The sequence below is a fragment of the Dreissena polymorpha genome, chromosome 14 (genome assembly GCF_020536995.1).
Source record: "Dreissena polymorpha isolate Duluth1 chromosome 14, UMN_Dpol_1.0, whole genome shotgun sequence".
Classification (NCBI taxonomy): domain Eukaryota; kingdom Metazoa; phylum Mollusca; class Bivalvia; order Myida; family Dreissenidae; genus Dreissena; species Dreissena polymorpha.
Window position 1 is genome coordinate 32603349 of NC_068368.1, and position 144179 is coordinate 32747527.

Consider the following 144179-nt stretch of genomic DNA (forward strand, 5'->3'; position numbering starts at 1 on the left):
AATTAGTTAATTAATTGAATTAAAATTTATTTTATTCCAAGGATGGTTCTAGATTGTGAAAGGTTTACACAGTGACAAACTTTGCTGCTCCCATAACTTTTATAAATAAGTTAAAATTCAACTTCATAAAAAGTATTTCTTCCAAGTACTGAACATAAAATGATGTTTCATTTTTTTAGCCGGATTTTTTTCGAAAAAATCTCGGCTTATAGATTGATGTTGTCGGGCGGGCGGGGGGGCGGGCGGGCGGGGGGGCGGGCGGGCGGGGTGGCGGCGTGCTCGAAAATGTTAAAGTTCTTATTTCATGGTATAACTTTGGTATGCTTGGACCTAGAGTCTTCAAACTTGACATGAAGGTTGGCCAGGATTAACAGATGACCACTGGTCATTTCAAGGTCATTCATTTGAAGGTGAAGGTCACTGTGACCTTCAATATAAAAAATGTTAAAGTTCTTATAACTTTGGTATGCTTGGACCTAGAGTCTTGAAACTTGACATGAAGGTTGGCCATAAATAGTTAGTAACCACTGGTCATTTCAAGGTCATTCATTTGAAGGTCAAGGTCACTGTGACCTTGAATGTAAAAATGTTAAAGTTCTTATTTCATGGTATAACTTTGGTATGCTTGGACCTAGAGTCTTCAAACTTGACATGAAGGTTGGCCAGGATTAACAGATGACCACTGGTCATTTCAAGGTCATTCATTTGAAGGTGAAGGTCACTGTGACCTTCAATATAAAAATGTTAAAGTTGTTATAACTTTGGTATGCTTGGACCTAGAGTCTTGAAACTTGACATGAAGGTTGGCCAGAACTAGTAAGTAACCACTGGACATTTCAAGGTCATTCATTTGAAGGTCAAGGTCACTGTGACCTTGAATGTAAAAATGTTAAAGTTGTTATAACTTTGGTATGCTTGGACCTAGAGTCTTGAAACTTGACATGAAGGTTGGCCAGAACTAGTAAGTAACCACTGGACATTTCAAGGTCATTCATTTGAAGGTCAAGGTCACTGTGACCTTGAATGTTAAAATGTTAAATTTTTTTACAATATTTCAGTAATTTAAGTATTGCATTGACAAAAACACGAAAGGTACTTTCCTGTCATTTAAATAAAAAATCCGGCTTCAATGCGGTCATCTCCGACCGCGGAACTCTTGTATTTTATTTATGTTAGCCGTTCCTAACACAAGAAAGCTGATGGGTCCTGAAGGTACGTTTATATATTTCAAATGAGTAAAAGATATATTGAATAATTTTGTTATATTTTTTAACAAATTCATGCTGGTTCATGATTTATAGCCCTTTGTCCGCAATCGTCACATTGCGTTTTAGTTTTAGACATTGTCAAAACATAATGATCAAATGATTCGATACATAAAATAGCAGTGTTTTGTCCTTAGCTTGTACACAACGTATTTAGATCTCTTTTTTCTTAATTTCTTCTTCATATAGAATTTAGTATTTGTAATAAGGCGTTGACAACATCGCATTCAATACAGCATTCCCCCTTGTGGGCAGATAAGAATCCTCATTAGTTCAAAGATGCGCGCATTACCTTCATTGTCATCTTTATGTGCACCGTTTATATTTAAACAATAAATGTTTTTATCCATTTAGCACGGAAATAAAATGTGTTTGTCAACATTCACCAGAAGATTATATACCCTCGTGGCAACTGGCTTATGCGTACCCTTTTTTGTTCAAGAATACATCAATACTTAAATACTTAAGAATAATATATTGTTCATATCAAAGATTTGAACCACATGAAAGCCATTGTTAAATTAAGATCATTATTTGAAAGGAAACATAATTATGTTACTAAATGATAACCAATCAAATACGTATTTTTGTGAAATGTCGTCGACAAAGAAGAATACAAATTGAGAAAGACTTTCAATCCCTTAGTAAAAATTAATAACAACACTTTTAAATGACGGCTCACTAGAACAACACGTATATGAGAATGAGAAGTTCTTCTCAAAATAAATCCTAATTTCAAAGAATAATGGAAACACAACTATTTCGGCAAGAAGATTAATACAGGAACAGTTCAATTGTAGTTTGAGGGCAGTAAATCTGTAATTATGTGTTATTTTAAATTTTTGCCAGGCCTGTTGGCAATTTAATAGACAACCACCGATACTGTAAACTTTAATTATAGATTGCTTTTGTTAATATGTTAGTTCAAACAACTTCAACAGCGGCGCCTACGACAACTACAGTCAAACCAGCCAAGTCGCGCATACCCATGGGTGAGTCATCGTCCTAATCTCTCCTCCTCTGCATCATCACCATGAACATCATCATCATACTTTTCGTCTGTCCCTTCTTCTTCTCTCCTTCTGTTTTCATCATCATAATCAAATGATGATCATAAATATAGTAAGAATCATAAATTTCAAAATTATCCGCATCGTCGTTATAATTGTCTGCATCAACATCTTGTTAACCATACGTCTCCTTCTACACTGTTCTGTTCGGCCTCATCAGGTCTATTATCGTAAAGGCACATACATGCTCTAATTCAATAAATATTTCGTAAAACAAGTTACATAAACAATCAATGTTCATAATCATGACCAACGTTTCAACGCTAATTGAGGTAGTGTAATATATATTTTAAGTGATACAAAATGCTCGTTTTTATTTTTTGTGTCACAATATATTCCATTTGAATTTTCCGCGACAATATCAGAACATTTACGAGTAAACGCGAGATTGACGTCGGGCAGTGTCGGAAGTACGACGTAGGTCTCGCGGATATCGTCGCGAGAAATACACATGGAATATATTGTCACACAGCAAAGAAAAAACAAGATTTTTTATCTCGTTAAATATATGTTACTAGACCACATCTAGCGTATAATTATTAGCCATTGCTATAAAGAACACTTATTTTCCCTTATTTATTTTTCTAAATATTTACGAAATAGTCGTCGACTTTGAGTGTTAGAGGGACCTTTTCACAGATTTTGGCATGTATTTATGTGTGTCATTAAGTGCTTTATATTGATGAATGTAAACATCGGATCTGAAAAGCTCCAGTCAAGAAAAGAATAATAAAAAAGAAAAGAAAACAGTAACCTTCAACTTGGCTCTGAGCACTGACCCCTGGAGAAAACGTCTAACGCTTAGACCACTCGGCCATCCGTGATTATACAATACATGATGTAATTTATACTTTATATAAGCAATCTACGTAGTGTATCAAAATATAACAACATAACTCTTCAAATTATTAAATCATTCGCATTGCAACGCTTAATAATATTCAGATGTTAAAATCGTCAAAAATAAATTTGCGAATCTGAATCATTTTTTTTATTTTGTCAATTTACCAAATCGTGAAAAGGACCCTTTAGTGTGACTATAGTTTATGATTGCACACACTGTTCAGATAGGATCTTAATATAGCATCTTCGTAGTGTCAGTTTCTCACTAAATTTGTCATTCAAACGGTCTTGAACGGTAATGAATTCATTTAAATTATCTTATTAACATTTAGTTGGAATATTGACACATGTCACGTTATATCGTTTCTTTCGATTTTAAATACTAGGATGAGTAGATTTTCAATATTCTTTACTTTGACTAGTATTGTGTTTTTGATATATAAAGAATAAGCAAAGACGGCGATTTATGTTATAATTTAACTATGTGTCATTTGCAGACATGTCTTTAATGCGTAGGGGAGGTAAGTAGAGATTTACTTTACCTTAAACAATTGAAGCGAAGTTCTTAAATGTACCATAAATACGATATATTTTCTCTCAATCCGTCATGTGTGTACATCAGTCCTTCCGTCTGTCCGTCTGTTCGCAAAACTGTTACTTGTAATACTTAAATCGGGCAATATTGTGATAATGCACACTTTCCGAACAGAGGTCAGAAGTAACATTTGTGTCGCTCATACGGTAATTGAAACACTACTTAAAACTGATATTATCTTTAAACAATACAGGCGATTGTATCATAAAACTCAATATACACCTTCAGCCCATGTTTTTTTTATATCTGTATGTATCTTATTATCTGTCCGTATTTCCATCCGTCCGCACATTAGAAACAACTATTAAAGTTAAAGCAAACACATGGACTTTGCCATTTTTCAGAAAGTACTGAAGTTCACTCGAGCCAAATTCGATTAACATTGAAACGGTCATTTGGGAAGGAAGGAGAACGCTTCTTCAGTTAGTCAAACTAAAGTCACTTTTATTAGAACAAACCGAATGAGTGTAATAACTCAATGAATAAAATACATTAAATCAATATGGTATACACAAACCAATTAGTATTTTTTTATGTCATTGTGACTTAAAAAAGCTGCACCGATAGAGAAAAAAAATGAAATTCATGCACCATTTTTTAATGACGAGGAATCTCCTCTGACCTGAAGTGCATGCATTACTCAAAGCCCTTTGATACAATATTGGTAGTACATAATGGACAACGTACTATGATGCCCATAAAATTTAACTGTGTAAATATTGTCATAGTCCGATATATAAGAATTTTCGCCTATATTAAGAGCTAAACACAACGAATGACACGTTTGGTTCTCTACCCGGTCATCCAAAACATGTATTAAAAACTTTCTACATCGCTCTGATTACAATCAATGTACAGACAAAATTCAAAGAAACAATCTAAAACGATACACAGCGTGTATCGGATAGAAATAAGTATATAAATATTTTATATAGATATTAACTGTGTAGGTTTATCTACAATTCAAGTGGTTTAAATAATCTTCAATTGTTTTCGGTTTCCTTTTCAGTTCCCCCACCAATGCCGCTCGGTAAGCTACTGTATATAAGTATCAAAGTGTCCCCTATTCGTAATGAAATTTCAAACGAAAAAATAAATTGTAATTAAAACTTGATCATGTTATATTAATTTGTCACATTTTTCATAATCTAAAGTCCACCTAAAATTGTTAAGAAAGCATCAGTCTTAATGTGAAGGTATGACTTGTTTTGTCACTGACAACTCATTGATTTACGACGTTTTGTACGAAGTGATTATACTTACCCAATTTACCCTTTGTTGTACTCGTACATTATACAATTAATACTTACCAGATCGTTATTATTTAACTAAATAGGCGTTGTATTCCAGTCGTTAAGATATCACCTAGAGAACGTTCAGTCAGGTCATGTTTGAATATTTAAGGAATTGTGCTTTCAAAAGATATTTCATTTTATTTTATGCTTTTCGGTGGTTTATAGATCACTATCAGTGAAATTAAAGTGACATTTCACTGTTTGAAACAGTGAAAAATAACAGTGAAAAATATCGATATTTTTCAATGTTTTACTGTGACATGACATCATTTTTTCGACGGAATATTCGTCATAAATCCAGCGAACTTATCCAGTTAAGTTCTTTTACAATGTAAATAAATGGTAAAAAAAAGCATAAATAAAAATAAGATTTGTTTGATTCGATGGAATATCGTTTTTATTTCACTTGTGATCATAAAAATACATAGTTTCACTCTTTGCTGCGCCACTCGTGGAAATACTATTTCATTTCTGATCACTCGTGAAATAAAGTCGATATTCCACCGAATCCAACAAATATCCTTTATGTATTTTCATAAGCTTTATGTCCACTCAGCGATTAAAAATATTATTGAGTATTGCGTTATCGTTTCAGCTCCCGACAATGACGCTTCTATTGCAGGTACAATTCTTCTTTTCAAAACGAGCATCATGTGCATGCATGCTAGTAATCATTTTCCTGCAAGTTGAAGTTCTATCTTAGTGATGTATAGATGTGCTTTATTTTAAAACAAATGATACCGTGGCACTGTAGGAGCCGTTTCATCAATAGTAACAGCCTCTGAACAATGAGGATTAGTTACAGACAATCACAAAAATATATAGCGTAGTTGAATTTGTAAAAAAAATTGGTCTATTGTGGAATAGAAATTGCTTTGACCTACTCAAAAGCTCAAAAGAAGTCGAAATATGTAAAAACCAGCTTCAAACGGCGTATTATCTTCAACCACATAACATGTGTTTATCGCGATGTTAATACGCTGCGCTTATCATATTTATCGTTAACACTTTTTCATGTTACAATACACCTAGACTATTAACTTGCTTGTCGCTGATGTTGATTCGCTATTTGTTCTGTTTGGGAATGGTTAATATTAATTTAATGTCTAAAAATCTGCAATGAAGCAAAAGATGCTTGTGTTGATGTAGACCGAAATGTTAGCATTAGTTTTCATAAAAAAATATTATTTTTTGTTAATCTGAATAATTATAATAAAGGTATTTGCAAACAATAGTGCATGTGGTTATGCACAAAGTGTTATTTTACCTTGAAGTGTTATAAATGTTTTAAACGTCTATGCTCTGATGTTGTTATTTGAGCTATTTTTGTTCACGCTGCGCTTATCATATTTATCGAGATTGCAATGGTGAGATTATCTTGAAGACTGATTAAATTAGACCAAAATTATGTTTTTGCAAACATATTCAAATTCAGTGCACTGATGCTTTTTGACATGGCCTGACATCTTAGCTTTTTTGTATTGTCCTTAAAGTAAACTAACGCATGTAGCAATGACTTTTCTCTAATTGTATCGTTTCTAGTATTTCTAGTTTCTTTGTAATTGGTCATAGTTTATTTGTTACATGTACAACATAAATATTTTCAAAAGATTTATGTTATTTTCCTCAATTTAAATAGTTGAATGAAACCAGAAGACATACAATTAATGTCATTCATGTCTATTAGAAACGCATTATGTTATTGCTTCAAATGTGCACATGTCAAATATTAATGTATGTCGCTTTTATTTTCAGATCCTAACAACGGCGCCTCTGATACAGGTAGTATGCTTCATATCAAAACAAAAATCTTGCATATGTATGATGGTAATCATTTTTCTTGAAAATTAAAGTACTAAAGTAGTTACTTTTAAAATGTGATTTATTTTAAAACAAAATGTACAGTTGCACTCTTGGAGCCGTTTCAGAAATAGTGTCAGCCTCTAAACGCTGTCGATTCATTATATCATTATATAATAGTATACAATTATACACTGCCACACAAGTATTTAATGTCGTGGAATTCAGAAAATAAAATGACCTATCCTGAAATGGAAATTGTATAGCTTTTTTCATAAATCAAACCATGTATGATGGTAACCCTTTTTCTTGAAAATTAAAGTACTAACGTAGTTACTTTTAAAATGTGATTTATTTTAAAACAAATTATATAATAAATTAAAAATAGATTAAAGTAAAATTATACACAGTCACACAAGTATATAAGGTAGTGGAATTTAGAAAATAAAATAACCTATCCTAAAATGGAAACTGTTTAGCTTTTATCAAAAGCTCAAAAGAAGTTGAAACAGGTTACTACCAGCTTCAAACGGAGTATTAACCGTCAATGACATAGTATTCATCGTCATTCTAACATCACAATGCTCATCATAGTTATCGTTTTCACGAAGATTTGTCAAAATGATCTAAGATTATCAACTTTATTGTAGCTGCAGCGGTTGCGCCGTTTGTTCCATTCGGGAATAGTAAAATTTTAATATAGTCTATAAAAATCTAGGATTACTTTAAAGATGTAAATTTTAATATATATTATGGAATTGTAAGCATTAATGTCCCGACAAATTCCTAAATAAGATTTTTCTGAACTGTAATAATTATAATAACGGCAATTGTTATCATATGGTTATGCACAAAGTTTTATTTTTCCTTAAAGTGTAATAACTATTTTAAAACGTCTATGATCTGATGTTTTTATTTTAGCTTTTTTCGTTCCCGCTACGTTGCCAAATGGCATTGGTGAGATTACCTCAAATACTGATTAAACATTATGTGTTTACAACGCAATTATTCAAAAGCATTCAAATTCAATCCACGTATGCTTTTTTCACAAGGGTTGACTAAGAATAGCATTGTTTGTTGTCTTAAAAGTAAACTTACACGTGTAAAAATTAGTTTTCTCTTGTTACATAATTTATGGTGTTTATAGTTGCTATGCAGATTGCTGTAGTGTATTTCTAACATTTACGACAAACCTATTTCCAAATAGTTTTTTTATTTTCTCCTATTGTATTTGTTGAAACAATTTAAAAGACAAACATAATGTTCTGTTAATTAAAACATAGCCTTTCAATAATTCATAACAAAAGCAAATGCGTAATTCCATAGTTAATTGCAGATATGTACGCATCTGTATACATTATCAAGTATGCATTAAGGTTTATTAGTAATTAGTTAATATTATACCGCAACAAATTATTACATCTTTTATAGACTCATTATGGTAGTGCTTTTAAGATAAACATAGCAAATAATAATGTATGTAGCTTTTTTTAAGTTCCCGACAATGACGCTTCTGAAACAGGTAAAATTCTTCTTTTCAGAACAAAACTTCTGTACATGTATGGTGGTAACTCTTTTTCTTACAAGTGCAAGTACTTTTTTGGATGTGATTTATTTAAAACAAATTATACAATGGCATTCTAGGAGCCGTTTCATCAAAAGCAAATGTGAATTCATTACATAACATATAGTGAAGTTGAATTTGTCACATAGAATGTATTATTCTGAAATGAAGATTATTTTAAAAGCTTAACAGTAGTTGAAACATGTTACTTCCAGCTTCGAACGGCGTATAACCGTCAACGACATAGCAAATGCTTATCGCCATGTTTACTTCGCTACGCTTATCATATTTACCGTAAACAGTTTGATAGGTCAAGATTGTGAACAATCAAAAAGGCATATAACGTTTTATGTTTTGTGGTATGATAAGAGCTTTCACCAATAGATTTAGTTGAACTATGTTAAATCCAATCTCAAACTACATATTACCGCCCATGACATAAATGTGTACTGTGTTGTATCGTCAAGTTTATATTGCAACGCTTTACATATTTATCGTTTACGTTATGATTTTATGACGTTTTTTTCAGCTTATACGGGTTCGCCTGGTGTTCCTTTCGGGAATGGTAAAATTCAATTTGATTCTCTAAATAAGACCATTAAACAAATACACGTTAAAAATTTCACTTGTGGAAATGTGCTATTTTATAAGTATTATCCATTAACAAAACAACAACCATGTACTTTTCATGCAACTTGTATTAAAGGACATTTTTTATTTTATTTTGAACATGAATCTACTTTTGATATCATAATGCTTTAATGTTGATTTTCACGTTATTTTAATGCTTCCATTATATGTTATATAATAAGTTGCATTTTCATGTGTTGTCATCATCTCAATAGACATGCGAGTGCCGGAACCATCCCCGGATAAACAAGCCCACACTGGTAAGAATTTAAAGGGAGAATATAAGCTACACGTGTATTGCAGAATAAAGATAAGCTTAATTTTAGCGAGGCTTTGAAAACCTTAATTTTACCATGGAGTTTATTATTTCAATCCGGACGCGATAATGTCTTACAATTATTTCAGTAGAAACAAACGTTTTCTTTATTACATGGCCTCACTTTTAGAATTGTTACTGTAGCTCGCTTTTTACGACATTATTATCAATAAACTATTTCCTGTTTAAAGAAATTATCTTCTAAGCAGAATTGCGAACTGCACAGGCTAATCTTGAACGACACTTTACACACATGCATTTAACCCTCTTTCCACCGAGCACGGACTATTTATTTACATATAAAATGTATACAAAAATGACAAGCAATCATTTAAACATGTTTTTATTCATCGTGCACGGTTCAGGATAGCACATACAAAAAAGCATTTCCATAGCGGCCCTTACGATGTAATATTGCGTGATTCAGGATAACATTTTATATTACCGAGAATGACCCTTTGTTTTAGATTAGTTAATAAATTGAATTAAAATTAATTTTATTCCAAGGATGGTTCTAGATTGTGAAATGTTTACACAGTGACAAACTTTGCTACTCCCATAACTTTTATAAATAAGTTAAAATTCAACTTTATAAGAACTATTTCTTCCAAGTACTGAACATAAAATGATGTTTTATTTTATATTTTATTTATATTAGCCGTTCCTAACACAAGGGAGCTGATGGTACGTTTATATATTTCAAAAGAGTAAAAGATATATTGAATAATTTTGTCATATTTTTTAACAAATTCATGCTGGTTCATAATTAATAGCCCTGTGTCTTCAATCGTCACATTGAGTTTTAGTTTTAGACATTGTCAAAGCATAATGATCAAATGATTCGATACATAGAATAGCAGTGTTTAGTCCCTAGCTTGTACACACCGTATTTAGATCTCTTTTTTTCTTAATTTCGTCTTCATATAAAATTTAGTATTTATAATAAGGCATTGACAACACCGCATTCAATACAGCAGTCCCCCTTGAGGGCAGATAAGAATCCTCATTAGTTCAAAGATGCGCGCATTACCTTCATTGTCATCTTTATGTGCACCGTTGGTATTTAAACAATAAATGTTTTTATCCATTTAGCACGGAAATAAAATGTGTTTGTCAACATTCATCAGAAGATTATTTACCCTCGTGGCAACTCGCTTATGCGTACCCTTTTTTGTTCAAGAAAACATCAATACTTAAATACTTAAGAATAATATATTGTTCATATCAAAGATTTGAACCACATAAAAGTCATTATTAAATTAAGATCATTATTTGAAAGGAAACATAATTATGTTACTAAATGATAACCAATCTAATACGTATTTTTGTGAAATGTCATCGACAAAGAAGAATACAAATAGAGAAAGACTTTCAACCCCTTAGTAAAAATTAATAACAACACTTTTAAATGACGGCTCACTAGAACAACACGTATATGAGAATGAGAAGTTCTTCTCAAAATAAATCCTAATTTCAAAGAATAATATCAACACAATTATTTCGGCAAGAAGATTAATACAGGAACAGTTCAATTGTAGTTTGAGGGCAGTAAATCTGTAGTTATGTGTTATTTTAAATTGTTGCTAGGCCTGTTAGCAATTTAATAGACAACCACCGATACTGTAAACTTTAATTATAGATTGCTTTTGTTAATATTTTAGTTCAAACAACTTCAACAGCGGCGCCTACGACAACTACAGTCAAGCCAGCCAAGTCGCGCATACCCATGGGTGAGTCATCGTCCTAATCTCTCCTCCTCTGCATCATCACCATGAACATCATCATCATACTTTTCGTCTGTCCCCTCTTCTTCTCTCCTTCTGTTTTCATCATCATAATCAAATGATGATCATAAATATAGTAAGAATCATAATTTTCAAAATTATCCGCATCGTCGTTATAATTGTCTGCATCAACATCTTGTTAACCATACGTCTCCTTCTACACTGTTCTGTTCGGCATCATCAGGTCTATTATCGTAAAGGCACATAAATGCTCCAATTCAATAAATATTTCGTAAAACAAGTTACATAAACAATCAATGATCATAATCATTACCAACGTTTCAACGCTAATTGAGGTAGTGTAATATATATTTTAAGTGATACAAAATGCTCGTTTTTATTTTTTGTGTCACAATATATTCCATTTGAATTTTCCGCGACAATATCAGAACATTTACGAGTAAACGCGAAATTGACGTCGGGCAGTGTCGGAAGTACGACGTAGGTCTCGCGGATATCGTCGCGAGAAATACACATGGAATATATTGTCACACAGCAAAGAAAAAACAAGTTTTTTTTTATCTCGTTAAATATATGTTACTAGACCACATCAAGCGTATAATTATTAGCCATTGCTATAAAGAACACTTATTTTCCCTTATTTATTTTTCTAAATATTTACGAAATAGTCGTCGACTTTGAGTGTTAGAGGGACCTTTTCACAGATTTTGGCATGTATTGATGTGTGTCATTAAGTGCTTTATATTGATGTATGTAAACATCGGATCTGAAAAGCTCCAGTCAAGAAAAGAATAATAAAAAAGAAAAGAAAACAGTAACCTTCAACTTGGCTCTGAACAATGACCCCTGGAGAAAACGTCTAACGCTTAGACCACTCGGCCATCCATGATTATACAATACATGATGTTATTTATACTTTATATAAGCAATCTACGTAGTGTATCAAAATATAACAACATAACTCTCCAAATCATTAAATCATTCGCATTGCAACGCTTAATAATATTCAGGTGTTAAAATCGTCAAAAATATGATATATTCAACGAAAATTTGCGAATCTGAATCATTGTTTTTATTTTGTCAATTTACCAAATCGTGAAAAGGACCCTTTAGTGTGACTATAGTTTATGATTGCACACACTGTTCAGATAGGATCTGAATATAGCATCTTCGTAGTGTCAGTTTCTCACTAAATTTGTCATTCAAACGGTCTTGAACGGTAATGAATTCATTTAAATTATCTTATTAAGATTCAGTTCGAATATTGACACATGTCACGTTATATCATTTCTTTCGATTTTAAATACTAGGATGAGTAGATTTTCAATATTCTTTACTTTGACTAGTATTGTGTTTTTGAAATATAAAGAATAAGCAAAGACGGAGATTTATGTTATAATTTAACTATGTGTCATTTGCAGACATGTCTTTAATGCGTAGGGGAGGTAAGTAGAGATTTACTTTACCTTAAACAATTGAAGCTTAGTTCTTAAATACACAATAAATACGATATATTTTCTCTCAATCCGTCATGTGTGTACATCAGTCCTTCCGTCTGTCCGTCTGTTCGCAAAACTGTTACTGGTAATACTTAAATCGGGCAATATTGTGATAATGCACACTTTCCGAACAGAGGTCAAAAGTAACATTTGTGTCGCTCATACTGTAACTGAAACACTACTTAAAACTGATATTACTTTAAACAATACAGGCGACTGTATCATAAAACTCAATATACACCTTTAGCCCATGTTTTTTTATGTCTGTATGTATCTTATTATCTGTCCGTATTTCCACCCGTCCGCACATTAGAAACAACTATTAAAGTTAAAGCAAACACATGGACTTTGCCACTTTTCAGAGGGTACTGAAGTTAACTCGAGCAAAATTCGATTTACATTGAAACGGTCATTTGGGTAGGAAGGAGAACGCTTCTTCAGTTAGTCAAACTTAAGTCACTTTTATTAGAACAAACCGAATGAGTGTAATAACTCAATGAATAAAATACATTAAATCAAAATGGTATACACATACCAATCACACTGAAATAAAAAAGCTGCACCGATAGAGAAAAAAAATGAAATTCATGCACCATTTTTTAATGACGAGGAATCTCCTCTGACCTGAAGTGCATGCATTACTCAAAGCCCTTTGATACAATATTGGTCGTACATAATGGACAACGTACTATGATGCCCATAAAATTTAACTGTGTAAATATTGTCATAGTCCGATATATAATAATGTTCGCCTATATTAAGAGCTAAACACAACGAATGACACGTTTGCTTCTCTACCCGATCATCCAAAACATGCTTTAAGAACTTTCTACATCGCTCTGATTACAATCAATGTACAAACAAAATTCACAGAAACAATCTAAAACAGCGTGTATCGGATAGAAATAAGTATATGCATATTTTATAAAGATATTAACTGTGTAGGTTTATCTACAATTCAAGTGGTTTAAATAATCTTCAATTGTTTTTGGTTTCCTTTTCAGCTCCCCCACCAATGCCGCTCGGTAAGCTACTGTACATAAGTATCAAAGCGTCCCCTATTCGTAATGAAATTTAAAACGAAAAAAAACAAATTGTAATTAAAACTTTATCATGTTATATTAATTTGTCATATTTTTCATAATCTAAAGTCCACCTAAAATTGTTAAGAAAGCATCAGTCCTTATGTGAAGGTATGACTTGTTTTGTCACTGACAACTCATTGATTTACGACGTTTTGTACGAAGTGATTATACTAACCCAATTTACCCTTTGTTGTACTCGTACATTATACAATTAATACTTACCAGATCGTTAATATTGAACTAAATAGGCGTTGTATTCCAGTCGTTAAGATATCACCTAGAGAACGTTCAGTCAGGTCATGTTTGAATATTTAAGGAATGGGGCTTTCAAAAGATATTTCATTTAATTTCATGCTTTTCGGTGGTTTATAGAGCAATATCAGTGAAATTAAAGTGATATTTCACTGCTTGACACAGTGAAAATTAACAGTGAAAAATATCGATAACTGTGACATGACATCATTTTTTCGACCGAATATTCGTCATAAATCCAGCGAACTTATCCAGTTAAATTCTTTAACAATGTAAATAAACGGTGAAAAAAGCATAAAATAAAAATAAAATTTGTTTGATTCGATGGAATATCGATTTTATTTCACTCGTGATCATAAAAATACATATTTTCACTCGTGGCTGCGCCACTCGTGGAAATACTATTTTATTTCTGATCACTCATGAAATAAAATAGATATTCCACAGAATCCAACAAATATCCTCTATGTTTGTACATGAGCTTTATGTCCACTCAGCGATTACAAATATTATTGAGTATTGCATTTTCGTTTCAGCTCCCGACAATGACGCTTCTATTGCAGGTACAATTCTTCTTTTCAAAACGAGCATCATGTGCATGCATGCTAGTAATCATTTTCCTGCAAGTTAAAGTACTATCTCAGTAATGTATAGATGTGCTTTTTTTTTTAAACAAATAATACCATGACACTCTAGGAGCCGTGACATCAATAGTAACAACATCTGAACAGTTTCGATTAATTACATATCACTCACAAAGAATATATAGCGTTGTTGAATTTGTAAAATACAATGGTCTATTGTGGAGTAGTTGAAACATATAAATACCAGCTTCAAACGGCGTATTATCTTCAACCACATAACATGTGTTTATCGCGATGTAAATACGCTGCGCTTATCATATTTATCGTAAACACTTTTACATGTAAAAATACACCTAGATTATTAACTTGCTCGTCGCTGATGTTGATTCGCTATTTGTTCTGTTTGGGAATGGTTAATATTAATTTAATTTCAAAAAATCTGCAATGACGCAAAAGATGCTCGTGTTGATGTAGACCGAAATGTTAGCATTAGTTTGCATAAAAAAATATCATTTTTTGTTAATCTGAATAATTATAATAAAGGTATTTGTAAACAATAGTGCACGTGGTTATGCACAAAGTGGTATTTTACCTTGAAGTGTCATAAATGTTTTTAAACGTCTATGCTCTGATGTTGTTATTTGAGCTATTTATTTCACGCTGCGCTTATCATATTTATCGAGATGACAATGGTGAGATTATCTTAAATACTGATTAAATTAGATCAAAATTATATTTTTGCAACACATAGATTTAAGATTATTCAAATTCAGTGCACTAATGCTTTTTTCACATGGCCTGACATCATAGAATTTTTATATTGTCCTTAAAGTAAACTAACGCATGTAACAATGACTTTTCTCTAATTGTATCGTTTCTAGTATTTCTAGTTTCTTTGTAGTTTGTCATAGTTTATTTGTTACATGTACGACATAAATATTTTCAAAAGATTTAATTAGTTGAATGAAACCAGAAGACATACACACTTTTTAATTAGTAAGAACTTACACTTACAATAATTCTTTAAAAAAAAGAATAACAAAAACAAAAGCGTAATGCCATTGTTTATTGCAAATATGTACACATATTTCTGTAGAATCAAATATGTATTGAGTTTTATGTGCCAACATTTAAAACTAAACCAATAAAATTAATGTCAATCATGTCTATTGGAAACGCATTATGTTATTGCTTTAAATGTGCACATGTCAAATATTAATGTATGTCGCTTTTATTTTCAGATCCCAACAACGGCGCCTCTGATACAGGTAGTATGCTTCGTATCAAAACAAAAATCTTGCGTATGTATGATGGTAATCATTTTTCTTGAAAATTAAAGTACTTAAGTAGTTACTTTTAAAATGTGATTTATTTTAAAACAAAATGTACAATTGCACTCTTGGAGCCGTTTCATAAATAGTGTCAGCCTCTAAACGCTGTCGATTCATTATATCATTATATAATAGTATAATATTATACACAGTCACACAAGTATATAAGGTAGTGGAATTCAGAAAATAAAATGACCTATCCTGAAATGGAAATTGTTTAGCTTTTTCCATACATCATACCATGTATGATGGTAACCGTTTTTCTTGAAAATTAATGTACTAACGTACTTACTTTTAAAATGTGATTTATTTTAAAACAAATTGTATAATAAATTAAATTTAAATTAAAGTAAAATTATACACAGTCACACAAGTATATAAGGTAGTGGAATTCAGAAAATAAAATAACCTATCCTAAAATGGAAACTGTTTAGCTTTTATCAAAAGCTCAAAAGAACTTGAAACAGGTTACTACCAGCTTCAAACGGAGTATTAACCGTCAATGACATAGTGTTCATCGTCATTTAAACATCACAATGCTTATCATAGTTATCGTTTTCACGAAAAATGTCAAAATAATCCAAGAGTATCAACTTTATTGTAGCTGCAGTGGTTGCGCCGTTTGTTCCATTCGGGAATAGTAAAATTTTAATATATGCTATAAAAATCTAGGATTACTTTAAAGATGTAAATTTTAATATATATTATGGAATTGTTAGCATTAATGTCCCGATAAATTCTTAATAAGATTTTTCTGAACTGTAATAATTATAATAACGGCAATTGTTAACATATGGTTATGCACATAGTTTTATTTTTCCTTAAAGTGTAATAACTATTTTAAAACGTCTATTATCTGATGTTTTTATTTTAGCTCTTTTCGTTCCCGCTACGACGCCAAATGGCAATGGTGAGATAACCTCAAATACTGATTACACATTATGTGTTTTCAACGCATTTATTTAAGAGTATTCAAATTCAATCCACTTATGCTTTTTTCACAAGTCCTGACTAATTAATAGCATTGTATGTTGTCTTAAAAGTAAACTTACACGTGTAAAAATTAGTTTCCTCTTGTTATATAATTTATAGTGTTTCTAGTTGCTATGCAGTTTGCTGTAGTGTATTTCTAACATTTACGAAAAACATATTTCCAAATAGTTTTTGATATTCTCCTATTGTTTTTGTTGAAACAATTTAAAAGACAAACATAATGTTCAATTAATTAAAACATAACCTTACAATAATTCATAACAAAAGCAAATGCGTAATTCCATAATTAATTGCAGATATGTACGCATATGTATACATTATCAAGTATGCATTAAGGTTTATTTGTAATTAGTTAATATTATACCGCAACAAATAATTATATCTTTTATATACTCATTATGTTAGTGCTTTTAAGATGCACATAGCAAATAATAATGTAGATCGCTTTTTTAAAGTTCCCGACAATGGCGTTTTTGAAACAGGTAAAATTCTTCTTTTCGGTCGGAACAAAACTCCTGTACATGTATGATGGTAACTCTTTTTCTTACAAGTGCAAGTTATTTTTTGGATGTGATTTATTTAAAACAAATTATACAGTGGCATTCTAGGAGCCGTTTCATCAATAGCAAATGTGAATTCATAACATAACACATAGTGAAGTGGAATTTGACACATAGAATGTATTATTCTGAAATGAAAATTATTCTAAAAGCTTAACAGTAGTTGAAACATGTAACTTCCAGCTTCGAACGGCGTATAACCGTCAACGACATAGCAAATGCTTATCGCCATGTTTCTTTCGCTATGCTTATCATATTTACCGTGTACAGTTTGATAGGTCAAGATTGTGAACAATCAAAAAGGAATATAACGTTTTATGTTTTGTGGTATGATAAGAGCTTTCACCAATAGATTTAGTTGAACTATGTTAAATCCAATCTCAAACTACATATTACCGCCCATGACATAAATGTATACTGTGTTGTATCGTCAAGTTTATATTGCAACGCTTTACATATTTATCGTTTACGTTATGATTTTATGACGTTTTTTTCAGCTTATACGGGTTCGCCTGGTGTTCCATTCGGGAATGGTAAAATTTATTTTGAGTCTCTTAATAAGACCATTAAACAAATACACGTTAAAAAGTTCACTTGTGGAAAGGTGCTGTTTTATAAGTATTATCCATTAACAAAACAACCACCATGTACTTTAAATGGAACTTGTATTAAAGGACATTTTTTATTTTGAAGCATGAATCTACTTTTGATATCATAATGCTTTAATGTTGATTTTCACGTTATTTTAATGCTTCCATAATATCTTATATAAATAGTTGCATTTTCATTTGTTGTCATCCTTTCAATAGACACGCGAGTGCCGGAACCATCCCCGGATAAACAAGCCCACACTGGTAAGAATTTAAAGGGAGAATATAAGCTACACGTGTATAGTAGAATAAAGATAAGCTTAATTTTAGCGAGGCTTTGAAAACCTTAATTTTACCATGGAGTTTATTATTTCAATCCGGACGCGATAATGTCTTACAATTATTTCAGTAGAAACAAACGTTTTCTTTATTACATGGCCTCACTTTTAAAATTGTTAGTGTAGCTCGCTTTTACGACATTATTATCAATAAACTATTTTCTGTTTAAAGAAATTATATTCTTAGCAGAATTGCGGACTGCACAGGCTAATCTTGGACGACACTTTACACACATGCATTTAACCCTCTTTCCACCGAGCAAGGACCATTTACACATAAAATGTATAAAAAAAATGACAAGTAATCATTTAAACATATTTTTGAATCGTTTATTTTAAAGTGCTATGTCCATTAATTATTCTTCATTTATAGGCAATTATTATTGGCGCAACGCTATCCCGATATCAATTATAAGAATTGAATTTACGTGTACATTTCTTTCTTATGAAAAATAAATCGTAGTTTTAGCCAAAAGTATTTGACTTTATTTCTTATTTTAACAGATGAGATGCCAAGGTTGCCTGATGGTAAGCATAGACAATAAGCTTTAAACAACTTTAATTGTTCAAAGCTTGCTAAACATCTTCAAGTAATACCTATATGCTTAAAACAATGGCCGGTACTCATTTATCAATTTTAACATCAAGCATATCTGTTATTAACATATTTACTATTTTTAAATAAGTGTTTTATGAAATTAGTGAAGTATGCAAAGAATTGACTGAATTCGATCGAACAGGACTGAGCAAATAATTAAAAAAATGAATTTATACATAGATTGTTATCGCGTGATTTATAGTAATTCATTTAACGGAAAATGTTTACAGATTTCACACTGAAATAAGCAAAATTTGAATGTTAATTTAAAGTGAATTAAAAGGTGCGAAGCAATATGATAATCATCAAGTTAATTATAAATAATGAATGGATAATTATTAATATTCGGTTGAAACTTAGAATAAAATTATGTTTTATATACAATACAAATTTATTTGTACAATCGAAAACTCTTCTTTAATTCAAGATATACACTGTAATGAAATCTTTGATAATGTACTTAGATTGATGAATTTTACAAATGTACACAGTTTCTTGCTTCATTGATTTGAGTTATGGTTCTCATAACATTTCTCGCTCATGTTAATGTGTCGGTTACAGGGGCCTTTTTCGTTTTGGTTATGATATGAGGATTGCAAATAAAAAAAGTATAAAATACATCCTCGATTGGATGAGCAAGGACGGCCGAGAGGTCTAAGTGGTAGAATGTTACTCAAGGACTCCAGGGGTCAGTGGTTCGAGCCCTGTGGAGGGTTACTTTTTTAATAATTTTATTTTTATTATTGATTTTTTACTGGAGCGTTTTATATCAAATGTTTACATTTACCAATATAAAGCATTTAATGACAAACCTCGCTACATGCCCAAATCTGTGGAAAGGCCCCTTTAAAGATTGTGAAAATGAAGTGATGACATTAAATACTTTATATTGATAAATGTAAACATTCGATCTAAAAAGCTCCATTAAACAATATTTAAGAAAGATAAAAGTAACCCACAACTAGTTTCGAACCACTGACCCCTGGAGTAAAAGGCTATCGCTTAGACCGTTCGGCCATCCGTGCTCGTACAATAAGTAATCTATTTTATATAACCAATCCTCGTAGTATCACAAAATTAACGAATTCAACATAACTCTGAAAATTATGCAATCGTTTCGCGTTGCAACGCTTTATAAATTTCAGGTTTTTAAATCTTCAAAAGATGCATATAATTAATATTTTAGAGCATGTCAAAATGTTCAGTATTACTGTTTCCTCACCAATAACATAACTACAACGAACAATTGCGAATCTGAGACAATTTAATTACATGGTGTCCATTTACCAAAACGTGAAAAGACCCCTTTAAAGCCATGTTTAAAACATAATATTTCCAATAAGACGTGAGTCGATCACTTTAAGAAGACACATGCTAAATAATATATTATACAACCGGAATAGTCGAGAAGGTTAAATTGTTTTCTTTTTTAGAATCTCAGCAGAGTGACAAGATTCTTACAGGTAAGTATTTGAAGTTGTGAAATCAATATACACACGTGTATCATACTTTTAGCAGAAAAGACGTATGAAATTGCGTATAAATGCTGCAGATTTATTATTTTGGATCATTTTATAAAGTACGCGTTTGGTGCGTTGCGATTATTTGTAACATAACGTTCTTTTGCTATTTTTTTTATAATTTATAATTATATATTCAACGTAATTTACACGGTTGTTGTTTATTGTTTGTTTTGTTAAATGTTAAACCTAAAAATATATATAACTTGTTCTATATGCTTATTTATGTTATCTAATAACGTGCAATATCAAACCCAGTCAGTGATAAGCGGCTTCACCAACATTTAGATGAGTAATTTTCGATCGCATACATTTAGTTCAATTGCATATGCATCCGTACATGCCGCATGCTAGTGGCCAAGAAATGAATTCCATGTTATGCGACATTGCATGAATGGTATGAAAATACATATCAGCAAGCACCTTTTTTGTTGCCTTAATAACAATGTGAGGTTTAACTAAGAACAAATAATGAAGATCGTTTGAAATATGTTAAGATAGTTTAACGTGTAAAAGCGCTATCTGTTCGTTCATACAACAGTTCGAATTGTGAAATTTGTTCAGCAAGTGTGGCTTAATTGCCAATAAATACCTTTACAATTATAATTATTAATAATTAAATAATAATGTGTGAATTGATTAAGAGACATTGACAAAGGCATTGCGTTTCATACATGCAATAAAACAACCCCATTCATTCGTTAGTAATAAAGGACTATTTCATTTTATTCTGTACACTATGAAGACATTCTTAAACGATATCAGCACTTCGGATAAAGAAATCAAATATGTACATGAACAGAACAATCAGAATGCACGTCTAATTACCTTTCGTTAAGGGCCAGGAAGTATTCTAAGTTTTCTTAAGATAACTCATCTTGACGATTGCGATGATTTTTTTTAAACTGACAATAACATTTCGATTTTAACTGGTTGTTTTTAAAGAAATATGATTTAAAGGTTCACTGACTGAATGTGTAGGTGACGTAGTAAGTTCGTTTCATAAAGTCATGCAGAGTTCGGAGTGATTTAATTCTGTTATTTCCTAAGTTTACATCCGCAATATATAGAGAGTTTAGCCAAGCTCTTTTGTTTCGATTTATCTAAATGAGGAGGATCTTAACGCTATCTTCCATAATTCATATACTTTACATAGTATAGTTTATTAAGCCGCACTTACAATTGTGTGTTCATTTTGACAAGCGATAAAGTAAACAAATATGTTATTTTGTGATTTATCCTTTTATTGTTATCTTCCAGAGAAATGGAAATTCCGTAAGTAGTTTATTTAACAATATTCTTATATAGAAGACTACGTCTTTGTACTGGTCAATAAAGTGTTGAGGTATTAAGATTGCATGATGTTAGGAGAATTTACTATTTTATTATTTAAGAGGCGGAAAAAGCCCTGTATAAGTAATAATATTGATAAAACTGCTTGATAAGGGATACTGAAACTAAAATAAGATATTTGTTTCACTGTATTTTTTAATTAGAAATGTTATGCGAAGCAAATATATTTCTTAAGAAACTCAAATGACCGTGTACTTGTTTGGTTTCGTTTTCAGCTCTCCCACCAAGACCGATTGGTAAGTTATTGTTCGTAAATGACATATTGTCCGCTAATTGTTTCACAACCGCAGGCTAGTATTAGTATGGAGGTATAGTGGTGGTATTATTTTGTAATAAAAATATAATTTTAAGGATTCAATTAAATTATTGTAAATATAGATGTATTTTTTGTCCCACACCACTATAGTGGCGGACATATTGTTTTCGCTCTGTCTGTTGGTTTGTGGCTTTGTTTGTTTTCGTCAAACATTAACATTTGCCATAACTTTTGCAATATTAAAGATAGCAACTTCATTATTTGGGATGCATGTGTATCTATAAGGAGCTGCATATTTTGAGCGGTGAAAGGTCAAGACAAATGTCATCCTTTAAGGTCAAAGGTCAAATATATAGCTTCAAAGCGGCGCAGTAGGGTACATTGTGTTTCTGACAAACACATTTCTTGTTGAAATATTATTTTTCTATATAAAAACCATTTAAAAGATATAATTAAAATAGTTAAAAAGCATATTGACACCATTATTTGGATTACATTAGAGTACCTGTTGTTAACCTTATCTTGTAACGTTTACTTTTAAAACATATAAGGTCGTTATAATTGAACAAATTAAATGCATCTATTTCGGTTTCTATGATGACTAATAAATAGTAATCAGTCTGTTGTTGTTTTTTTTAAAATTAATACATATGCTTTTAACCAGTAATTTAAAAGCATTCTCAATAGATTTTGTGCAAATCGCATGTATTGCCGTTTACACAAAATGTGTTTTAATATTGTGGCGTTCATTATATTTTCAATTCAGTCGTTTTTAACCTTTTAAACGACGCGTTACACCTGGGTGGGGAACTGATATTTTTGTTCATTCGAAAGTTCATCGACTTTTTTGTCTCATATGATACATATATGGACTTTGAAATTGATAAAAAATAATAATACTTCTCCGCATCTGTTGTCTGTGTATCGAAAACCTTAATAACGAAAACAAACTGATGCATTTACAGAAATGTAAAGTGTTACATATTTCACTTTTGTTTTATACTTAATCGACATCAGCACAATCTAGCACTACTCCAACAAAGTGACATTTAAAGATGTGCGCAAAATTAAGTAAATATGCCTATTGTAAACGTGATTGATTATAATTACGGCAAATTCTACAAATGTAAAAAATATGTAAGGAAAATTTGTAGCCTGATATTGTATAATTATTTTAAAATAACACGGATATTTAAAATTTATTGATTTTAGTGCCCACTCAGTTGCGAGACGGTAATTGTGAGATGGTATCATATGTAATGTAATATTATGATCAATATAATAAACATTCTGTTTTGAAAGCATATACATTTAAGTTTTTCTCAAGTCAAAGCATTGTTGCCTATTTTAAAAACGGATTAAACATGCTAACAATATTATTTGTCCATAAAGTAAATGGTTGTAATCGAACGCAGTTTGCACATATTTTTTACTCAGATATTTTATCTTGAATTTCACTGCTTTCTATTTTATATTAATGCCATGTATGGTGCACTTAATCCTAGTACGTGTTATTAACATTAGATAAAACAACGCAGAAGACGAAGCATATTATCAGTAAAAAAATATTTACAAATATAGTAGTTCTTAACAAACAAATGTAGCCAAGGTCAATGCGCAATTGCATTGACAATATCAATTTGCATATCTTAAGTAATCATATAATACATATGAACGGGTATGTTCCTGTGTTCTTGATGCATGTTTCTGCACATAATAATACACCAAAAGATATAATATCGATTATATCTCTAATTAACCCATTATATTATTATTTCAACTGTACTAATCCCAACCAATAATATATTGCGCTCTTATTTTCAGTTCCGGACGAAATCGCTTCTGATGCAGGTAAATATTTTCCTTATAAACAAACAAGCATCCCGTACATATAAGCGGGTAACACTTTATCTTGCAAAGATGCAGTTTCATCGCGCATCCTTGTAAAGGTCTCTTTTTATTACAGGGCAGCATTATAAACACTCACACAGATTAATAATTAAGTGGAATGTGTAAAATAATATGTACTATTTTGAAATAGTAATTGTCTTGCAAATACCAATACCTCTAATAATTAAGTAATTGAAACATGAAAATATCAGCTTTAAATGGCGTATTATGATCAACGATATTCATCATTTACACTATTCGATATCAAAATACTTCATGGTTATAAAATTTCTTTACAGCTTTTGTTTACTTTAACTTTAAACCATGTTTTTACATGCGTGCTTTAATTGGACAATTTAGATTCGCATTTCCATTTGGTGTCATCTTTTCAATAGACATAAGGCTGCCGGAGAGAGAGAGAAGAGAGAGAGAGAAAGAGAGATAGAGAGGGAGAGAGAGGAAGAGGATATCGAGAGATAGATAGAGCTATGACGATATATCTATAGCGACGCTCCGGTATACTAATCGCAGATCATAGATACGAAGTATCTAGCTAACGAGAAACAAGATACAGAGACAAGATAGAGATAGAGAATGATAGGAGCTAGATCGATCTAGCCTCCTCTCTATCTAACTTCTAGATCTCTCTCTCGCTCTCTAGAGGCTCTATATCTATATTCGCATATATTAGAGATCGGCAATAGAGAGAATAACAGACAGACAGACAGACAGAGAGAGGGAGAGGGAAGGAGGAATATAAAAAGACAGACAGAGAGACGGACGGACATAGAGGCAGGCGAACGAAGACAGACATACATATTGTCGTTCGGACAATTGGACGGACCTGCGGGCGGACGGGCGGGTGTGCGAACGGACGGACGTACGGACGGACAGACAGACAGACACAATGACAGAAAGACAGACACAATGACAGACACAATGACGGACACAATGACAGACACAATGACAGACAGAAAGACATTATGTCCACATATAATGTATGCACATATGAAAGTCATATACTAAAACATACACTAAAACAATACAAATGAAGAATATACTGCTCATGTCTGGTGTTGTTTAACACAAACAAATATTCAAAACGTTGTAAGAATTAGTTGAACATTCATAAGAACTGAAAATTAAATGATTGTTTATTATGCCTTTTTTCTTAAAGACGCTCCTACCACGACAGGAGTTGATGGTAAGTTATATATTTTATATTATTTGTAAATTAATTCTATATCAGTTTGATAACAAGATAATGCAAAACCTGTCCGAGAAAGTCCTACGACATTTTACAACGTTAAATTTTCAAAGCACCATAACTGTCTCTATAACAAATGAAACTTCTGTGTTTCAAAATATTGCACAAATGCACATGCGACGCACTAATGCATGCGGGGCAGTATTCTTTACTATCGTGAACAAGTCCAGTTTGGGCAAACAACAGAAGGTTGTCCTTGTCAATTAAGACATCGTACTTTATAAGTAAATGTATAATATAAATGTATGTATTCTTCATTGATACAAATATTACTATCCACAATCCGCGTTTTTAGCACGGTTGTTGTTAAGCTTTCATATCATTTGCAATTCCTTTGTTTGTATTCAAGAGCCTTTAATGTTCCCTACAATCATGCGTATGTATGGTTGTATCAGATCCCAATTGTGTGCCCTTATTGATTGAGGACAATTCATTGAGCTAATAAAAAAGCTAACAAATATCGATTCATATCTCAATTCAGATCTCTCATAGGTTGGAAATCCATATGATAATTATTAAAGTTATTTTGACAGTTTTTTGGAGTGTTTACCCATATCAATAACATCACTTACGACAATTTTCATTGTTATTGTTTGGACCATTGTTGCACCGTGTCAACAATTATTCGATAATCATCTTTTTTACTCTTATTCTATTGTGTTAGAAAACGCAGAGGGCTAGAGTGAAGCGAAGAAGAGAACGGTCGGGGAGAAAGAACTATATTATTGTTGTCAATACTTACACATTTACAATTAATTTTCGTTTCTCTCTTAACGATTTGGTCTAATATTTTCTTGTCGTATTTAAGCGACTATATTTTGGTTTACTTAATACTACGATTTTTATTCACTGGTCCACAACGCAAATATAGTTTATATAATCCAGAAGGATTAAACATCGACACGCAACCAAAACATACAGGTTTTCTGTTTTATTATGCTTCACAGTTTCTAAAAATATTATAAAATAATTGTAAAATTAATCCTATATCATTTACATCGCAATAATGACATGATTTCGTGTTTTGTTAAATCCGACATCGGTCATGCTCCGTTTTATATGGTATTGAAGTCCTGAATAAAACAGAATGTAATTCCACTGGAACAATGAAAATATAGGTACGTTTCACTCCTAAAGGCAACCTTCGGAACTTTGATTAACCAAGTATAACGTATTATTTTCTATTAAGGCCACAAGTTCACGTTTTCTTTTCTATTTAATGTGTTCAACATATCGCTAATTTCGTATTGCGTTCTTGGTGTTGTCGATTGATAAATTGAATTTGTGTATTGTGAAATTAACAATTTAATTGTAACAATCTTTTAATATATGTTCAAGCACAACTGTGTATCTGAATATGTTTACAGGAGTTTTTTTTTCTACGACCTAATATTCACCTCATATAGATAATATACTTTATTTTATTGTGAAACACAGTTCATTATATGTTTAATTTACATAACAAATATGCTTACTTTGTTTTGATGATGGTCGCTGGTTGAAGTTAATTTGTTACATTGTATTTGAACCTCATATTTTTAACAAAACATAACTGAATGCCCATACGTGTTTTTCACAAACTGATGATAACATGACGTTTGTGAAAAGGACGAGGATTTTTTTCAGCATGTTCAAACTGTTTTGGATGTTTGCAAACCATTTGCATTTTATTTTCAATTGTTTTGAGATTTAAAGTCGCATTGTGATTCACATTGTAGATATCGTTATATTGTTATGTTTGACATTGCGAATATTGTCATATTGTTATGTTCGTACAGTGTTATAAGAATGTTGTGCTATAAAAAAGTGATTGTGTTGTTCACTTTCTATCAAAGACGTGATAATTTAAATTCAAAATATCATCGTCTCTACAAGTACAAAGTACGAGGGTATGCTTATGCGTGCGATGCTTTGTTCTCTTTGATGCCTGGTGATTTAAAAAAAACAATGTTAACGACCTTAACAAATGTCTCCGACGATACCATTACGAACGAACATTGATATCGATCCGCGATTTAGCACGTTTGGACCACAATTTTATTGTTATAACAACCTACCGTCCGAATAACGTAATACAAAAAAGGTGCAAAACCAATTTTCCGACAAAACATAATTTGGAACGACAGTATTACACTGAACAATTCAATAACCCACAAACTTCGCCGAGCAACAATACAACTTTCAGTTACAAGCAAGTTTAGTTGTATTACGTTTTGAAGTGCGCATGTCCTCCACAAATTGCCATTTTATGTAATAATACTACTAGACACCGGAACGACATGTTTAAAAAAAACATGCTTCGAACGATTTAACGAGCATTTGTTTATAACATATATTTGTGACGAACGTTACGTGTAACTATGCTAATGTTATACTATGTGTAGCAACACTGACTGAGAACAAACAGTTTTAGTATTGTAATCATAATTGAAAATGCCGAATATCACCAAAGCACAGCCGACGGAGATATTACCTTTTCGGGTGAAATGCGCAATCGCTTTCCAAGAAAATTCATTATAAAATACAACACTTTCCAAATAATTTTTTTTCTTACTTAACGTTATATTAGAGCTTTTCTACCGAGAGCAACCTAAGGGCGATATGACATTACAACGGGTAATATTGTTGTATAAAATGATCAGATCTTCTCACTTAACTACATGAAAAACTAGCCTATGCTACTTGTTTTAATGGGGATTTACTTGTTTGGTTTTAAATATTTTATTTCAGTTATTAAATTGAGATGGAACAATCTGTGATGTATAAATGTTAAGTTTCAAAAAGAGTTAAGTACTGGTAAAAAGTTCAGTATGAAAACAAATGTGTTTGAATGGAAGCAATAGTTTGTGTGCATATGCAAAGCGATTCCCCCGAAGTTCGAGCTTCCAACGTTGTTAGTTTGATGTTATGCCTCTCCTCATTTTTTAGATATGCTCCGGACAAATTGCATCTAAACAAACAATACAAAGCTATATGTATGTCAATATGAAGGCAGGAGGAATGGTTTCTTGTGCAATGGTCTTCCTTTTAATAAGATATGAACACCTATGAACTTTAAAGTTGTCATCTTTAATGTGTGTCCATGATATGTCTCGGAGAAATAAAAACCATAACATGAAATAACTATAAAATATAGAGGCACTAGCAATGACTCTTGCGAGATGGTGCCACCTCTAAAACTCTTTAACTTTTTGATATGTATTCCTCACAAAATATAAAGGTAAATATTACCTCAGAACGTAAAAAGCGCTAAAATGTGGAAACAAGCGTTATCGTTCTTAAACAGAACATTTCACTGAAATAAGATTTAACGACCTAAGCAGATTCATGTTGATAACTCATACAGAAATATGCGTAAACATTTAATATAACAATCCATAAAAGCAGCAGCACACAAAATGTAAACGCAATAAGTATGGTTCTTGCCCTGTGATTTCCATCTATAAGAGCTATTTATCTATAAAAATGTCAAGTCTAAACTCGTATAGTATTTCAGATATGCCTAAAATAAACTGCACTTACTCAAAACAATGTATATCTGACTTAAAAGTTTTAAGTTGGTACCCATTCTTGCTTTTACGATAAGTCGCAAAAGTAAAAAAACAAAACAAAGGGTAATAACACAATTATGTTTAAGAAAGAGATATGTCTGCCGTGCACTCTACGTCCCCACAATGCGAACTGTCTATCTTATGTAAGCTTTCAATACGATACCTATACTAGTATTCGAGGTATGAATTTTGCGGAAAATAATCACTTTCGATCGACCATATGTACAGACTGAAACAACAATAACCGCTCTTACAAGTGTGCTGTGTTTAGTTATTATGACAATATGTCATTACATGACGAGTTGTGCAAAAGATAGTTAGTCATATCTTCTGCGATATAACATTTTTTTAAAGATAGTGATTAAATTGACATTTATAGTACAACTCATTTAATGTTTACTGTACATGTACTTATATAACATCATGTTTATCTCAGTTAAGCTTTGAACCACGCTTGTTTCCCTTTTAAAAGGAGAATTCTACATCAGCCAATGAAGATTTTATCACGTGGTCGTCACAAGGCGTCCGGGCACCTTTTAAAGCAAACCTTTTTAAATTAATTGCTTCTTATTAATAAATAACTGTGCGTCAACTGAACGAACGTAAATGCAACTGCTTTAAACAATACTTACATCACATTATTTCAGCTATTTATTGAAACTCTCTACATGCATTACATTTCTGGAGGACGATCATATTCATTATTACGGAAATCATATAATATAACGTTCCAGGGTGGCTCGGTTTATCAAACAAACAATGCAATGTCACAAAATAGCACATCCTCAGTTTGATACATGGAATTCCCTACTGCGTCATGCATGTTCTTCGGCGGTCACTTACACAAAATGATATATTTAAGGAATCACCGTATCAATACGAACAGATCGGCTTACTGATGGATGTATCAAATGACATTTGACAATGTTATTACATATTATATATATAACATTCGTTCTTTTCGAAGCATCCATTTAATACAATGTGATTGTTGTTCTTCGGTATGACTGGATAGCGGAACACGAAGTTTGACGGGTGTAAACTTATGTGTATCAATACAGTATGGTGCTATTTTCGTAAATAATTTATTAAGATAAATAAACTTATATACACATGTCAAAACAAAGTAATTTAGGCAATTGATTCGCCTTAGGATTGAATGGGTCAAAATGTTAAGGGAGGAAATGACTTGTGCGAGAAACAGCAAATCCCTAAAATCAAGGTTGATGACAGCATCCTGACAACAATTTAATCAGGTCTAGGTGTATGAAAAAAAGGAACATCACTGCACTGACTATTTGACGAGTGGTTGTTCACACTACTTAGGATTTACAATTTTGAATATAGTTATAATTCTATATTGATTGCTTTGGTGTGTTTTTTAATAATGGGTGAAATGTTCTTTTTTAATTTTAAGATTTTAATTTTAGATTATCAAATAATCACATAAACATTGTATTGTTAATATTTTCTTAAGTTAGGAATGTAATTTCCTCTGACATTTGTTTCAAACTGTCAACGAGTGGCGACATGTTTAGACAATGGTTTACAATACCCAAATACAAACCTAAGTTGAAACATGTTAGGAATATTTTCATTTTGAAAACTGTGAGCATACATATAACATCATATGAAACGTGGTATAGATACATCTTTTTAATATTTTACATTTCCTGTTTCGTTTAAATTATAACTAGACCCGTCCTTTAACGAAAGATAAACAACCCGAGATAAAATAAGGTGTGGTTTTTGAACAATTGAACTTTTTATAAAGGGCGCACAACGTCTGCTTGTCTAAAGTCATTCGATTGGTGTCAGATACGTTTGATACTTGAACAAATAACGCTCAGATAAAATTTTGCATATGGCTTTGTAAACGCCCGTTAGATAAAATGCCAAACGATCTTTTTCAAATATGTTATTACTGTGTTTGCATTGTTTAAAGAGTATAAAAATCAACAAACTTTAAGATTACATCAGTCGCTTCTTTCATATTCAATATCATAGCTAGGGGTTAATTACGTATCTAATTAACTTCCCTTGATGTGGCCGCTATGCAGTTGTCAATGCTGTCAGATGGTTATTTTGATCGGCTGGACTTAATAACAGTGCATGTTTAATTTTATCATAATTTTAGGGTAAGTATACTTATGTTCCTATCTACTAATTGATGATGATATTTAGCCGACAGACTTTTATCATTCAACGTATTTAAATTAAGATATTTCTGAATACCAATATTTGTTTTAGTGTACAATTTTTTACCGCCGTCTAGTGTTTCAGTATCTATATATAATGCAACCTTAAATATCTGCATAGGGGATCAGTGAAGATAAACAGGAGTCATGCAAAAAAACAAAAACACATTCAGTTAAGTTCAGATTAAAGCCTTTTCAAAGAGTAATTGTTTGCGAACACTTCGGCTTATGGCTGGACTCGTTAATTCAAATATATGTTTGTCATAAAACTATAATGCACTCAATAACATACAATGAACGTATATTGGAGTTGACTCTTTTAAAAATTTAGTGTTGAATATAGTTATACGCCGTTATTCGTCTCCATTAATAATACTGACATGCAAATACCTTTTCAACGACTTAGTTGCGAATTGAACTATATTTCCCAGCTGCACACCAATTATACTATTTTTCATAATATTATACTTGAACGCCAAAAAATAAAATCCTACCAAATCTGATAGGAATTTCTTGTGATGGCTGACAGAGCATGCGAGAGAATGGAACGACAACTTGGAGATTGGCTGTACACACCAAGGCTTATCATCGTTTAACCACGATTAGTTGCGAATTATGCTACAGCATGATAACTAATAAGCAAATGGAAAGTATGACACAGTTACCATAATAAACATATTCACTAATTGTGTTGATTTAAATAGTTTCAATGTTTGTATTTTATCTTATTAGAAGCGTCTTTGCTTTCACCAATGGCTCCGTGTAGCATGTATACTGTGCACAACAACAGTTAAATAATGCAACACTATACAGCCAAACCTAGTGGAATAAATGTGCCTCAATAGAGCGGGATGATCGCGTTTACATTATGCAGTTTAAGCTATCAGAATTAATCGAGTGTGCGGACCTTCTTCCTTACCTCTGTGGCCAACTGAGGTATAAAATATGTGTCGCGTTCTGGGAAAACTGGCCATAATGCAAGTACGGAAAGTGTCGTCCAAGATTAGCCTGTGTAGTCCGCACAGGCTAATCAGGGACGAACATTTCCGCGTTTATGACATTTTTCGTTTAAATGAAGTCTCTTCTTATCAATAATCTAATATAGGCGGAAAGTGTCGTCCCTGATTAGCCTGTGCGGACTGCACAGGCTAATCTGTGACAACACTTTACGCAAATATAATGTCATTACAATACGATATTAAGGTGTAATTAACAGGTGGTAAACTAGTCGAAGGCGTTACACTCTTGCAGTGTGCCTTTAACTTTAATTCCTTATGACGCAAATAAGAAAACATTCAGCAGTCGTTGCAATTAAAATCACAATAGTGTAGCCCATACAATTTTTTATGTATAAGATAAAATCACAACTAGTATTCAGATCTTAGATATACGCGCATATGGATTGCATAACACAGTCGTGGTTCTTACGAAAATTGATATTTTATTAATTTCGAGTCAGGATATTGGATAATATGTCTGCGAATAATAGGCCTGAATTATCGCAGTCGGATGTGGATGGTAAGTTTTACGATTTACGTCCACGCATTTGTTGAACGTTCGCATATCTATACAGTTTCATTTACTTTCAAACGTTGGTAATTCATTGTATAGATTAGTACTTTTATCCTTCCATCTGCCCGTGTGTCTGCGATCACTCGAGTGAAGTGGGTACTTTTATAATCTATTAAGTTAAAATTATGTCACAGTAAATGCACGTTGCTTAAATTATACCATTATTGCTATGCTTGTCCAATAGTTATCTATACCAGGATGAGTGACACGCTTAATAGTATTTTGTTAGTAAGCCTGTCGGGCGGTAATATCAGGCGACACTAGTGTATCCTTAATTAATGTATTGCCCGACTGCATATCTTAGTAATAAAGTGTGTTTTTACATGTTAAGTATTGAAGACCAAAGTGAATGTAGAAACCCGTTATTAAATTTCAATTATTGTAATTATTCATACATGTGTTATATAAAATCAGAAAATAGCCCGACACAAGAAAACTTGTATGCTTAAAAAGAAAATAAAAACGTAATATACACATGCATTTGTTTTAACCATTGTTATTAATGGACACATTTATTAATATCGGTTTACATGCATGATCATAAATGTGGGGGCTCATTAGTTAAGTTCTATTTCGCGTATATCAAAATAGTTTATGGTTTGTAAGTACAACCAATTATTGTGTACTCCTAATTGATATTATCAAATTAACAACCCTACGACAATTGTATTCGAGTCTCGATTAAACTCCTATCTTTAAGTTGCTCGTAAGTTGAGTAATAGGTAAATGTCCGTGAAGACTTGTTTACCATACGCTTTAAAGACATACTACTCACTATCAAGATTATTGAGTAGTTTGCTGTTCGCAAAGACATTGATTCATATCACATCGAAAAATCCGGTATTGTTTAATCCTTTAATAATATAAGACAGACTTGTTCACAGATTAGAGATTTGATTCAAATAAATGAACAATGCATGCAAAAGAGCGAAATAAAATTACTAAAATTTAGGTAAAAGGAGAAATAAGATTAGGATAATTTGAATGAATTCATCGCTTTAAATGTATTAAATTATTAAGTGTACCAAACTTAAAGTTGTTGAATCCTTTGGAGAATTTCTTACGCTTACGTTAAAGGCTCTTAAAAAGATGACAAATCCAATTATTATGCATATAAACTGGTCTAATTTTTACCTGATTTCAGTTACTATTGCATAAAAAATGATAATAACACAGCTAAGGTGCAACGTTTTCAAGAATTATGGAAGAAATACCCGTTTCATAATTTGAAGAAATATTTACAACTTTTCCGTACATTTTTCTATCTCCGATGTTCCTCGGCTTCGTTCGTAAAGTACGCATATATTGATGACGTAGTACAAACAAAACAAAATATCCTTGTAAACAAAGAGAGAGAACATGAGTTCGGTAAGATATTTTTGGATGTGCCTCTTCACCCTTGACCTGCTCATGTGATACACAATGTATTGTGCCGGCCAATCAAAATTTGTTATCGGAAAACCGGCTCGGAATCGCTCGGCATGATTGCGTAAACAGCGATGTAAATAAACTGATTGTCAACACAATTACTAGTAACTTGGAGGACACTGTATTTTGAGCTCAAAACAAGTTGTATTGCTAATTTTATTTTATCGTAATGTCTAATAGTATATATATATATATATATATATATATATATATATATATATATATATATATATATATATATATATATATATATATATATATATTGATAACCTTTATAAATAAAATATGCAAAACATATTTGAAAATCAGTAATTATTACGGATCGTCACCTTTCACGGGCCTTTAACATTGGTTTTAACAATTCTACGTCTGAAGTACACATGAAGCCTGTAAGAATGGTCGACAGTTAAATGGGGTAGAATATTAAATGGGAAAACTATTTAATTTTTTTAATGTTTAAGTTAAACGTTTTTTTTATTTTGTTTTAATGTGTTCTCTTATTCCTATAAATAAAGTTGAGGTAACACATACCACATGTCGAATTTCTGGAACAAGTCAATTAAAAACGCGGTGACTATACATTCATCGCATTTCTTATCTTTTTTTAAAGCGATGTTATCTGAGTATGAACTATAAAGAGTAGAAATGCAATGCGCTCATGGAGAACGGGTCTTCAAGGGTGTGCGTAACGTGTTGACCCAGATTAGCACATAATGTCTGTCTCGATTTTCGCCTCAACTCGATTTAACTAATAAGTGACTAAATTTTAACGAAACATACCATAAATGCGGAGATTTTGGTCCGTGATTTGCCTATGAAAACTGCATTGGCTAATTAGTTTCGACACTTTACCCGCTACATTAAGCCCTGTTTTTGCGAATCGAGGCTAAAACACAAGTAAGAGTCCGTCATGTTTTCATGAGTCCCCATATCTTTTGTTCTGCTTATCATTCTTTGCGAATAAACTCTGGTTTCGAATAGCATGGTCTCATGTTATTGCTTGACTTTGCTGTAAGGGAAGATTTTGTCATAGAAAATAGAAATGTTTTATGTTCAGTTATCAATATACCCAGCTATGCAGCGCACTTTACTATTACACCCAATTGAAGTAACTACGTGCAATATCCACATTCACTTTTAAAGAAACGTGTTTGTATAGTTCTCTAACAAAATAAAAAATACACGAACATTTTTATAAAGTATTGCCTTAAAGTACAGTATAGAAGAAGACACAGCACACCATCACCTTGCGTATACTTGCGTTATTCAGAAAAAATCCAAAAACTTTTTTTCATACGACTAACTTCGAAAAAAATACTTAAAATAGTGTTGCCAAAATTGTGTAACACCACACCAAGGCATTTGTTTTGTTGTAGACAATAAGGACTGGTAATGTAGACTTTTTTAACAAAGCTAAGAAAGCTAAGAAAGCTGTTAAAGAGCGTTATTTTTCTAGAGAAGTTTCCCTGAGAAACTTTAAACCGGTTGGATCCCCAGTGATCTTCATCGTTGATCTTATTTGATAAATAAAATGTATTTCAAACAAAGTTCTCACTAAGAAGTTGACACCGTTTCACATGGACAATCATAATGTAGACATCGATCTTTAGGGCCCGGTCACACAGCGCATTAAGGCTTATGAACGTACAAAAAGTTTTGCAAATCTGCTGGATGTGGTCGTAAGTGGTAATTTCTGGTCAATGGTGGCTTGGCTTCGGACGTGCTTTATACTTGATCTGGTCGCCGGCGGCTATTCCACTGCTGAAACAATGCCTAAGCACGGCTAACGTGTAAGGTAAGAAATTGGTTCGCAACTGTTTAAACGCGGGGAAAAAAGAGGCAAGTTACCACGGCTAGTCGCGGCCTTATCGCGTTTAAAGCACTGCTGTTAACTTATAGGGCATGATCGTAAAACGGGAACTCCACTACGATTACACTGTCCAATCACGGTTCGGCCTCGTCGAAAGCGCAGCTTGTCAAGTATACAAGCGGCCGCACACAGCTTGTCAAGTATGCAAGCGGCCGCACACGGCTTGTCCTCATAGTTGCCGATCGTCTACAGTCCACGTTCGTTCGCTGTTCTCAATTTAATAATACCCAGAAAGAAGGACTACCCTGCAAAGAAAAAGCCAACTAGGTAAAGAAGATCGAGGCCAAGGCTCCAGTTGAGGATGTGGCTTTTCAAGCTTCACAGGCCCTGGTAGCGGTTCATGTCCAGGCCGAGGTCCACGCTTCTCCTGCTGATGCTGCCAGTCCAAACCCTGATCCTCAGGCTGATATTGACAATTTTGCTCCTGGAGAAGCGGATGCTGCTGTTGATGGTCAGTACATTTTATATTTATCAATTCATTTTATATTTTCATTTGCAAATTGTGTTACTTTCAAATTGACATTTTGACTTTTTATTTAGAAATAACAAAATAGAAGCAAGTAACTAAATAAATTGTAACTTCATGAACTCATGTTTCATGTGCAGGTGTTACCCATGTCGCCACCCAGTCTTCCATCCCTCCTGCTACAACCACTTGACACCCCCGCCCCTGCCCCTGAGAAACTCATGGATCTTTGCGAAGTTGCCCCCAAGCCATTGCGGATGGAGAAATACTCATTGCGAAGAAAATTTGCCTTCTACTCCTCCTCCCCAAGTCGAGGAGGAAGACCCAGTACTCGTAGGCAAGGGTCGTGGACGGGGACATGACAAGGTTAAAGCGAAGGCTGCCTTCAAGACCCTAACTAAGGACTGGAGCATTGGCGCTTACGTCTATCCAAAAAGGAACTTGTAGTCAGAAGACACGATTGCTATAACGATACCTCTGAAGAGTTTATATTTGAAGTAGTCGGACCCAGTTTTGGTAGGAGCTTTACACGCAATATGCTTCCCATCTATACTCACATGCGGAACATTCCATCTGTGGTACCAATCATCAGCTAACTGGCGCCACTGGGCGTCAGTCTCAGGCGTCAAGAGCAGCTCATGAGCATACTCGTGGACCATGGCCTCACTGGCACAACCAGACTAATGATGTTGTGTGAAACCCCCAGGCATATTGCATATCCCAATACATGGAGCCAGATGCAAGTTTCCTCAGGGTGATAGCAGCATTGAGTGCAAGGGGTGATCTGCAGTTCAAGGTCTCCATGGGAAGGTCTGGGGTCGTATTCTTAAGTTAAATTTTATTCTTATCCTTAAATTTGGAAATTTTCTTAAGTATTAAGAATTAAATCAAGATAACATCATTGTGTCAATGTTATTTTAGGAATACCAAAAGAAACATGTGCTTCCTTATCTAGTAAAGAAATACAAAACATTGTAATTTTAAACTTAGGTGAAATAATTTAAGAAATGACTTAAGATGTTTCTGGAATACCACCCCGATGTCAATCTCTGTGTATTTTCATTGGACATCGAAGGAGGCATCCGCAAAAAGTTCTGAAAGGCTCTTGGATCTTCGTTACGCATCTCGACCATGAGACAGTAACCCTAGCTGAGGTCTCCTCGAAATCCAGTCCATGATGTTGGAACACAAAGATGAGAGCATCGTGGCGTTGAAGGTTCACGTTCACCCCTTGATATCTAGATTGAGAGTGCAAAAGTCTAAGACAACTGCTGTAAATCAGAAGTGATACACGCGTGATAAGACACTGAACATTCGTATTTAGCGCTTTTTCGAGACGTCGTGTTAACGGTTTTAGGTAGTTATATGTGCACGGAAACCCCCACGTGTCAGTGAAAAGTCGCAAGACACTAGCCATTTCCCTTGATACTAACGCGTTACACCCGTCCGATGTCCGTGCTCCTCCCGAAACAGCCCGCTAAACATTCGTGTCTTACTGCGTCGTCCAAAGTGTTAATCACTACCGGAACACGAATTTGCACGTGTGTTTCACGCGTATTGCACTTCTTTACAAATGCCATTCCGAATTTTCCACGCGTCCTGCAATGTTTTAAACTCGACATTATCGCGCACATCTTCTGCCTCACGGGAGATCATTTTTCGACGAGTTGTGGCCGTGATTAAGCCGTACATCGCTGTGTAACCGGGCCTTTGCATGTGTTTTATAACTTCCACTGACGAAAATAATGTTTACTTGTCTACTTATCTACAATTCTAGAAGTAAATGGGTCGAATAGTGTCGCAACAAAACAATATTCGACAATACTATGCAACATTTAAACACACAACTTTATACTATTCTCAATACACGTGAGTCTGGCTCTGGGAAAACGGGGATACATGCATGTGCGCAAAGTGTCGTCCCTGATAAGCCTGTGTTTAATTATCACTTCTAAGCTAATAGTCAACAGCTTGTTACATGGAACGTTTAGACATCTTGGCATGTGCTGTATAATGTATAAATGAGTTGAAGTTTTTTTATTGGTGCACAATTATAGATTTTAAAAGGTCGCGTAGTGTAGCAACACAAGTTTATTCTTACAGAATATGCAACATTGATTTCACAATTTTATACTAATCTCATTACATTTGGACGTCGCTATTTGAATGTTCGTAGAAAGTCGTGTATGTACGGACTGCAAGGGCTAATCATTTACGACACTTTCCGTTGTTTTGATATGTTTCGTTTCAAGGATTACGACACTTTCCGTTGTTTTGATATGTTTCGTTTCAAGGATTACGACACTTTCCGTTGTTTTGATATATTTCGTTTCAAGGATTACGACACTTTCCGTTGTTTTGATATGTTTCGTTTCAAGGATTACGACACTTTCCGTTGTTATGATATGTTTCGTTTCAAGGATTACGCCACTTTCCGTTGTAATGATATGTTTCGTTTCAAGGATTACGACACTTTCCGTTGTTATGATATGTTTCGTTTCAAGGAACTCCTTTCTTAGTGAACAAGATTTACAAGAGCGAGGCTCATATGAAGATATTTTGTCTTTGTATTTGAGTTGTGCTCCGTGAAAAGGGGGTTAATGCATGTGCGTAAAGTGTCGTCCCAGATTAGTCTGTGCAGTCCGCTCAGGCTAATCAGGGACGGCACTTTCCGCCTAAACGGGATTTTTGCTAAGAAGAGACTATCTTGAAACGATATATATCCTGATTAGCCTGTACGGACTTCACAGGCTACTCTGGAACGACATTTTACGCACTTGCATTAAACTCCTTTTTCACAGAGCACGCTTCATTTTCATTGTCTAGAAATGAGCGAGTGGTTCCAGCACTTCGACAAGAATGACGACAAAAAGCTGGACAAAGACGAATTAAAGCGGGTGTTTCACGCACTCTGCTGGGTGGTCACGGACGAGGAATTCGAGAAAATATTCGCGACAGCTGATCTAGATGGTAATAACATCTAATTTTGTGTGTAGATCAGACTTGCGGCGTTTTATATTTTGATGCGGCATAACGTTTGAAAACGCTGTGGTAATGATAATAAATACGATTGTTAAAAAGAACAGCATATAATTTGCATTTGATAACATGTTTAGTTAACCCATTTATGCCTAGCGTCTAGAAAAAAAAGGACTTGGTAAACAGCGTAGACCCAGATGAGACGCCGCATGATGTGGCGTCTCATCTGGGTCTGCGCTGTTGGCTTAAAGGTATTTCTGTAAGAAATATTATAAATATAGTAATGCATATACTAGACATCCCTAAGTTTGCAAATAAATTGATCCAATTTTGAAGGATGGGAGAGTCCACTATGCATGAATGGGTTAAGTGTACGATAAAGACGCGTGTATTGCTTCCAATAATCATAGTTATGATAACGATGATGATTATCATGACGATAATGATACTGAAAATGAAGGTGAAAAATAAGAAAAAGGAGGTGGAAGAGAATAAAATACAATTATAAATAATATGATAGTTAAATTGATGATGGTACTAATTATGCTGCTTTGCTGATAATAATGTATTTGTAAATGTAATATGGTGATAATTAGGTTATGCATCTGTTTCAGCCAACGGTTACATTGATTATGACGAATATTTACATCTCTTGAGCACGTTTCGGAAAGACCCAGCGACGGAACGCCTTGAACTTATAGAAGCATTCAGGTATCACGATGTGAACAAATGAAAATCAAAATGTTAGCGATACATGTAACTTTTTGAAACAAAACACTAGACATTTGAATTGGGTTCTAGTTGTGTTAAAATAAACCGTTTCAAATCCACTTACGGAACAATATTGAACGGCGTATTTAATAGATTTGCAACTTAAATTGTCTTGATTAAAAAAAATTCAGATAAGTGTTTTAATCTGCAGACATTTTGACAAGGACCGAAGTGGCACCATAGAGAAATCGGAACTGAGACGATTTCTTCTGAGCAAGGACATGGCATTCAATTCCGGCGATCATAGGCTTCTGGATAAACTGTTGTCAAAGGTGGACACAAACGGAGACGGAAAGATTGATATTGAAGGTAGCTCACAGTCTTCGATTATTGTTATCGTTTATCTTAAACCAGACACGGGCACTTTTGTTCTTGATAACGAGTTATTTTAAAATGCCTAATCGATAAATAATCCTTTTTAAATTAAATATTCAATAAATTTCCTGGCAAGAAAGACGCTGGTTTCATGAATTATAACATGCCGGAATGTCTAGTCTCTTATTTTCTTTCAGAATTCGTCACTATGATGATGGAAAAACCCGATATGGCAAAGTTGAAGAAATTTTGAACCATTAATTGTTATAGAGAGACTAGCTGACATATTTTCGTGTTTAAATTCGATTAAACGTCGAGGAAAATCTCAGATGTCGGCGTACTTATTATTTTAATTAAATAACAATCAAACACACATTTGGAACACTTAACATCAAGCGAGCACCTAGAATACATTTTATCTGTAAGCGAAAGACGATTGTTTCGCAATTAATTGAATAAAGGGGGATATTTGATAGATACAAATCTATAACATTTTGCATCCCTTTTACAGACATTTGGTAAAAATAAAGTTGATATGTTTCTGAAATGAGACCCTTATCACAGAAACTTTACAAAATTAAACGCGATCAACGACAGGCGAATGAATAGTACAACAGCAAAACAGAAAATAGGTATTATTGTATATATTTCTTTGCATTTAATAAAAGAACAATGCGACACACTTTTAAATCCGACGGTAAATCATCAAACAACTCAAAAAATTTAATAGTGTGGATCATAATATACAAAGTTGTCGAAGCATTTAATATTGTAAATGTAAATAAAGTGTTGATGAAAAGTGTGTACATTACTTTGTTTTCCAACAAGCTAATTGAAAATTGATACATAAAACATAACAAAAGTTATTGTTTATAATATATAAGGTTAAAGTATAATATAAAAAAATAAAACGGTTTTGTCTGTGTCTAAACACCTTTTAATGTTGCTTGCTTCTTCGTTGTAACACAATTGCAATAGTATCATAACATTGCGAGTTTTCCTCTTTGAAGGTTTTTGATTTATATTATTATGGCTGTTATCTCGATATCGTATGCTTATATAACATCACTATATTAATTAATAACAGCAGCCGCCACAATTGTTAATATCCGAAAAATGTACCGATTAATGTATTCACCTTTTTTCACAACATTTGCAAGAACGAGAGAGGTATTTGAAGTATTTCAGTTGGAATACATGTTGAAAACTGGACGGGGCATACCTGTGTGTTAAACTAAGCTAAAGTTGAAAATCAACGTTGTTTATCAATGTATTTTCTAAATTGTGGCGATAGAATAAGATAACTAATGCTAAAGCTATTGACATACCATGAGTGCTGTGTAACATCTGGACATATCATGAGTGCTGTGTGACATATGGGCATATCATGAGCGTTGTGTGACATTCAGGCATATCGAGAGTGTTGTGTGACATATGGACATATCATGAATGTTGTGTGATATCTGGACATATCATGAGTGTTGTGTGACATCTGGGCATTTCATGAGTGTTGTGTGAAATCTGGACATTTCATCCGCGCTGTTTGACATCTGGAGATATCATGAGTGCTGTGTGACATCTGGATATATCATGAGTGTTGTGTAACATCTGGATAGATCATGAATGTTGTGTGACATCTTGTCATATCATGAGTGCTGTGTGACATCTGGATATATCATGAGTGTTGTGTAACATCTGGATAGATCATGAATGTTGTGTGACATCTTGTCATTTCATGAGTGCTGTGTGACATCTGGATATATCATGAGTGTTGTGTAACATCTAGATATATTATGAGTGGTGTGTGACATATGGGCATATCATGAGCGTTGTGTAACATTTGGGCATATCGTGAGTGTTGTGTGACATCTGGGCATATCATGAGTGTTGTGTGACATCTGGACATACCGTTCGTGCTGTGTGACATCTGGACATATCATAATTGTTGTGTGACATCTGAACATTTCATGAGTGTTGTGTGCCATCTGAACATATCATGAGTGCTGTTTGACATCTGGATATATCATGAGTGTTGTGTGACATCTTGCCATATCATGAGTGCTGTGTGACATCTGGATATATAATGAGTGTTGTGTAACATCTGGATATATCGTGAGTGCTGTGTGACATATGGACATATCTTAAGTGCTGTTTGACATCTGGACATATCACGAGTGCTGTGTGATATCTGGACATATCTTGAGTTCTATGTCACATCTGGTAATATCTGAAGTGCTGTATGACATCTGGTCATATCATGAGTGCTCTATGACATCTGAGCCTATCATGAGTGCTGTGTTGAAATCTGAGCCTATCATGAGTGCTGTGTGAAATCTGAGCCTATCATGAGTGCTGTGTAAAATCTGAGCCTATCATGAGTGCTGTGTGAAATCTGAGCCTATCATGAGTGCTGTGTGAAATCTGAGCCTATCATGAGTGCTGTGTGAAATATGAGCCTATCATGAGTGCTGTGTGAAATCTGAGCCTATCATGAGTGCTGTGTGAAATCTGAGCCTATCATGAGTGTTGTGTGAAATCTGAGCCTATCATGAGTGTTGTGTGAAATCTGAGCATGTCATGAGTGCTGTGTGAAATCTGAGCCTATCATGAGTGCTGTGTTGAAATCTGAGCCTATCATGAGTGCTGTGTGAAATCTGAGCCTATCATGAGTGCTGTGTGAAATCTGAGCCTATCATGAGTGTTGTGTGAAATCTGAGCATGTCATGAGTGATGTGTAAAATCAGAGCATATCTTGAGGGTTGTGTGACATATATAATATAAACAAACCGCATCCAATACTTTGTCAATTCTACAGGCAAACTGCGGCTTGATAATCCGAAAAGAACGATAATCAAATGTTACACTTTTAAAAACCAGTGACGAAATATTTTTGAATGCAATTTATTTTTTAAAATAAAATATTTTTACCAAACACTTAAATAGGCTCTAAAGTTAATGATTTTTTTTTAAATATATGTAAATTAAAATTAGAGTTATAGTAAAATACGGTAAGATGTCCTTAGAAAACAGATTGTTGTACAACGTTGAATGCACTTAACACGAAACGTGGTTTATGCATGCTGAAAGCGATACAAACTTAGGCAATGCTACCTTGTTTAAACAAATCAGGGTTAAACCCCAGTTGGTCTGTTTAATGTCTAACTGAAACATTTACAAACCCGTCGCAAAAAAGTCACCGGTCAAAAAGTAAAAAACAACGTTTGATCAAGTGACACATGTGGACCCAGGATACAAAGTGTGACTCGAGTATGATACACACATATCACGCCTATTCAGCATATATCCAATGGACGAAAATTTAAAACATTATACTCGATGTAAAATTAAAGTCTATGGCTTTTTATTGAATTAAAAAGTATGACATATTTATATTGGCAAAGAATATGAACACAAGAGTGATATTCTTCCTCAAAATATTATAAATCCGAAAAAAATGCATTCGGAATAGACATGAAGCATTTAACATAGAAAAATGTTCATACATATTGCATTATGTTCGTGCATTTCATTGTCGCGCTGACGGCCTGTCAAGACGACCGTTAAACAAAGCACACTTATTGACTTATTTATGTTCTCTTTATTGATCCCAATAAACACTCGCATGTAATACGTCGTAAATCTCTAAAACAACGTATGTCCAGTTGATTACCTCGTTGTGCAAGTTTTGTTTTGCATCATATTTAAACAGCACAGTCTGAACACCAGATAGAGCGGTAGTTGTTTCTTTTCGGTAAACAATACATTAGTACGCGTATCACATCAAACAAAATAATGCTATGGATACTTAGTTAGAGTTGCCAAATAAAGTGCTGGATTAAAAAATACAGGTAAAAAATATTAAAATAACAGGTGTATATTGAACTTAATGGATCAGTTCTCTTGCAATTTATATTTAATAACATTATATTTACCGATCACTGAAAATTGCACAGATAAGCAATAGTACACAACTTAATGCTGATGGAATGATGCTGACGAGAATAATGCCGGGGAAGTGAAGATAAAAAAGCTTATGATGAACATGTAAATGATTTAGGTTATTAATGAGGAGGATAAGGTAGATGAGAAAGACAACGAAGAAGATAATGATGACGACGACGATAAAGATGATGATGATGGTGATGATGATGATGATGATGATGATGATGATGATGATGATGATGATGATGATGATGATGATGATGATGATGATGATGATGATGATGATGATGATGATGATGATGATGATGATGATGATGATGATGATGATGATGATGGTGATTACTGTACTGATGATGATCCTACAGATATGTTAAAGCTTCATTTATTAAATACCATTTATTTAAATCTAAACAATGGTAGAGATATTCCAAAAGACAAACACAAAACAATAGCTTACTGTTAACAAAAGCAATTTATTTATTGGATTAGTAAAACTGCTCAAGAACATGTTATCGCCAAATGCTGGGAGGTAATATGCACGCCTAATTACGGTTTGAAACTAGTATATAGTTTATATAATTAATAAAAAGTCCCCTCGTTTTCGCCTTAAGAAACAATTCAGACCAAAATATGCATTAATCGTTGCATAATTAACAGATAACGTGTTAACGCAATGACCATAACATGGAAAAGATTCATAATAAACTGGAAATGAGATGGTTAATACGGTCCCTGGAGACGAAATTCGCTTAACGCTAATAAGACCACGAAACCTTGAATGATGTGACAGCGGACAGCCTACCCTCTTGAGCAATTGCGCAGTCTTGTCTGGAGCTAGGCTGGCCTGTCATATGGCATTATTATCATTTTCCCACGCCGAGGGCTAAATCTTAATGAGGCGTACATTCCGTTTACTATAACTTATTTTTTATCTTTAATTTGTCATCTACATTTATCATCATTTTTGCCCGTCCGAATCTTATTTTTACACTGTATTGCACACACTTTTTTCAACTTGTTATGAATTATCTCCAACTTTCTAACACGGAGATAAAAATAAGCAAATATTACAATTATCATAGTTTGCATTTGTTCTATGAACAACGTATCGTATCTATCAGCATTCAAATAAAGTTTCGGATAAAAGGAGAATTAAATATACATGCACTATTTTATTTTTTTGTAAACTCATTGTTTTAAATGAGCTCTTCAAATAAGCTCAAGTTATTGCCAAACAGGACTTACAGCCATACCTTGTACGATCCTCGGCCCTCTTCTCATGGATTATGGAGTGATTAGGTCGGTATTTCTCTCGTGGGTTATGGACTGCTTAGGTCGGTATTTCTCTCGTGGATTATGGACTGATTAGGTCGGTATTTCTCTCGTGGATTATGGACTGATTAGGTCGGTATTTCTCTCGTGGATTATGGACTGATTAGGTCGGTATTTCTCTCGTGGATTATGGACTGATTAGGTCGGTATTTCTCTCGTGGATTATGGACTGATTAGGTCGGTATTTCTCTCGTGGATTATGACTGATTAGGTCGGTATTTCTCCCGTACCATTCCAAGAGAATAGAAGACGTGTTTACAGTGCAACAGTCAAGATATATATAGAACGAATGATATTTTGGTATTATCTGTTTTTACTATCTATAATTTCACAAACGGCTTTTAAAACGCTTATATTATAATAAACAAACACTGTTTTAATCCATTTACGTTATTATTATAGTAAAGCGTAACACGTAAAACTTAAAAGAACATAAATTTCACAAAGTACGGCGAACGGAAATAATAAAAGCGAGTTACTAACAGGTTATCACTTTTGTAGTTTGTTTTTAGCGTCAAAACAAGCACACTTATTTTTGTGTTTTAATATCTCATTATTGTAAACAATTAATTGTGTTCGTTTATATTTAAACTGTATATAAACATGCTTATTTCTTTTATCATACCGCTTCATTGATATCTGTCTGAAACAACGTTGCATGATATATTTGTTTATATCAGTCAGTGTTTGGAGGTAATTCAGCTTGCATAATTTTTAGTACAACAGAATCAGATTCAACAAAACAAACTATTATAAACAAAGATGGTATATATTTTATACACAAAAAGCAACATAAACTGTAAAAACAAATTTTACAAATATTAAGCGCAAGAACTCATGACGTCATTATTTACGCATCAAACGTCAAAAATCATAATACATTAACGCAAAAAATGCAGCGTCGTAGAGATTATTTTTCACGATTTCTAATAAACTGTGGGACGTAGAGAGATAATAAACAGAAAAAAACAAATTACTGCCTGATTGTTTAGTAAAATATCAGACTTGGCATGAATAATATAACGGCTCGGCAAGCCTCGCCTTTAATTTTATTCTTAGTCTCGTCTGATATATTCCATAACTATCAGGCAGTAACCTGTTATTCTCTATGTATAGTTTATTATTGAATTGCATGTTTGTTTCAGTAATACATTTAATCAAAACATTAAACTCACGACGAAAATGTTAAGAACATTTATTCATCAAATCGATTTATGTGTTGCACTTATCACTAATATATGTCTATGTATTGATTGTCTTCGCCAATAAAAATGTCAGTCTGTCTGTCATTATCAGATAACCAGTAATTCGAAAATGTTGCGTCGTGTCGGCCGCAACATTAGACGGCGAAGCTCACTGTTTGCCGGCTTTTACAACTACACCGTCTTCGTGCAAACCGGGAATCATCCCCGGGCCGGAACAGATTCCAAGGTGTTTATTGTCCTCCACGGTCAAGATGGACAAAAATCGCCGGAAACCAAGCTCTCCGTTCTGTTCAGGGACGATTTCGACCGCGGGAACCTCGATAAATTTAAAATAAAATACCAACCGGTAAGGCATTTTTTGTTACACACGTCGGTATTGTAATCAATATCCAGGTAGAATGTTAAAATAGGTTCGGTCTCTTTTATAGAAGCTTTAATGTATTCAACAGGAATTGGTTGTTTTATTGTGTTCCGATTTATTTTCCCATAAGAAAAGAGCACAATGGTCCATATATTTAGAACGTTTTTTCTTAAAAATAAACATACTTCAAATTTATTTATTCCACAAATGATTTTCTGAAAGCACATTGTGTTAACGAAAACATTAAAAGGGCTGAATCTGTTTATTTAACGCGCATTTCTAATATACTTAAATTTGTCAGTGAAATAATTCACTAGGTATCTCATATTAGCCTGACTAGGGACTACTTTTTGAAAATGTCACATGAATTCGAGATATATTACTTATGGTCGTTATATCATAGACAATCATAAAAAGTAGTCTCAACGAACAGCAGTAAATCGTTAAAATACAGTGACATGCTACCAATAAGTAATATCACTAAATAGTGATATTGAAAACACATTATGCATGACCTACAATGTAGTTGGTGATTCCTCTATCGTCTAGGTCCAATTTGATTACCAGACCAAGTTTGAGGCTCTTAATAAAGCCCCAGACACGGGAGCTTGTTATCATTGTACAAACTTAACATTCAGATCAATGTCTATGTCAAACTAAAATTTGTTCTCTGTGTTAAAGTAACCGCCATTTTGTTTTACACGCCAACTTTGCGACTCAATTAAGATACCATTTTGAATTAAAAAAGAAGACACTCAAGCTAGATGCTTTGCATTTAAAGAAGTATAATATAATTGTATGTGTTTCCATTTTATGTGAGTGTCACATTGATGTTGTATAAGTATATGTATATGTAACGTACTCTTCATTTCAAACTGAGTTCGCGGTTCTTGCGTACATCGAGCTATGGCTGGGCGGATCAGGTTTCAAGAAAGAGTGGTTTGTTGAATCCATCATGGTAGTCAACAGGGAGACCAAGGTAACGACGGTGTTCCCGATATTTCGGTGGCTTCGCCCGAACTACCGCTTCACTTTTTATCCGTTGGATACAAGCCTGCCGCAATTGGACCCCGTCCCCAGCGGTAAGTTCATTGGCACAGGAGTGTTAGCCAGCTGCGCTAAGTGCATTGAAGTGTCAGGTCATATACTTCTTTGATTCTATATAAAGCCTCCATTTAATATTCCGATACTTTTTTGAAATAGTTTAAACAGTGTTGATAAATTTTCTGAATGACTAATTAATACACGGATTTTACCTCCTTTTTCAGACATCTATAGGAATCTTCCTATAATTTTTACAATGTTACAGAGAGTCATCAAATAAGTCATTACTTGCACTATGAAAATTCCCTGACTTCATTTATCTGGGGACACGTTCCCTAACATTAGATGCTCATTTTGTACTAAATGATTGCTTTAATAGGTATGCCTTTCATCGACAAGCGTATTTGCTGTCGTGTAGTAGCCACGAACAACGTTTTTTAAACGTCATTCCTTTGTTTACTGCAAAGTATTCTTTGTGTTACCTATAAATCTAAGTATTCTATAAGTCTGCTGACATAATGAAATAGAAAGAAATTAAGAAAAACAAGACAAAGTTCATAGTATCGAATGATATTTGGATACTTGAATAATTGCTAATTCCAGCTTTGACATATTCGCATCGATTGATAACTGTCACTATTTAGCCATAACTGTATTATATGTTATGCAGAATATTACAACATACACAAATGCAATATGCTTGTTTAAGAAAATTCTGACAAAAATTGATGTCGTATAGGTAGTAAGTGACCTATACCACTGCATTTCCACGCGTATTGTTTGATATGAAAACATCAATTATATATTTTCATTATTGGCATTTAAATTTTCTCGCTAGACCAGAGACGAACAGAACTCGAGGAAAAACGCGCGAGTTACCAGCTCTTTATCCGAGCACCGGGCCTGCCGCGGCAGCTTAAATCACCACTTCCGCTTGAAGAGCAGCCTCCACCAGAAAACCCGTGGGACTTAGCTAAGATCCGCGTGAAGATCAGTGTCACGACCACCCTTGCACGTCTGACGATGAGTAGCTGGAAAAGTATTGATGACGTCAAGAATGTCTTTACGAAGACGTTGCCACCGCCGTCTGTCATTGACCGGTTTGTGGAATGTTTTGTAAAGAGAATTTGTTTTAAATAAGTGTCCGTATTGAAAAATGTAATGTTTAATTTTTTTCGGAGATATAGTTATATAATGTATATGTATGAATCAATTTTGTTATAACTATAGCTCATTTAATTACTTCTTGAATCGTATACACAACCAGTATATGTTTTCCATTCAAACAGGTCATTTAACTTTTCCATTATACATAAACGCATATCTTTATAAACTGTCGATGAAATGTTTCACTCATTGTTCGTAAAATGACTATTCAAAGTTTACTGAAAATCTATGGAAGTCCTACAACTGTGAAATAAGTAGGTCAATACAATAATACATTATTCACCTACGCAACATCTTAATACCCCCGACACACCGACTCCGTTCGAAGTACGTTCTGAAAAATGTTACTAATTGGGCTCGAACTGTGTGAGAACGGAGTGATCGTAGTAGCAACGTGTTACGAACTGTATTCGAACTTTGTGGACGGCCTGGAACGGAGTTGAACGGGAGAGTAGTTTCAGAACTTTGAGCCTACTCAAAATTTTCTTCCGATCATCCCGTTCTACAATTAAACGAAGTAACAACGTACCGGAAACGCAATGGATGTACTAAGAACGGATAGGTCGTACTTAGGTCGGGTAAGGAACGTGCCAGAACGTAGTGCGATTGGGCCGAAATTACCTGTACGAGGCCACACCGATCGAGACCGTTTCTAGTCCGTCCAATCCGTTCTCGGACAGACCGACCCCGTCCGCACTACGTCTCAAGTAAGATCGTGTTTCGTGTAAATAAATTGAAACTAAAAGATAAGTTCTTACAGCGTTTGCAACACGTTCTATAAGTTCTCAGTTAGTTCTTAGTACGTTTTACTCATTTTAAGAAGTTTGCAGTAGTTTCCAAGTACGTTGTACTCGTTCAATGCAGTTGTTACAACGTTCAAACCGTAAATACAATACGTTCAGACAATGTGCATATAAATAGAGGTCGTTGTCTCAAAATTGGTTATTTGTGATATTAAGTTGAAATATGGACAATCTTGGAGCTATTAATTTTTTAAATGTTGGCTTCGTGAAATGTATGTTCGATGCAGAGCAGCAATATAATGTTTTGTTGAGTTGAGAAAGAAGGCTCAAAGCGTGAAACATAAATGAGAACTGGAACGTAGTCGTTTTTATAATCACCGTGCAAAACGTGGCTGCAACTACGTCCTAAAAGTACTAAGAACGTAGTAGGACTGAGTGAAAACTGCCTTTGAACGAGTTACCACTGCACAACGCCTATAGAAGAACGGTGCTGAGGACGGGCTCGGTCTGAATGGAAACGGTATACCAACGGGGACAATTGGAAAATTGATCCGATTTGAACTGGATAAAGACGGACTGGCAACGGGATAGGACGGGATAGGGACGAGCTGCACGTAGCGTGAACTGTGTATAAAGATCATTCAATCATATTGTAGATTTTATTCGACCAAAACTACACGTTTAAGCAAGTTCACATCCCGTTCGGCTTTTTCTTCAGAACGTGGCCGAACTGTCTAAGAACGTGCTTGATGTATGGGCTCCTTAATGCTGAATGCACTTGCAATTTGATATCCGTGAGGGACCTTATACGCTGAAGTATTTTCATAGAAACTGGATATTGTATGACATGTGCAAACGTTTTTGAGCTCAACCCCAATCGTAACTTGAGATTAAGCTATGAATTAGCACCTTTAGAAACATGAGTATAACATCCAAGGCCTATAATTTCAGCTGGAACGACGACAGACAATTCGGCCTACAGAGGCTGGCGGGGGTGAACAACTCATGGGTTCAAGTCTGCCGAAGCGTCCCCGAGAATTTCGGCGTCACCGAAGATATGGTAAATCCCTTTCTAGAGGGCCTGTCTCTTACGCGCGCCTTGAGCGATCGCCGAATTTTCCTTGTCAACCACGCTATACTCCAGAACGTCCCGACCAAAGAGGATTGTCACCTTTGCGCACCGATGGCTCTGTTCTTCGAGGACAACACCGGCTCTTTGAAGCCAATAGCGATTCAGTTATTCCAAGACGCTGCAGACGACAATCCGGTGTTCTTGCCGTCTGATCCGGAGTATACCTGGGCCCTGGCGAAAATGTGGTTCAATAACGCCGACTCTTGCATGCATCTCACCATAGCACATTTTGGGTTCGCGCATGCGCTGATGGAGGGAATCGCGGTGACGACGAACAGGTACGTTGATTTGGTCGTGTGAAAAAAAAAGATTTTGGACGTAATACGAACATGTTTCATGTCGTTGTATATGTATCGGTGTGTGTTTTTGCATGCGTACTAGCATGCGCGTGAGTGTGTATCTTTATAAATTGTGCATATTGAAATGTTCTTAATACATTCAAACACGAAATACCAGATATAAACATAACATATGTGCTGGTCTATCTTTTAAAGGGTCTGTTTGCATTTCTAAATGAACACTAGTTTCTTAATTTTAAACAATAAAGATTAAGTGTTTTAAATCACACGGACATGCCTAATGACGAAATCTTTGTACACAAAATTGAGTCGTCTATGGATATTGTCAATTGAAATCGGTAAATTGATGTTTTCATGATGTTTTTAATGAATTATATGATAACAATACATGTATTAATAAGATTGAACTTAAAATGCGCTCTAATGGTTGCAGTCCGAAATGATTCAGTCATATTTTTATTTACATAGGTAATTGCCTTAAACCGCGTGCTACCAAATACATTTTAATTTGTAACTGTCAAATACTATTAAAATATAAGAAATTTGTAAATTCTTCTGCAAACAAGTCTCATTTAAACTATTAATTCCATTTCTTCACTTCGAACCAATCACTTCCGGTTCCCCAATTTTCAGGAATCTTTCCCAATCGCATCCCATGTTTAAGCTCCTGGCTCCGCACTTCTACCACTCGATGGCAGTCAACCAGCGTCTGTACGATAAACTCATCTCCCCTGAGGCGGGCTGGCTCGAAAACATCATGGGCATTGGCACAAACGGTAAGTGTGCTATGATAGCTAGTGTGATTGAGACACAACACAAGTTATGTTGTTTGCTTCTTTGCATTTTTGACGTATATTGTAATTCAGCTTTACCATATGCTAGGGGTGATTGTTAGACAGTCAGTGTGCTTTTACGAATAGTCTTAGTCAGCTCTGATTAAGTCAAGTCAAGTCAAGTCAATTTTACTTTGTAAACAAAGACCTCCGGCCCAAAATGCATAGTAATACATTATAACTATCTATTAGATCATATCAGAGTTGTGTCAAGTACATACTTATACAAAGACATACGGGTTGTGTTAATATAGCAATATACATTATAAAGTTATTCATATTATAGCTATTAACATAGTTGCGGTTAGAACATATCTACACATAGGTAAACACATACACAAACAACAACAACACATATGTATTAATATACATCTAAAGTATGTAATTAGTTATTGATAATTTTCAATAGATGGTCCGCATATATACTTAACTTGTTTAAAGTAGTGTCATCATTCGAGCTTATTAAGTTATAAAAAATTAGCGGTGAATCGCCTGAAGAATACCAGCTATACAGATAATTTAATCGTATTTCATTGTATTTGGTACACTTAAAGAAAGCATGGTATTCGCAATCCAGATATCGAATTTCGTTTGGAGAACAACCGTCACATATTCTGTTCTCTTTTTGTACATTATTGTGTCTACCCAGTTCGATTTTTTATTTATGGTTTTGGGCACGGAATTTCGAAAGTGCAATCTTATATTTTGGCGTTACATCAATTGATAAGTACTCTTCTGTGTTAAGTAGACTTTAGTAATGTTTATAATGATGCCATCGACTCGAGTTTGAAACGTCGTCGCTTAAAAGATGATATAAACATGTTTTAATTACCAACATCTTGGTTTAGCCAAGTATAAACAAATCCGTATGTGAACAAAAAATTTCTTATTTTCGATTCATAGTGTGAGTGTTCTCTGACATTGTTGTGGAAATGTCTTTAACATTTAATGAACCTCTTGGATTGAAAAAGAAGGCATGTTATATATGACATTATATTAAAAGCGTTTCCATACATACAGGTATTTGTTATTATATATCACTATATTTTTTAAACAGCCATTTTCTTGTACAATTGTTGGATAAATACCGAGCACAACACACACGTTCTATTATAGGTCTATAGGTCAGTGTAGAATCTTGAACACTTGTGTGGATAGTTCCGTTATCAATTTCAGTGAACAAGTTCATTCAAATTGTACAGTAATTTGAAAGAATCGTGTTCATAAAAATGAGTTTTTTTTTCAATTTATAAACAAAGCTATTAATTTTAGAATTTAACACTGTGTCTCTTATTATATCAAGAAAACTAGCAATACAAATATTATTAACCCGCGATTCGAGTCCGTACTCATCAGGACCAGAGAAACGCTGACGTAAACAGGGTCATACCGGCGTAGTTTCAAAATAGCATACACAAAGCGTTACACAAGCGTATTGTGTGTAAATAATTAAATAAATCATTCTTTAAAAATGAATCTATTATGTTTGCTTTTAATTGTCATGCATGTATTGTCATGTCAGGCACATTTTGGAATGCAATCGTTTAATTTTTGAAAATATAAACATTCTCAATTCGTGTTTTCCATGTATTTAACTTCACAGGTTTTGAAGAAATAATCCGAAGGTATAACGCTATCTGGAGGCTCGACCTCAACGGTCTTCTTCCGGCCGACCTTCGAACACGCGGCGTTTTTGAGACTGACATTCTAAAACAATACTACTTCCGGGAGGACGCAATGGCTCTTTGGGAAGTAATTGAATTGTTCGTATCAAAATACGTAAAACTCTATTACGACGTTGATGATAAGATAATAGAAGATTCAGAGCTACAAAACTGGCGACAGGAAATGACGACAGAAGCTGACCACGGAGGCTTGGGAATATATGGAGTACCTGGAGAAATGGGCAAGTTCACATCGCGCGCCCAAGTGACTTCCGTATGTGCATTTATAATCTTCACGTGCAGCGTTGCCCACGCAGCTGTCTGCTTCAAGCAATACGACGAGTACGCCTTCCCGCCAAATTACCCGGCGATGCTCCTTGGAGAGCCGCCAAGGGACAAAACGCCGCGTCAGGAGCAGGATATCCTGAACGCACTTCCGGGAAGGTCAAACATGGTGGATGCTTTAACAATTCTGAAATTGCTGAGTGAACGACACACGAAGCCGATGGGAGAGTATGAAATGAACCTCGTTTATGACCCGGAAGGGATCCGGCTTTTGGAAGATTTCAAGCAAAACCTCAGAGCGCTGAGTGCGACCTTGAAAATTAAAAATAGAATAAGGGTTCCCCCGTATCCATTTCTGGACCCTTGTGAAATTCCTAACAGTATGATTCCGTGAACTGAGCAAAATTTCAAATTAGGGATCAAATCAAAGTACATGTACACATACTTATATGTATTTCAAAATGTATTGCATATAATGCAGTGGCGTTTGGCTGATTGCCTATGTGGACAACAACATCAATTCAGTTTGAATTTCTGATTCTATACAGTGTTTACAACATTACTGTATTTAGGTATGCGTCTGAATACAATAATTATTGTTTTGAATATATTGTTTAGACCGCACTTTATATTTATATGTTAAGGAAAAGTGGCGAATCATCATCATCATCATAATCGTCATAATCATCATCATCATCATCATCATCATCATCATCATCATCATCATCATCATCATCATCATCATCATCATCATCATCATCATCATCATCATCATCATCATCATAATCATCATCATCATCATCATAATCATCATCATCATCATCATCATCATCATCATCATCATCATCATCATCATCATCATCATCATCATCATCGTCATCGTCATCGTCATCGTCATCGTCATCATCATCATCATCACCATCATCATCATCATCATCATCATCATCATCATCATCATCATCATCATCATCATCATCATCATCATCATCATCATCATCATCATCATCATCATCATCATCATCATCATCATCATCATCATCATCATCATCATCATCATCATCATCATCACCACCATCACCATCATCATCATCATCATCATCATCATCATCATCATCATCATCATCATCATCATCATCATCATCATCATCATCATCATAATCATCATCATCATCATCATCATCATCATCATCATTGTCGTCTTTAACATCATCAATCGCACCCGAAAATTTGCGTCATAACGGTCCAATCATACCGTACTTTACGCATTAGGGTCAACCTCGACGTAATTTCATATTCCACGTGAACGCACGAACTGATACCATGCCAACCTACGTGTTAACGTACGGCTCCGCCGCTGCAGATGTTTTTGCACTTTTAGGACGCACAATATGTTGCACAGGAATTACAAGTTTGTAATTGCATGATGCTTGGGACTTGTAGCTTGCATGACATAATACAGAAAATCACACAGCAAAATAATAATTATTAAGATGGTGCTTTATGAAGCGAAAATAATGTTTTATACATTGTTTAACACGATGATTATACCGTATCATGCATAGTACATGCAGTAAAAGTTATACTCGGGACAAACGTAGTCTTGTCATTGTAGTACTATGTTTATAAAATGAATCTTAAACGCACGAAATGTAATGACGCCATTAATGATGTGTGGATATTTTTACAAGTTGCAAAATAAATAGCAAGAATACATATTTGATGAGCTCTTTAAACAAGCATTCGCAAATTAACACAATAAAATAGAACAACCCTTTAATCACAAAAATTCTTTTTTAACGATGACTTATTCAATAATACGTTCGTCAAAATAGACGTCGAAATACCCATTTACACTAAGGTAGCATGCCGAACTGTGTGATTTGGTCGCAAGCCACCTTGTTTAATTAATGTCGTGATAATATTGTATCTGACAATTTTAACACTCCATGGACGATTTTGCGTTTAGCCTTTGCTTTTTGCTTGAGTTGACATTTAACAGTTAACAGTTTTATCGAATATTAAGGGAGTTTAAAGGTTACTTTTAAAAGTCCAAACCGATGGACACTAACTCGCAATATTCGTAAATTGCGTTTAGGAAAAAAATTGTTAAGTGTTTTTAATATTCGTGTTAATGATTGAAAGCCTTTTTTCTCATTAAATTATCGGAAACCTGTATTTTTCAAATATTGTTTGTATCTCAATTTTCGGGCACGAAAAAAGAAGAAAATTTACACATGTGTTCATTTCATCTAAACGTTATTCTAGTTTGTTATTTATCCACGATTTAGTTTTTTTGTTCAAACAGTAGAAAATGGTACGTTATTTTAGGGTTTCAAAACAATAACATCTTATGTTGCTTTTATTATTCTAAGGTATAGAAATGCGCGCGATAAGTCACCCATAAGTTATCTCACTTGACAGAAGCGCCATTCGTTTTTCATTAGCGCTGTTTTCAAAACCTACATAAACAACGAGAACACAAATTACATATCAGGTTTCAAATAGTGATGTTCGTTATATTCAGTTTGAAAGTTATTATAAATGAGACAATTAGCGTTTTGTTTTATTTGAGTGCAACGACAAACGCTATAAAGGTATAAGTTTTGTTTTCCGTATGTTTGTTTTGGTTATTTGAACATAGAAGCATCGGAAATAAAATAAAAACCAATTTAAAAAAAGGTGTATACACGGACTAGTCCTTAAGATCAGTTTAACTGTCAATATTTAATCCTGTCTGCATGTAAACGTTGAACAACTAAAGCTAAACTTTTATTTTAATAGACGATTGGCAACACATTTTCCAGCACAGTTTTGCAAAAACGAGAGTTTTTATAAAAATTATAAGTACACCAGATGTGCGTTTAGCCCTTGAAATAATTGTTCATATACTATTAGCGTATACCTGACATTTTGTTCTGATAACAACATCTCCAAATATGATATACATATATGGCATATTGCCCTAGCGTATCAAATTATACAGCACTGATTAGATTCGATCGTGACATATTCACAATTCGTATTTGCGGTCATTTAATAATTTATATGTGAAGTACTTTGTTATTGACATGTATTTTGGCTTTATGACATACCTATATGTTTTAAAGACTGCGCAACTTTAATTTGGAGCAACATTGAACGCGAGTACATATGGCGTTTGAACACAAATCATAGACAAAAGTGTCTATAGTAGAGCATTTGGCTTCATCACACTATTGAATCGGTCCTGTGGTGTGTTACAAAACATTCCTACTAAAACCATGCCAATCTTTGCAGTGTTTTGTATGCTTTATAAGTGTTATGAGTGGATAAGATGTTAGCAATTTAAACTGTAACTGACACGGTGGTTATTACTTCAGTAATTTAGGATCGCCTATTGAAACAGATACCATTAAAACCTTAAAAAGATAGTTGACGGGTCGACTATTGCGTTGCATTCAGTAAAGAAATAAACATGAGTAACGAATCGGGAAGGAAAATAAAATATACACTCGGCCTTGTTGTCTCGTTAAGACGCAATTGCGTAACTAAATAAACAGGTCAATTATGTCTAGACAAGTCGAAAACCCAGCAACATGATTACCCAAGTTACAGTGTGCGTGCGGCTAGAGGTGGATTAACAATGTTCCCATAACTCTAACTCGAATTGGAAAAAACATAAATTCTTATTGTGAAAATTACCTTCATTTAAAGAATATGTTGTATGTTTATTTTAATTCAATTTTATTTATAGAATTTGTAACATGAATGAATGGGAACTTCATGTTAATTATATTTAAAATTGCGTATGTCAGTGCGCTATGTTATAATCTAGTATCAAAGCAATTGCAAAATAAAAAAAGGCATACAAGTGGAAATTAAATGTTTTGACGTCACATAGAAATTATATAAAAGCTTTTTAAGTACAAATGCCAATAGCATGTTTTGTTTCATGAACTTAATAAACTTTGTGACATCTTATTGGATCAAAACACCTCATCGACCACAAAAAAGTGTTGTGTTTGGTTCTGAGAAACATATTTATATAAACACTTATAGATGAGCCCTTACCTGCCTTTTTGTTTGCAAGATTAAACATGCTAAGCAACACAGACGGTGCTACGTTCAGTAGTGCTAAAAACGCACTTTTGCAATGGCTCCTCACTAAAAACCGGTAACAATCGTTCAACCACTCATTGTTCTGGCTGAAAAAGAACAGAAACGTACACACATTTTTACGATCCCAACAGTTGAGTTCCTTATTACGGATTGTGTATAAAACATTCAATGACATTATCTTTCATTTATATCAAAATGGTGATCAAATTACAAAGTAAAACTTGGAATTTGACAAAAATATATCAAAATGCAATATGTTACCGCCGCACCGCTTTATAAATTAAGAACAGAACATTAATCACAGTCTCTACACTCTTCACTTGTGCCATCGTTCTAGTGCAGCTGAAGATTTACTTTGTGTATATTCTATTACAGCAGCTTTGTGGATGCAATAGTCGTATCCTCGTGCATGGCCTCGATGGTTTCCTATTTCCGTTGTCAGCGGTAGAGTTTAGGGTAATTGAGTTGTAAAAACCCTATTTAATAACTTTCTTTCCAGCTTTGTTTTGATTCCCTGTGCATAGATAGGGGACAGCATGGTTAATAAAAGCTATTACCTTCTGATGCAGCAGAAGGTTTACTTTGTACATATTTGCGCGTGTGGTCAAACCAAGTACGTTTATGAAGTGACACCGATTTGGCACTGCCTATAATGCCGAGTATCATTAAATGTAAGTTTTTACAAATGTCATTTTTATCTGAAGTTCAGATTTAACAAAACTCCATTTCCAGACAAATATAGATTTCATATGGGCCTAATCATGCAAAAAAGGGCCTTATGTCATATTGGCCAGCGTCACGGTCTTCTATATCCGCTATAAATTGACACTCACGCAAAGTTAAGTAGTTCTAAAGACAGACAGTAGGTCCTACACAGTCTGCACAAATGAGCATGATGGTCTTGAACTACGCTGGCTGCATATAAGTCGGGTCATGATATGAATAATACCACCTAACATCCACCCAGGTATATTGACCTGACCATATGGCTTATAGCTTAGGACTCCTCTGACATAAGTCTCATGTGTGTGTGACGAGGCTCATACAGCCTATTTTCTCTATACGGACGCAGTAATGTGTTATAACAAAAACTTACAAGAACTGTGTTCCTTACTGTTACGGTGTACATACATGTATATGTAGCTTTAATATTGTAGCAATGTACTAAGGGTATTTTTAACTTATACTATTAACTACCACGACTTTACCTTCAGTTCGTTGACATCGGGAATTAGGCTATTTAACCAACGTTAACGCGGAAAGAAAATAATCAGATGAGTGAATTTATTGATATACACATCTGCTTTAAAAAAAAAATTGTCGTTTGTAAATCCTGATGAATGTACTTTCGTTTTCAACCGTGTATGCAATTTTATCAGATGTGTTAGTTTGTTTACCTGACAGTTTACATCACAGTGAGATAACAATTTGTTATTTAGATAAGAAACGCAATAAGTGTTACGCTATCTATATGTTAATACAATAGTTAACAGGAAGTAAGGATTACTTAACCTGATTAAGAGTCGTGTGATTACGCTTGATTTGGCTTTGTGAGTTATGTTGGGTTTATTTCCTATACAAACCGAACGGGTTAATATATAATGAACTAATGTTTATTTCCGTTTATTGACTAATTTAACGAGGAATTTGCTAGAACAGATTTTTTTAAAATTCTTTTACTTTCAAGTAATTTACAAATTGAGTATATTTAGCATTTTGCTACACTTTTTAACGTTTGTTTGCGTCACAAGAGTAACGTTAAACGTTTACGCACTACCGTCGAAAAAACAGACGTCGACATGGATATGGATTCGGCTTCCGAGTTAGACATCACCCTACAGAGCCTGATGACGTCACACCGGGGTATCGTCAATGCCATGTTTCCTAAACCGGAATCCAAACCAGGTGACCATATGACTTCTTCGTTCCGGATAGTTTTGTAAAATATGTCAGTTTAACTTAGTCGCGTATATTGTAAAAGTCAAAATAAGCCAAATACGATAAATATTATTTTTTTTATCACTCACTTTTCTGTTTGTAAATATCGACGTTTTTCGCCTACCTGTGAGAGCTGCATTAATCATTGATATGCAAACTGGCAAAACTCTAAATGTAATTCACCGTGAGACAAACACATAGTGAAAGAGTGGCATTTAACGTTCAGTAGAAGCACAACATGCTTATAGTAAAATACATAACAAATGTTTAAAGCGTTCACGTCTTTGTATTTGTGGTTTGCAGACACGCAAAAATAGCCGATTTGTAAAATGAATCACTGCTTTGAGAAGCATAACGTATTAAATGTTTTAATGTAGTTTAATTTAGGTTTGAACTAGTCAACGAACCATGGATAACTTGTATTAGCTGGCATTTGACTGGTGAACTTCCCTGTGTATTGAGTGTGTGTAAATGAAAGCCTAATGAAACCCTTTGAAGCCGACCATTGTCATGGGGTTTGCTATTCATTTAATAAGATACAAAGACGAGAATGCAGATTTGAAATTTGTTCATATACATCAGACATTGTATACCATCGATATTCGTAACTGTATAATTGCATACGTTCAAATCGTTGTAACACGATCAGCTCAAGTTTGAACACGCGCTATGCAAACCGAATGTAAACAAACATTGAAGTAGATGGTGCACTATGTCTGAACATGTACACTAAGATTGTTGCACATGAATTCCAGTGTGAGGCGGGTTCTCTACTCCTTTCCGTTGTAGGACTATTTATACATGTTGCAGAAAATAACCGTGTTTTTGTTTGTGGTGACGTGAATGTTACTGAAAGTCAAAATGATTATGCTCCGGCTGATAACCGTGGTAATTGTTAAGATTATGATGAAACTGGGTACGACGACGATAGTCGCAAATGAGTGCATTATACATTTGTCTATTTGGTGATGAGGTTTTCAAAGATGATTTTGTTATTTAAATAATTATAATTCTATCACCAAAAATGTCAACACAGAAAACGTAAAACTATATGTATCTACGTTACAAATGTAAATAGCTCCCAAACTGAAAATATAAGGACGAATAGATTTGTATTTGACACGATGCGTTTTGATCATGAGACTTAAACCCCACACAGAATTTGAATGTGTCAAGAGCATTTCAGAAAAAATACATTAATGTTGCCATTTTACTGGTTATACGTTATACGTTATATTTAACACACAGACAACCAAGTAATAATGTTTACATCATCTTGCATCATATAACTACAGGTGCACGTGGCGAGCCCAAGCGACTCGTTAAAACGATGGACTTTGACGTGGAGTCTACCGATTACACCGTGGCCGAGTTCTATGAGCGCTTCGGTAAGGCGCTGCCCCAGTTGGTCATGGTAACTGAGGGATTCTTCGGAGACATAATTGAGGACACTTTTGACAGGACGATGGTAAGTTTTATTAATCATGAGTTCATAAGTTTTTCGCGACTTTGCAGATGGAACAAAGGATATTGATATGGTAGGCTGTTATAGTGATCTGATGATGGTTTGATGAGCAATGAATCGTTGATAACATAATCGATGGCAAGATGTTCAGATTATAATATGCTCAGTTATAGATTCTCAAGAGAAATCTAAGAAGACACATTAAATAAGAGAGATAGTGAATAGTACTTTTGTTATAAATGGTAGCGTATTCTGAAGGCACATGCATAGAACACCTTGGTTGTTTGTTGTCATCGAAGCCTTTATTGATCGGTAAATGATGAGGAGCACCGATCGGTGAATGATGAGTAGCAGCAATGTTTTTACTTTAATCTAAAATGTGTATTTAACTTAAATACGACCGCAGTATAAACAATTATAACGCCACTACATGTTCGAATTTGTATAAAAATGACTCACACATTTTGGATCGGTGTAAATCATTCAAATCAATCACTAGGAAAGTAAGACAACATATCTTTTTGAATAGGCACAGGTGAGTATATGCGTGTACCAAGAGACCTCGCCTCGCCGAACAAAGGCTGTATTATTTTCCCAAATTATTTAATAATAAATAATTTGATATATCCGGTAATAAATAGTTTGGGCAGTAGTCTCATTTCAATTAAAATATATCCGTTTAAAATTAAGTGTATTTTTATTATTAATTGCACCTTATTGAGATTGTTTATAAATTCTGACCAATAAAGACAAATCGAATTGATGTAATAAATAAAGCAGATCGGATATTAAGTTTGATCAAAACAATCGAGGTAATTGATCACGTGCAGAATCCCGTTTTTATAGTCGCCTTCTTCTAAATGTTCAGCTCTGATTTGGCAATAATTTAGCGCTTTCGAGTTGACCTTCATTTTATTATACGTATTATAGAGAACATCTCGAATGTATTTAATTTGCAGTCGATCTGTCCATATTCATTGCAATCCAAATTTTATAAAGCTGACTGCCTTTGTCCTCCATGAAATACTTATTCTTTCGTCTTTTTTAGCTGACCAATTAATGGATAGGGCATGCTCGAAGCAGTATTTTTTCTCCCTGTTTGCACACTTGAAGCTGAGCAAATTGTATTTGCATAACAGTATATTACCATGTATGATATGAAAGACATAACATTACGGAGTTTCTAGCCCAATTAAGATTCCTTGTTCATATTCTGCCCAGATAATCCGAATCCAGACGGTATCCAAGCAACGGCGTGTGGTCGCCAGGGCCGACATGGGAGATCACTCAAAACTGATCAGCATCCCCCTTACTTACCCTGAGGAAGTCTGTGTCATCAAGAAGAACAAACGTATGTTAGGGCTTAAAATATTCAATTTATTTTTACATGACCTTTTTTAAATTAATGCCTCCCAAATAACAGCGTATTGTATAGTATTGAATTTATATATTTCGGTTTAAATAACTCATAATCAATGTACACACTTATATTCCATATGTTATGGTCTTGACAACTGACATTTTAACGATTGTATGTTAGCATAAACCATCATACACGTCTATATAGTCCACCTACTCTTTGCAGTCTTTGTTTTATTTAAAACATAAACTGTTATATTAGACGTGCCCGTAAGTATTTATTTTATTGTTGGCATATTATGTTTATTACATAAATGCCTTATCACTTGTAAATGAAAACAAAATTTACTAGATTAACGTTTATTTACCTATCTTACAATTAAAAATTAATCAACACTTAAAATATACACCATTGTATCATAAATGAATTAGAAGTCTAGAATTAACTCATCCGTAAGTAAAAACTAAGTATACACAGATAAAGGTTAATACAAGGTGAAATCGTATCATTACGCCATGATTGGCACATTGTGCGGTTAGCATCTTATTTAATATTCATACAACTATCATAACGGGACTTGTTTCTGCAGGGCTAATAAATTTAACACAGATAAAGGCTTGTATCAGATATACAAACGTAATGCTGATAAATTCCATTGAACAAGTTATTCACGTTGATTAACATGCATGTTGCTTCATGAAAAGTTAAGTGTATCTCACAACGAAAAGTGGGTGTTAGATGTTATAATAAAAAAGCTCATATCTTAATAAAACAAACACACACGCACACACACACAAACACACGCACGCGCACGCACGCACACACAAGCCCGCACACACACATTTTAGCTGTAATATAAATAGCCGTTAATAGAACACTTATATCAATCGGATTACCTCATCTCGCTTACTTAATAATACACTTACATCGCAGTCAGTAAAGTGCAGACAATCAAGGCGGTGCTAGACGGGAATAGCCTCCCTTGTCACGTGCAGTTTCCCAAGGACAGAACAATCAGCGTGGGAGGTCAGACCATCAGCACCAACCACATCCCAAAACTGCAGCTTCAGAAAGCTTTTGATGAGATGTACCTGCTGGGAAACTTCATTGTCGACGGTAGGTCTCGAGAAATATGGTAAACATGATCTTATTTGTTACAGAAAATTGTCTAAACTGTCGCCATTTGTTACTGAAAAAAGGACAGTATTGACTTAATGTATCATTAACCATGTAGCAGAAATACGATGAATTGAATTGCCTAAATATCTCTTTTCGTAAACCATGGTGGGTAGTCACAGATTGTTGGACAGTTAAAAGTGTTTCAAGCTGCAAAAACATATTATCAAATATGTCATTACAGAAAACGTACATGATTATTACATATTTTCCGTTGTGTTTTTCGTATACAAAGAATTAGATTGCCGCAAATCTATTCTAGACAATTACAAAGAATCTTTAATAACCGTTCGTTATAATCTCTGTTCAAACAAACGTTGTTCCGATCTTAAAAACATACAGTTTAAAAGACAATTTTTACTTTGAGTGACACCGTTTGCATACTTGCTTATAACATGAAGTCAATACGTAATAGTTTGGTTAAAAATAACCAAGTATTATAAATGCATGTCTTACATATCTCGTGCAAAAATATATTTTCCCACGATGTTGATTTAGTCATTTTTATGATGTTGTCATACGCAAGGCGTGATGGGACTCGACATTGTAAACGTGCCTCTGTACCTGTCCCAACTGCGCGTGTCCATCGTGAAGGGCCTTAAGGACACGCCCCCTCAAAACTGGCCTGGTTACCTGGAGGAACTAGCACGTTTTAGCTCTTATCTAAAGTACGACAAAGAATACGGGAACCAAGGTGAGCATGTGAAGCTCAGCAATATTCAATTGATACTATTCAATTCTATAAGAATACAAACAACATTTATGAATGTAAATGATGATATATGGTTGAATTTTTCCAAAAATTGTCAAAAATAATTGTTCTATCACAGCGAGAGATACATAAAGCCGGTTAAAAAATTACTGGTATATAAAACATTTAATTCTGTATTTGTTTAATTCTTGTTCATTTGTGTTCACAAGTTGTACTTTACCAAAACAAAACAAGTCTGTTGTGTGTATACTTCGTTCAAAACGCTCTTATGTTCTGAGGACTCCTTTTGATTCCTTTTGAGAACCTCTTTAGTCAATTTAACGTATAGTAAGGTATTGAAACTGCTGAAAAACATATGAGCGTTCTGTTTGGTTCTACATAATGCAATTCATAGTATAGACTGTTTTAATTCTAATTTTATGCAAATGTTATTCTTCCTGATAAAATTCAGTTTGTGGTTATACAGATATATGGATATCATTGTTATCTGTATTTTTTTTTAAAATGATTTATTATTTTTATCGCGTATTCTTGTTTGATTGAAGAACAACGCACTATACTGAAAAAAAGATATATTATAGATTTGTACTATTTAGTTTAAAAAGGTACACACTGCGCATTACTTGTTTTTCTTTCATTAAATGACACGCGTATAATTGATACAAAAGTTATATTTCTTTGTAAAAAATACATTGATATGCCTCTGCAAATATGTTAGGTATTGCCCAATACGATCCGTCAGCGGTGCATTCAGACGCCGTCTACTCCTACGTGGAACCGAGTCTATACTCAAACTTCGCCTCGGTGTTCCAACACCGTCGCGAAAACCTCATAGATAACTGCATAGATAACTCCATAGACAACTCCACATATCAACCGGCAGACGAAAAAGAACATGAAAACATAAACTACGAGGAAATCGGAATAGAACGCGAGTCCGAAATGTATAATGAGATTACAGATAATACGAAGTCATCAACGGCGACCTTTCGCACCGCTTTGAATCAAGCCCCGTATACACCTTCCAAAAGCATGCCGGACATGCAGCCGATGAAAACACCTACTGCACCCCAGGTTTCTCGTCAGAAACCTTACCCGGCATCATCCGCATCTAGAGTGTCTACTGTGCTGTCACACAGAGGCCAGGGCCCATCTGACGTGGAAAATGCTGCATTTAAACAAGTACAAAACAGTCCGGTTTCCGCTAAAACCGGATTTGTCCCACCCCCAATCCCGAACAAACCTCAACGGATAGCACCGACAAGTCCGGAGATACAGGGCGACCCAAAGCTGCCTGCGCGCCAACCGAGGCCTCCCTCGCAAATGCTGAGTCCTACAGAAGACAAGAAAGCCATCTATACGAACGACCTTCCACGGTCATCTATATACCCAATTCGACAGGAATCTAAAGATGCCATTGAACGTCAGCAGGGACGCATGTTAGATCGAGCGCAGCCACTCATAAGTGTAGATACTCCTGATACAACTGCTCAAGTTGCTGAACATGTGCCTTTCGGTAGCGACAGCGTTGATGTAGTCAAACTGTCTATAAACGATATTTGTGATTACCTCAAAGTACTGCGTCTGGACAAATACGAGCCGATGTTCCGAGAAAATATGATTGATGGTGAACTGTTGGTTGACTTGTCAAAAGAAGATTATGAGCAAGAGTTTGGTATGACGGGACTTGAAGCGATGCGAATATTGAAATTCGCAAAGAAAGGTCATTTGCCAAGATAGAACGTCGCGATGGTAATACACATTGTGCCTTGGGCACAGACACCAATACATATCAACAAAATGACGTCTTATAGATTATTCTTCATGCGTTTTAGTTTATTCATACGGAATATATAATTTAGTTTCCTGAGAAATCATATCAATGATATAAATATATATATGTGTATTTTGTTGAAGCATTTATGTAAAGCACCTTTGCGATACAATTTGTGTTGAAGTATTGAATATATTGCTGATGATTTGTCCTGACCATAACTGTCTGTATGGTCATCTGATCAAGTTTGACTTGTTTAACGTACAATTTTAATTAATTAAAATAAATAGTATAGGAGTACAATTTCTACTTGTTTTGACTATATGTTTTTCTAACATTTCCAATGTTCAGTTTGTTAAACAGAAATTAAAGCTGTAGACTTCTTGCCAGCCTTTTCATTAGCCGGCTGTGTACATTTTCGTTTAGTGAAATGCATTGGATTTTGTGCAACATCATAATAAGCATTAAAATTATCCATCTAAACAACGTGTTCGATATCAGAGTGGAATATCCAAGATAGGGATCGAAAATCAAAACCCAAAACACCTAAAGAGAGTAAAACTCTTACCTAATTCAGTTAATATTTTAAATGAACTAAACGGACACATGTTGATGACGCCATACGTGAACACACATTTGATGTTAAGTTTGTTACACGTGGTGTTGTTCATATGCTCTTCAAAAGCACACATAGAAGCACCATATTTTATATGATTGAGTGATTGAGAATTTATGTTACTCATTGTAATAAAACAAGGACATTAACACCCCTGCCTACGCAACAAGAGAATTTGTTTTCTACAACAACTAGATCTATTGACATAAAATTCGATAATAAAATAAATGATATTAGTCGTGTCATGCAAAAAAAAGAGTCATATGCCGTATAAGACAAAAGTGCTTTAGACAAGCCACAATATCTATGATGTACGCTATTTAGTCATGCACTTTTATGAAGTCTAATTATCGGACAAGGTAGGCTCTGACCAGATTGCGCGGGTGCGCAGACTTGTCTGTAGTCACTGTGGTCGAATAGTGCATCATACCCAGTTTCACATGACGCAGGTAATATCATACATACAAAACAACTACCGATGAATAAAAATATTTCAGTTCATATTTAAAGAATAAATAAAACACATAAATATTTTAAAACCAACGGCTTTACCTTAAGCTGTCCTTATACACAATCAGTGTCTGAACGCCAGGAGACTTAAGAACTCAAGACATCGTGTCTTTTTACGAAAACACCAACAAACCAAAAGCAAAATCTGCAAAAAGTTAAAGTGCAGTATTAAATGGGATCTTTATAAACGACAAGACCTCTTTCGAATATTAAAAAACAATCTAGTAAAAAGTGCGTTTATTTTGGACATATGTGCAAAAGCTTTATCAGAGTAAAACATTTTGTGTACATAAGCATTCACAAAAGCGTCACTGCATTACATGCAATATAAATTTATATAACTATAAGCATATATATTGTGATTGCATCCACAATTTTAAACGTGCTCAGTTCACGGAATCATACGTTAAGGGATTTCACTAGGGTCCAGGAAAGGATACAATGGGACCCTAAGTCTTTTTTTTTTATTTTAAGGTCAAATTAATCGCTATGAGTTCGTGCTGGAAATCTTTCAAAAGCTTGACCCCTTCTGGGTCAAAAACGAGCTTCGTTTCATATTCGATGTCGACTTTGCTTGATGTTCTCTCAGCAACTTCAAAATTATTAAAGAATCAAACAGGTTGGACCAATCAAGTAGTGTACTATTGTTTATCTGTGAAATTTCAGTGATCAGTAAGTATAATTTTATTCATTTTAATTTACCTAATCCTCCTCATAAATATCAGTAATACAACCAATACATTAATTATAATTGTTCGCATAATCATCGACGGTTTTGTCGTCGTCGTCTTCACTATCTCTATCATATCATACGCATTGTCATTATTTCCATTATAAGCAGCATCACCAGCTATGTAATTGTCTCTATCACCATCGCCAGCTTTAGGCTGTTTATCATAATCCATTCACGCTTCTTATCTGGGTCCCAATTATGTCACTTAATATAGTGATGATATAACTTGTTTGGTAGCCTAAATTAGCGAGAGTTCAATGCAATCAAGATATACTAAGACGTGGCAGTACAACCAAAACGAATTTTGTTTTTACCTATTTTCTTATATACGCTTTAAGCACTACATTAACGTTTTACAGCAATAAAACGAAACGAACTCATACTTGATCACATACTTTATCAAGATTTATGATCACATATTAAGCAATAAAAGTTTACGAATTCCAACACTTTAGTCGTAACACTCGTTTTGATTCACTGCGTTTGTAAAAACGAGTGAACTTTTAAAGTGTTAGTTTGTTTTTCTTATTACGGTTTAATCTGTTGTTGCTTTTTCTCCTTTATGACTAATTTGTTAATAACGTTTTAATTGTGAAAATGTTTAAAACAATTAAATAATAAATAGAGGACTTCGACACGATGTTACATACCGAAAATCTACCATGAGAACCTAAATATTTTAAATTTTATAAAGTTATGTAATGTTAAATTCTAAAAGAGATATAGCTTTTGTAGTTTATAACGACGATGGTAAAAGGAACAACTTCGGATCACAAGGATCAAAACCCTTAAAGTTCACTGTTGGACATTTAATATTTTAGAGGAACGCCTAAGCCGAGTTTGTGTCTAAAGACAAACAGACAAACACACGGAAATACACACGGACAGATAGGTGTATACTGTCATTAGAGTATCCCCCATCCCTTTATTACGTAACTCAAATAGTATAACCCAATAATCAGTTCAAAGAAGGAAGAGCGCTTGTAAATCGTTCAAAGCGACTATACGATGTAAGGCAGAAATACGAACTTAAGAATGGAGCGATCAAAATAAATCAGGTTTGTTATATTTTAAATATTTCATTATCAGTTTATGCAAAATCATGTAAAATGTAACCATTTGATTATTTATAAAGTTCTTGTTTGTTTAACTAAATCTTAACAAGAAACGATTATTTATCATTAAATGACAGAAATTTACGCACGAATGTAATACGGCTTTTAATTTTGGCTAAACCAGATACACACGCATTTAATTTATGACAGAAAGCATCAGTTATTTAAAATTCAATGTTTGTACCCTTCGTTGTCAATAACACATTAGATTTATCAAAACCAAACATTATCCGTTTAGTATTCATAACCATTAGCACGGTTCATAGTGTATCTTTTCCACTCAACACAATTGCTATTCCCATATTTACCTAGCATAAAAAGCACTTCCATTGACAGCACAATTCAAGCTCAAATATGTTTTGGGATAATATTCTTGTTTTGTTTTATTTTGTCTTATGATTTAACACATTAACATGACAAAGAATCTCCGATAGACTAATATTTTCGATTTATTGATAGAGATTCTCATAAGCATTGCTAAAAAGTGCAGTTAGTTGAATCGCTCTGTATTTCACATCCACACAATCCTTATAAAGGAAATCTGGTTTTGTACTCTGTATTGAACATGTGGATGTGCCACACTGCGTTCATGGAGCTGTTATAATTGCCTGATGAGGTAAATATGCAGTTGCAATTGTGCAGCAAAAATGTTCCGAGACAACAATGCGATTACTTATGGAAATCAACGTCATCGAATGGACAATCTTGTGACGCTGTTATTCAATTTAAAATACTTGATTCCAAACCATGGATAGTAAACCTTTACTGTCGCACTAATGAAATTTGCACATTATTTATCTTACCCCCAAAACCTGTAAACACCTCGGAGCTTTCGGTTAAGTTAAATCTCACCTGTTTTCCCGACTGTGTTAGATTGTGATACGAAACTTTCTGATCTATTACAAATCCTTTTAAAATCACATGTAATAAACCATATCAAATGCTTCCTTTAACATAAAATTTCTAAGGGGTTTACAGAACAGAACAGCGTTGCTTTCTTTGAGGTATTAACATCCCAAAGTCTAGCGAATTTAGGAATGTGTCACATAGGCTCATGTTGTCCATAACCTTAGAGTTGAATCTAACTTTTTGTAAGATACACCTAACATTTAACTCACAGATATCTTGTCTACGACCCTTTTCACAGGTCCGGCGCACGCATCTTCAAACTAGACCAAAAATAAACTTGTTTAATAAATCGTTTTTAGTGTTGAAATAAACTGTCTTACAACATAAGCTTCTTGAAAGCATATACATACACATATATGCAGTTGTCCGCGTCAATGCCATACAACTGTCGGTCGACTGTCGGATCGCATTCGAAAAAGTCGGAGCACTCTCAGCATTCAGTCGGGGCCCTCTGGGGACGCAATCAAAACATTTTGGGAAATGTATTAAAATTATGATTGCCGAGTCAAGACTATCAGATATTCGTCATGAAATTTGATATTTTCTTAATCGGGACTCTGTCGGCTAACGAACGGTAACTCAAATAATAAAGGCTTCATCTATACTATTTATGTATTAAATGTATATAATTAAACATGGCAATAAAGTTGGCTACATCTGTACAACTTGACGACAGATCGTGGCATACTAATAGTACTGTGTATGACCACTATGAAACATTTCATGTTATGTCCATAAGTTAATGTACATGTACCCATTTGTTATATTGACAAGGAGGACCATTATCGCTGGTATAACATGTCATGAGCGTATTATCTAAACGGTCACAGGAAAATTAAACATACTTTGTGCACAACATTTACATGATAACATCCCTCTGATGCGAATACAAAAAACACATGTTGTGTTTGTTCTTAGTGCAAAACATAACAACATACATGTGCACAAGACGGCTCTATTCAGTGTTTATCTACCAACAGGATGCACTAAGTTTATTTGCATTATTTTCCGTTTCCAAAACATACAATACCATGTTATAACCCAAACAAGGTTGAATTTGAATTTACTTTGTTCTTTATTTTGTTTATTTTATACGGAATACCGTTATGTCCATCGTGGTTACACATTAAAATCCTGAGGGCGACAATGCGATAGTGCGATAGTACGATGGCGACAATGCGATAGTACGATGGCGATAATGCGATAGTACGATGGCTACAATGCGACAACGCGATAGTTCGATGGCGACAATGCGATAGTATGATGGCGACAATGCGACAACGCGATAGTACGATGGCGACAATGAGAAAGTCATATCGTTCTGTCGCCATCATATCAACGCATTATCGCCATCTTACTATCGCATTGTCCACCTCGTACTATCGCGTGGTCGTACTGTCGTCATCGTATTATCGCATTGTAGCCATCGTACTATCGTACTGTTTCCATCGTATTGTCGCACTGACGTCGTCGTATTATCGCATTGTCGCATTTCTCCATCGTACTATCGCACTGTCACCATTGTATTGTCGCACTTTCGTCATCGTACTATCGCATAGTCGCCATCGTACTATCGCGTTGTCGCCATCGAAGTGTCGCATTGTCGCCATCTTTCTATCGCACTATCGGATTGTCGCCCTCTGGATTTTAATGTATAATCACGAAGGCCCTTACGGTATTCCGTAATTTTATTTAACGAGTGGTTTTGTTCGAATAACCATGCCATTACATGCGATGGTGTGTGATTTCAAAACGATAAAATGACAATTTTACAGTCGTTGATTATTTAGGTAGATAGTTGCAGTCGATAATAACAAAAAGGAAATTAAATATTTTGCATGCGTATTTCAAGGAGTAATTTGTAATTCTACATTAAGTTAACAAAATGGAAGGTAAGAAACGTATTTGCATTAATGTTGCTTTTTGGAAAATGTTTATGGAGATTGAAATACTGTTTTACTTTTTTAATCGTGTTTGAATAAAATAAATTGCAATCAGCTAAATATTTGTGTACTAATGCTATTGTTATTGTTTCTGGACTAAGTGTCTTTTAAATTGTTTAACCCCAATTTTTAGCATTCACCATTTTGATTATCAGGCGAGCTTAACGTATTATTACATGACTCACTAATATCCATTAGCCTATATTTTATAGAATGCTTTATATGTCATTTTGAATACAAGAATTTATGCATAAAAAACCTAGTGTTCAATTCTTAAAATTATCGTATTTTACAAAGCACATACAAAATGCAGTGTGAACACTTAATTCAAAATTGAATTAAAAAATCATTATTAACAAATATGCGGGAGGGCTTAATTATTGTTTAACATGTAACATATAATGCATATGTTCTGTACATAAATAATAAGAACGAAAGTACACAATTTTTCACCCCTTACCAAGACAAATTTCAAATATAATGGTTAATTAATAGATTATCAATATACGCAAACGGTAGAATAATATTGCGTTTCAAACGTTTTTCCTCGATTTTTTGGAAAATATGAGTACTACAATAGTTTATGTTTCACCAATATAAGGGCAGTGCTTTGTTAAAAGGGGATTAAATACATGTGCGTAAAGTGTTGTCCCAGATTAGCATGTGCATTCCAAACAGGATAATCAGGGACGACACTTTCCGCGTTTATGATATTTTTCGTTTAGAGAAAGTCTCTTCTTAGCAAAATTCAAGTTTATGCGGAAAGTGTCGTCCCTGAAAAGCCTGTGATCTAATCTGGGACGAAACTTTACGCACATGCATTAACCCCCTTTTTACAGAGCACGGCTCATATATTTAAGCCTGCGTGGCGCAGAGGTAACATGGACGTTTTGATAGTGCAGTTGTTGGTTAACGCGCTTCTCACCAAGGCGACCCGGTGTGAATCCCTTATCCCGGCGCATGTGAGTTTGGTTTGAGTTCACTGTAACGGACAGAATAGGCTTCCCAAGGGTACTTACAAGAGCTTAGCCCACGCCAACATTCAATATATTTCCGTAAACACAAAATAGCTGTTAATTGCAGCTAATTTACAAAATCGCCACTTCATTGTTGAGTCTGCAAATTAATGAGGGAGGAGTGCTGAGACACACTCCGGGTCCTCACATAATGAAGTCCCAAGCGCTGAAAGACCTCATACCAACATTAAATATATTTCCGTAAACACAAAATAGCTGTTTAGTGCAGCTAATTCACAAAATCACCAACTCATTGTTGAGTCTGGCAAATTAATGAGGGAGGAGTGCTGAGACACACTCCGGGTCCTAACATAATGGAGTCTCAAGCGCTGAAAGACCTCATTAAAACACACACGCACAACGCAATCATAAGGGATACGCATTTGCTTTCAGAGGTCATGGGTTTGAATGCCATAGTGTAAAGTTCATTTTGCTACTATTTACATTATGTAAGACAGTTAAAACATTGTATATTTGTAAGGTTGAATGTTCCATGACATTCTTTTAAATACGAGATTCTGCGAAAAGGTTCCTTTAAGGATAGTGTCGTTTGTCTATAATAATGCATTTAAGTTCTTATTTTAGTTATTTGAACAATTGTATTCAAATAATAATGGTACACGCCTCCTTTAAAAATATTCGCCCTTAAATCATCTGAATATTATCAACTGGCCATCCCGATTTATGTGCGCCCATAAATTGCACTTGTTGATTGCAAACACCTTTACATCTTGATTTGTATGTACATAAATATAATAAAGGCTGACCTCTGTATTTGATTTCGATTCTAAATGTCAAATAAAGTTCTTGCAGTTCATTCGTGTTTTGCTTGTTTGTATCCAGCATATATGTGTGATTTATTTTTGGACATTGTTCAGTTGAGGCATGATTGTCATCAGAATCGATATGAATGTGCAATTTGTTACATGGAAGTGCACACATACACTCCGCTACAAACTTTATCTCTATGCGCATCATATTGGAGGAAGAAAAGTAATCCACATAATTTACATGTATTCTCATATGCGAACACATTTTGTTTCATAACTACCTTAATATTAAAAAACAAAAAGCACACCTGTACAAATATACGATACGTATATTTGTCAAGGCAAAAAAAGCCACACTGATTTAAAAATAATGCTTAACATATGTTTTACCTCAGTATAGATCAATACTTTTTGTTTGCGTGTTACCTATAACACGTTTTTGCATTAAGAATTTACTTCTATATCGTGTTTTTTTCTATTGATAAAATTCGAAACATATAAAGCAAGGATAATGCTGAGAGATGATTACTCAGTTAAATTTCTTGAACTAACTGATTAAAAATAACAAATGTCCTATAAAATATCACGAAACAAAATAGCCGAAACAATTAACGACTTTAATTGCGATAAGAGTAGTCAACAAGCAACATTCATGCATGCATTTATAGAAACTATGCATGATATTTAAAAAATAGTTCGATTCTAACACGATTTCATTAATAAGTTATCCGCGATTTAAAGTATATAAATAAGAATTATATTAACCGAACGTCCTCCACTTTTCCGCGAAAACGTGACGTCACCACAACAAATAAAATCCAATGACGTCCCCTTCATTCATAAATAGTTCGCGGACAATCGAAGTGACGTCACTTTAAACAACCGTTGGTATATCGGGGTAATAACCAACAGTAGTTTGATTTCTTTCTACATAGAAAACAAGTCACGTGCCGTGGTAGAATTTAGAAATAATCGACGGGTAACCGTTGGTTATTGCGGTAATAACCAACGGTATGGAGTTCCGATGCGTAGGAATTAAACCACGAGGGCCTAGCCCGAGTGGTTTGATAACAAGCATCGGAACGACATACCGTTGGTTATTACCGCAATAACCAACGGTTACCCGTCGATTATTTCGATTCTAACACGATTTCATTAATAAGTTATCCGCGATTTAAAGGTTATAAATGATAATTATATTAACCGAACGTCCTCCACTTTTTCCGCGAAAATGTGACGTCACCACAACAATTAAAAGCAAATGACGTCGTCTTCATTCATAAACAGTGCGCGGACAATCAAAGTGACGTCACTTTTAACAACCGTTGGTATATCGGGGTAATAACCAACAGTAGTTTTCCTTCTTTGTATATAGAAAACAAGTCACGTGCCGTGGTAGAATTGACCTTATCCCCTATTATTATCAGCTTTTGACGACAAGGATATCCGGAAAATCAACCCGTCGATGGAAGACGGATGTGTACCTACTCGTAACACTCCTGTCGACACCGGACCGGAGAAGATCCCCGTGATAATATGTAAAGATTTTTATATATAAGCTTGCCCCCGTTCGATAATTTCCATAACCCGTCATCAACAATAAAAGTGGTCGGAGAACACTTCTAACTTCACTTCATATACTTCATATAAGACCTCAAGCGCAATTCAGCTTGTCTTATTCAATAACATTATAGCCTCGCATAACACGTACGTCAGCTATGTCTTATTTCGGAGTTCGTTCTCTGCGAGGTTTTATTTCGACTAACACAGAAGCAATGTTAATGATTTTATTGCAGTTGACCGTATTAATCGATGTTAACGTATAGGATTGTTCTGAAACAAATATTAAATAAGATAAACAAATGAACAAGAATGCATATTTTAACACAACGATAGAATAATACACATACACAAAGAGTAGGTACGGCGAGTCAAAATACAATAAACGCATTATTTATATGGACTGCGAACAATACCAAATAATACATACATATCATAATAATATGTTATTTAATAGTTACTAAAGAAAATGGATAGTATACCTGAGAAAATCTATAATTTTCCTCCAACAAATAAAAATACGGCCATCTATGACAATTGAAAGTTATGTGCACGTGCATCACGAGCAAAGGTTAGCTAATGTTAGTAAATCATACACAAGGTTAAACGGTTAGGTTGCTTCCCCTTGACCAGAGAAATATATTCAAATTAATATTAAAAACCTAAGATTGAAATAACTAAATAGTATGCATGTTATTTGAATAATTTGTACCCTACGACACTTAGACACCCTTTCAACATAAAGTATGCAGAATGAAATAGGCGACATTGGTAATAATGTAAAGGCATAGTGCTGATTCGATTTAAATATGCCACCAGTTGCGTCAAGGTCTATATTTCTTTACACGACATTGTAGTTCATGTGAAATTTAGTTGCATTGGGAGGCAATGAACTTTGAACTGAATTGCGAGTCATACATGCTATTGCTGCTGTTGTTGATGCAGAAATATGCATTGATGTTTCTATTTAAACTTCTGCTTACCCAGCCATTTCAGACGATGTTGATAATAATAATGAGCTGCCACCTGAGCTGGCCTCCAGAGACACTCCTACAATGAAACCCGATTCACCGGAACACAATGTTTCGACAAATAAAGGCAAGCAAGATGACGATCAAGCATATAAGGACCTGATACATTCAGATTCGAAACATAAACGTTAGCAAAGTATTAGATGTTTCTAGATGTTTTTTCCTTGATACTTTTATAACGATATGTTTACGACCTGCTGGACAGATATATATTTTTCTTAGATACATTTGTCTTCAAACGCTTTTTTGTGATGGATATTTTGCCTCATAAAATTTATTGTATTTATTTTATTCGATGTACACCTGTTTTTAACAAAAAAATGAACGTTTCTCGCTTAGTATTTTAGAGAACAAAAAACAACGTTAACATGGCTGACTACACTTTACGTGAGGATCGAAAGATCCTTGTAACAAACAGGCACAAGTTCATTACAAGATGCTCTCGCATGATATCTAACAAGGCTTTTCTGCGTTTGTTTTCAGCTGCCCCACCAAAGTACTTTGCTATATGTTTTACATCAGTGTCTCACTTCAATATATTCTCAATTTCAGCAAAGATGGAAAAGAAACCGGCGCATGCTAGGAAGCTTCCAAACCCACTTGCACTGCGGTCGCCTCTGACCCTAGCTGTAGATTTCAGCGATGAGAAAATTCCGGTACTTCCTGCTCGCAGGCGTCTGTCGCAGCCGGCCATTATGCCTCTTGGTAAACAATCTGTGCTATCCATAACGGTTACCATTTAGAGATAGTTGAGCCTGAAATAATTTTTATTCACCTACACAACGCTTTTGTGTATTTTGCATGTATTTCGCAATAAAGTAAAACGCCATAATTGCCAGAGTTTTGATCTTTTATGCGGATGTCTTATTTATTATTGTTCAAATAAACCTATTAATGTAAATTGGTATGGTATTCTATAACAGCATGTGTACGGCATATTGCCATTTTAAGCAACAAAGTCTATTAAAAGGTGTTTCGTCTCTTTTAAGGTAAATCATTCGAGTGATGATGGGAACAAATATCTAACTCTCAAATGATTCATTTCCCTTATAGTTGGTGGTTGGGAAAGCTTCTTGCTATACCCCACGTACGCGTTAGTTAATCAACTGTCATAACGTTTGACACGTGGATTAAAAACACTGAACCAAGTTTTGCCGAAACGCATTTAAAGCATATAACGATACTGTCCATCTGTCTAATCTGTTTGAAGATATCCTTTATAAAGTTTCATTTAATGAAAAATACGATTCTAATATTTTGCTGTTAAATGATAATTCTTATCAATAGCTGGGGCCAATCGCATATCATGTTGTGTTGAAATTGCTTTGCCAGATGCAATATTTTCAAGGCATGCACGGCACAAGATGACTTGCGAGTTTATGGCACAATTCGGCCTGCTTCTTTATTTTGAAGGGTAAAACTAAGTATTGTCATCCAGAATTATGTTTGAAAACAAAAGCTTGTCTTTTCATAACGTCGATAAATGCAAGACAAATGTGTCGTTTTGTTCTTATGCATAGTATAATATGTTTGTTTATTTGCTCTGCACAGTTTTCCTCGTGACTTATTTTACGACTGTTGGGAAAACAATAGGTATCAGTATCGTAATGAATGGAATAGAACGTATCATTGAATGACGCGTTACTTACCAAGTTGTATTTATAACGAGTTAAACAGGAGACCAATATACATGTAGTTATTTACCGTAGCCGTAAACATAATGCATAGACTAAAGGTTTACGCGGTTTCATTTTGTAAATGATCTCTGCTTGTTTAGAGATTTCTTATAAATTTATCATTTCTTTTTATTTTTCAACTTGTTACTCACTTAAAAGGTTATTACTGGCGTCATTACACTCTTCTGCGTCTCAGATTCACGTGATCACGAAATTACTAAAAAGCACAAGACTGCGTTTGCCCTGAAAAAACAACAACAGTATAATCAGCATGTTTAGCGATTCCGTGCGTTTGTTTTCATCGTAGACGTTTTACTCAGTTTTTCGATTTATCTAACCTTAGTATGCGTCCAATGAAATTTGAATTAAAATATCCCGCTAGTAGGCCAGAAACTGTTGGAAAAAACGTGCAATCTACATATAATTACCACGTTTTCATGTATAGGTGCTTCGATTGACTTTTTAATTTGTGAAGTATATGGTTTGAAAGGGGATAGTACAGTGCGTTTTACAACGATGTCAACTGCTTGTTCAGCATGAATCAATTCTATCTTTCACCAACACATACCTCAATCAACGCCGTATATCTTGTTTGAAGTTATTTCCTGCTTAATAAATACCTTATATTATCACCAATTAGTCGTGTGTCTTTCTTGCTGCTATGTCATGTGAGTTACGAGTCGCGAGCATAATGTAATTAAATTTATTGCAAAATCTTGTGCGTCATAATTGTACAAAAACCTTTTCAGCGGCGGAAGCGTATGTCAACACGTCATTTGGCCAGGTAACAGTTCGTCCCATTACGTGGAAGAGTGCGGATTTGACCGAAAATGACGCCAATGTTAACGCCTACGAATCCGTTTCAACAGAACAATGCGTATTGTCGGTGGCCCATGGTGACTCAAAGTATGTTTCCAGATGATTTAATATTGGACGGTCAAACCCCAAATGATCGTTTGTGATCGACTATGTTTAAGATTATCTTTCAAATAGCATTATCTTTATTATGAGGAAACATGATTATGGTAACATCAAGAACAGTAATATTAGTAAAGATAAAAAAAATAAAAAAAAATAATAATGATGATGATGATGAAGCTGCTGCTGCTGCTGAGGAGGATGATGATGAGGATGACGATGATGATAATGATTATGATGATGATGATCGTGGTGATGATGATGCTGTTGATGATGATGATGATAAGGAGAAGGAGGAGGAGGATGAGGCGGAGGACGAGAAGAAGGATGATGATGATGATGATGATGATGGTGGTGATGATGATAATGATGATGATGATGATGATGATGATGATGATGATGATGATGGTGATGATGATGATGATGATGATGATGATGAGGATGATGATGATGATGATGAGGATGATGGTGAGGATGATGATGATGGTGATGCTGTTTATGATGATGATGATGATGGTGATAATGATGATGATGATGATGATGATGATGATGATGATGATGATGATGATGATGACGATGAGGACGATGATGATAATGAGGCTGCTGCTGCTGCTGCTGATGATGATGATGATGCTGCTTCTGCTGATGATCATGATGATGATGATGATGATGATGATGATGATGATGATGATGATGATGATGATGATGATGATGATGATGATGATGATGATGATGATGCTGCTGAAGATGATGATGCTGATGCTGATGATGCTGCTGCTGCTGATGATGATGATGATGGTGAGGATGATGATGATGGGGATGGTGTTTATGATGATGATGATGATGATGATGATGATGATGATGATGATGATGATGATGATGATGATGATGATGATGATGATGATGATGATGATGATGATGATGATGATGATGATGATGATGATGATGATGATAATGACGATGATGATGATGATAATGATGATGATGATTATTACATTTTGTATGTTTATGCTGTTATGGGCATTCTTTTGTTGACAAAACGATAGTTTGACAATCCTAATGAAGAAGATGTTTAAGCTCTAAGTGAGACTAATAGGATAATTTTGTTCTTTTTCCAATTTTTAAGATCTGTCGCGAATGGAAAAACAAACGGAAGCAGAATACTTTCTAATGATACTGATGGCACATATAAAGATCAAAATATTAAGTCCGCCAATATCGAGAAAATGAAGGACCTGACAATAAATGAAATTGGCGACATTTTAAGGCTTTTAAAGCTTGAAGAATACGTAGAAATTTTCAAAGAAAACCATGTGGACGGAGTCATCTTGACAAGTCTCGAACGTGATGATTTGGTGAATGAGTTGGGGATGAATAAACTGCCCGCGACGAGACTATTTATGTACATGACTGCAAGCCACATCTCAAAGTGATGCCATACATGACCCTCTCGAGAATGCGTTTTACATTGTGTGTACTGCAAATATTGAGTGTTTTGCTTTGATCTTTTTGGCTACTGGTAATCTAGCTATAGAAATAAAATTGTAGCATAAACTATTACACACAAGTACGTACACGTATACACAATAATTGCAGCTAATTGTGTATTTTTTCCTGTTTTTAATCACGTTTCCATTCGCGAATATTATTTGAACACAATTCGGTTGCATACATCTATTGACCACGAACTGAGATTTCGCATAAACTTGTGTTTCGCTCTTTACAAACCTTAATGGGGAGTAAAAATCGTCTTTCATTTCGTCATTGGGTGCTTTGATTTTTGTATGATGCAATCCTCGTTATTCGAATCGCAACTTGTTCTTATTATATACGTATAATCGGCGTGTTTAACTACCGATGCACACATGCATTATTGCTTATGTTTGCGGACTCAGTAACATATTATCAAATGCCATACCCTGTTTCCCATGTAATATAACCATTACGAATATTTTTATCTTACACACGTGTAATATACTTTTTAAGCGTTAACATTGGCTTATATTGACCAATCGCATTTCGTTATTTTGCTGAAATGACGCTGCAACGTCAAATGACGTCACGAAATGTAAACAACATTCGGGATTTATCATTATGTTTGCGTTAATATTGATTTAATTTGCTCATTAAAAGGCATGTGATAAAAATGACCTGACACACGTTGTCATTTCATACAATATTTTATTAAACTCGTCCAAAACATTTTGGAAGAAGGTTTTACCATTTATTGCTTAAATCAAAAACGTAAGCTATTAACACGGTTCCATTTCCGGGATAATGAAACGTTTGCTTTTGATTTTGATAAGCTTACTCAATCTAGTCACGTGCTTTATAACTTCGAATCCCGGAGAAGTAGGTTAAGTTCAAATTTGCGTTTGATTGTATTAAGTACTCTGACGACCGTGCACCATTATTATACATGTTTATTTAATTTATCTACTGTAGCTCTTGTATTTTGTATATTTCCCTTGACGAATTGTTACATATAGCAACACCTCATGCAATTATAACACCTAACGGTCAGTGTTTGCGACATGACAAACAATCATTTGACCAAATAATAAATCAAAACCAGTAAAAAAACTGCTTATTATCTATAGGTTTTCATTGAGACTATTTGAAACGTATATATAATACAATCTACAATTATTATTTGTATGTTACTTGTGTAATGTGTCCAGTACTCCCAGTGATAATATTGTAGAGATGATGTTGTAACTATGTATGATTTATATGAACATATTAAATATTATTGAGTTTAGTAAATATTTGTACGAATAACGGGTAAGTAAATAAATATCTAACAATTGGCATGTGTCTGGAATGATGCGGTTTACTTTGTTGATGAAAATAATTGTGTTGCTCCTTACTTCACGACTATTTTCAATCATGTACATATGACAGAGGTATTCATGATGAATAAAATACTAAAGTTGTAAATGTTCCAATTTGTAAAATGTGCTGCATATCAAGTCTAAGAGGTATAACATAAATAAATAAAATCTCTAAGTTATGTTCACATGTATCAACAACATAATGAGTAAATGGTGCAAACATGACCGTGCGTTAAACGATGCTGGAGGCTTTATTACTACGCCTGTTCAATGTTTACTATTCACTGAATAAAGAAAATAACTGAACTATAAGGGAACAAACACGCAGCTTATGCATAACAAATAATCAACAAATGAATGATTTTATGAAAACATTGTTTTATTTATTTCTAAGAAGTACAGATAAGTTAAATACAAAAATATCCATACTATCCAAACTTGCACTTTCAAGTTATATTTAGATGTAATACTGTTTCTTTATTTCGATGACTGATACCTGATAGCAAATGTAAGCCAATTTGGTCATAGAATGCTAAAACACAATTGACATATTTCATGCCAATTTGCCAAGAGTTAACAAGGTTGGTTTCTGATATTTGGAAAAGAAGAACAGTACTTATCACAGCTTCTTTCAAAATTATCAGAACATGTTACTGGAAATAATAAGTGGTACTCTTATGTTTTTCATTGATTTTAATATGTTCTAGTTTGTCTAGAACATCTAGAACATTTAGACAAACTACAGCTCTGGTAATTTTACTGTTCGATGTGTCTTTTCCTTTGACAATATCACCTGAAATACGTTAATTTAGGAGCCATGCATAGTGGGTATCAACAGAAACAGGTTTGGGTGGACCGTTCAGGGGCGATAACCTTGTTTTAACCACTTATGTTCGTTATGGACTTGAGTGTCTAGTCTAGTTTGTCCTGAGTCTTACTGCTGAGCAATATATCACTTGCCAAACACAAATTACCTCGTAGTGATGATACAGTTGTTTTTAAAGTAATGCAACTTAGGTTTGACTTAACGCCTAATATTGTTAGAGATAAAATACATTTTAGGACATGTAATGAGTCTTCCCTTTTAACAGTGTACTACATATATGCCGATATTGCGCCGGTTTAAACATGCATTATTGGCCACTTTTACAATGGATACATTAATGTACAACGGGTTGGCCAGTTGCCATTTTGGTGATTCATTGTTATGCAGTATTACCGGATTAAGTTTAAGATCATGATGACATAGTATGGCGTTATGTACAAAAGAATAATAGACAATCATTATATGCATAATTAATAGGAGCCACATCAATAATTATTAGCTAAACAACCTGACGTCGAGTTAAAATGTATGATAACATGTATATTTGAAATGTGTTCATAGGATACGGATGCAACTAATAATGTCATTGAATGAACAAATGATTGCTCGTCAAAAAGTGTCGTGCAAAAACAACATTATAATACACTACTTCAACTGGTAAAAAAATACAGTGGAATACAAAAAAGTATGTGTCTCTCTTAACAATGAATTCACAAAGGGAACCATATTTTTGAAAAACATAACATTATAAAACCTCAATACCATGATTCTAAGACTGTGACCATTACAGCCGCTAGTCGTCTTGACGTGTAGGATTGTAAAGCTATCTTACAATTTGTCAACACAAATGGTTTATAAAGATTTTATTGTTTACATTTTAGAAGATATAAAACGTTCACAAAACTTAATATTTCGTACATGTACAATATATCCCCCAACGACTAAACCGTTCAAGAAATTGATGATGATGATTATAATGATGATGACAGGTACAAATGAAGTTACAATAGCATTCGATACCTCACACTCAATATCCATATACGATGGAGTTAAAATTATGTTCTTTGGTATGCAATGATAAATACAATATATTATTATTGAATCTTCATGAAGCTTCAATTGACATGGGCTTATACATCCATTTGTAACTTTGAAAATATGTTTTTTTAAACCAATAGATACGTGCTCTAAGCCGTAAGATGTTCACATAACTTAAATATACACGTATGCTACACGTAATATTATTGACAATGTTCGTTCATCTGCCATAGTGTATATATTTGTTATTTATAACGTTCTGCAACAATAGCATTACTGGAAAAAGGTTTAACGAGTGATTTACCACACACAATCTCTATATACTTAACAATTTAGGAGAACAATACAAATAAAACAAGTGTGTCACTTACTTCTTAAGCTGATAACATTATGTGCCATTAAATAAAAATAAGGTTTAACAATATCAAATATCTCACTAGTTAACATTCGGTATTAAATAAATGAGTGCAATATGATAATACAAATTACAAAAACTAATCAACACATTCGTATAATTTTACATTTCAAAAAGTGCGTAATATAACATGCATTTTTCGTCTGTGATGATCGAAAGAAGTTACACCACTTAAATACTATAAAACATATGTATTACAAACGTAAACAGTGAATTATTTTACATTAATAGTGCGTTCAAAACATTGGAAGCCCTAGTGCCTTCATGTCATGTTAGGTTTTTCCAAAAGACACCTACGACTTACAGCCGCTGTTGTCTACCTTGGTAAATGACCTTCTTTGGAGAACTTAACTATTCTCACCGCTTCAAGCCCATTCATACCAAACTCTTTTTCAAAATCTTCTTTGGACAGGGCGACCAACAGGGACCCGTCCATAAGGTTATCTCGGAACTTGGGCTCATATTTATCAAGATGCAGCACTTTAAGGTAACCACATACATCGTTTATTGACAGTTTGATTACATCAAGGCTGTCGTTGACCATTGGTAACGGTTTATCAACCTCGTCTTGCGTATTTGGCGAATCCAAAGTGTTGCTTTGCTGATCGGATTTTGATGAGCGTTCCTGCTTAAGTTCAATAGCTTCCTTGCGTTCCGGTTGGAAGGGGCGAATGGACGTGCGGGGAAGGTTATTCGTGTAGATGGCCTCATGTTTGATGGTAGAACTCGGAATCTGTGAAGGAGGCCTTGGTTGGCGCGCGGGAAGCTTCGGACTGTCTGGCATCTCTGGAATCTGCGGAGGTGGTCTTGGGGGCTTTGTGTTTCTGTCGATAAGCGGACTGTGATTCGATTCTTGGAAGGAACGTTTTTCTGGTCCTGTTGATTGCAGGCTTCCAGATGTTGACTTTACATTCTGTGAATTGTGGGAAGTCGAAGCCTGAGCTGGTGTTCGACCGACGCCAAACGTCGCCAATGATGGCCTGTGATTATCTGTCTTGTCATTGTGCATTTCGGACTCGCGCGTCATTCCGATTTCTTCATAAGTGATGTCTTCATGTTGTTTCACGTCGTTCAGCCGGTAATTTGTGTTATCTACGGCGTTTTCACGATGATGTTGGCACACCGAAATTATGTTAGAGTATGTCTGCGGTTCAACAAAGGAGAAGACGGCCTCAAAATGAACCGCTGATAAGTCGTATTGGGCAATTCCTGAAATAAAATAAATTAGGTGTTTTGCTGTTAATTTTCATTATTTAAATGACGAAAACATATAATATCCTTTTACCATAATATGCTGAATTGCCATTATTCATGTGCCAGGTTTGTGCGTGTACTATTCTGTTGACAAGACAATGCAACAGATGTTTCAATGTTTCTACTTTATGTTACTAAACATTGATTGTGGTTTATATATCTAACAATTTTATGCCAATACGTACGTATATAACAACGACATGTTTGATTATTTATTAACGTTACCTTCACAGAAAACGTACCAGATAATGTATATATAGGTCTTTATTTTGTTTTTATTTACTCCTATAATAACACCTCGTATGTTTTGTCATAATATGGTGTAATGGCATTTAGTTTTAAGCTATGAGCTAAATGTGTTTTGAAGGGGGTTTATATCATATCAACTGTTTGTTTTAACCGTCCAGTTTAAATGGCTTAGTACTATGTTTAAGGTCTAAAATGATTATGTCAAATTTCAGTCTGTTTGACAATGTTGGTAATTGTCATTACATAAAATAGCACGTAAAACGATCAGGAAAGAGTGATATTTTACCTTAATGTAAACGGATGCCCTGCTAAATATTGTTTACGCTTGATTTTCATGAAATCCATGTCGTAAATGTTTAGAAAATACCTTCCCTTAACAATTTACAAACGTTTTCTTATACCTTGATTTCCGTACTCTTTGTCGTATTTCAAATAGTAACTGAAGCGCTCCAATTCCTCAAGGTAACCCCGCCATTTCTGGGGAGGCGAGTTTTTTAGGCCAATCACGCGCGCCATGCGAAGTTGAGACAGGTACAAGGGCACGTTCACCACGTCTGGTCCCATGACGCCTGGATGAAATAAACAGAACGTCTTAAATATGTTTTTTAAAACCATTTAAATGAACAACGTTTGTTATACATGAAAGAACGTAGTAAAGAATCATGCATGTTAAGGGCCCAACGATTTATACTAAGTAGTCGTCAGTCAAGCTCTTTTATTCTACCCATTATCTGACAAAAATGGATTTTTGCTGAGATAAAATAATAAGTATAGTTTACCAATATAATTTACTTTGGACCATCATTTGCACTGAATATATGTAGTGGTACTATATACATATACGTGGCGAGTCGTAAATCGTGACCATTTTGCGAGCAGGATCTCTGAACAATTTAAACAAGAGTTTTAAACGTTATATAAAACCTTTCGTCTATAAAAATTACATTACTAAAGGCTTACCGTCGGCAATTAAGTTTCCAAGCAAGTACATTTCATCAAAAGCTTTCTGAAGCAGCAATTTCGGGATGTGGTTGGTGCTGATGTTCTGACCGCCCACGCTAATGGTTGTGTTCTTGGGGAACTGCACGTGACAAGGGAGGCTCTGATGTTCGATGACCTCCTTTATGGTTTTTTCTTTGCCCACTAAAAAGTAAGGTTATATTTGATACGTTATTTTTTTCTGCCACTGCGATGGCAGGTAAAGTTGAAGTAAATAACATGTGTTTAGCGCCGTGCGATCATTTATATGCATGGTTTCTATGTTTAAATGATTGTTTCCATTAACAATGCAGAGGAGACTATTGACTGTCTTAAATAGTATTGTACGTATCGTGCACAATGAAGCGCATATTTCAAACATGTATCAACGTGTATGCCTAGGTGCGTTACTATTTCTTAAAAACGGTATACAAATCATCAGAGACTAAGAACATAACTTAATAATCATTTTTAATAAAGTTTGGCGTTTTGCAGTTTGTAATTCCAAAGTGTTTCCTATTCTAGTCTTATAATTCATTGATTAATGTTAATCCATTCAAATTTTGTTAAGGGGGATTCTGTGTTACCAAATAAATAAATAAAAAATCCTTGTTATCAAATAAAAAGAATCAAGGCATCAAATATAAAAAAATCAATATCCTGTTATATGTTTGGGACATTTGTGAGAAAGATATGTTATCGGAAACCCTTTTTAACTAACGCCCTCCAGAACATACATTTGTGGTTTTTGACGACACAGACTTTCTCAGGGTATGTAAGCGGGATGCTGATCAGTTTAGAGTGATCTCCCATGTCGGCCCTGGCGACCACTCGACGTTGTTTGGATACCGTCTGGATGCGAATAATCTGTAATTCATAAACCAGTTAAATGTTTTAAAGGCTTTTAAAATCTTTTTTATCATTCATCCGCCACATTTCAATCCATTTTGATATGAAGTGTATTTTTATGAGGTCAAGATCTATACACGATTGTGTTATGTGATTGATATCTCCTATCCGAATTATTACTTTTGCCATACGTTCAAACCTTTTTAGACCCCACACTAAATGTTCTTTGAATATTCGAATACGGGGATCAGAAATAATTTGTCTTTTTTATGTATTTGTCTGAGGCATTATTGTTATTTTGTAAGTTGTCGATTAGATCTGGTAGAGTGTTAATTTTGAATTCCATAAAATTTGATAAACCCAACAATGTTTCGCATTTAATTTAAAGGAGCGCACAACTGATACTAGAACTCACACTTTCTCTATCGAATGAATCTTCTACGATATCTCCACAGAATCCTTGACTTATCATGATCACTTGAGGCAGCTCCTTACCAAAGCGCTCGTAGAACTCGGGCACGCTGTAGTCGTTTTTCTCTACGTCGAAATCCATCGTCTTTACTAGTCGCTTGGGCTCGCGCACACCGATTTTACCTGTAGCGACACAGATATACGGTATGGGAAGCATTTATTTATTTCCATTTATTCTCTGTAGCTTTAAATGTACAACACGTTTCGATTTAACGTGGGGTTTAGTGTCACGATTATAACATTTCAAAAGGTCCAACAGTTATGTTCACTCTTTCAACTTAAAGTAAAGACGATATTTGAAAATAGATACTTTCGAAAGATGGAATTGGACATACTAATGTTCTTTCACCGAATAATTATCAAAATAAATGATCTACATTTCATGCCCTTGGTTCTAAAACTATGTTTAAGAGAAAAAAAACATGTGTTCATGTCGTTATCAAAATCGTATTTTATACTTAAAATATGTACTACGAATGTTGTATTGGTTGTTCAATGTAATACAAAGAGTATGTTTAAAATATGACAACTGCAAGAGTATGTACGTTCAATTATATATGGCTTCGGTAAACATTAATTTCATTCCCATCACATGTTCCCTTTTGTCTTTGAAATCTCCATTTTGTAAACAATCTTTACAGTAGCAACCATGTACATTATTGGATGACGTAAATATACCGTGCTCGACTAAATATCAGATTTCATCGATAATCACTTCCTTGTTTCCACTTGCTTTTTGCAAAATATGGTTATGAAAGTCCAAGCTGGTTTTAACACGTTTTTACGAATTTGACTGTTTCAAATTAGACCTTGAACTAATTGTGATTGTATTTTGTCAACATGTGCATGGATCCGATTCATATGAAACAAACAAACGTGCATTGGGAAATGAAGCTTTAATATCGGTACTGAAATAAGAACCCAAGAGTTCTAAATGTTCATGTTTTCAACTAATTTATCTAAAATATTGATTCAAATATTGTGCTGGTTCGTTTTTCCATGAGTTCGACTTTTTCTACACATTTAAGAAAAATGACGCTTAAGCTTAATTATTCTGGTTACACGTTTTTTGCATGCTTTATTTAAATTATGTTTTCCGCTTTGATAAGAAAACATTCTTTTGAGGCATTTTGTCCAATACGTTGTAAAAGGAACGTTTTATTTATATTAAGGTGAACTTTTCTGCCTGGACATGTAAACGCAGTGCATTTAAAACGTTCATTAAATATGTCAGTCCAAGGTTCATCAGAAGCAATTGTACGCAAAACTGCATGATATAAGTAGTACATATTACATCATTATTTTTCATCATCAACATTCCCTTGACCGGTCTGACCGTTAATGGGAAATGAGGGACGAAAACACAGATAACTCCGCCAATCAGGTCTGTTGTGGGCTGATGGGAGTAGCTCATCCATAGTGTATGACGTAAACTCTTTCAATTGTCCATAAAGATTTTCTTCTTACCAGCCAGCTTTCGTCTTTTGACGGTCGCCACGAGGGGTTATTTTGGGCCAACACGTGCTGCTGTCATTTTCCAGACATACCCGCTGGTCTTGTGGTCTATGTAAGGGATGCAGAGAAGTCTTCGGAGGCATTTGTGTTCGAAGACCTGTATTCAGCATTCAGACAAAGTCTCGCAGCCGTACAGTAGAAGGGAGACTACATGGGCCTTGTGGCGAAGCGACGTGAGCTGCTTGTCCAAAACCTACTAACATTGGGAATAAATACGGGCGGGCGACACGGAAATTCTCATTTGGACCTCAGCGGTACCGGTAGCATCCTTTGACAGCGTTGCTCCCAAGATGGTCACTTCTTCCAACTTCTTGCCGTTCATGGCGATGTCTGCACTGGTGTTGCTTTTCACCATGATCTTCGACTTATCCTTGCTGACCTCCATCACGCATGTTTTGCTCTTTTGTAGAGTCTGTTGTTGAGGTGTTGGAGGTTACTGCTGATGCCACCCATTATGGGCCATTAGGTCAGCCTTATCCGAGAATATGAAGTTGGAGATCGGTCCGCCGATGGAGATTGAGGTGTGGTGGTTTTGAAAAGTCTTCTGCATTGTCTTCTCAATGAAAAGATTAAACAGGACGGGGGAAAGTAGGTAGACATCCCTGATGGGCGACAGTGATGTCCCGACAAAGTCACAGATCTATCCGTTGAGAGACTCGGTTAATTTGTTAGGCAATTCCTTTTTCCTCCCAGATCTTCTGGCATAGTGCTTTCATTGTTGCAGTCGTTGCCTCTCCCATGTGCTTAACCCGCTCATATGGGACTTTGTCTATTCCCGGAGATTTTCCTCTATTCAGACTACGCACTGCCCCCTCCACATCTGCTTCAACATTCCTTTAGTATGTACGAACTTCCGTCCGCTTTTAGTCTGGTAACATTATGATGTCTGATTGAAGCGGTTGGTTATAGAGGTCGCTGTAGTATTCTGTCCATCTATTCAGGACTGCGGCACTCGTTGTCATGAGGTTCCCGACAGTGTCTGCTATAACACTGACTTTAGGCTAACTGTTTGTCAAATTGCATTGTCAAATTGCATATATACAGCCTAATTTCTGAAAATAAATTATCTGTGCAAAACCTATTCATGGTTACTGGTCCTGCCATCTTTCTCTGTGACGATCTCTTAAAATAAGTTAATTATAATTCTTCATTCAACCCCAGCACAGCCGAAAAAATAAAATAACTAAACATTTAAGTATTATATTAATGAGCACATTTTTAGTGCAGACACAGTTATAAGAGTTGGAAAATACACAGCTGCAGAGGAAACTGTGCATTTAACGATTCAAACACCAACTGAGAAAAGGCTGAATATACGATTTGATATGGTGGTTTAATACATTGAGTGACAAGTCAATGGAGGATCCACATATTCCTTTAACTAGGAATTTTAATAAACTGCTAGATCTCAGTCAAGCATATTTCCTATTCAATGGCAACATAATGCGATTGGAAATAACTGAAACATATATAATAAATAAATGAATACAACAAGTTTAAGGTGTGCTTACCTGGTTTTGATACCGGTTTAGGAAACATTACGTTAATGATACCGCGATGCGACATCATAATACTCTTTATAGTTATGTCCGACTTTGCAGACGTCTCCATATTTTTGCAACAGTATTAACCGTGTCACGTTACGTCGCATAACTCACATAGCAATGCTTACTTAAACCACGCGATTAATGAAAAAAGGTTACATACAAATCCTGCTATGTTAGTTTCCATTGATTGGATAATGATTAGTATATCGATTGGCAAACGATTTGTGTGCAAAGCATAGAATCACTATAATATTTTGACACTAATCGAGTTTTTGTTTTACTTCCGGCTCCATAAATTTCACTACACAGCGGCCTTTAATACCGCTAATTCATTGCTTGTCACCATGCAAACAGATAAATACGTAGTTTCAATAACATTTCCTAACTTATTTTATTTGCACTGTCTATTCAAATATTTAAACGTGATCATTCCGATAAAGCTGTATAGTGCACGTTCGGACCCTATAACCACATGCATTCACTCGACAAAAAATCTCTATTAATTGAACGGTAAATATAAGCTTATTTAGATAGTAGAAAACTAAGTTTCAATCTCATATTTATATGTTTACATACTTTTATATATTTAAGCATACTTCTTTAAACACACACACATCTTGAGAAACCTTCCTAATTTAAGTTCATTTAAAACATATGTTTTGTATAAATTTATTACTCAAATGTCATGTGTCATGTTGCATTTTAAACGATCAATTGAATAATACCGCGTATCAATTAACATATTTTGCACACGAATGTTACAATTGTAATTTATTTTCATGCATAGCATTTATGATTAGGCTGCAGAAAATTAATTGTTAGATTGTCATACCCGCTTTCCCATATCAATAACTACCGCAAAAATCTGTGTTTATAAAATATGGGAAATAAAAAATAAAGCAACAAATCTGTCTGTCTGTCTGTCTGTCTGTCTGTCTGTCTGTCTGTCTGTCTGTCTGTCTGTCTGTCTGTCTGTCTGTCTGTCTGTCTGTCTGTCTGTCTGTCTGTCTGTCTGTCTGTCTGTCTGTCTGTCTGTCTGTCTGTCTGTCGGTCGGTCGGTCGATCGGTCGATCGGTCGATCGGTCGGTCGGTCGGTCGGTCGTCTGTCCGTCCGTCCGTCCGTCCGTCCGTCTATCTTTCTGTTGATGTATTCCATTATGAAACACTTGACTTAGTGATTTTAAATAAAAAATGTTACTTTAATAACATATCCAAATCAATAAGGTTAACAACTTTTATATTCGGTATATACATAGCCTCGCAATGTTATACAATATGTTTTTACATTATAGCCTTGGGTTAAACATGGACCACGTGTGTTTTTCACGCTTTTAATCAGACTTATATTGCAAAATAGATCTAAAAGTAAAAAGCCTGAAATTTCATATATTGTGTGTCCATCGCAGTTTGGTATTACACACATTCTGTTCAAATTACTATGTCCGACGAGACTTAGTTGACACTGATCGAAGTGAGAGTATTAACAGGCGGTGACTAGGACCTGTCGAATTAAGTTTGCGTGCTTGGCACATTAAACATGAAAAGTAAATGCAATCATTACCGAGAACCACGATTGACAACAAGGAACTGACCGCGGTTTTCTAAACTATTCAACAATGTTCGGCAAATTACACCATTGCAAATATTGCCTACACGAGCATTAACTACTAGATTCTATCTGTTAGGATCAAGACGATAGGTTCAAGATTAAGAAAATGTAGCTTGAGTTTAATTAGTTTTAGTGTAATATTTCTCCCTATACGTGCTAATCGTAGGAGCATGTATGCTATTTTAAGCTAAACAACTGACCTCCTTCAGTGAAAGCTTTCTCCGGGAACATGCCTTCTATTATGGCACGGTGGGCAGAGTGCAGACCTTGACATGCCGGATCCTGGTGTTAGCTGCTAGCCATATCCTTGTCAACTTTCTAAGTTATTTTTTTCTAATCACCAGTATCCGCTGTATGTGAATAATCGTTCAGAAATAATATGCTGACGCTCAATATAAGCGTAATTCGCATAATAAGTTCTCTATTCTTCTTTACTGGTTTTCGGCATATTCTTTAAAGTTAAATTGTTGGTGAGTGAAGTAGGTGTAGTTTGAAAACCAGTCTTTCTTTTCTCTTTAAGTTATTGTTGTATTGCTTGGCTCAAGATTGACCTGTGATGCCTCTTCGTCACAAACATATATGTCAAGAAAATGAAAGTCACAACTTTTCTGTTGTTCGAAAGAATCACCTCCTCCTTTGCAACGTATTTGACTGCGTAATATTGATAAATTGTGTATATTTAGTTGATATCTTCCGTCTTAAGGTCCAGCTCCAAGCAACACCTCGCGACTTCCTTCTTGTTGTTACCAAGCTAGTTAAAGTAGCTACCTTCGAAACTGCTTTTAAACTTCTACTTATCCCAATACACTTAAAATAATTTTCTTTTGATCCTGTGCCTTTTTTGAAATCAGCAAACACGGATTAACATTGACTCAAATGTGTCTTCAGAGAAGCAAATCATGGCTAAATACAGTCTACCCGTCCACGGCCACGGCTGATCGTGCTATTTCTCTGTAATTTCATCAATATATACTATGTTTTAATCTTTTGATATGATAACTTTCGCTGAGATCTTTTTACGATTTTATTCTCACGTGAACCGCAATCTAATATCGAAAACAGATAACATTTCAGACGATTCTTTTAGAGTTAATTTTGATAGAAATATACGCGTTCAAGAAAGCCTTGTTCGCGCCATGAACGTACGATTATGTGTCGCGCTTAGTTGCATTGAATCACGATATGATAGAGTTAGTACGATTGTGAGAATAACCATAGTTCGCGAGTGATCGTGTGAATTGTTCAAAATGTTTACCCATTCACAGAGGATTTATGAGTATTACAATTGAAAAGATTTGCTCAAAATCTGAAACGATCATCACGATTAGGATTTTCACCACGACTACAATCGCTACGTCAATCTTTATAATAGGAACAAAGAATTGCTGTCTGTTCATTGTCGAGGAGATGCATCTTAAAACCATTAAATCATTACATACCATTTTTATTTTTATGTCACGGTCAATGCAAGTCGGTGAACAGAGGCAGTAAATTTGTAATGGCTTCATATTTTAAACCAATTTTCCTTTTTATAGATTCCCCAAACTCATTAAATAGAGTTATGAGTCATATAAATAAATCATTTTCCAGCTATTTACTTTATATTATTCCGTATACAAAATAGAAAGATATTAAGCTATTAATGGCGTCCATGTGATTATAAAGGGTCGTATGTGTTTATTATCTCATCAATACCGATGATTCTTTTCAGAATTTACATATTGAATATAATGATTGATTTAACGAGACTTAAGTATTTCAATTATAATATGTTGGCTCCGGCTCAATTGTTTTATTCACATGGTGAATTGTTGTATGTCTATTTCAAATGATTAGGATGGATGCCATGTTCACTAATATAAATACTTTTAGAATTCAAATGTATCAATAGATAAGTTGAACTAAGTCTATCAAGAGAATTCAGCTTTAACGAAATATTGAACATAACATATGTTGCAGGTTTGTTTTGAAAACAAAGAGGGGTACTACCCTAAAATATCTGGGCATTTGATGCAGAACCGTTTCTTAGGAAACCAGTAAGGGGGGTACTAGATTTTATCAAGGGACTTAATATGTGATGTAATAATATTTATCCCATAAACCTCAATAATACTTTATAGCAAACTATGCGCTTACTATACAACATATATATTCAATAAATACAGATGGCGATTTATACTAACATCATATAGTTTTTTCTGCAAGACTTACTTTTATTGAATGTTCCCATTGAACGGCGGATATTTTAACAAATAAATCAGTTAGTTACTTCTTCCACTTCCCATGCATACATGTATAAACCACGTTAAGCTTAACAATAACTTGAAGAAAATGTCATTTCAAAAATCCATCGCTCAATTGGATACGCGTCAAATGCGATAGGAGGTCCAAATGGTCCAAATGGCATTGAAAACCGGCCAAACTGCATAACATTGATCATTTAATTCCGAGAGAAGAAGTTTTCTGCAAACATGTATTACTTCACCGCATGAAGAATTTGTTCAGTGTTTATTTCATAATATGCTTGCTTTTTGTAGTTGTCACGATGATTATCGTTAAAAAATATAGGCGGTCCAACAAAAATAATCATATATATGAACGTTCATGAAATCCGAAAATGAAGCGGTACAGATATGTCATGTGACTAGTCGTATGTTTATTACAAGCACACTGTTTTCTGCACAACATGTGTTATACGTTTAAAAACAGATGCAGCATATTTGTGTTTTAAATTAATGACTCATGACTCATATCAATTTTTTATTATGAATACACAAGCAACATAATCTCCTATTTTAAAACCCTGAGCCGTATTTTTTATATACAGGGCCTAGTTTACACAAATAAACAATGCTGTATAAACCTACATACATGACTTGAAAACCAATAAAGAAAAACTACATTAACTAAATTGTCTTACATTCCACACTCGTCCTTTGTTACTCTTCCTCACATAAACGAGTTTGCGTAACAAGGAAGTTAAGAAGATACCTTACAAGGTAAAACATAATATCAGATTTAAGGACAGTTCGTGTGACTGTTTATACCGTGATTACTATATTTCGCTTTGTGTCTATGTTACGTTCAACAATATCATAAAGTTAAATGTTCGTTGCATATTGTGACAAACAAATGTTGCAGATTCATTGCGTTGATGGTATTTTAATATGGTCTAGGGCAATATGACTTTGTAGTTAATACTGGTAGCGGTATTGTTGGCCTGACGATTGATGTTTGTTTATTTACTTTGTCATACGATTTTTCATAAGATGGTCCCCAGTTGTTTTTGTTTAAATGACTATCAAAAGAAAGTGGCATTAACATTCAATAGTTTTGTTAACTACCAATCATCGTGTTAATTTTTTTGTTTCGCCAATATTTATCCTCTATGATTCTGCATTCAAATTTTAATTTAATTGATAGACTCCCAGAACAGTTAACTCCGAACAATAACACCAGAATCCTGAAGAACTGAAAGCTTGCAGCAGTTGACCTTGTACTGGTTGTGTTTAAAATTTACTAAATACCAGTGACTTGTGCCTTATTGTTTCTATAATACAGTCAATAAATACAACACAATCCCAACGGACGTATAATTAGTATACGTTTTAATAAGACTGATAAATGTTGAATATGGAATAAGTCTGGATTAAGACGCAGACGATAGTGGTCATTTCGTGAGCTTATTTGGTTATAGGTATTTCACCCATAGTTAAATATAAATATTTAAAGTGTAAGGTATAAACATTGAAAATAATAAACCCGTGATCTCAGCATAGAACTTCCTAATTGTGACGTTCATCTTGATATAAATTGTGATCATTATTGCACATAGTTTTATCTCCAGTTGTGTATCGCGAACGATGAATGCAAGTATTACTTTATGTCAATATTTAAAAAAAACACGATTATCAAGGTATTGTCCAATAAGCCCACGCGATTGTGAACCAAAATCATTGCACGATTAATATGAGATAAGATGATGCGTGTGTTTGAAACGGTGATTATTTGCATTTCCAGGTCGTTTACGCCAGCAAAGGCTTACGTTTGAGTTTAATCCCAAATGTGAAAGCGATACCTTAACTATAGAATATATGTTCTGAACACGTATTAGCATTAGTGAAGAGTTATCCGAAATGGCCATTCCGAATGCATAACCTGTGTCTCCCTACACATTACCTTAGTGCGTTGTTATTGTTTTATAACCATCATTACTCACATAAATATTATTAATCTTCCTCAGTCCACGAAACGGGTAATTTTATGTAAAAGTCGGTTTTATAGAACTCCAAATCTTGCACTATGCCCTGATGTTGTAGAGAAAAGAACATTCAACCTCATAGCATCACAATAAAAATAAACAAACCACACTTTACAAATTAACGAAGATATATTTTTATTCAATTATAATTGGACCACAGCAACGCAGTTGTTTTTTTTCTTGTAACGATGAATGTATGGATTATACAATTCGTATTCTGCATGGATGTCTGACGTTTAATGTACTAATATACATATCGACGGTTATTACTATTCAAGATGAGGGATAACCATTATTTAGACGTCTTCAAATTTATGATACCGTAAATAAGTTCGCTTCAAAAAGTATTCTTAATAAAGACTCAATTTGAATGATTGACACAATCCTTGCCTTTACCGACGATTGGCGTTCAATTCTTCCGGGTTTAAAAAACCGATACGCGAGGTCAAGATGGTATCATATACCTGTATAGGAGTTTTAAAGATAGAAGAAAAACTTTGTTACTCTTTGTGAATTAACACATATAGTAAACGACAGACACATATTAACTCAGAAAAAAATGTTTTCACACAATTTTTTTTAATTGTGTTTAAAATATTATCTTCAAATAATACGATATTATAGAGAAAACTGGTTAGACTTTATAGTTTATATATAACGGTTATTGTTTGTGGCAATTTAAGGTTGCATGACTGTTAAGGAAGAAAATACTACTACTACTACTACTACTACTACTACTACTACTACTACTACTACTACTACTACTACTACTACTACTACTACTACTACCACTACTACTACTACCACTACTACTACTACTACTACTACTACTACTACTACTACTACGACTACTACTACTACTACTACTACTACTACTACTACTACTACTACTACTACTACTACTACTACTACTACTACTACTACTACTACTACTACTACTACTACTACTACTACTACTACTACTACTACTACTACTACTACTACTACTACTACTACTACTACTACTACTACTACTACTACTACTACTACTACTACTACTACTACTACGACGACGACGACGACGACGACGACGACGACGACGACGGCGGCGACGACGACGACGACTTACTACTACTACTACTATGACTACTACTACTACTACTACTACTACTACGAGTACTACTACTACTACTACTACTACTACGTCAACTACTACTACTACTACTACTACTACTACTACTACTACTACTACTACTACTACTACTACTACTACTACTACTACTACTACTACTACTACTACTACTACTACTACTACTACTACTACTATTTCTTTAAAATTCAAGAATACACTTAAGAAAAGAAAAAAAGTAACCCTCAACAGGGCTCGAACCACTGACCCCTGGAGTTCTGATGTAAAAGTCTACCCACTTAGACCACTCCGCCATCCGTGCTCATACAATCATGGATGTATTCAAGCATTCCTTGTTGTTTCACAAAATATAACGACAACAACAGAACTCTCCAAATTATTTCGCGTTGAAACGCTTTATACTTTTCAGGTTTTTAAATCGTCAAAATATGCATAAAATTGCCATTTTAGAGGATTGTAAATGTTGAGTATTACTGTTTCCTCACAAATATCATAACTAAAACGAAAATGTTCGAATCTGAAATAACTTTTTTTAATTTTGTCAATTTACCAAAACGTGAAAAGGCCCCTTTAAGCAAAACAAACGACCAAAAACTCACTTAAACCTTATATTTTGTTTCGTGTTTTTGCATAGATTATTTTGATATTTTGATACACTTATCTTGGGATAATTGTGTAGTAAAGCCTCGGCTACATTAAATAAATACAATAATATTGCATTCATTCTTAAGGTTCAAAGAAACCGTTTAAGTACGATTAAGATCATTTGCGTTAATTAGAAGTGTTCAATAGTAAATACATTTTATGTATATATTGAACATGAGCCCATGTCTGAGGTTAATGATGACGCTCAGCCGTGATCTAGTGGTAACGTATCATCTCTTCCCTCCAGCGGCGTAGATTCGATTTGAGGATACACCGAGTCATTTTTCCTAAATGTTTCAAACAGAGCTCTTAAGAACTCAATGTATATGCCGGAACGGGCATCGTTTTTTTGCACCGTTCCTCTTAGCAAAATCAACACGCCTCCTTTACACGATGGAAATAAGCTGGATATATCCGACTTAACAAGAAAATAAGTGTACTCTGATAACAGAAATAGAGTGGAACGCTCGTTGCATGTTTATGAAATGACATGTGCACTTGGTGCATACAGCCAATGTGTTACACATACTATGAATTTGATAACTTTGTTTGCTGAAGTCTATGTATATGGTGACAAATCAAATATGTTTTATTTATTTATTCAATTGCACATTTGCGCTTTTAAAAAGAAAATTTACAGTTGATACTTTATTTTTCTTCCTGAATTTATCTTCCTCTTTACATTGTTAATTGCACAGCAAACAATCGCAATTCACTGATCGACTCTAAAGTATATAATATACTTTTAAAGACACTTCTTACTCGATTGTACATTACGGAAGAAATTATTGCAGTGTCAATAGCTTTGCAATAGGCTAAAACAACCCCACCCTTAACGCTTTTACAGTATACAAGCAAATGCAGGGACAAGTATGCACTAGGATATTGCTATAATGATGTAACACACATTGGTTTGATTAAAGGTCCTTCTCTAGTGCAATAAAATAAGCCTTGTGCTCGAACGTAAAATTTAAGCAAGCGTTCTATTCTGCAAAAGTGTTACACAGTCTCCAACAATCGTATAACGTATGCAAGCAGTCTAGCATACATACTTGACAATAAAGACGTATGTAAAAACTAATTCGTTTCCATTTTATAATTTTAATTACGCAAATGTACACACCTATGGGTCTGCAAGGTTTGAAACTAAGGCTTTTATGTTGAAGTAACCGTTAATAAGAACGGTTAATAATTTCTAACCTAATATATAATATTGCAAATAAATCATCATACGTAATATACATTTGATAGTTTTACTCTAAAGATGTTTTTTTCTCGCTCCTATTAATTATTAAATGATTACTTTCCATTCATCAAATATCACACAGATATAACAAACTTAACCGTTTTCTCCAAATTACCAAATCATGAAGTGCAATTAATGTGCAAAATACCGATATTTTTCATATGTGTAACATTTGCGTTAATGTCACTGTTTACATTGGTTAGTATTTTAAATGTTCATATATTCGGATACATTTTGATTTGTTCGGTCCCTTCTCCGTATGTGGTTCGCATCCATTGCTACTCTTCACAGCCACGGGTGGTGATCCGCGACTCAAACTCTCTGGACTTCCGGTTCCTCACACTTCCGGTTGACAGTCAGGACAAGTTCCAGTTGGTCATGGGTCCGAACAAGTGTAAGTTAAGAAAATGTGTCACAAAATAAGATAAACTATCAATGTATTAATAAGTTTAGAATATAAGCAATAACTAAAAAAGTAGCACGTGTTTCCTGACAGATTATGCTAATATCTTCAAATAACGAAGACGCTAACGTATTACTGTCAATATCTGCAAAATATTACGTAAACAAGAAAATCCAGATTTGTTATCGAACGTACTATAAATAGGTCGATAAGCAAATGACTAATGACTGCATAGTTTCAAACATTTGCAAAAACATATCTATTCAAACTAAGGATATACAATCTTTATAATACCCACTCATTTGTCTAAACTACAGACTATACGATTTACTTTATGATGTGCCTATGTCAATATTTAATGTTATCTTGTATGCAATTCCTTCTTAAATCGTACAAGTGTCTCTTTCCAGTCGAATCGATAATTTATGTCAAGTAAATAACCGTAACGAACTATAAATGCCAGTATTTCCTACTTCATGTCAAGTTAATAACCGTAACGAACTATAAATGCCAGTATTTCCTACTTCATGTCAAGTTAATAACCGTAACGAACTATAAATGCCAGTATTTCCTACTTCAGATAGCTATCAACGTGTTGCGGTTTAATAATACCTTGAAAGGTATAAATACGTATAAAAACTCTACAGCGCTTAATTACACAATGCCAGACACCATATGACTTCTCCAAACTAACTGTATAAAAGCGCATTGTGGAAGGTTGCGATGTGCTCAATTATTTATCTGTAAAGATTTTACCTCAATATACGTATTATTCGATCCCGCCATGAAGACTCGTTGAATTACTTAATATCATAAACATGCAGTTGTGGGGATAGTTCTACTATACACTGAACAACACTTAATAGTAAATAAGAATCATATATTAAAACATTTAGTACATACAACTTATATTATGGTTTACATTCTTCCGAACATTTATTTTTGATATTTTCAGACAATGGTCATTATCTGAAACAATTCTATCAAGCGGAACACATTATGCTGTCACTATCATTCAGAAATACAAAGATCGGGCTTATCATGTTTACATCCGTTTGCAGCAATCACAAAATGAATATTGTCCTTAAATATGCTTTCCACTATAGACCTTCTCCCTAAAGGGTTTTTGTAACCGTGTTTGTATCACCCGAACAAAACATGATATCGTACTCATGAATATTTACATCTCGATGGTGTGCCTACTAACAGTTATATAATAACTGTGTACCTCTTACGAAGAAAATATTCGGTATACAATAAAAATGTGTGCAAAGCTTAAGCTGCGAAGTTTGGCTTTTTTTCAGATCCAAAGATGAATCCCATAGTTAACCTTATTTACCTGACATAAAACCTGTCAATGGACCCTGTTACAGGCCTTAAGAACCGTCCTAAGGCGGACTTTGACGCGTATATGGGCAAACTGGTCCAAGAAGCGGCGGGAATCTTATATGACAGAAAAATGGGAAATTCAGGTATGGTTCTCAGCGGGAATCGTGTATGACAGAAAAATGGGAAACCCACGTATGGTTCTCAGCGGGAATCGTGTATGACAGAAAAATGGGAAACCCACGTATGGTTCTCAGCGGGCATCGTGTATGACAGAAAAATGGGAGACCCATGTATCGGTTAATGCTGTGTGATTGTTGAGTGTTTTTTATTCTTTTTTATTTTTTGTTTGTTGTTTTTTTTGGGAGGGGGGATACTTTTGATGATCGAAAGAATGGAAGCTAATATCGGTGATATGTGACCGAAACTTAACCCTAATTTGTTTATTAGTTAACTCGGATAGAACTTCATAACTTAAAAGTAGATCAAAGCGGCCAAAGGCAATATTAATGACTAATGTCATTTGTAACTTGCGGAACACAAGGTGGTTTATTCAAAGGAATGCCTAAATAGTCGATATAAATGTGAAAACTGAAATGAATATGACCTTGCTCAAGTTTCAAAATGTCTTTACATTTATTATTAGATAGGTGAAACATGTTTATTCATTATTCGATAGGCGAAAAATGTTTAATACGTAAAATGGTGTTTATTTCCACTGACCCAACCGAACCTACTTTGTCACCCTGACGCTGGGCATTTTGGAAGTTTATAATTTTTAGATGAAAAAGTAAATACAATCGATTCGTCGTATTCTGATGGAGTTGTTATGCGCAAACAATCATCGTATTTAGGCTGCTTAACGTATGTATTAATATTTTCCGTCTAGTTCACATATTTCTTTCGATTCTCAGATTTTGCTGAGTACGATACTCGCAAGATTGACCCTATGATTGGCGACGGAGGCATACCTACTATTGACCCTCCGGCAATCCCCGGTCAGATTTCGGAAGGTATGAACAAGTAGATACTTGTGATCGTTTGTGAGCAATCATATATGATACATTTCTTATGGTTCGATACTTTCAATTGCCTATCATCAATACTAGTATGCGGATTTGACGTAATTGCGTGATGTAGGAAAGTCGTTGATACATTTTTCGCATTTAGTATGCATAATTAACAAGTAGACATGTGATACAATATGCATGCATAGCCATGCATCTAATGTAATAAGAAAGTAATTGCATTAACGTCTTAAGTTATGGAGATACAATTAACATTCCGATTATTTGGAAAATTGGTGAATTTTTATTTTTGCCAATGGTCTTTTTAAATGGATTCCGAGGTCAAAATTCATGTTGCTGCTGTATTGAAGAATATACTCCTTTATCTGTTGTCGTTTAATTGTTGTATCTGAAAACCCAGAGGAAGGTGACTATAATGAGATTCCACCTGAGCTGCCTACCAGATCAAAGCCCCAGACGGAACCACAGTCATTTGCAACACAAGATCCGTCACATAAAGATCCGACGCATACATATCCGACACAGAAAGATCCGAAAAATAAAGATCCGGAACATAAAGATTCGAAACATAAAGATTCGAAACATAAAGATCCGAAACATAAAGATCCGAAACATAAAGATCCGAAACATAAAGATCCAAAACATAAAGATCCGAAACATAAAGATAAACCGGGTATATCGTTTGCACTATAAGTGTTATTATTATAAGTCATTATGATTGTTTTTAAAATATATATCGCACGAAAGTTATGTAATACGGCACGCCGAAATACGTATACTTGTGTTAAAAAGGTTCAAATTATAATTTTGATTATAATTTGAATGATTCACTTACAATAGAGCGGATTCACTTATTTATCTTTCTATCAAAAAAGCATCTCATAAATGTATCAAATTTTCCGCATGTATTTCTTGTTACAAACATTCAAACATGGACATTGATTATTTCCAGCAAAGGCGGAGAAGAAACCCGCGCCTGTGTGCGCTAAGAAACCAAAGCCTCCTCCTGCAGTACAGTCACCTCTTGACATGGCGGTGGATGTAAGCGACCAAAAGAACCCGGTGCTTCCTTCTCGCAGACCTCTACCGCCGCCAACCAACACTTCCCTATGCAAACAAGGTGTGCTATCCAACATGGTTACCTTTAAGCGATGGTTATAACGTGAGTCAGCGTGTGTTAACGTAAAAAACGCTCTCGGTGGTCGACGAAACGGTTGTACAGTTCAATTAAGTTAAACGACCTTAACGCCTTGGTTTTATTTATCCCTAAAACCTAGAGCCATGTTATTAATAAACGCTATGTAATTATAGGTGTTTGTCGAAGTCAACAGTTACCGATCTCCCGACAAGTGCATTTATAAATGAATGCGTTATGGACACTAAAATCAACGAAAATTCTAATTTAAAAATACGTATTAATATAAATGGTCTCAGCTAAATTCTGCCAACATTATCATGAAAGGTACGCAAGTACATTATACAAATATATGTTGTATCCATGAAAAACGAATACCTGGAATCAATATAGCGTTCGTTTATTTCGTGTAAATTAATGTCAGCTCTGTTTTAATCCTGTGCCAGTTATATTTTACGGTCTTTTGCAGAGACCCTTACAATTTGTTAAATCCTCGTGCACACATCTGTTCAATATATATAACGGCTATTATTTTGAGTTTTGGAAAAACATGAATATTAAATTGCTGAAAAACCCTTGTGTCCGTTTTAATCTTAATGTATTTCTTTCCCTATGTTTGGTTATTTGGTTTATATATGTTTATATAAGTCACGTTATATCAATTATCAGTAATACATTCATTGGTTATAACAATTTATACAACGTGGTGCCGTGACTCATTTCGCGATAAAGGAGAAATATATACTAATAGTAATATCGCTGTGAATAAAGTGTGCATAAAATAACTCTATGCATTGTCACTAACGGTATTGAAGTGTTAGAAGAGTATAATCTAAGTTCGATTCATGTAGCTGCCAAATGAATCCTTCTTGGACCATATATAAAAAAATGCGTTTCTTTTATTGTTCAAAACAAATCCAAATAATATGGTACTGCTTCTTAAACGATATATACATTTAAAATGTTGTTTTCAATAGACGTTCATTTAACACGTGTCTATTTTTGGTTAAATACGGTCTATTTGTTCCTATAAGAGTGTACAATTAAGCTTCCCGTTTCTTTAACTTTTACGCCTCTTTAACGTGCATACATATCAATTATATGAAATTGCTATCCCCCCTCTTATCCAATGTGATTTAGACTGAACTTGCACTTTTAGAATGAGTATGGGAGAGCAATACGACAAGTTTGATGATTATTGTAAACAATAACAATAATTTCATTGTAGTGTTATTTATTAAGAACATTCCCTCATGAGGGAATGTTCTTAATAAATGGCAATACAATTGTTGAATTGATTGATTGCCTAGATTTATAAATTACGAATTTCTATTTAAAAAAAAAAGATGTGAAAACACCTTATCTTTAAAACAATAACAGTAGTAAACTCATTATGCAGCATCAATGCGTTGATTATAGTGTGCATGTCTACAATAAATATGTCGCTCCATAATGCAATCCTGGTTAACACCTTGTTCATTTTTAAGGTTATTAAGGTACCAATGACATTTTTTTTCATAAGGGTACGAGCGCATTTTTAGAAAAACGTTTTATTAATTAAATATCGCACGCCTCAAATTATTGTATGTAAATATTTTCCTTCCAGCTGTTTTGGACTTTAGTGTATGTTGTAACATACAATATAATTGCGTCTTTAGGGTTGGTACCGTATGTCAACACATCCGTTTGCCGCGCATCAGTACGTCACTTCACGAACGGTTCTTACGAACTTGTGGGAACGGCAGATGCAGTTTACTCTGAGGCTTATGGTGACTTCATGTGCGTTGCGTTTTCATTAAATATTATAGTTGATGATGATTATGATGATGATGATAATGATGATGATGATGGTGATGATGGTGATGATGATAATGATGATGATGATGATGATGATGATGATGATAATGATGATGTTGATGTAATGATGATGACGATGATGATGTTGATGATGATGATGATGATTATGATGATGATGATGATGATGATGATGATGATGATGATGATGATGATGATGATGATGATGATGATGATGATGATGATGATGATGATGATGATGATGATGATGATGATGATGATGATGATGATGATGATGATGATGATAAGAATAAGATGGTGAGCCTTATCAAGATTTTTTCTTAATCGTACTTTTTCATGATGACGATGAGAATAATGCTAATGAAATCAATGAGGATAACAATGATTAACGTATTTGTGATATTTTTATTTTAAGATCCGTCTCGAAGGAAAGTGAAAACAAAAGTCATATTTCGGATGGGAATTATGTGAAACTCGTTATGTCAGCGTTGACACCTTCTTCTTACCTAATGACGCAGATATTGAATACAGATCAAGAGACACAGTCAACCAACATGGATAAAATTAAAACTTTGACAATGAATGAAATAGGCGACATTTTACGACTTTTGAAACTCGACGAATACGTAGAAACATTTAAAGATAACCAAGTTGACGGCGCCATTTTGACGAGTCTCGAACGTGATGATTTAGTCAACGAGTTGGGGATGAAGAAACTGCAGGCAACGAGAATTTTTATGTACATGTCTGAGGGCCACATCCCAAAGTGATTTCATTCGATTTCGTTTGTTAAATACCTTTCGCGGAATGCTAATGTTTGCAATTTATTAAATACCGAGTGCATAATTCAAATCTTCCGGCATACGGTTATTATCACATTTAAATTGTTTATTAATTAGAACACCATATACAGAAAATTATAGCATCATGTAGTTACCAAAACGTTCACATATATAAATATGGTCTATATTGCGTAAAATATGCAAAGCACGAGTAATATTCGTGTCAATTATTGTCTTTTGCCCAGCATCATGTCAACTAAAAGAGAGTTAAATGTTCACACAGTTGGTTGCATCCGCAGTGACATCAGCTATATATTTTGATGAACCTTCATCAACATTTGGAAAACAAACAGCGATTGCACTGATAAGGTGTTTGCGCTGTAAACAAACTTGGGGCTTATAACGACGGCTTCCGTTTGTGGTTCATGCAGTATCTGTAATATGTCGCCCGTGCTATTTGATTCGCTCCTTTCCTTAATAAAAGAAAATATCAATTTCTTTAACAACATCCCAGTGGGAATTAAACGTTGTGTGAACGTTACTGCAACGTAATATTTAGGTTGCAAAGTCGGAAACCATTACCGAACGTTGCCACACGTTGCATACAAAACATTACCCGGACGTCCGGGTAATGTTTTGTATGCAACGTTGTGGCAACGTAATATTTAGGTCGCAACGTCGACAACCATTACCGAACGTTGCCACAACGTTGCATACAAAACATAACCCGGACGTTTCATCAAACGTTGCAGTTTGGTTGTCACAATGGTATATATGAAAGTTTTCCCGACGTTTTTTCCAACGTTGCTGCAACGTTGTATTTAGTCGGCATTCAAACGTTGCAGTTTTGTTGTCACAATGGTGTATATGAAAGTTTTCCCGACGTTTTTTTCCAACGTTGCTGCAACGTTGTATTTAGTCGGCATTCAAACGTTGCAGTTTTGTTGTCACAATGGTGTATATGAAAGATTTTCCGACGTTTTTTTTCCAACGTTGCTGCAACGTTGTATTTAGGTTGCATTCAAACGTTGCAGTTTGGTTGTCACAATGGTGTATATGAAAGTTTTCCCGACGTTTTTTTCAACGTTACTGCAACGTTGTATTTAGGTTGCATTCAAACGTTGCAGTTTGGTTGTACCAATGGTCTATATGAAAGTTTTCCCGACGTTTTTTCCCAACGTTGCTGCGACGTTTTTTCCCAACGTTGCTGCAACGTTGTTTTTAGGTCGCATTAAAACGCCGTATTTTTTGACTCTATTATTTGAATAATATAAAATAAAATTATTTTTTTTTTACTGCCAACCGCTCTTTTGATTATTATCGGCAGATATGCACACTGTCGAGTCCGTTTCCTAGAAAGAACCAGTACTTGGTGTTTCTAAAGAGGAGATAATAAAACGCTCCCCGAGTAGGAATCGTAGCATCAATGAAAATAAGATTTCTTGTTAATTTCAGATTATTTTTTTTAATTTTACAGATCAGTTGCTTAAACTTAAAGATGCTAAAGATGAACTTTGACTCAAAATCGCCGGATAAAATATTTTGTTTAAGTTGTGTCATGCATTGAAATGGTAGAATCTAGTTCAAAGTTTCAACAAAAAATAAATAGTAAACATTTTTGTCTGAAACTTTCAATTGTCACCGTGGCGTAGTGGATGAGGTGTCCGCCTAGCGACCGGGGAGCGTTTCATTAACTCCTCTATAGACATCAAATAATGGTTCTTTCTAAGAAATGAACTCGAAAATGTCCATAACTGCCGATATTAATCGAAAAAGCGGTGGCAGTAAATACTTTTTTTTAAATTTTATATTATTAAAAAAATAGAATTTAAAAATATTGCGTTTAAATGGGAAAAAAACGTCGGGAAAACTTTTATATAGACCATTGGTACAACCAAACTGCAACGTTCGAATGCAACCTAAATACAACGTTGCAGCAACGTTGGATGCCCACTGGGATAGTCAACACGTTGTATTGTATAAAAACACAGACCTTTATCGTCACTGCCCGACGCAAATTTGGTTCTGATTGTGAAATGATTATAATCGGGATCACCACAATTCCGGAGAAATCGAATATGTAGATAAAAACAACGCTGACTCCTTGAACGACTAATATATTATAGTTCTAAAGAAGTGTGGTTGATCTGGTATGTAATTATGAAATAATTGTAAACGGATCAACTTCATTTGTTTTACAATGTTTGGGGCTTTGCAAAACTATAGAACAATAAGGAATAAGTATTTTGCATTCGATTATCAAATACCATATTTCTCATTTACATCAAAATTATTTGACAACACAAGCAATAAAAACGATTCGACGCCATGGAACTGACACGTTTCACATAAAAATATGTAAAACAAAGTTACGTATTTTAGTATAAAGTATAAATCAAGTTAAGTAAATTTAAGTTTTTTTATCTATGTCAAGCGCACGTCCACATATGCACTATGGTTATACTGTACACTTAATATTTGGTCCAAAGTGGGTGCATTTATTTTATTGTAACACTGTGATGACAACGACCAAATCAAGTGTGTAATATTTTGTATTCTACCACGGCACGTGACTTGTTTTCTATATACAAAGAAGAAAAACTACTGTTGGTTATTACCCCGATATACCAACGGTTGTTTAAAGTGACGTCACTTTGATTGTCCGCCTACATTTTATGAATGAAGACGACGTCATTTGATTGTAATTGTTGTGGTGACGTCACGTTTTCGCGGAAAAGTGGAGGAAGTTCGGTTAATATAATTCTCATTTATAACCTTTCAATCGCGGATAACTTATTAATGACATCGTGTTAGAATCGAAATAATCCACGGGTAACCGTTGATTATTGCGGTAATAACCAACGGTATGTCGTTCCGATGCTTGTTATCAAACCACTCGGGCTACGCCCTCGTGGTTTAATTCCTACGCATTGGAACTCCATACCGTTGGTTAATACCGCAATAACCAACGGTTACCCGTAAATTATTTCTTAAACAAAATATACTGTTATTAAAACACTTACACATTACTTGGCTAATTTTCTGTAAGATATTTACATTATATTTACACATCAGTTTTCCACCTTACATATTTGAAAACAGGATGACTCTTTTCAGTATAATGATCTTTAGCCCACTCGGAACTTGTTTTTGTAAGAATTTCACAATCGATCTTGGTCATAGGTTTATGTTTGTGATTATTTAATTGTATTTCATTTTTAAGCTTGTATTTTTAGTGTGTTTTTAAAGAGTAACATTACACTTCATTACACAATTATGTGCACGCTAGTGCTTGCAGCCATTAATGTCCCACAACTTTCGCAATACATCTGCGTTAACATTTTACATTATTTCATGCAAGAAATATAATGTGTTATTGCTTCACTTTTGTAATAATAATTTATTAAATTGCATTTATGTTTCTTGTTTGTGGCATAAATGTCCTTACTAACGTATTTAATAATCTTAATAAAAATGAAAAATGCAACCATTGTATGCTGCTTTTCTCCACCCAATTTATTTTTCCTCATCGTTCGCAAGAGTAATCGTCAGTCTTTCTATATTAAACGCCTAACTGTATGGCTTTACACGTCAATAAAACGTATATTTTTTTAAAATTTATCAGGATGTGCTGGCAAAGAATGCAACTGTTTATTTAAACTGGTGTATGTGATTTGCGTTTGTTAATTATTTTACACATGACGCAATTTTATTTTTTAAAAGCGTGAAGTCCCTGCAAGTAACACGTTATATCTTCATTTTTGCGTAATTATGAGATTAATATTATTATCGGAACTGATTCGTTTATGTAATTCTCAAAGTAAACCAGTCTATCTAGTCTTCATCAAGTTGTCTAGTTTGCATAGTGTACATCACTGGTAATTGCGTTTTCTATTAGTTTTGCTGATGCTTTCAAACAATATTTCTAAAACTATTTTGCATTTTTGAATAACATAATAAGACATGTTGTGTTAAGAACAGTTGAATATTAAAGATAATGCATAAAGATATGATAACAGAATTATATCGGACTCGTATGAACATCCCAAAGACACTACATCATACTCGCCCGATATCTCTATGTAACCATAGGGCGGTAAACATAAACTATATTGCCCAGACTGTTGTTTAAAATATTACGATTTAAAGAATGACTTCTTACAACTTATTCGCAGTTTTTACGGCACACATTTGTGTCACCAATGAACAAATATCTAAAGTGGAAGATACATGTTGAACTTGAACATCAGTAGGTTCGTAAGAGCGCTAGCTAAGGACTCCACTCTAGATGTGTGAGCCTACTATTGCTTTGATTAAAGTATTAAAACAAAAAGTTTAGTGAAATAAATTTATGTTCTTAATGTTTTTTTTTTTTCGTTTTCTCACCTGGCACAGTAATGAGTAATTTCGCTGTGGTTAATTGCACTATTTACATCCTCGTCACGCTTGTCGTGATTTGCTGATGACGTACTTAGAGTATCGGATATAATATTCAAAATGTTGAACATAACGCTTATTAGACGTCCATTAGTGGTAAACTTGATTGTTTTTGGTACATATAATGAATCATTTAATATAAATATTATATCGTTATATATAAATTAGGTTAACCAAGCTTTGCTTATGTCTATATGTATGTCTATGTGTATTTGTTTAACCATATGTCAGATACTGAACGTAAACAAGCATGGGACTCATCTATCTGCGACCATTTTCAGAAAATAATTAGAGGATAATACACGGCTGAGCCGGGACGGGCAGTGATAATCGGCTCGCAGGGAGCATAACGGCCCGAGGTCCGTTTGCGACCTGGGGCCGATTATCACTGTTCGGCCCGGCTCAGCCGTGTATTAACGTCTATAACGTCTATTATAAATATCTTGTAGAGAAGAACCAGCTTTCCATACTTTTATTTTCATTCAATTTATTACGCAATTTATGACGTATCTCATGTGACGTAATTTCAATGACGAAACTAGCAAGACTCTGGATTTAGGATGGTTTTTATTCAACAGTTCAATATTTTTTTAGCATCGAACGATTCCAAAACGTATTTCGGATTGTGTATTTGTAGTGCATAATTGGAAGCTTCGATAGAAATATAATAATTGTATTTACTTCGACATTTGATCGTAAATCGTGTTTCGGTGACAGTGTTAAGCATTGGATACAATCATTTAAAAAATGTGATTTAAAATCAATATAGATAAACGGATGTAATAACAAATCTTTGTTATTTTATTGTTATATGAACCGGATTTAAGATGTCAACGAGGTAAGTGTGTCTTTTGCTTTATATATGTTGCTGTATGAGGAACCTTGTTAACGCACACATAGAGGCATCAATTTACTGTACAGGTGGGATTAAGTATCAATCGATATTTGTATTTTCCAAATTTAGTGCTACGTGTCATTAAAACTATGTTCGATTCTTTCGTTGAGTTGTGACTTACTGTTATTGATCACCGTCGGCTAAGACTGAATGTCGACGCCATTGTTGAATGTTGACGTCACGCGCACACATTCTGAGGGCCGATTAAAAATAATCGGCCCTAGGGCCGAATATTTATAATGACCACGCAACGGTGATAATGACATGAAAAACTGTACATATGTGTTACTATATAGAGTAAGGTATGTATTATTGTTGTATAATCATACGCTGTTTATTTTTTTACAAAATATACGATTAAATATATGGCAATTCAGAGCTTAGACTAAAATTGCGTGTATCGCCTTTATCATCACTGAATAACATTCGATGAGAAAACCTTTTCGAAAGTGTACCCATAATAGCACTTTAATTACTCAAAAACAAAAACTTTATTTAGGAAAGTAACACAATGTCGAAAAATAATACCAAGGTCGAAGGACGTAACACATGCCAACACATGTACACATGTACCAATACAAAAGAACTGCGGTCATTGCTTTCATACTACTACTTTTATTAAACGAATAAGACAAAAAGAGCACAATATATAGACATTAACGAACACTCACATGTACTCAAGAGTACATACACGCTGTCTCACAAACATATTATTATGTTATATACATTTTTCTTTCAAAACTAACAAAAACACTTCACTTAAAACTTATAAATAATCAAGTAGTTCTGTTCACATGACATAATATGATACAAACACGTTATGACGTTACAATATTTCGACAACGTGGTATATTTATTGTGTTGATATTAATTCCCTAAATACAGAACTTAAAGAAAATCATATGCAATAAAAAATATCAAGAATGAAAAGTGATTAGATGCTCACAAGCGCTCATGCACGCACACATACATGTATACTATAACCTACAGTATTTATAGAAAATAATTCACGACAGACAAACGCGAACATTACATAAGCATTATAAAAGAACAACTATAATTCTATTCGGATTTCTTCATGATAATACATCTTTCAACGCGTACATCCGAAATTGAGTTCGCTAACGTTGGAAGGTATTCGATAGTTCCATTGAAATGTTTGATAAAGATTTCCTTCCAAATTAATAATAAATTTGCACAAGATAAATCTTGGTGCTGGACCTAAATGAATGGAAATTAATCCCATGCAAACAATTGTATCAGAAGGCGCAAACAAAGCATAACAGTGTTTAACTTAACGTTCATGAAATAAATACTTTAACTTAGAAAAAAGGGTCTAGCAACATTTGGCAAAGTATGTTAGAACGTAAAAACCCTCTTGCCGTTGTATTAAAGTATATTTTGCTCATTATAAGTGTAAGCGTCAACTAGCATCATCGTTAAAGAAACAGGGATTAACGAGTGATTACAAAAATTAGTATCGTTGTATGCAATGTTAAAATAAAGAAATAATTTAAACGCGTTTAGACAAAAGATGCAAGACGTTGAATAGCTGAAGCGGTGTTCAGTATATTCAAAATTATGAGGTACTTTTCTTGATACTGATTGGAAAATCTCCTATTGATGCATGTTATTATATCGTCTTTATAACAAAAATTAAAATGTTACACGTGTTACGATATTCGAAAAATACGTATGTATAAAACACAAATTTTACCAAATACTAAATATATATTTAGAATCGTCACACACTTGAACTTGATCATTATTTGTAAAATCATAGTTAAATAAATAAAAACAGTTACTAAGTATTCAGAAATTATTAAGCTCTAATAATAAGTTCAGACAGTAATTCGTTATAACAAAAGTACGCACTCAATTCAGCATTGGTAATACAAACCACAATTATAAAGTATATTTCCTACATGGTATACTATTAACCAAGTGATTAAAAATGTAATTAAACAAAACAGAAGAATAACGTAAGTATCCTGTTCCCCAAACGGTAATTGTTCTAACAGACAGAAAGACAAACCGACATTTCATTCAAGAATTGTACATAGTACATTGTCTATACACATACATAAACAAAAATATGTAAACATGATAAGACATTCTCAATTCCGTTTTTTGTGGAAAACAAAATTAACAACACACAAATTAACGATACAAAAGTATGATACAATAATAAAAGTATAATACAATAATAAATGTATAATAAAATAATAAAATAAAATAATAACAGTGTAACGATACAAAAGTATAATAAAATAATACAAGTGTAATAATAGTATTTAAAGTTATTTTATTTTGGGCCAATTTTTACGATTTTTGGCGCCATTTTATATAGCGTCATTTGTGCCGCTATCATGTACAGCGTCATTTGACTTTTAAAAACATTTATTTTGTTATTTTAATTGTGCTGTCAAACGACGTAAAATGTAGTTTACAAATATTTTCCATTATTTTCATAATGGCCTAATGCCGAAACATTAAATTAAAGAAGTAAAATCCGAGATTTATTATCATTCTTAGAATAAGTCAACTGATCTAAAAAAATTAACGGTTAGGAAAAAGGTGTGAAGTTAACATAAATGACGATACAATTTCTGTATTAGACATGAGCAAATATTGAATATACATTTCAATTTGCAAAATATGTTTACAGACGTGGTTAACAATTTTCAAATAAATGCGATGATTATTTGCTCTAAGCGAATTTTAACACAGCTAACCATTTGAGGGTAATGCAATTAACATTTGCTGCAATTCACAAATGCTAATTATTGCTCCATTTGTATTTATAAATCAACAGACCAACAAACCTTAATTCGTATTTGATAAATCATGAGCATTTATAATTTCAGACCGCATTATGAGTCTACAGTGTACAAAAATGCGCGGTCAACAAAATAGAATCTTAGACTTTTGGGGAAAACATCAAGATATTATTCATACTCCAGCGTTTTTTAAATTGCATACAAATTTCTAAAACAGAGCTCTTTTTAAAGGAACCAAATAATTCGTGTTTGGAAATGTCAATAACTCGTTTTTTTTAAAATGTTTACCAATTCTTTTGGGTTAATATTGTGACCGTTATTAAACACATCTACACTGCCACGATTTGCGAACATCAGCTTAATAGTACATACCCAACTACGCTTACCTTTAGAACAGTTATCAAGTGATAGTTCGTAAACTTGTTAAACATAATATAAACTGTAGATACAAGCTAAAAAAAATAATTTAACATACGGTTGTACATCATTTCATATAGTGGGTATCAACCCAATTCACCGTAAACTGTAGCATTGCAAGTATGAGGCTTAAGATGAAGTATTCTATTACACAAGTTTTAGCGTACTCTTTCGATATTTTCGCTGTTGAATATTCCCATGTTTCTGCTGGTTTATTTTAAGTATATCCAACAAAGGCCTCCGCTTATTGGCAATACAGTCTAGGTTTTAAATCAGGCGTATTACACTTACTTAGTAAAACATTCATGGCCTTACCCACTAAATGCTCTTGATTCAGATTAAAATTACAACTGTATTTAAACACAGTCCCTAGGTAATTAAAAAATATCAACGACTTCAATTTGGTTCCCATTATAATGCTAATGTTCAGACTCTAAAAGACATCAAAGTTTCAGAAAAACTATACTTTTCGTTTTTTTGCAATGTTAATCTTTAAACACCATTAATAACAATACTGCTATAGCTTATTAAAAAGATACTGAACTTAAATAAGTATTTTGCCTATCATGGCCATATCATCGGCAAAACCAAACGTGATATAATAATGCCATTAATTAGCAAACCAGATTGAATAGCTTGTTATAGGAACATTTCTAAATATTCATCAAGTAGGGAAAACAATAACTGGGACGTTTGCTCCCCTTGACGTAAACCAACGGCATAATTAAATTAATCAGAGTAGTGAAAGATTAATTAAACATTTTATTTAACATTAAAATACATATCCTTACAAATTCTTAAAATTTTCTCAGTATTGCAGATAAATACAATTTTAGACACATATCATTTCTTTAAATCGAATCAAAACACGTAATTGTATCAACAAATATAACGTAAGGTCTTTTGTTTTCAAACAATTATTTCTGAACAAGTGACCAAAGACCCACGACAAATACTAACATCGACTATGTACGAGGATCAACATTCATATAAGATCTTTATTACATCGAAAACACTGCACTTCAAGGGTTAACACATTTCATTCAACAGTACGGCTAAGGATATCATTAAACAGATAAAGACGCACCAACAACAATGCAAATAGTAAAATGCGAATAAGTGTACCAAAAAAATTGATTGTATTATGCACTTATTGCAGCACTCTGACTGCCTCAGCATGAATCAAGATAATATGATATTATTTCAAAACTAAAAATTGATTAAACCAGACATAATTACGTGGTCTTATGAATGCAACAAAAACGTTTTGTTATACATGAACACAATGATTACGTGTATTAATATAACTTACATAATGGGTTCATTAAAACAGTACAACTTATAAGTATGTTTCCATTAAGTAAAATAGTTCGAATATTATTATTTACAATGATTTTATAAGACCCCATTATTATCGTTAGAAAAACCTTGACATTAGTTTACAAATTATCAATGTTAATTTTCGGAAATGAATCTTCCCTTAAAGCTCTGCACGTATTAGCACACGCTCTGAATATGTGATTGCAACAGGAATTATATAACTTTATATACCTTTAAGAACGCAATACTTTTTGATTTTCTGAAGCTAACACATTTTTTGTACACTTAAACGACAACTGCATTGATATAGTCTGTGGATCAAGGTATCCGCTTTGCGCAGAGCCTAAACCGATTAGCGGTGCGATTCCTTGTGTTTTGAACAATACACAAATCATCAAATTTACAAAAATACTTAATTAACACTGAATTAACTGACCACTCCATTTAAATGATGTACAAAAGGAATAAGCATGGGATTAAAAGATCTAAAGGGTTCACCATACAATAAAACAAATAGTAAAATTTTGTATGAAAACTATATATATAATACATATCGAAGACTATTAGCTGGAATACCAGCCCCGTGTCAGCGTGCTTTTGTCCGCTGGTTCATATTCATCCAACGATCCGTATGGTATGCTTTTATATCTTGCAAATGTTTAAAAACAAGAGTTGTGTCTTTCATATTTGTATTGATAAATAAAGTAGAAGTATATCAGCATCATATTTTCGAGTAGTCAAACCACACAACAGGTTTTACACAAATTATATTACTTTAAACATGTGGATGATGTTATCTTTTGTCGTTGTGTCCATTTACGGTTGGAATGTTGCACCGGCCGCGGGATTGCAGTTTAATGTCAGAGCATGAACAACGGCATGGTGAATATACTTATACTGGCCCTGTAATACCAGATAATGTGTGCAGGCGCGCTGCTAACGTAATTTTTCTTTTATACCTAACTACTTTTTCTATTTTTAGATTATCATATCAAGACTTTTATGATCACGAGTGAATTTAAATCGTTATTCCACCGAATCCAACACATTTTCTTTTTATTATATGCCTTTTCACTGTTTATTTACATAGTTTAAAAGCTTAAGTAGATAATTTCGCTTGAATAGTGACGTCATTTCGTCCAAAAAATGACGTCATTTTTTGTTTTGAAATGTATTGATGTTACGCCACGGGTGAAGGGGTAACTTTTTCAGCGAAAACGAAACAGCTGTTAATAATGTCCTTGAAAAAGACATAAAAGAAACAGAAAATGTGTTCGTGTCAGTGTAAGATCGCTTGTTATTTCACTTTTGATCAAAGAAAAATAATATTTTCTATGATCACTCGTGAAATAACAAACGATCTTACACTGACATTAACAAATATCCTCTATGTATTTGACGTATTAAAACATATTCATCCGAATTATGTTATACAATCAGTTGTATATGTAATACGAAAGCGTCAAATAGTCATGGGTAAATGGCAAAATAGTAATGCTATTAGATAATATTTCTAAATGCCGGCTCATAAGCAACCATGTTCGTCCAAACTAAAACGCTTTCAGGGCCCGCTCTCTTACAAATATATATGCATTTAGAATTCTTTAATAAATGAAGACGTGTTGTATTAATATCGTTTTAACATAACGTTTCATATAATCTACTCACCACAGTCTGAACCATATTCGGCCGGTTTCGTCGCATGTTTAGTACACAGCCAGTTATATCTATTGCCCCTTCTTTTAAGCCTTCCTTCGTGAGAATATCTATAGCAATGTAGGTTCCTGTGCGTCCAACACCTGCACTGTAATCGTCATCGAATATATATAATCATACTTATTAACATACTGTAGCTGTATACATGTTTCTAAAAAAATGAAATATTCCTATCTAACAAAAATATAATACCATGATAATATGCTTAAAAATTGACCTATGTATCAGATTAACCGATAAATCCAACGCCTGCAACACAATTAAAGCTACCTTATTGCCGGCGTAAATTTTTAATTTCATTTTTTGTATTTTTTTTTACTTTGTTGTTATTTTAACTGGACTACTCCCTCAGATAATAGCAGACTGATCGATCAGTCCAAAAGATCCAAACAGAAGTATTCGCATCTAGCTTACATCGATCCAAATCATTCCCAACACATTATGTACCTGCAGTGCACGATGATGGGTCCCCCAAGTGTTGCTGGGGCACGAATGACATTCTTCCTGAACTCGATGAGTGACGTAACGCTCTCTGGAACGTCTTTGTCTGGCCACGAAGTAAAGTGTAACTGGGTTAAAGTCCGCGTTTCTCTGTCCTGGAAATCATTGTCATGCATGGCATACACGTTGCGTTTTTTTCCACAAATATATTAAGTGCAAATATCCAGTTCAAAAGACTATGTCAAATTCGAACACGCAATATTCTTAAATTAATTCCCTTTTTATTTATAGCTTCAATGAAAACTGCAGAAAAACAGTTTTTCTGTATTGTAGTGTATAAACATTGATATTGAAAACAATGTACCTTCGTAATAGCAAATGACCGTCGTGTAAAGTCGGCAAACTCGTTTTTACTTTGACATACAACTCGTATGATACCGTACATTTGACTGGCCCCAACATCGGGCCAGTACTGCTCACACTTGTCTTTCTAAACGTGGGAATATTAAAAAAACAAATTGAAATCATGCTTACAATTTTCATATTATAAAAATGCAAATTTTAGAGAATAAACAATGCATTTGCAAACTGTACAAATTAGAAATAAATCAAAATAAATTCGGGTGTAATATTTTATAAGAGCATAAAACCAAATAGATTGCATTTCTTAATGTCTAAGATATGTATGCTATACAACAACGTTACTCACTCCTTCCTCTACCAGATTTGTAAGCATGACGATTTTCTCCACGCTCTGCTGCCATACCATTTCCCAGAATGCTCCAAAATCACCAAGTTGTTTAGACATTGGCCCTATAACAGTATCGTAAACATGTGAAGTCTTGTAAAGGAATGCGTTATTACTACGTACTTCATCACGTATAATACCAATTAACTGTTATATGTTTGAAACGTGTATAATTGTAACGTTAACAAACTTAAATGCACTACCAAGGACTATATTATAGTGCAAAGTTGGTTAGTTTACCTAATGTTGCGATGTATTCGTTTCGCCTTTTGTAACCCTGCCAACACAAATTTATAAAAGCATAATGAACAATCGACATACACGAAGACAAGTTAAGTCACTCTAGGCGATTGGTTATTCATTTATAAAATCAGCTAAATCGCAAATTATCCACATTAAATTATTATCATGACTGCTGTTAGGAAACAAAAACACCATTAAACGTTATGGTATTTTTATCTAGATAGATTGATACGATAATTTGTCTTACGTCAATGAAACTGGCGTTAATGTAGTCCGTTTCCCCACCGAGAACCTTTACCCTGTTGTCGTCATCTACATTTATAAACACTATTATTTTAAAGAAACATATTTTATTTGGCATAGTAAATTTAAGTATAAATAAGAAACTATTTTATCAATGCCAATTAGAATGTATCTGTTGCTTACAAGGCAGAAATCCGTCTTTTTTGCGCTTTAAAACTTAAAAATATTCGCGTCTGTCGATATGGACGTATACGTCTAGAAATCCTACTTTCGGTTTTAAAAGCGGTACCGTTTGAAAAATAATAAATTATTTGCTAAATAGGCTATATAGTTAATAATATGTCAATTAGAATATATATGTTGCTTATAAGTTAGAAATCCGTCTTTTTTGCGCTTTTAAACTTAAAAATAATCGCGTTGGTCGAAATGGACTTATACGTTCAGAAATCCTACTTTCGGTTTAAAAGCGGTACCGTTTAAAAAATAATAAATTACCTGCTAACTAGGCTTAAGATTAAATGACAATTTTGCACACTTTAAAATTGCATCGATATGTATTGATTAACATGTATTTTATTTCAAGGTCAGAGGTTTTAATCATTACATTTAAATGTCAAGTGTCTTTACGGAAACGCTATATTTAAATTAACTATCTTTGCTGTACATGTAAGAGCATGTTTTACACTTCCTTGTTTCATGACCATGATGCATTACACGAATTACGTAGTTTCGGAACATAAATGCGACTGCATCAATGCGAGCTAAGTAATTCGAGTAACATTCATTTACAGTTGAATCGTAAATTATCATCTGACCATACACGCAAGAACGACCGACAAATGAATACAACAGTATCAGTTGTTATTGATGACAGATAATAAAAATATTTATTCAATAAATCATGTATTGTTCTACGTACATGGATATATGCCTTTATATCTGTTTTTGGCGAGATTGGTCTCCATCTGGGACACTTTGTAGTCTTTCAGAAGTCCGTATGGAAGTTTCTAAAATATTGCAATTAATACAGCGATCTTAAAGGTGTACACCCCCAAATACACGCATCTTTAATCCAATAGAGTGAGACATCGACCGTTGCCACAAGAAAACAACTTTGTTTGCATAAGACCTGCCCCCAACTCGCCCAAGAAAAATAAAGTTACGTCTTAAAAGCTGCATGACACTAATACTTGAATAGTGTCTATAATTACGACATATTAGCCTGCGATACACATGAGGTCACAAGGGGCACAAGTAAAATGTCAGAAATATATTTACAGGCTTCTTTAAAATAGCCTTATAGTAACAAAGTCACTTCCCGGACAGGCTCTATCATGCCTTCTCTGTCCAATGATATTAAGGTGTGTGTTTTACTTTTGATAAATGTACGAGTCGAACAAGTGACCTATCGCCTTCACATCGCAAATATATGCGTTACGTTATTATCAAAATGCGAAATGTAGTTTCAGTCTGGAGTCTGACAAGCTTTATCATGCCTTATGTTCCTTTTTGACGTCATTGTGTGTTTCTTTGACCCTTCAGTTAAGGACTTTAGTACGTTCTTCTATTAAAGGTATTCTATTTAAATAATTAGGAAGTCAAAGTTCGGACATGTTTTTACCGATACACGGATTTAAGCACGAAGGCTCAGACCCTACACCGTCAATGTGACAGCAAGCTGGTTGGAATAAATATACTATCCTGTCTATGTAAAAATGGTTAATTACTTAAATAACAATCTAACAATATAACAAATATGAAAAACGTTTGAACACTTTAAAACGATACATATTTGTCCGAAAAGAAACATCATACAACTCGACTTGTATTTTGCATTGGATATTTAGTTAGTTTTTTTTTTAATTTGGCAAATAACCAATTGCAAAAACTAACGAAACAAATTAAAGACACCACATACGAAACAAACTAACTTAGACTTTCACTAAACGTGTTGTATATATGTCAGCCTTGAGGATTTTCAACATGGGAAGAAATGTTGAGTAAATACAAGTATTGGTTGCTTATAAACGCTATTTTCTTATCACCTGAAACTCGGCGTCGTAATAGTCCATGGTCTTGGATAGCACGATTTTCTTAAGTTCTTTAACTGAAATTTTCATGTGCTTCACTTTCTCGTATGTGTTGTAGTAAACTCCTCCGTTCTCCTCAAATCTCATCGCGTTTTCGCGGGCTATGGTGTCCCATTCATCTAACATTTAACATTAAACCATGATTTTTAAATTTGATGTGTGTGAACTGTTAAAGGAACTGTCAACCGCGATTGACGAAAAAGGAAAAGTTTAAAAATACCGTATTGTTTACAAGTATTAGTTTATTTTGATTAAACTATCACGTCTGTATATTACATTACTTGAAACAAGTTCATATTTTAAGTAAATTCGGTAATACAATTTCGCGAGGTGAAATCGAAAGTACATCGCGAAAATAGGTGACATAACGATATACACACTATGAATAACGCAAGTAGATTGATAATTGTATATATAAAATATAAATAATTCACTTCCACGTGGATTAACCACGTGACGATGATGATAAATCTACTTTCGTTATTTATAGTTAACTGGTAGTTGCCTGTTAGACATACCCAGTAAAATTTATTACTGAATATACTGAAAATATGAAAACTTAACAACTTTTGTTCAACTTATGTAGTATACCAGTCGTGATATTTTAATCAATATAAAATAATAATTGTAAAGAAATACGGTATTTTAGAACTTTTCCTTTTTCTAACTGAACTCTTAACAGATGAATGAATAAACCAGTGCAAATATTATACTGCAAGTGAGCTTACTTTATACATGGAACGTAAATGAATACCCGATTGTTTGCATTATTTTACAAAACAAAGCTATAACACAAACTGGACATACCAAACTCTAAACTGTCGTCAATGCCTGAACAATTGCCATCATTTGACATGTTTGGTTGCATCTGGCCGTTACTGTACACATGAGTGCTCACCGTGATGGGTGCGTTATGAATTTTAACCGATGATGTGTTTGCATACACCGAACCTATATGCCCTTAATGACACAGATAAGCATAACGTTATTATTGAAAGAAACAGATTGAAATGATATGCTTGCTATTGCACAAAACACTAAATAGAAATTTGTAAACATCACAATTTATAAAACTACTTAAAATGCAAATCATTTTTAAAAACGTGGACTTTGCTTAAATTGCGAGGAAAACAAGTGTCAATTACTGACATTTAAAAGGATGTATCTTATTCGTAAATCCTGCTTACCACTTCGTACAACAGAGGCATAAACCGGAGCAGATGGACTTTCTACATTAGTTAATGTTTCTGGAACTCCGTCATGCTTTGGTTGTCGAGTTCTATTCAATAAATGAACAGTTCATTCTATTAAGTTGTTATTTTGCTTTGTAAAATGCATATTAAACGCAATGACTTGAAGAAACACTATCAGAAGTGTAATTATATTTCATTTATAAACGTATCGTATACAAACCTTCTACGAAGATAAATCAAAACAGCCAGGGCTGACACAACAACAACTATAACTGCAGTAGCAACGCCTCCTCCAATTGCAGCTGTTGGCAGTGTATCTTCACTTCTTTCTTGCTTCATAGCTAGTATAACAATGCGTTTAATACCGTATTTAAAAAAAAAATAATTGTTCAAGGAAAAAATCGCGTGTTTAAGTAAGGGTTCCATTGAACTTATACAGTTAAGACCACATACGCATCAAAGCACAACGAATATTGCGGTACATGATGTTTGGTTCCAAATAACAAACATGTTGTGCATACTTAAAACTATTAGATAACATAAATACAACAAATACAAATAAGGTAAACAACGAAACAATGTCGAATTGAATGTATTTACCTTCCATGCAATCGACTCCTGTAAATTCACCACTGCAGCCATACAGACAGTTTCCTGTTTCGTTGGAGCATCGGGTGTCAAAATCTTTTCGAGCACAATTTGTAGGGCATGCCTTTTCACAAAATGGTCCAAAAAAGTCAGAGATGCATCCATGCGTACATGTACCATTCATATGGCATGATGTATTTACGCACTTATCACTACATGTCAGGGAGCATTCGTTTCCGAAGACGCCTGTAGACGAGCAAACCAAGCACCTTCCGCTTATCCTCTCACAAATTGAGCAATTGTGTGTGCACTTTGACTCGCATGTTAAATTCCAAAACCCGTTTTGACATCCCTGTATGCAATGCCCTGTAGAAGTATTACATTTACCCAAAATGCACGATTTTGAACACGGACTACAAGGTCCATCAAATTGTGGATAATTCCAAAATCCGTCAAGACATCCATATTCGCATTCCCCAGTGGAATTGATACATTTAGTGTCTATACAATTTTCAGAACATGTCGTACAAAGCCCGTGTAAATTAGGATAATATCCATCGATGCAATGTACGCATTTAAAGTCAGTGCTATTTAATCTATGGCATTCTCCACACTTCGAATCGGTGTCGGTACATCTAAACTGGCAACCCGCACCATAGTACCCTATTTTGCAGCCGTGTGTACAAAGTGTAAGCGATGAGCATGATGAATATTTACAGGTATTGCTACAGGGACAACACGATTTGCCATCTGGAAAGTAAGACGAATTTGTGCAAGTTTTGCATACAGAAGATTCGCATATACTATTTAAACACGCGCATGCAATATTTGGTCTCGAAAACCCTTCACTACATGTTGAGCAAGTTTCTGTGTTATTACAAGTTTTACAGTTGTCTGGACAACGGATTTGACATGTTTGTCCACTAAAACCGGTTTCACAAGATCCACACGAATGAGACGAATTGCATGTTGTACAATGTTCTGGGCATTGGTATTCACATTTTGCTCCATAAAAACGTTCTTTGCAAATTTGACAATCATCAAACCGTGTGCATTTTTTGCAATTCGGTGAGCATGCATTCTCACATTTTGGCCCGTAAAATTCGTCTTTGCATCTTTGACATGTGACGTAATTGACATCACCAGTGCATTCCAGGCAGTTTTTAGGACATTGTTCCTCGCACGACCATCCAAATTTACCTGGTAGACAACAGTGGTCACCATAATACCCGAGTTTACATCCAAAGGTACATTTAGCATTATTTCGGTCGCATCGTGTGTTGTTACATCCGTCTGAACAGCTGTCGTTGCAAAATTTCCAGCGGAACCCGTCTTTGCACTGGGAGCACTCACCGTTTGTATTACATGCATTTACACATCCTTCGCTACACGTCGTTTGATATGAATCTGAAAATATTCAGTTAAAAAAGGAACACAATATAATCGGGTAACCTAAATTTGTATTGTTTTTAACTATTATATACGAATGCATGTGTATTTAAATGCACACGAAAACTAGTCAATATGCATGTCGTATATCAACTAACATATTGTATTACCTTGCATGAAGATTGTTATCCAAAAGTAAATAAAGAATGTGTTCTTCATATTCTTTTTATTGAATGTTCTATGCTGAAAAAGAAACAAATACGTGTTTAAAAATTTATAATAACGACAATGTGTTACTTGTATTGTTGTTAATGTAAAGATCTTTTGGAAATGCTAAATAGTGCTTTTATATGGGAAATACACGGATAATTAATTATCAAAATGATTGTACTTGTCTGTAATGTTTTGTTTATACAGTTGCGTTAATTAATTGTGATATATTTGACAGAAACTTCGTTTTAATTTATTTTTAATTTAAATGCCAACTCTATGAACTTGGCCATGCGTCTATAAGCATGTTTAGCGGATTGAAAATACCAAAGAAAACAACAATTGTAAATGGAATATGTTCCAAACATCAAGCCATAAAAAGAGTATAGTGACGGTCGCATCAAAAGGTCATAACGATCGAAAACTAAAATGTAAATACATAAAGTTGTCTAGATAGAGATTTTAATTTTAAATACTATGGTATTTGAATGGATGCACTCAAACAGGTCTTGTCTGACGTATTCTTATTTGGTACGATTAGTAAATAGCATTCAACGGATATCACAAAATTCTCAAATCTTGAATTAACTGACGCAGAGTTTACTGATTGCGTTCGAAATTTATTGGAACGCACGCACAATGTAATCATAACTACTATGTTATTAAAATAAAGGAGCTATTGTTAAATGCCGCGTAGGTTTTGGTTGTTCACCTTTTCACTTGCACTAGTGCAATTATTCTGCTACAAGTCGTATACACCAGCTACTCCATAAAGGCCTGCAACAAATGTTATATTTCAATGTGGTTTAAATGATCAGATTTTTTTTTACAATGTGTTCGAAATGCACGTCTCCAAATACTAAGTTAATATAGCAACAACGAAATTTATATTATTGTATTATTGCTCTATTATTGAATGCGGATTTCAACAGCAATTTACCGTGTGTATAACATATATTCTTGGATCTTTTCATAAACATTAACTTGCAAAAATTTAAATTTAAATAAATTTTACGTTATAACATGTTCACATGTTTTAACTTCAAATAACGGCTGCATGCTGGACATTTACTTCCATCTATTGCAATAACTACCGGCATTGTGATTACGCATACTTCCCTCAATTTAAAATATGAAATACGATATTATTTCATTTCCGATTTTATAATATTGTTAGGTTGTTATAGTTAAACATATTTAAATGTTATCAACGAGAGCTTAAGGCAAGGTATCTGGTAGTAACAATACAGTTGATATTACCAAAGTTGTAAGTTATGAAGCAAGGCATGAATTGGTTCCTGTGCTCGCATGTGCAGGAAGTTGTGAATTCTCGTTGCAAATAAAAAAAATGTTCGCGATAATTGGTGGAAATATACAAGCTAGATATATAATAACCAGACAATAATGTACAAAATAATAAACTCTCATCACATGATAAAACGGCATTTGAAGTGGGCTTCTTTTGTGTAGTTTACAAGCAATTGATAATTGTCTAAATTAAAAACAAATATGTCGATTTTTGCAAAAATACATACTTACTGATTTTGTTTGTTTATGAAGTGTTGAATTCTTATATTATCAATATTTTCATTGAAAAAATGTTGTATAAGAATTCAGAAGATTTGTATTTCCTAACATATTCTTGCTGATTTTTCATGAAATAATTTCGAATAATTATTAAGAATGTATCGTGTATTAATTTATAAATACTATATTAATTACAGTAATAGTGAAGATACTATGCTTTCAAACGTCAAGACACAATATACAATATTTACTATACCATCAAAGGTTCATATTATTGTTCACTGATTATGTGAATATATTTAAATGTGTAAATCTGTCGATAATGCCCACAAACAAGTTTCAGGGTTGATGTTGACGTTACACAAATATGCATTTAATTTTGAATATGGTAGAATGTGTATGTTTCGGACGTGTAAAGTATTATTAATTGCGTTATATACACTCTTATTTTTCAGACTTATTTCATTTGTTCATGCTTGATGGAAAAAAAATATTGGATATAACACATTAACTTAAGGGTTTAATCTCATGCAGAATAGCATTGTTTATATGTTTCTTTTGTTAACAATTTTCACACTTTTTTGTCACATATTTAAGGGGCCTTATCACGTTTTGGTAAATTGAAAAAAACATTTAAAAATTGTTTCAGATTCGCAAATGTTTGCTGTAGTTTTGATATTTGGGAGGAAAAAATAATACTGAACAATTACCATGCTCTAATATATCCATTATATGCATCATTTGACGATTTAAAAAACCTGAAAATTTTAAAGCATTGCAACGCAAAACGAATGAAAACAAATTGGAGAGTTCTGTTGTTGTCGTTATATTTTGTGATACTACGACTATTGCTTATATAAAGTATACAATACACCACTCGTATGCGCACGGATGGCCGAGTGGTCTAACAGATAGACTTATACTCCGGGGGTCAGTGGTTCGAGTCCAGTTGAGGTTTACTTTTGTCCTTGTTTTAACTTTATTCTTGTTTATTTTAATGGAGCTTTTTAGATCCAATGATTACATGTATCAATATAACGCAATTAATGACAAACTTAAATACATGCCAAAATCTGTGAAAAGGTTCCTCTAATACTAACTGTAAACAAATTGACTCTAAGAGCGTTGACACATACATACGTTTTGTAAATGGTTTTATTATTTAAGATTTTGACAGCGCGAGTATTGCTTAAAAATATATAATTCAAAATATAGTTTGGGCTTTATTGCGTAAATGATCAGATTAAAGCATTTGTATTCAAAGGTAGGTCACAATGCCAGAGCCTCTTTGGTTTTTTGTCTTAAACAATATTGTTATTCGGCCTAATCTCCAACGTTTTGAGTTTAAAATTCATCATGTATAGGCATTTAACAAAAAAACCCAAAGGCTTACATCTTGAATATTTCCTATCTATTTCAGTCATATATGTTTCGTAATAATAACCCCTTCTCAACCGGAAATAATTTGAACACTATAGGTTCGACTTAATTTTATTTCGAATGTGATAAATGCTTTTAAGTATGTGCCTATGGTCGAAAGCGCTTGATGCGAACGGTATCTATACGTTACGGTTTATAATAACGAACGAAGAGTGCTTATTCAGTTTACTCCAAATATACGTAAGCTATCGCTTTGTTTTAACAATCCAGTATTACATTTTCGATACTATCGTATTTAAATACCTCTTTGTATGAATCATGCAAGTTTGAGGAAATAAATGTTTACTATATCGTTGTCTGCTTTTGCACTGAAACTATTTTGCAATATATACTTACGTAAAACGAATAATTTCTAATCTGTATGTTGTACGTACTGCGCGATTATCTGCAAAGTAAAATGCTGAACTACCACGAGATCTGCATTGTGTGTTTATCTATTCACATGTAAACCCAAGTTGAAGTTAAGGAAATTTTTATATTTTATCAATGCGCTTTTCAGCAATCGTTTGAAAGCCGTGAAAGAGGCATTTGTTAATTAAATTTGGTTTAAGAAGTATATGTTTAGTTAAATTTAGAAATTGAACAAAGTAGCACCGAAGCAGCTACGATAACATGTTGAAAAAGAAATTACAACAGTGAAACAAATTATTTCACTATTCACAAATACTAGATGCTATTAAAAAAACAAGATTTTGAAATATAGTATGTTAATATGATTGTATTCGTAGTATACTTGGTTTAAACACTATTTATTTACTAGTTCATTGAAAGTACATAAACGCAATACAATACAATACAAACATACATATTATATTTGAACAATATAAAAGGAAGGTAGAATTGCAGTATTGCTTAACATAAAGGCTGTATTATACTTATATTATTAAACGATGCCTAATTTACTAAAATGTATTAATCAAATTCCTTGGGTGGCTTACAAGTGTTTAGACCATCGCCATACTTTGCATTTGCCTTACCATCTGTGACCAGGCAGCTTCAACGTAAAAGCTTTATTTAAAGTAATATCATATTAAAAGTAAAAGATTGTAATGAATTAAAGTTCGTATGTTTTTCCCAAGCATGTTCATATTATTTCACTGGATATCAAACTACCGCAAGTTCAACATATAAGACAATAAATTAAAAGGTAAAAATTTCACAATTAAATAAGACAAATAATAATCAAACAGTATGTCATCATGTTCTCTGAAGGATGTGCAGTGTCTTTAACTTTAAGACCATTTTTGCTTTGTTAGTGGATAAACATTGATAATAACACATATAACGTCTCTAGTACAACATACTAAACCTACATGTGTCGTATTTTTCAAATGCTTAGATAAATCATAGAACAGTAATTTTCGATATGAATACGAATGTTATAGAAAGTATATTCATTGTTTTGTTCATATCATATTGATTAAGCAAATTTATAACATGTCTTACGAACATAACTAAAATATTATTATTATTATATAGTGGGTATGTTAAATACCATAATGAATATACATGTATATTCAACAGTTATTGTTTTAAATGCGTTAATTACATACGAATGAATAATGTTTCATAATAAATTTCACAAAAACCAGATGCTATGGAACATTTCCGAAAGCTTTTATAAAAATAGTTTAATTTGATAGTATTTGCATTACAATTATATAAGTTTAAAATGATTAATTAACTACAACTAATGAATGTCAAATACATGGGTTTCCAAATTAGCGTTTTGACAATAACCATATATGAATGTGCCACAAGGTATGTGAAGAAGCAGCTTTAATGCGAAGGCCACATTTAAAGCGGGTATATACGATTTTTTATATGTGTTTAACTGTAATATATTGATAAAATATGTAACAATAACATAAAATGGGAAAGAAAAATTATACATTAAAGCCGAATTTCATAAAATGCAGCAAAGACAAATTAGCGCCCCGAGCCGATTGTGACGTACATATTTTCCTACAATAACCGAAGCATTCGTCGTTGTATTAGGATCGGAGTTAGTGTTCGTGTGTCGTATGAATAGATATCGTTGCATGAATTCAAATAAACCGTTAAACTAAGTTTAGATTCACATCGTACATGTATGGTGTACAGCCGTTTTTAATTTCAGAATTAAATATCTGGCTTATTTCGCATTTTTCGACGCATGTTCTTCTTAACTTTTATTTTTAATTTATATTGAAATATATATATAATAATTGTTTACACATTTTATATAAATTCATAAATATTTGACAAAATCGTATATACCCGCTTTGAAGTCATATCGCATTGCATAAAAAGAATTAATGACTGAAATATAGTTCGTTTTATGCAAATACCTGCCAATATTGACCTTGTTTTATTTCACTGATTTAAACTTCCGCAAGTTCAAAATAGTCAGATCATAAATTGTAGAATTGATAAAAAACAAAATTCAATCACTTGTAATTATCGAACACTTATTTCATCGTTTTCTTTGAAATATGCGCATTGTCTTCAACATTTCGAAAATCAAGTATATTTGCTTTAGGTAATTTACTTACAATAACAAAACACATAAAACATGTATAGAACAACAAATAAAACCTACAAATACAGTATTTTAGTAAGCTAAAGAATAAAAAAAAAGTTCTAAAACGGATTTTAGGGAAAGAATAATCTACAAATAGTTTTCTGTGTTTATATTTTTATATTGTTCATATAATATTGATGAAAAAAATATCTTTAAGTACTGCTTTTCAATGATAGTAATCTTATTATATTTCAATTTCTATATTAAGCAAACGTACGAATATAGTTATAAGTCATAAAATTAGTTGATTTAAATTCGATAATTACATAATTATAGTTAGTGTTTAATAACAAAAACCGCAAGAAGCCTTATTTGCAATATAATTGTGTTTATGTAATTAGACATATTATCTCAGAGTTGTTTTCATGCAATAAATATTTGAGAGCTGTACTTACGATTGCACGATTTCGTAAGCTCCATGAGGTGTTAAACATATAAACCACTGTTAACCCTTGAATTTAAGTTGCTGATAAATATAAGATGACTGTTCTACTACCTTGTGGGTGATTTCGACAAACACTTCAGACGCTAAATACGCTTTGTGCTATCAACCATGACACATTAATATAACGCGTTTTAGAGTTACTTGTTCACAGCAATAAAGGTTGTCAAATGCCACACACTAATCTTAAAAAACGGAACTGAAATGCAATTTATACATACGTATTATAAATATGACAAACACAAATTGAGCATTAAGCATGTATGCGAACATAAAATTATGGCATTTCTCCCTTGCCGAAAAAAAACAAAAATGTTTGTTCAGTAAGTATTAACGTTCCAACCGTATTTCACTCACTAGTGCTCATTTATTTTATGATATGCAATAAATAACCAGAATATATGTGGATTGTCTTAATTCTATGTTGAAACTAACCATAAATTCAATCAATTATGGTATGTCAAAGTTATGAAAGCCTGTGATATGTATTGGCGTAAAGGCAGCAGTATGTGGCGCAAAAACCTGTGAGCACTTGGTGCATTTAATAATAATTTCCTAGACGTGATGGTTGCTAACTTGAACTTGCACGGAGCGTAACCGCGTACGTATACCTGTGCCAGTGACCCACTACACAACCCTCTGGTAGCCACACTATATAACCCTCTGGCATACACCAATCTTTACCAGTAACCCATATATCGCACCAGTTATACCATTTACCAGTAACCATGACACCACACGCCGGTAAACACAATAACACACTGGCTCCTACTGCGGTGCCAGTAACCACCAAACTTTACCAACAGGGTGTAAGGCCGGGGAGATCTAATCTACCTGACCCCTGCAAGTCTGGGTAACCAACCAACCAACCAACCAAACCTCGCCCCTTGCAGTTAGCATTTTGCTATAATGTTTACGTTAAGAAATGGATTGTGAGCCCACCCTTACAGAAATCTAAGGCCTCTGGCTACCTATAGCGGCTACCTAGCTGCAACCTAGCGGCTACTCAGCGGCTACCTGTAGCGACTGAGTAGCGGCTAGGTAGTAGTTCGTATGCAAATTAGTTTTCCGGCTACTTAGTAACGGCTTTGTAGCGGCTACTTTTTCTGGCTACCTTTCGGCTACCTGTTCTGGCTACGTAGCGGCTACCTTTTCTGGCTACCTAGTAGCGGCTACTTTTTTGTCTATAAATAGAACTACCTAGAGTACATGGTAACAATAATAGCAACTGGGGTAATTCACAATTGTAAACAGATTTTTCAAATTGAACAAATTTTTAATTCCAAATATAAGGCAAAAATGGTATAACACAGCCTCATCAATTGAAATAAGTGTTCCAGCAAATGCTTAAATTCAAACATCAAAACAAGGGCTGTTTGTAAAACATGCATGCCCTCATATGGACTGTCAGTTGTGGTGGCAGCCATTGTGTGAATACCTTGACCTTTGACCTAGTGACCTAGGGGTCATCTGCCAGTCATTTTCAATGTACCTATGAAGTTTCATGATCCTAGGCCTAATTTTTCTTGAGTAATCATCAGGAAACCATTTTACTGTTTCGAGTCACTGTGGCTTTGACCTTTGACCAAGTGCCCTAAAAATCTATAGGGATCATCTGCCAGTCATGATCAATGTTCCTATGTAGTTTCATGATCCTAGGCGTTAGCATTCTTGAGATATCATCCGGAAACCATGTTACTGTTTAGAGTTACTGTGACCTTGACCTTTGACCTTGTGACCTGACAATCAATAGGGGTCATCTACCAGTCATGATCAAAGTACCTATGAAGTTTCATGATCAATACACAATTGATTATTCTGCCACTAGAATGGTTTTACACTGATTTGAAAGCACTTAAAAGTTTGTATTTCTGATGTGTCCAAATCAGAAAAAATTAAAACTGCGATCCTGAATGAAACGTCTGAAGTGGTTGAATCCTGGTCTTATGTTTGCTAGCACTAAAACAATGTCAACAGCTGTTTCACAAACACGACCCTCTCCTTTACACCGACTCTCTGCAGACTCGACTAGTCAACGAACCCGTTGGGCGCCATTTGTAACTCTACGTGTTTTTTCAAACAATAACGACAGTTCAGGTTTTAACGGGGGTTCTTTAAAGTTGAGTTACAATAGTATGATCAACTCCAAAACAATATGTGTGATGGATAGCCTTTATAGGTATCTGAAATAAACAAAATTAATATACTAATACATAATATAAATCACATAACCTCCGTAATATGAGAATACATATTAATCACATTTACAATACTAAATTCAAAATAGTTTTAATTGACATTATAGTGGCAAACGTTTATAATTTACCTAACAAGGCATCAAAAAATAATACAAACATATAAAACAAGGTAAGACATACACAATGACATTGCATGAACATTGTTCACATACAATACATTAGCTAAAGAAACTTCAGCGTACAGTTTATATAGTATTGACATACCTGTACGCTGAAGCCAACCCCCTAATCGAAAGTCAACCAGAGCTGTAACATATTTATGTCACGCTATAAATCAAAGAAATCTCATTTTCTTGGATACATTTCTACATATATTGGTGAATGAATATAAATTACTGCATCGGGGAATATTTTAAGGTTCAAATGTTTCAAATGCATCTTAAAATAGAGCGGGTGCTTCATAATCCGACCATGTTCCTGATTCCAAACACAATATAAATTTCTTATCCAATCATGTGCCGTAAAAAATATCAGGAATCTAACGTAATTAGTTTGATATCACTTCCTTTCTCTTTCTTTTCGGTGCAATTTTGAGATAAAGGTGCAGCCAGTTTTTCTGATAAATACATTTGCCGATATACACAGCCTTTCGGTAAGTGAAATTATTTGATCGCCAATTTTTTACACTTATTTGCTAAGGTTATATCAAAACACATAATTTCGTTTCAGTAGCGTTCTATGAAAGATAATACTCTTAAAACATGTTCTGATCATGTGTGACCCTCATGATCAAGATGTAGGGTTGTGTAAAGGAGGAATTGATAGTGTTCGGAATTACATACCACATTCAAGGACTGATCCAAATACCGAACGATTGACTAAATTTGATCCTTGTTTATGTTGCATGTCCGATGACTTATAATAATTGGTTTTGTTTTTCTTTTGCAGTAATGAGCCGTCAAGTTGGAGGGAAGTGGCAGTCATACCACCCCTGATTGATGGATCAAACTGCCGAGGTTGTAAGAAGTGGAAGAATGTCTCTTTGCTCTTTGTCAATCCTCTAAAACATATAACCTACTTTTCCCTCTTTACTTACTAAAAACTTTTTCCAAAATTGACTGAGTATGATAGTGTAAATGATTGGCCTTATATCTTTTTCTAGGTACAATCGGTTTCCAAGCTGGACTAATGAAACGGGAAATCACTGGACAATCCAAATGTGTGCGTTTAGGCCTGTACCATATTGTGAAAGCTCAATAAGAAATACTTTACAACGACGAACGTGAATGTAATATATTAATGTAATGTAAAATATTTTACGCGAGAATATATTAAACCATCTTCTTTGGTGTTCAAAAACAAGCATGGATGCCTCAAGAAGTATTTTAACCTTTTGTGCGAAACAAGAAATAGCATTAGACCAGAGCATTGTGTATTTACTAAATACACAATAGCCAGAATGAAAGCTAGGTGTGGTATGGTAACATAGATTTAACAAGATACATTGTTACCAGAACACATCTAGCGTTGAATTTATGGCTATTATATACGGAACACTGATTTTGTATAGAGTAACTTTAATTTACGAAATAATTAACGAAATATTCGTTGATGTTGAGTGTTAATGGGGCTTTAAAAGGATCTGTCTGGTTATGATGTTTACGCATTGAGTCGCAAAACACATTAACTTATCGGGATGATATAACTATTGTGGTTAGTCTACATTAGCGACACGCTAATTCACATGGACCAAAGTAGGGTGCAACGAAGCACTACAACGAAACGAGCATATAATTTTTAAAACATGTTGTCACAAGATTTATTATCGAAAACCGGGTGAATACAGTTTCATGCTTTTCTACATAATTTCAAGAAATTTATGATCGAATTCCGGCTGTATTAAGTTTGAAGAAATAAAAGTGTGCGTTTTGCAACACTGCGTTTTGCAAGATAGAATCTATATTTGAAATATGAAATGAGTAAAATAGACATAAAATAATTCTTTGGAACAAAATCACTTGCATTGAGTATCAAATTAACTGATGTTTGTATTTAAATAGCTAATATGTATTTTATGCTCATGCCATTAAGCATTAAATATTGGAGACTTAAAATGATACATTCATTCGTTTCAAGTTACCGAAATTATAAACGTAACATCACTAAAATTGTGTTTCACACTTGTGGATGACATCATCGCGACTTCTGACATTAACGCTGCCTGGTTTGAATAGAGACTGGTTGATTTTCGCCAAAATATTCGTATGTAATTATATCCGTCAGTATCACAATTTACTTTTTACATGTAATGTTTATTTGTGTAATTTGAATAAATAACAAAAATTCTATTGTGGTAATGGATTACAGTGTTATTTGCATTTTCACTAATTGACAGTGAGTTTGGTAAATGAAAAGTTCGGTAAAAAGGTAAAAGAGTTGAATATGTCTGTACAAATGGCGTAAATAACTGTAAAGTATCTAAATGCGTGTTAATATCCTTGTTTCGTTGACGATTTAAAAAAATATAAATTTACCGAAACCTCCAGATATATTGCTCTGTATTACTTTTTTTAAAGACCTTGTCATTTATCGAACTTACATGTAATCGTTTTATTACAGAACTTGTTTCTAAGTTGGTATTTTTCAAACTGTGTCAATTAAATAGAATCATCGGGATCTTTATTTTAAAAAGGTCATCATGTTCGGAATTACGAACACTTCGGTTCGGAATTACGAACATATGTTCGGAATTAGGAACAGTTGGATGTCCGCATGCTTTGTAAATAATTTCTTTTTGGTTGGACCATTATATAATTCTATATTGGACTAAAGTATATCATATGCACATATATAGTTGATTATTGTCTCCCTTTGATTGAAAGTGATCGTAATTTCGAACATCATTATAAGTGGCTTAAGTGTTCGGAAATAGGTACACCCGCTCTAGATGAAAATAACTCTCATCAGTCTGAAATTCACAATGTGGACGCAATTGTCGCTTTGTCACGTGAAGAGTTTTCATTTTGGATACTTTCGGATCGACCTTGACATTTTTTGCTGACATTGTAAACATTACTTTCGTTTTCTGAAATCTATTATTTGTGATTAACAACTTACGTCTGGTGGATTATAAGACTGATTTCAGTGTGAATCAGGTAGTTTTAAATATTATTTAATTCGAGTTTGTATTTACACTACAATTTTTTACAAAACAAACCAGAATAATACCGGGAAATGTCATTCTGAATTTGAAAACACTTGAGCACATGGTATGTTACTAAAAATAGAAATAACGTCATATGACTGTGAAATCTCGGGAGATTCGCATTTCAAGAAAGTCTGTCACATCGCTGTTTTTCTCGATATTGAAGAGCAGAATGGATAAATTTTAAATGTTTAAGATGAATTTTATGAAAGAATATATCAGTTAAACATAAAAAATGTCAATCTTTCCGATCAAGTGGTTGATTTAGGCCAATAACTGCATTTAAAAGCTATATTGGACCGGTCTTTGTTAACTGTCAACTTTTCGGGAATTTCTGGTTGACTATCCTAATGTGGTTGGTCCATAATTTTAAAGGCGCGTCAGTCAAAAATCATAAAAAGCGACATTTAAAGTTATGGTAGCCAGAACAAACAATACATAATACATTACCTATTTAGGGAATCGAACAGCTCTTCCTTCAATCCTCTCACTTACACATCTACATGTGCGGCTGCTGTAAATTAATTACACGCAAACATTAGTTAGTGCCATTTAGTTCAACTGGTTTAAAAATAAAGATAAGAAGTAAGAACCATTGAGCCGCTATTTCTGCAGTCGCGAAAACATGTTATCTAAATTAGAAACGCGTAAAATCATTCCAGAAATACAAAACAATATGAATGCAGTTCACTACAAACATCAATAGACAAAGAACTACAATGTATACCTTATAATCAACGCATCTTATTTCAAACCAATGTCATGAAACAACGACAAATCAAAGACTGAAAACGTCTTTAAACATTCAAACTTTTCTTGTAACTGACCACCTGATCAACTCATGTGACATCACAAAAGTAAAATAATGAACAAGAGAAAGGTTACACCTCACTATTAAAAAACGTAAAATATTGACGGGGTTATATATGTCCCTTGACATATTGCTTTCATATTTTGCATACTTCTTTACCAATATGACCCCAATCTATAAACAAGAGCAGATAACTGTAACAAGCATTTTGAAAGAATTATGGCCCCTTTTCACTTAGAATATGCATATTATTGATAAATCTATGTTAAAGTTTGCGTACCACCTCAAATATTTTCTATGTCCCTTGACATATTGCTTTTATATTTTGCATACTTCTTTACCAACATGACACCTACCCAAAAACACGAGCAGACAACTGTATCAAGCATTTTGTAAGAATTATGGCCCTTTTTTCACATAGAATATGCATATCATTGATAAATCTATGTTAAGGTTTGCGTACCACCTCAAATATTTTCTATGTCCCTTGACATATTGCTTTATATTTTGCATACTTCTTAACCAATATGACCCCAATCTATAAACAAGAGCAGAAAACTGTAACAAGCATTTTGTAAGAATTATTGCCCTTTCTCCACTAACAATATGCATATTATTGGTAGATCTATGTTAAAGTTTGCGTTACACCTCAAATATTTTCTATGTACCTTGTCATATTGCTTTTATATTGTGCATACTTCTTTACCAACATGACCCCAATCTATAAACAAGAGCAGACAACTGTAACAAGCGTTTTGTAAGAATTATGTTCCCTTTTTATACTTGATAAATTGAAAATTTGGTTAAGTTTTTTGTTTAGGTCCACTTTATTCCTAAAGTATCAAAGCTATTGCTTTCATACTTGCAACACTTACTAACTATCATAAGGGGACTGTGCAGGCAAAGTTATGTAACTCTGACTGGCATTTTGACGGAATTATGGCCCCTTTAATACTTTACAACTTCTTTTAAACATAAGCGATCAATATGTGTCAATTATGATCCTCTCCCACTTAGAATATGCCTATATTACCTTGACCTTATTGAATATGAACAATTTCCCCATGATGGCTTACGTTATACTATCAAGCACTCGAATAGTCGAGCGCGCTGTCCTCTGACAGCTCTTGTTTTGTTTGGTCCACAACTCTTTCATTCATCAAGGGATTTTGAATTGTTTTTGGAACAAATTCCACTATAATGAGAGAACATGCCATGCGAAACACCGATACCCATATCTTCAAGGTCAAGGTCACATTTGGATGGCAGATACAAATCGCACTGTGCTGCTACTTTTAACTACAGTTGCCACCAGTGTCTGACACTTTGTTCATTTAATATAAGTGATTTTACACAAGTTTGATTTTCAGCTACTTTTTGGCTACAGTTTCCGTTAGCGGCTGACAATTTGTTCATTTTATATAGGTTATTGTACCAATGTTTTGTTTTTGGCTACTTTTTTGGCTACAGTTGCCGCTAGCGGCTGACAATTTGTCAAATTAATGGAAATAGTTCGCGGTGTTTTGTTTCTATCTACCTTTTGGCTACAGTAGCCGCAAGCGGCTATGGTAGCCGTTAGCGGCTATAGGTTTTGGCTACTCAACCGCAACCAAGACGCTACTGGCTAACTTTCGCTACCTCCAGGATACCCGTTTCGGCTACCTTTTTAGGTAGAGGCTAGGTAGCCGCTACCTTTTCATTTCTGTAAGGGCACTGCGTCATTGCGGTGTTGTCCCGAAGGAGCCCCAAGCAATGGCAGCTGATTTCACTCACTAGTGCTCATTTACTTTGATTTGATAATGTAGATATGCTTTATTCACGAAAAAGGCAATATGCCCATCATTCCGCATATAATACAACACAAAGAAATATGTAACTGGTTGATGGTGAAGCATGTAACGTCATGCTAGATATCTGTACATACATATGGTATACATATGATTAGCCGAATTCACAAACAAGTTTGAATATTAGAATTTCGTCAATATGTAATAAATCCTTTCAATAACTTTTTGTAATGTCTAAACACTAAGTTACATTACTTTAGGACTCGTAGTCGAGAATCTCCACGATATAACATCTCGTAATCCCCACAAATAAAATATATATAAAAGCTCAAAAAATCAAAATTCGTCTTTTATATACTTTTAATTACCTTTGATTATAAAAAAATGTGTTTCATTATAATTAAATTTAATAACGTCTTGTCGGGTGATTGCTTATCATAAAAAAACAAAACACATATTGAAAAAATATGTATTATCTTTCAATTCCCCCAAACGCAGGCATATAGTAAATTCGTCGTTCGTACTGCGGTCCGTCAGCCCGTCCAGCATCTCATGGTGAGCATAAATCATAAAGTATTTTTGGGTTTCAAATGGACCTTCGGATTATGATCGAGAGCTTTACAGAAAAGATCGAAGTATAAGAACGATCACTCTATTTTCAGGATAAACATAATTATTTACTAAAGGTCATTTTTGTGTACTGAACATAACATTGTATAAAAAGTATATATTAAAAGCGTATATATTGATAGCGGATTTTGAGATGGAGAACCGTGTTTAAGAACTACGCGACATCAGTTTTGTTGAAGGTATTGAGCTGAAGTTCCATAACATAATAATTTTTGTCTACGATAAAATTCAGAGTACAAAGTAAATTCATGGATAGGTAGAGGTCATTGGTATACTGTTTTTTTTATAAATAAATAAATACATCATTCCAAATCCCCCCACACACATATACCACCGAATGTTGATTGTTAATAAATTACTTTGGTAGCTATCGGCACTGGATTCAACAACACTTATTCTCGCTGAAAAAGTACACGAACGAATCACTTGTCTAATAAAATAAATACTATTTGATTTTGTCAAAGATATATTCCTCGATAGAAAGCAGGCAAAGTAGAGTATATGTTAATCATTGTAATTATTTATATCAGATCATTCACAATGGTCCTCATATCAGATGCAAGCAAACTACCGTGACACATCAGATAATATTCAATATCAAAGCGCTGAAGGCACTGAAAATGTTCGCTATTGCATAATCTGTGACGCAACTCAGTTTTTTTCAAAATTATGTTAAAGCTTTTCAAATCGCAAGTTTGAAATGAACACAACTCATTCACAATTATAAAGAGTGTGTCTTAAAGCACTGGTCATGTGTGTGCACGGTTAATACTCATATTTATTTTTAAAAGATAACTTAGACAAAATAACAACAATATGGCTATTTGTTTTGCATTTGGTCGCTGCACTGACAACCATCTTTAAAAATTTGGTTGCCTTGCTAACGAATAACAAGCCTAGAATCATGTACATGTTGTGTTACGTGTATTTAATACTTTATCTATTTTCTTTAAATTATTGAGCAACACTTTTGCCGACATGAAATACTTTTAATACATCATGTCTTGTTTTGAGCCGGAATTGAATCATTTCCTAGGCCTAATTGATACACAGTCGCCAATTTGTATTCTATGTTTAATTTGATTGAGTTGTTCAAGCTTTGAAAAAGCTAGTTGCCCTGTTGTTTAGCCCAATTGTAACCAACTTTTGAAATTGAGTTTCCTAGGCTTAAAACTACTGGCGCCAGGCTAACAGGCAACCACTTAACCTGTAAGTTATTCATGATGTAAGATCTGACAGTGTATTGAACTCAATCAATTTGCAAGTCTGAAGACATTGAATGGACCTTTTCACGATTTGGTAAATTGACAAAATTAAACGATTTATTAATTTAGAGAGTTCTGTTGTTGTCGTTATATTTGTTCATATTACGATGATCGCTTATACATATAAAGTATGAAATACGTCTTTCATTGTATGACAAAGGATGGCCGAGTGGTCTAAACGATAGACTTTTATTCCAGGGGTCAGTGGTTCGAGCCCAGTTGAGGGTAACTTTTTTGTTTCTTTAATTTTATTCTTGTGTTTTTTTAATGGTGCTTTGAAGATCCAATGTTTACATTTATCAATATTAAGCATTTAAGGACAAACTGTGAAAAGGTCCCTTTTAGATGTTTACTAAAAATGCCACAAGGTAAAAATTTAGAACTCATTGTTTTTTATTTGATTTAAAAGTGATTATGTTTGTTTGCCTTATCAGCGAGGTTACTTTGAAGTTATTATCACTTTTATCTTTTTTTTTCAAATCACTGTTACAAAAGATAAATTAAGCTTCATTCTGGGAAAACAGGGCTTAATGCATATGCATGAATTGTCATCCCAGAGACCTTTTCAACGAAAAACACCATAAAATCAGAAAGTGTCGTCATTAATTAGCTTGTGCTGATTACATACACACTATCGCTGTATGCAGTGTACCAGTGGAGAAATATAAACAGGTAGATGCGGTGTTCATCGTTCCTAGCGTTGTTAAGGGCAGTCTGACTTGCAAAACTCCATCTACATTAGTTGTCCGCTAGCGCGAACAGCTAATAAACCTGGTGTTCAAAGCTTTGTGTGACACTATTAGCCGCGGGTGATTGTGTGATTTTATATTTTATATTACACTAAAGAATAAACATGCAATACAGAAAAATGATAAATATCAATTGATAATTAATTGGTACACTTAATGCAAAGTAATCAACTTCTGTATTAAAGGGTATTGGGATAAGAGTTCAATATCGCATCCGATTCCGAATATGCCCGCAAATGATGGAAACATGCTTTTCGTTATGGTTAAGCAGTTTATATTAAATTCTTCAAGGGAAGAACATTCAAAGAAACAAGAACAAGAAACTACATGTTTCCGTTTTGAACAGTAGTAACTAGAATGGTTATGCGTTTTATTGAATGATGTCGATTGTAATTATTGATACAACAATTTGTATAAGATCGAAAGAAGGAACACTATCTTCAACTATATTGATTTTTAGGACTGAAATAGGTTGGAAGTTGTCGTACACTAAATTCCATAAGAAAACTGAAACTGTATTGTTTAGAGTTGTCCCGTGTATAAATGACCATCACAAGACATATCATATTGATAAACAATTTAAAAAAAATATACATCTACATAAGTGTTACGCAATATGCAAATCATACTAACGGCACAACACACTACAAATAAATCACCGTTAAAGTCACGTCAACAATTGAGTAATTTATGTTTATGACAGTCATTATAATAATGTAATGTAATGATGGCGTTTAATTGAGAAAACATAGGAAAGAGATCACTGGTATGATGAAAATGAGGTGAATACTCTATTTCAATTTGACTTTTACGGGCAAAAGCCCGCGAAGCGGGCGTTGACCGTTCATACATATGGGAATTTAGACATAAAATTACATAAGAATACCACATATGGATACGTCTCAAAAAAATTTGCCACGCGACATATATTTTTGCGATGCTATTTATGACCTTGAACAAATCAAAAAAACTTTGACATATGCTAAATCACATGTAAATACATACCTCAGGAAAAGTTATATCAATGACATCATAATTGTGTAGCGAATCGCACTAAATATTCTCGCATTATTTGTTTTTCTTCGCAACCGTGTCAGAATTAAGTCATTTCTCAATTAACTCCCCTGAATGCTCTTCTTCTGTGGGTGTAAGCCGAAGACTGGTTCACTACATATAGTGACAGTCTTTACCAAACACAATTTAGTTGAACATAACCCGTCTTTAATATATTGCCGAATCTCAGATTTCTGTCGAATTTATTTGCTTTGATCTTCTCGATATCTTATTGTTATTATTATCCTGACAAATCACAAACGCTTGTAAAAAAATTATTTGTTTTAAACATTATAGTTGGCATCTCTATTCTTCCAGTATTCTCGCGGTATTTCAATAACGACACCCTACTGTTTATTTGTCAGAATTGGTGACGCATTTTCCATTCGCTCTAAGAAAGAAGTTTTACGTGTGATCATGAGCAATATTCTGGTAAGTTGTCGTTGTTATCCACCAGAAACACATTTATTTACAAAATTTAAAGATATTCCGATCTAACTTTTTAGTCATTTAGCTTTAATTTTTAACGTATTTACACCTCGTCTGCTCGCACTTTACCGATATCCCGAAAGGTTACATATCACTATGATTAGTTTAGGCCTTAAACCACAAAATCCGAAACCGTTGGATTTTCGTACCACAATCTTACATAAAAAATCTTCCAGATTCGAAATCAACAAAAAACAAGACATTTATAAATGGTCTGCATTAATGATCAAATTTTAAGG

The 144179-nt window shown here is 34.0% G+C and overlaps 6 protein-coding genes across 9 annotated transcripts; 4 read left to right on the forward strand and 2 right to left on the reverse strand.

Annotated features, from left to right (window-relative positions):
* The first annotated feature begins 30790 nt into the window (after positions 1-30790).
* On the forward strand, positions 30791-41191 carry LOC127857993 (uncharacterized). 3 transcript variants are annotated; one of them, XM_052394819.1, is made up of 6 exons: positions 37028-37134; positions 37400-37540; positions 39151-39294; positions 39918-40014; positions 40226-40383; positions 40587-41191. In XM_052394819.1, exons 3-6 carry the CDS (start codon positions 39153-39155, stop codon positions 40640-40642), a joined length of 453 nt encoding a protein of 150 aa, XP_052250779.1. In that variant the 5' UTR covers positions 37028-37134; positions 37400-37540; positions 39151-39152; the 3' UTR covers positions 40643-41191. The 3 variants fall into 3 exon arrangements, with proteins under 3 accessions (XP_052250780.1, XP_052250778.1, XP_052250779.1); XM_052394820.1 differs by lacking the exons at positions 37028-37134; positions 37400-37540 and adding an exon at positions 30791-30928; XM_052394818.1 differs by lacking the exons at positions 37028-37134; positions 37400-37540 and adding an exon at positions 32278-32506.
* A 5786-nt stretch (positions 41192-46977) lies between these two features.
* On the forward strand, positions 46978-54871 carry LOC127857276 (allene oxide synthase-lipoxygenase protein-like). Its single transcript, XM_052393691.1, has 6 exons — positions 46978-47214; positions 48110-48311; positions 49112-49373; positions 51135-51593; positions 52248-52390; positions 54051-54871. The coding sequence occupies exons 1-6, from the start codon at positions 46978-46980 to the stop codon at positions 54788-54790; spliced, it is 2043 nt and encodes a 680-aa protein (XP_052249651.1). The 3' UTR covers positions 54791-54871.
* Positions 54872-59912: 5041 nt separating this feature from the next.
* LOC127858263 (uncharacterized) lies at positions 59913-67303 on the forward strand. Its single transcript, XM_052395251.1, has 7 exons — positions 59913-60044; positions 60246-60399; positions 61728-61900; positions 63119-63248; positions 64191-64373; positions 64960-65127; positions 65864-67303. The coding sequence occupies exons 2-7, from the start codon at positions 60294-60296 to the stop codon at positions 66883-66885; spliced, it is 1782 nt and encodes a 593-aa protein (XP_052251211.1). The 5' UTR covers positions 59913-60044; positions 60246-60293; the 3' UTR covers positions 66886-67303.
* Positions 67304-75956: 8653 nt separating this feature from the next.
* LOC127858143 (uncharacterized) lies at positions 75957-82827 on the forward strand. Its single transcript, XM_052395106.1, has 4 exons — positions 75957-76069; positions 77088-77827; positions 79548-79704; positions 80843-82827. The coding sequence occupies exons 2-4, from the start codon at positions 77491-77493 to the stop codon at positions 81147-81149; spliced, it is 801 nt and encodes a 266-aa protein (XP_052251066.1). The 5' UTR covers positions 75957-76069; positions 77088-77490; the 3' UTR covers positions 81150-82827.
* Positions 82828-84224: 1397 nt separating this feature from the next.
* On the reverse strand, positions 84225-93732 carry LOC127859056 (uncharacterized). 2 transcript variants are annotated; one of them, XM_052396463.1, is made up of 6 exons: positions 93502-93732; positions 88575-88753; positions 88048-88177; positions 87293-87475; positions 86734-86901; positions 84225-86038 (listed from the first exon to the last, which is right to left on the reverse strand). In XM_052396463.1, the coding sequence occupies exons 1-6, from the start codon at positions 93530-93532 to the stop codon at positions 85146-85148; spliced, it is 1584 nt and encodes a 527-aa protein (XP_052252423.1). In that variant the 5' UTR covers positions 93533-93732; the 3' UTR covers positions 84225-85145. The 2 variants fall into 2 exon arrangements, with proteins under 2 accessions (XP_052252423.1, XP_052252422.1); XM_052396462.1 differs by lacking the exon at positions 93502-93732 and adding an exon at positions 91657-92115.
* A 23774-nt stretch (positions 93733-117506) lies between these two features.
* LOC127858791 (receptor-type tyrosine-protein phosphatase kappa-like) lies at positions 117507-123676 on the reverse strand. Its single transcript, XM_052396074.1, has 11 exons — positions 123589-123676; positions 123209-123361; positions 122357-122520; positions 121231-121318; positions 120316-120380; positions 120066-120102; positions 119787-119890; positions 119442-119567; positions 119084-119232; positions 118589-118724; positions 117507-117823 (listed from the first exon to the last, which is right to left on the reverse strand). The coding sequence occupies exons 2-11, from the start codon at positions 123267-123269 to the stop codon at positions 117737-117739; spliced, it is 1017 nt and encodes a 338-aa protein (XP_052252034.1). The 5' UTR covers positions 123270-123361; positions 123589-123676; the 3' UTR covers positions 117507-117736.
* Between the last annotated feature and the right edge of the window lie 20503 nt (positions 123677-144179).

Bases quoted from the DNA above. Each gene is read 5' to 3' on its own strand.
- LOC127858263 (XM_052395251.1), top strand. From the start codon at position 60,294: ATGGATATGGATTCGGCTTCCGAGTTAGACATCACCCTACAGAGCCTG. The intron at 63,249-64,190 runs GTATGTTAGGGC...CTTACATCGCAG, and splicing joins TGTCATCAAGAAGAACAAAC to TCAGTAAAGTGCAGACAATC. The intron at 64,374-64,959 runs GTAGGTCTCGAG...GTCATACGCAAG, and splicing joins GGGAAACTTCATTGTCGACG to GCGTGATGGGACTCGACATT.
- LOC127858791 (XM_052396074.1), bottom strand. From the start codon at position 123,269: ATGCAACCAAACATGTCAAATGATGGCAATTGTTCAGGCATTGACGAC. The intron at 122,521-123,208 runs GTATGTCCAGTT...GTTAAATGTTAG, and splicing joins TGACGACAGTTTAGAGTTTG to ATGAATGGGACACCATAGCC. The intron at 120,103-120,315 runs GTAAGACAAATT...TTGTGTTGGCAG, and splicing joins TTAACGCCAGTTTCATTGAC to GGTTACAAAAGGCGAAACGA.
- LOC127858143 (XM_052395106.1), top strand. From the start codon at position 77,491: ATGGCTGACTACACTTTACGTGAGGATCGAAAGATCCTTGTAACAAAC. The intron at 77,828-79,547 runs GTAAACAATCTG...AAACCTTTTCAG, and splicing joins GCCGGCCATTATGCCTCTTG to CGGCGGAAGCGTATGTCAAC. The intron at 79,705-80,842 runs GTATGTTTCCAG...CCAATTTTTAAG, and splicing joins GTGGCCCATGGTGACTCAAA to ATCTGTCGCGAATGGAAAAA.
- LOC127857993 (XM_052394818.1), top strand. From the start codon at position 32,461: ATGTCTGCGAATAATAGGCCTGAATTATCGCAGTCGGATGTGGATG. The intron at 32,507-39,150 runs GTAAGTTTTACG...TTCATTGTCTAG, and splicing joins ATCGCAGTCGGATGTGGATG to AAATGAGCGAGTGGTTCCAG. The intron at 39,295-39,917 runs GTAATAACATCT...CATCTGTTTCAG, and splicing joins CGCGACAGCTGATCTAGATG to CCAACGGTTACATTGATTAT.
- LOC127859056 (XM_052396462.1), bottom strand. From the start codon at position 91,756: ATGGAGACGTCTGCAAAGTCGGACATAACTATAAAGAGTATTATGATG. The intron at 87,476-88,047 runs GTATGTTCTGGA...CTTACTTTTTAG, and splicing joins TGTCGTCAAAAACCACAAAT to TGGGCAAAGAAAAAACCATA. The intron at 86,902-87,292 runs GTAAGCCTTTAG...TATTTCATCCAG, and splicing joins TGGAAACTTAATTGCCGACG to GCGTCATGGGACCAGACGTG.
- LOC127857276 (XM_052393691.1), top strand. From the start codon at position 46,978: ATGTTGCGTCGTGTCGGCCGCAACATTAGACGGCGAAGCTCACTGTTT. The intron at 47,215-48,109 runs GTAAGGCATTTT...TTTCAAACTGAG, and splicing joins TTAAAATAAAATACCAACCG to TTCGCGGTTCTTGCGTACAT. The intron at 49,374-51,134 runs GTTTGTGGAATG...CTATAATTTCAG, and splicing joins CCGCCGTCTGTCATTGACCG to CTGGAACGACGACAGACAAT.